The following is a 144,179-nucleotide window of genomic DNA, read 5'->3' as shown; positions in this document are numbered from 1 at the left end:
CTTGAGCAACAAGAAATATAAAACCAATACTTTATGGTGAAAACAATAACAGCAGCGTCAGTGGTGATGGTACTGACATTGAGCATAAAGCAGTGAACAATCGAATCCCGCAGTATATATATTATGACGACCCCAACGAGCTAATATCGACTACGGCTGCTCATGGCATCAGCTGTCGCAGGTAATACAGCTCATTCGAATGAGGCTGTTTCAAAAATCTCTGAGCTTTTTTTGAAAGTTGTTTGAAATTTGATATCTGACTTTTATGTACCTTTCAGCGCTGCTTTCAAAAATGCCATCTATTTTTGTGAATCACGTCAGGTTTTCTCACTAAAAATGGTGTATTTTTGGGTATAATAACAAAATTTAAGCAATTTATCACATTTTTCCAGCGTTCTAAATTTTATTTTATTTATAAATCATGTTCTAGACTACATTTCCAGTACACTGCCATTTCTCTTTAAGCTCATAAGTCCTTATAATAATGCTTTCCCTTTCTTTCGAAGCTCCTTTTGTTGCTTTTCCGGCTGTGGACTCGTTGAGGATCATCTCTTTTTATCATCCAGCAGTAGTCCGCTATCATGTTGACGTTCCATCTTCCTTGATATCTGCTTTCCATTTCTTTGATGTCTTGGTGGAATCTTTCGTCCGGCTCTTCACTTACATCACCAAGGTTTGCAGGGAAGTAGTCAAGATATGAGTGGAGAAAATTAACTTTAATGCTCATGTTACAGCCCAGCTTCTCAAAGTTGTCGAGCATGTCTGCAACGATTGTCTTGTAGTCTGGATTTGTTTTGTTTCCTAGGAAACTGGTAACAACTGATTTCAAAGGTGTCCATGCTGCCTTTTCTTTTGTTTCCATTTTGTCCACAAAGTTGGGATCTGTCATTAGTTTTCTAATGTCTATTCCGACAAGAATTCCTTCCTTTATCTTTGCCTTGGATAAACCAGGAAACTGTCCACAAAGAAATCTGAAACTCTCCCCTTCTTTTGGCAATGCCTTAACAAATTGTTTCATCAGCCCCAACTTAATGTGCAGTGGTGGAAGTAACACCTTTTGGGGATCCACAAGGTTTTTCCTCTCAACATTTTTAACACCTACCTGTAAGGTTTTTCTCAGGGGCCAAGCTGTCCCATTCACAGAAAAAGCAAGGTAACTTTGTATAGCCACTTTGTTGACCAAGTAGCATTGAAATCATTTTTAAATTACCACGTAGTGTCCATTCGTGGTCTGAATAGCAGAGTTTGCTTAAAACCAGTTCAAGGATTTCTTAACATTCTTTTAAGTGAACCGAGTGACCAACTGGTATATAAGCATATTGCCATTGTGTAGAAGTACTGCTTTAAGGCTTCTTTTTGAAGAATCAATAAAAAGTTCCCACTCATCAGGAGCATATTCTATTTTGAAATGTGCCATAAGTCCAGGAACATCACTGCAAAACACCAGGTCATCTTCTTGAGAGAAGAAAGATATAAACTCCTTTTCCCTCGATCGATACCAAGAAGAAGATGTACCCGGAGCCAACACATGTTTATCTTTCAATCTAGATCCTGAAACCTCTGCCGATTCTTTAGAAAGGCCTAGGTCTCTAACTAAATCATTCAGTTCAGATTGTCAGAATGGGATCGTTTGTGCCAGGATCGTAGCAATCTCTGTCTTCTTCACTATCACCTTGCTGAGCCAATGGCTTGTGATCATCTATATCATCCAAAGAATCTGGAGGAGATGCTAAATAACAGTTTATGGAGATCCTAAAAACCAAAATTCAAACTCAGTAGAGTGTTGAAATATCGAGAAAAGCTAAAACTAGACAAGCAGTTTGTGAAATAACTGTACGTGATGGAATTTTTTCACTATTTTTCCCGAAATCAGCGCTGAAAACATTATAAAAATCACTTAATAAATTTGAAACAATTTCCATGTCCCAGACCTGTGTTATTCTGTGGCACTGAAAATTGGTAGATATTCTAATGCGACAATGCGAAACTGACAAACGGTACAAGAAACGTAGTTCCAAATTTGGCCACCAGGTGCAAATCCGTTGGTGTGAATGCATGAAACGCGTACAGAAATATTTCTACCATATGTGATGGATTAAAAACGGGACGGAGACAGAAAAACGTCAAACAAGTGAGAAAAGCATAATGTTTATTTTATTATTAACTGACTCTTACACAGTTTGTTCCATATGACCACCGGAGACGTCAACGAGATGCTGTACAGCATCAGATTCGCACCTGGTGGCCAAAATTAGAATTAATTTTTTTTCCAGCGTAACTCGTTTCTTCTTTAATACACTATCATATTTACCATGTTTCGAAGTTATATGATAACTCTAGCCCACAATGAACCTCCGTGAGTAGCTAAATTGTAATTCTAACCACTCGACACAGCTTATCACATCCTGCGACACAGTCGCTAATAGAGTAGTGATCCAGAAGATACAGAACACATTTGTTTTATTTCCGTCTATGATCACAGCATTGTTACGTCTTTGGCTAACTGTTTTGGTCAGCGATGATAATCTTCAGGTGGAGCAAAACATGGAAAATCAAATACAACTAGTTATCAGTCTACATCTGAATAAAATATGCTTCAATATGAGAAGTGTTTGTTTCATACAATGGAAAACATGTACTTACAATATGATGAGGCATGTCTGTTTTAAAACAGACACGGTATCATCTTCAAAAATTACCCACGAAATCAGCTTAGTATCCCCTCGAATAATTATCTGACTAGAAATGACCGTGCTCATATAAGTAAGCGGAGGAACCCTAATATGTCTCCTCTGATATCTCATGTACGTGAGTTTGGTGGCAATTGAAACAAAGACACTCTAACTTCTGCTCGGATTAATTGAATATTACTCTCACACACGCAGTATGGTCATAATACCATAACATGGTGAGTATTCACACATCTGCCAAAGTCAAAAGTTTCCCCCTACCAACATACTTCACTAAACACAGTAGCTATACATGGTTGGGTAGTATCCGCTAACGTGATGACAGACACCGTACAACAGGACAATAATTCACACAAGGATTGGCACAAAAAGAAACAAACATGCAAATGCAAATAAACACTCACCAACCAAGTTAATATGTGTATAAGTATGTGACAAAAATGAATCAGAACTAGCGAGTGAGGACTTGGGTCTCTCTGTTAATAATTGCAATAATGAGAACATTACACCCGGCTTGGAAAGAAATGACATCTGTAATAGCGATTTATTTAATGAACGACATTGATTTTAATCTTTTTTCTGAAAGTAACTAAAAACGCTGTTCAAAGTTAAATTGAATTTTAATTACTCAGAAGACAGTGATTATGAAGAAAAATTTTCATAAGCTTAACACAATTAATAACTTGAATATAAAGTTCACGAAGGTTGAGTTTTAGAGGAATAAAATCAGTCTTCATTTAGCTGGTGCCGTCGTCGTCGTCATCGTCGTCGTCGCGGTTCGTCCGTAATCCAGGAACGTACAGTCCAGTAATTATGGCCCTTCTTACTGACTCTCTTGATGGTTGCCACCCGTTGTGGATCGAGCAGGAACGCCCGATGTATGTAGAATTTTCTCAGTTACCGTGTATAGATGCCGCGACGTAGGTAAGGCACGCTTCATCTAATTTACACGTGACGTATCAAAAGCAACGCAGCACCTAGGGTTATTACTTCCTTTTCCCGTGGTACGCACCGAAAACACAATAGCGTATCACCGATCAAACAGTTACTTTTAATCTTGCACGGACACAGTATACTACCACTCATGCAGATCACGTTTTGTTCTCGGTCCAGACTCTTTGATGGTGTTTTTCTTTGTGGCCCTATCGATATGTTTCTACAGCTCAACTCATCTTGCTTAACATTGCAAAAAAAAAAAAAAAAAAAAAAAAAAAAGTTCAAATGGCTCTGAGCACTATGCGACTTAACTTCTGAGGTCATCAGTCGCCTACAACTTAGAACTAATTAAACCTAACTAACCTAAGGACATCACACACATCCATGCCCGAGGCAGGATTCGAACCTGCGACCGTAGCAGTCCCGTGGTTCCGGACTGAGCGCCTAGAACCGCTAGACCACCGCGGCCGGCAAAATAATTTTAGATAACATGTCAATAAACGTGCAAACACACAGCGTCAGGGAAAAAATGAAAATATCAGTTACATCAATAGCAGTTCTACAAAGAGTTCAGAAACAAAGTTACACAAGAAAAAAGTAAAAAACCAGTCGTAAAATAAATCCTCTGGTGTACCTAGGAAACAAGGAAACAGAAAGGAGAGGAAAAAGGAAAACTAAATCTTTACCGCACCTTATTGTTTCCAAGGCCACTCAAAACTCGTCTAGTTTAATCTCGGCTAAAACGTGAATTCCACCTGTCACAACGTCCGAGCAACGGAACAGACCATCATGTGGTGATCGGGACCTGCCTGCGGAGGTACTGGTTTCCATTCTACGCTGCACACAACACTTCCGTGATGCGTGGCACTCTTTGTTTATTACGGCCTAAACCACATGAATACCTAACCGAGCTGACTGAACGCAAGTTAATGACGTCAATACCTAATACAATGTTGAGTCCACCTAGCTAAATCGGTTCTGCAGGATCCAATTCTCGTTATGTAGATCCCAAGTTCGCAAAACTATTTTCGATATATATTCACGACTCGTCATCCAAGTGCGCAGTAAGAAGTAGAAAAGAACGTTGGACAAGATTTGAAAACCACAATGATACAACACTCACTCCTTATGTTCCTTTTAAACTGTAACTTCCACAAGACGAATACCGAATATAGGAAAACCCATTTCCAGTTTAGGCCCTGGTTCCCAGAGAACAACTTCGCTAAGAATGTAAACAACTGCAATTGGTGAATTTGCGTCAGCTTTAACCGAACTGATCAAAAATTAAATGACATAAAATACTGTGGGAGATAACCAATCACGTAATTCTTTTTGTAAATACTGACTGACATTCATTTCACGACTTAACCGAAGATTTGAAGGTCTGCGCTCTTTTCTATGGTGTCCAGGGGCACCAGTTGCAACACGCGCGACCGCTGCATTGCGCGAGTCACGGAAAGCACGAGGCCAAGGTGATATATGGACCCTGAAAGAAACTTGTGACCTCACACTAGGAGGCTTGCCCGCTACACTTCGGGAACGTTCGGCTCCGTCCGGGTTGCTCGGTTGATTCGGGGAAGAGGACCAAACAGCGAAGTCATCGGTCCCATCGGATTAGGGAAGGAATTTGGCCGTGCCCTTTCAAAGGGACCGTCCCAGCATTTGCCTCAAGCGATTTAGAGAAATCACGGAAAACCTTATTCAGGATGGACAGACGCGAGTTCGAACCATCATCCTCCCGAATGCGAGTCTAGTGTGCTAACCACTACGCCACCTCGCTCGGTCTCCATCCAGGGCCCACGAGAAATCAGTATTTCATTGAGAAGGTACCCACTGAAGGTCTCAATCTTGTCGTGTGCTACCGAAGTATTACATGCACTTAAAGGCGCAGTTAAGAATTATTGAACCCATCTGAAATATTTACTCGCTACCCGCCGTAGACGGCTGCTGGCGTTCGTTAAGACCTGCAGTGTCGCGTGCTGTGACGTACGCACCACGGCCAGTTTTCCTCGTGGACCTCGTGGAAAGCACCGCTCAGGCGGTCCGCAGCAGCCACGCGAGATTTTCAAGCATGCTCCTTCATCGCCAGAAGGCGCGCCGAGAGCTACAGGCCAGCTGGTACCTCACCAGACAACAGCAAGAGGTCGTTGGTCGCATTGTAAGGCCACACCTACATCGGATCACGAGTTACTAGGAGGCAGCACAACTCTTCCTGGTGAGCAGCTGTTTAAGGAAACCCAGCGACCGCCGCGACACTTAACGTCAACAAGAGCTGCCCGACTCATGACCCGGCTGCTTGCAGTCCCTCAACCAAGCTGTCGTCGAACTGCTGTAGGTGGCGACAGTCTAACGTCCAGAATTAGGCTGCTGCGTTGGAAAAACAGTTCTTCTAGTGTCGGTCATTTCACTGTTTATTTCCGGCTCGAGGGAGTTCATCATCATTAGTTTTCTGCTATATTAGCAGGTCCTCTGCCACTCCATTTTCTGCGGTCCATTGCTTCCTTCATAAGGCTGCTGTATGTTGTACCGTCCATCACGCCATCCAGTATCTGAAATCTCTTCGTTCCTCGCTTTCTTTTCCCTTCTACATAACCTTCTAAAGCTATTTTTATCAGTCCTTCATTCTTTCTTAATACATGTCTAATCCGAGGGAGTTAGATGAAACCAAATTCACAGATCTCTATTTTGGTTGGAAACGCAGAAGAGGTGGAGTTAATTTGTGACTATAGACTGTGACGAACAGTTTTCTTGTTTTCGGAAGGACAGTAAAGGAGCTATTGCACTTATACTAGGACTTTTTTCAGTTACGAAAAATTGACAGATTTTGCACTCTTAAAATGTGCATAACATGCTCCAAGAAATGTACTCACGTACATGTTGCCTGTATTAATATAACACTCCGTCGTCTCACTCCTAGTCTTGCTTTCGTGAAATATCTGATGTAGTGTATAATAAAAGGAAAAGTCCAAGTAATAAAACAAATTACAGCTAAACTCGGAGGACAACGTCACCCAAAGAAGCAGGTTTGAATTAGATCATGAGGTCATTAATGATGCAGTGGCGAGATGCTAAATCTTTCGGTCGTCAGATAAAACACGAAACAATTCAGACAGCAAAATTCCGTATTGGTTGCTTTGGAAAGACAATAGTTCTCAAGCTTAATATGGTCAGAACTATTAACCGTGATATTTAAATATCTCTGTTATCGTAATGATAATTTATTTCTGAAGACAATAACTTATTACATTGCCGCCAGTATGCTCTCGTCTCACTTATATCTGATTGCCTCAAACAAGGTGATTGTGTTCACGAGCGCCAGTCAATTTTATCAATTCGTGTTTTAAGAGACTGAAGCATTACATAGATATAAATTTAGCGCGCAGAGGGCCGCTGGGATGCATTGATCAATTAGTTCCGAGATATAACAAAGCAAATAAGCAAAATTTTCTGCAGAAATACTATGCCGAACGTCAGTTGATTCACGTGAATAATGTCCTCTGGTAATCATGTGTCCCGGATTCCAAGGTACTCGGCACGACTGCCGTTTCTCTTCAATTACTTACACGGGGTGTGTGACTTCTTCCCCTCCCTCGCTGCACAAAAAGTCGCTCTGTCCCGAACAGCCGACATTTTTAGAAACAAGACGGGACATGACAACACAAGCGTTTACATGGTAGCGAGCAAGGGTTGTAGGAGAGTTTAACTGGCAGTTAGGATCACATTGCCAGCCGGGTTGGCCGAGTGGTTGTAGGCACTACAGTCTGGAACCGAGCGACCGATACGAGCGCAGGTTCGAATCCTGCCTCGGGCATGGGTGTGTGTGATGTTCTTAGGTTAGTTAGGTTTAAGTAGTTCTAAGTTCTAGAGGACTGATGACCTCAGATGTTAAGTCCCATAGTGCTCAGAGCCATTTGAACCATTTTAGGATCACATTTCCAAAATTGGCACCGGACTGTTTAAATGATGAACTAGAAGTACTATCAGGTAATCAGTTAACGAAACCCGGATTTGGGAGCATCGTGTTAAGTTCTTGTTTCCCTTTGTGCGCCATTTGACGAGTGATCAAAGACGAGTCGCAGACGGTGGAACTTAGACATAGATACATTACGAGCGAGCACGCCCCAGATCTGCCATGTTGAGGTTTGAAACCAACATCTGAGTCACGTGACAAAGAGCTAATAACCGACTTTTCAAACAACTTACGGCAATTCAGCCAGGTAATCTTTACAGTGACCGCCGATATTTCGGCAGGAGTACACCCCGCCACTTTTAAGGCACAAACTGCAACGGACAGGACAGGCAAATTTAAAACCTCGGTTCTTGGAATCATTCAGGAAAGGTCACACACACACACACACACACACACACACACACACACACACACACACTGAATATTAGTGCCACCAAACATGACCAAAGTCAGAGGTTTCGATAGTGAAAGACTACGAACTAGCAGGTGAGGTAACATTGACTCTGTCCCTCTGTTTTATTACAAGGGAGAGAGTAGGATTCCAAACAGAGTTTAAGCAGAAACCTCCATTCTTGTTTACAAGGTTGCTCGCTAATATATGCCAATATCTCGGTATTGTTTTATAACATAGTGTGACCAGAATCCAAATAATGTTCGGCAATAGCAGATCTACTTGGCTGCTGTAACCGTGTGTGCCGTATACGCTCAGTACATCGGTCCTCCACGGTCCTGATAGTCTGGCCGATATATGCCATGCCACAGCTACAAGGAATGCGATTTACACACGCCTTATGCAAACCAAGATCATCCTTAACAGAACCCAAAAGCACTCTAATTTTAGATGGAGGTCGGAAAACACATTTCACATCGTATTTCCGTAAAATACGACCGATCGTATTGGAAGTTCTTCCTACGTAAGGCAAAAAGGCAGTAGACTTAAGTATCGACTCAGTATTATCACCAATCAACCTTTGCACAGTTGGTCGATAGTGCAATACACGTTCAACCTGTCTTTCACTATGCCCATTTTGACGAAATGTAGCTTCAAGATGGATCAGCTCAGCTGGAAAAGTGTCAGTGTCGGAAATGACATGGGTCCTGTGTACCAAGGTACTAAGGACCTCTTCACACTGAGCCGTATGGTGACAACTATCGCCTGTAAATACAAGTCAGAGTGAGTGCGTTTCTGGTAAACTGCATGTTCCAATGATCCATCAACCTTCCTCCTAACCAAAACAGCAAGAAAGGGAAGGCAACCATCCTCTTCCACCTCCATCGTAAAACGTATGATCGGGTGGATCGAGTTCAGATGTTCTAAAAAAGACATTCAAATTCTCCCTACCATGAGGCCAAACAATAGAAGTATCATCAAAATATCTGAAGAAACAGGCGGGTTTCAAAGTCGCCGACTCCAGTGCATGTTCCTTGAAGTCTTCCATAAACAAATATGCAATCGCAAGAGACAACGGAGGTTTCTGCTTAAACTCTTCTTGGAATCCTGCTCTCTCCCTTATAAAAAAACGGAGGGACAGAGTCAGTGTTACCTCACCTGCTAGTTCATAGTGTTTCACTATCTATACCTCTGACTGATCATCTTTGGTGGCACTAGTATTCAGTGTGTGTGTGTGTGTGTGTGTGTGTGTGTGTGTGTGTGTGTGTGTGTGTGTGTGTTATCTTTCCTGAATTACTCCAAGAACCGAGGTTCTAAATTTGCCGCCCGCATCTCGTGGTCGTGCGGTAGCGTTCTCGCTTCCCACGCACGGGTTCCCGGGTTCGATTCCCGGCGGGGTCAGGGATTTTCCCTGCCTCGTGATGGCTGGGTGTTGTGTGCTGTCCTTAGGTTAGTTAGGTTTAAGTAGTTCTAAGTTCTAGGGGACTGATGACCATAGATGTTAAGTCCCATAGTGCTCAGAGCCATATCTAAATTTGCCTGTACATCGCCTGTTCGTTGCAGTTTGTGCCTTGAAAATGGTGGGGTGTACTCCTGCCGAAATATCGGCGGTCGCTGTAAACATTACCTGGCAGAATTCCCGTAAGTTGTTTGAAAATTTTATACGCCAAGGGATACTCAGGCCTCACAAATAACCGACTTTCTGTTAGTAATCGCTATACGAAATGGAGATGTCTGTTACGGTTTTTCTTGTTTATAGGTGAAATCCAGTACCGTTTCTAATAACGATTCCCAATATTAATGTTCTGGAGGACGATTGTTCAATCCCGCGTCCGGGCATCCTGATTTAGGTTTTCCGTGATTTCCCTAAATCGCTCCAGGCAAAAGCCGGGATGGTTCCTTTGAAAGGGCACGGACGACTTCCTTCCCTAATCCGATGAGACCGATGACCTCGCTGTCTGGTCTCCTTCCCCAAACAATCCAACCCCAATATTAATGCGATGGTTACCGTTCTTCCATTTAGCGATGTGAAAGGGTAATAAAGGTACTGGAACACAAGTCTGACTGTTCTTTATTTTTAGGAACAACAGAATTACAATTCTTCAGTGTGTTCCTATTTTTATTGAACTGTGACCCATTTAGTCCACAACTCTCATAGGACTAAAAGGCGAAATATCGCTTTGTCAGGAAAAATTTAGTTTTCTTACGATTTTTCAACAATACGTGTCAAATATTCTATTGTGTCTTTATAACAAATTACATCCATTACTATCCGTAATATAAGTTTTTTACACAAAGTAAGTGTTCATGTTTTATGACCTCTGCTTCATCCAATACAGACAGCGAAATAATATCGATATAAGAAGCGTAATATAATACAAAGCGTTGCTGAAGAGAAAACTCCTGAAGTGAATTAGCTATTAACATACTGTTGTCTCAGAATCGTCGTCGAGTTTTAGATCTGAAATACAACAGACATCCTAAATTTCAATGAATGTGTTCGCATTTCTTTTTTTTTTTTTTTTTTTTTTTGCGTTCTTAAGACAACATTATTCGTGAAATGAAATATTACTACATTTCAGATATCTTTCAGTGAAACCAAGCGCTGTAGAAGATCACACCACTGTAGTAAGATAGCCAAGACCGAAAATACTACAGTTAACATACTGATCAGTTTCTCAGAATTCCAGCATTCTTCTGCAAATTCATAATGCCATTAATCAGCTGATAGAGATGTTGGTTTCAATATAATGACGTCATGCGCAGTCTGCTTCATCTATGGTCCAAGCGGTGAAACAAGCGAGTTGAGGGTATAGGCCAGCGATGCTGACGTCACGACATGGAGGTTGTGCCGCCGTTCAGTTGGTCACGTACAGCCGAGTCAGCACCTCCTGCGTCACCCGTCCACCTTTCGGCATCACAAGCGCTTATCTGCTGACATCAGCTGCGAATGCCCTCTCTTACTCGATCGTGCCAGCAACTGGTAGGTGGATAAAGGAAAAACTTCTAAAGGGACTCGATGAACAGATAGGTATACATTTGATCATGACGCCAGTCACCGAGTGCTGTGTTGCACTCCTTAACTTCTTAGTTCCTACAAAGGACGCTACGTAACCACCAACGAGGGTCTCGTTGAAATCAAAACATTTATTAACATCAGAGTGCGTGCAGCTTAATTCGTGTGAAGTATCTTATTGTGAATTACAATACTCCATAAACCATCGTGTAGATACAAGGTCAAATTAAGAGAGTCATATTATTACTTTTGACACAAATTCAAATCTAAGAGAGTTGATTCATCGCTTGGATGCAAAGTTTAAGAGAGTTAAAGGATAAGTTAAATTCAAAGACCAAACTAAGAGAGTTTATGATCAAGCAAGTTCTAAACAAGCACTTGTTGAAGCTGGCTGCTTAATGGTCGATCGATGGATTCCCAGTGATACAGGTTGCTATTCGCTGAATTCGGTGGTAACCCTATATAGTGAGACTGTATTCTGAACAGGCTCTGCAACCGGAAGCGTAGGCTCGTAGCTGTCTGGCCTCCTAAATACCTTCTGAACAGAAGGTTAAATGCCGCACTGTCTTTTCGAACACGTGATCGGCACAGGGAAATAGTGCTGCGACTTTGGTTCTGCCTACGGCGGCGTTGGCGCCGCTGGCGGCCCGATTGGAGTCTATCCCAGTCTACATTATAAACCTGTTGTTACTTTGATGTTGACATCTGCTGAGTAGACAATACGGAACAATTGGATGTAATGCGGAACGGCATATGCTCCAGGGTACGGCATATTTCATTCCATAAATTTATAGCGAGGAGATCCTCAAGGCTGTAGCATACGTCATAAAAACAAAAATATATAATATACAGGTAGCAACAAAAAAGGATAGCCAAACTATAAGGAAATACTCATCACACATAAATGAAGAAAAGATATTATATGAACATGTATCTGCAAACGCTTTGCCTCCAAACTAGAGCTCAGTTGCTTCAACTCTTCTACACGTTATTCGTGGGTAACACTCTGGAAAAGAGAATATCAGCACTGTATGAAACACTTTGCTTTATGAAATGTTCAAAATGCCCCCTGTCAGCAACGATACAAACATCAACACGCCGTCGCTCTTAATCTCTAGTGTGCTGATGTACCCCTGGAGAAATGCGTATCATTTCACACTCTTCCACAACACGGATACAAAGAGATTGTACATTGGGGTTCCGTAGTCGGGAGCTTTCAATTGCCCCAGAAACAAGTCTAGTGGATTTAGATCCGGAGAGCGTGGAGGCCAAGGAACTGGTGCACGTCAACCTATCCGTCTGCTATTTAGAAGCCTACGAATATTAACAATGAAATGAGGAGGAGCTCCATAGTGTATTAAGTACCTATTCTAGTAGAACAGATTGGGTGTACTTTAAGAAAGCATGGTAAGTTTCTCTCTTCAGTCTATGCAGAAGAACGTGAGTTCCTAACGAACAGTCTCTAACAATTACGACCCGAACGTTGACAAAAAATCTTTGTTCAGGACGTAATTGACAATTTCATGAGGACTCCCGAAAGTCCAAAACAAGGAATAGGAGTGGACCCAAAACAGCGTTTACCATTGACATTGTCTACTGGGTTATTGACATACAACATAAACAGCAAGGGTCGCAACACATATGGCTGGGCCAAAAGCGAATTTATTTCTACTTCTGTCGATGACATGCTCCGCCCTCTCTACCAAAAAGTTCGTCAGCTCTGTGACAAATTTCGCTTGATACCCCACACGATCATACTTTTAATGATAAGAGTATGTGTGATACCGATCATATGCTTTTGGATAATGGAATAATGCTGCATTTACCTGATAGCTTTGGTCCGAGAGTTTCAGTATCTCATATGAAAAAAATGCAAGTTGAACTTAACGTGATCTATGTTTTCGGTATCCATGCTCGTTGTCATAGAGATGGTCATTCTGTTCGAGATATGGCATTACATTCGAGAGCTTAGAATATGTTCAAACGTTCTATAACAAACGGCTGTCAAGGATATAGCACAATAGTTTTATGAATCACTTCTGTTACCCTTCTTGCAGACGGTGTGGTCTGTTCATTCGTCCAACCACTGGGCACGGTTTTTTTTTTTGGGGGGGGGGGGGGGGGGGGCATCAATGATGCATTAGAGTTGGAAGAGTGCTAACTCACCCGCAAATTCAGTAGGATAGATAATGATAGGTATTTCATCTGGCTCTAGATATTTGTTCAGTTTTAATAATTTTAGCTGTTTCCCAACGCCTCTGTCGCTGGTAGCTGATTCACTCATCTTTCCTATGGTACGACAGGTGAACTGGGACAATACTTTTGAACTTTCCTTTTTAAAGGAACATTTGAAAACGGAGCTAATGATATCTGTTTTTGGTTTGCTGCCCTCTGCTTCAGTTCGTGTCTCGTCCACGATAGATTGGACTTTGGTGCCACTAGCAGCCTTAACCATAAGGCCAGAATTCATTTGTGTTTTGTGAAAGATCATTCTACAATGTTCTACTACGGTAGCCATTGAGGGCTTCACGCATTGCTCTCTTGGCTCGCAGCATCCCTCTCTCTACAGCCCTATGCTTTGTTTTACATCTGTTATGAAATGTCCACTACTTATTAGAAGTATCTTTGCAGTGACTGTATATCACAGGCGCTCCCTCCATGCATCTACTGTAGATGTGATGTCCAAGTGCGAGGCCGCTTCCAAGCTGCTTACCTAGTGTGTATCTGAGGCGAAACATGGATAGCATCCTGGTATTCACCTGGTTGGATGCGGAAAATGATCAGTTGTCCTCCCTGATATGCTATATAGATTACATCAGGGACCTGCGTGCCTCCCCGTGCACTGGAAGCACGCTTTAGCAGCCGTGGCTTTCCAGACGGGTACTATACCTTCTTTGCATCTACTTTCTCTATACAATCTATTCCTGAGGCAACAAAATTCGTTCGTCTCCTTAAGAGTTTCTGATCCAAATTTAACACTTATCCATCCAACGCGTGTACCTGTTGCGTACACCTCATAACATTCGTGTTCAGTGTGTTTATCAGGTTTCATTAAGGACCTCACTCCATTCATGTTTATTTTCAGCGACCTCTGCTACGCCATCAGCGTACCGCATTATACGTATTTCATGTCCGTGGTAAACAACTGCCACCGAGCAAGGTGGCGCAGTGGTTAGGCACTGGACTCGCATTCGGGAGGACGACGGTTCAATCCCGCGTCCGGCCATCCTGATTTAGGTTTTCCGTGATTTCCCTAAATCGCTCCAGGCAAATGCCGGGATGGTTCCTTTCAAAGGGCACGGCCGACTTCCTTCCCCGTCCTTCCCTAATCCGATGAGACAGACGACCTCGCTGTCTGGTCTCCTTCCCCGAAACAACCAACCAACCTAAACAACTGCCACATCTAGATAATTCAGTCACTTGTTTCACTGCCCGTTCTGTGCACAAGCTACACGTCAGTGGTGACAACGAGCAACTCAGCCTTACATCTTGTAAAATAACACACGAGAAAAATATATAGTGAACTGGTGGAGTATATAACATGTATTTCGTAAATTGCTGTTAACGTTGCCATGCTCGATTTCACTTGGATATGAGTTTACAATTGTCATTAAATAGGCTTGCTGCTGGGTTCGAAATTATCATTATTTTATGTAAATCTACTTTCAGAGAAAATTCCAGACAGTCGATTTCAGATCAGTCCCTGAAATCGCACTACCAAATTATTTATTCCAGAAACAACAGTAACATGTCAGTAAACTATAACAAGATTCTATGGAAGTATTAACATCAAAAAACCACGACGTAATTCAAACAGAGACTAATACTTCTGTAAAGGGATTGTGTAAAATAATCACTTTCATTAAATTTTATGTTAAAAACGTACATTAGGAGTAACCAAATTTGCACGAAACATATCTGTTCTCTTTTTAGAATCATACTGTATTCCGAATTCATACAAAACGGAAAATGTTATCTGTAAATACATTTATTCAATCACGCCAATAATGTTACGTGAATCAGACGTTATTTTATGACGTGTATAGCTCGGTGTAACCCCTGTGATGAGTTGTCAGCACAGATGGGTGCCATGCGAAGGACCTGGGTTCGATTCCCGATAGAACTAAGGATTTTTCCTTGCTGGGAGACTTCGTAAGGGTGGGGGGTATTCAGCCTTGTGATGCCAGTTGAGGAGCCGCTTGAGTGAGAAGTGGCGGCTCCACGGCCAGGAGAACGGTCTGATGACCCCACAACCCTCCAAATCGCGTCCGCATCGCGCCGCAAGGCATGGGATGACACGGCTGTAGATCGGCATCCCTTCAAGACTGTACGAGGAAGTAGCATGTATTGGCGGGTGCTCATAGCGCCGTTTCTCGGCAGTAGCAAGGTAACTGTTTTGGCTCAGTGTTCCAGTCTCAACAGCAGTTTGCCAAGTTTATCGAAATAGATAGGAGTTCTGACGTTTTATAGTGTGCAGTGAAGATGGATAAATAATCTGCGAGCATTATTTAATTGGAGTGCAAATTTCAAGGTCTTAGACATCTGATGAACCGAGTTCGTATTAACTGCAGCGACGCAAGATGTTTAATAACCAGCCCTTCCACAACAAAGGAGACGAATATATAACGATGAGCCAAAACATTATGACAACTGACCACCGCGATGTTGGATGCTGCGTGGTGGCGTGGCAGGCACGTGACGCGGTAACAAATGAACGTAAGCGGAGCAGACACTGAGGGGGCTCACTAGACCTATACTCACGACGTGTGGGCTCCGAAACCCCGCGAAAATTTTCGAACTCGTTGCCCAAGGCCACTTGTGGTGGAATGCTTGTATACTCCTCGTGCCCTCCTTAAATTGCCAAGCCTACGATGTTCTGTTGTCGGTTGCGTTATGGCCTTCTGTGTTTATTGTTGACACGTGTTATTGATAGGTGTTGGAGTCTCCTAGACAACGCCTCGTGAACTACGTAACTGTTTTCTTTAGTACGGTACCCTATAGCTCAAAATGTGTTCGCGCGAATGTTCCAGTTTTAACTTTCCCGAGTTTGATGAAATTGTTAGTCGATCCATGGAGGAAGGTATCAGTGATGTGGATGAAGAAATAAAAGAAATAGATGACGATTTTACATTAGCCAGTTCTGCTATCGAATAAGAATATCATTCAGAGGGGGAACTTCAGGAAAGTTGTGATGGGGATCTGTCTGTTTCTTCAATGAAATACTTAAAGTGTGTGTTAAAATCGAATGTGTTCTGAGTGGTGATAAGAAAAATGTAGTTCCCAGCAATGAAATTCAATTTGACAGACAGTCTTTTTGTACCTATCGGGTGGAATTTTTATGCGCAAATTTAAGCCCTGGAATTTAAATTTAATTGAACATTTATTTGCTACAGAGATTACATAATTTTTCAGACTGTAAAATTCAATACGCTAACAGTCCATTTACGTGTACTATTTAAAAGAGCCACACAAAATTATGTGCTTTTGTGTGATAAATAGTAAAATGCTGTAGGCTTTGTTTATTGCAATAAAATAAACTAGGAGCATTTAAACAACACTTCAATAATTGTAAAAATAAATGTTATACAGCATAAATTAAAAATTTTATATGATTTTTGCCTGGAACCGCTCGACCACTACGGTCGCAGGTTCGAATCCTGTCTCGGGCATGGATGTGTGTGATGTCCTTACGTCAGTTGGGTTTAAGTAGTTCTAAGTGACTGATGACCTCAGAAGTTAAGTCCCATACTGCTCAGAGCCGTTTTTCTTTTATTTTTGCGTTAAATCTCGGTTTAAACATACGGGTCCCAGAGACCCCACCTCGTGATACACGTTAAAGAAAATTCACCTTGCAAGTTAAGGGCTAGAGAAGTTACGGGATGAAAATGGGTAAATCCATTGAGGAAAGCGACTTTGACAAAGCGCAGATTATTATTATGCTGAGCCTGTGAATAAGTATCTCAAAAACGGCGAAGAAGGTCGAATGTTCACGTGCTACTGTCGTGAGCGTCTACGGAAAGAAGTAGCACAGCGAAAACTACCGCTAGCCGCTACATGTTTGGACGTCCACGACTCTTCACAGAACTTGGGTTTCCGAAGCATGTCTGCTCTGTAAAGTGGGATATATGGTACTCTCTGGCATCTCTGCCGAAACACCTCAGTGCTGGTGAACGCACAAGTGTTTCGGAGCACATCGTTCATCGTATATTGTTGAACATGGAACTCCGCAGCAGACCACCCCTACGTGTTCACATGTCGGCTCTTCGGGTGAATTACATTTTTGCTGCATTACGCCAATGGTTGTCTCCACAAAAGCGGCTCGGAACGTGCAGTGCGCCATGAACGCAGACTGGTGGAAGCACTATTATGCTATGGGAGGCATTTTCCTTCGCTTGCATCGGACCTGTGGTAGTAATGGAAGACACGCTGACAGCTGCGTATCACATATATCCCTCCATGCTTGATGTCTTCTCTCACCGCGATCTCATTTTGCAGCAGTATAATTGACAGTGTCTCGGAGCCAGAACCGTTTGAGAAGCATTGTAGTGAACACACGTTGATGTCTCGGCGACCAGATTCGTCTGATGCAAATCCCGTGGAACTCATTTGGGTCGCTCTCGGGCCCCATCATCGAGTACGCAAGTCAGAGGCCCGTTATATTATACGGCCTTTGCGTAGACGTGTAATGTCACATGCCTCCAAATACCTACCATAAAACTGTCGGATCCCTGACAAGCAGAATAAGTGATGTATTTCGTTCCAAAGACGGACAAATAAGCTATTAACCAAGTGGTCATAGTATTTTCCTCATCAATGTACAGTATCTAAATGATATGACAGTTTTGTAAGACGCTTCTTATACCAATTAGGAGCCATTAGCCTCTTTTGTCAATATACTGAACTATTTTTATACCAGTATGCTACAACCTTTCCTGATTTTGACCTCCTGCAACCATCCTTGAGTGCGGTCTACCCTTGTCTGCTTCGTATAAAGGGAGTGGATCAACTTCGTATCTTCGCACTTGGCGCCACTCTGCCTAAGATCGGAGTTTCATTTGTTCTTCTCCACTTTATCGAAAGGCTCTACCTGGGCCTAACGCGCAAGCGGGGTCGGGCGCCACGTGACTACGTGGCCCTGCGTTTCCATGGCGACGACATAAGCTACGCCGCCGGCGACGTGGGCGTCGGCCGTGTCTGCCACCCACGCACGATGGCGCCGTTCCACTTGCCGCCTGCTGACCGTATGCGTACACCTCTGCTCTAAAGGAGTACTCCTGCTGCTTTGCGCAGCCAGCTCGTAGCGCCAACCATCATCTACCTAGACTCTTACGAGAGCCACATGTGCCTTCCTTATTTACTCAGACTTGCATTCATATAAATCTTCCGAGTGTACGAAATACTGCGTCAGTACCTCACAGCTTTCAGAATAACCTCATAAGTTGCTGTGGGTTGGACAATGGGGTAACGTGAATACGTAATAATAAATGGCCTGGTGCAAGTTTTTCAATAGGACGCCACTTTGGCGACATAAGCGTCCATAATCTACCCCAGTTATCCACCGACGAAAGGGGACCTACAGTTTAACGTGGAATTCGAACCACGTGTCACTCCTGGCGGCTCCTGACGTCATTTGGAGATGAAGGCCAGATTAAACGCAAACTGAAAATTTCCGCGATTCGACCATGAATCGATTCCATGAACTCTCCCTTTGAGGTCACGCGCATTGTCACTAGATTCCGAGGCCCGGAATAACATGAACGTAGCGGTAGTTTGCCAGATGACTAGCTTGGCGAAGAAAAAGCCTATGCCACCGACATTTGCCTTTCGAGTGTAGAGGTGTTTCACAACATTCCAGTTATTAGCAGAACGTTTTTTTCCAAAATATTTTTATGGTATAGCATTACAAAACTGAACTGCAAATGTGATCTGAAAAATTGTTAAAACCCTTCATCGTTCCTGATTATGTTTTCTCTCTCTCTCTCACTCACACACACACACACACACACACACACACACACACAACTAAAGCGGCCAATGTCATGTGACGTGAGGATTTATAGGATTGATCTATCGAGTATTCCTTACTATGACTCAAATTCTCTAGTTTTATTCAAATGGTTCAAATGGCTCTGAGCACTATGGGACTCAACTGCTGAGGTCATTAGTCCCCTAGAACTTAGAACTAGTTAAACCTAACTAACCTAAGGATATCACAAACATCCATGCCCGAGGCAGGATTCGAACCTGCGACCGTAGCGGTCTTGCGGTTCCAGACTGCAGCGCCTTCAACCGCATGGCCACTTCGGCCGGCCTAGTTTTATTACGCCACTAACTACACCCACCCACCCACACACACACACACACACACACACACACACACACAATAAACCTCTTCCTCGCTACATAACTACCCCAACCTGCTTCCACTTGAACCTCCTTACTGTATTCATCTCTTGGCCTCTCTCCACAGTTCCCCCCTCCCCACACATACATTCCGTCCATTAACAAACCGACTATTCCCTAACTCCTCAATGTGTTCCTCATCAGTCAGTCCCTTGTTTTAGTCAAACTGTAAAGCGAGCACATAGCTCGAAATTTAGGAATATAGTCCATGTCGCAATCGACACGCTGATTGGTGCGAACAGCAAGCGAAGACTTCCGTGGTCGTTGTCATCTTCGGTAAGGATTTTTCACGTGTATGTTTGTGTCGCCCTTTGTAGACCAACGTTTCGGATTATGCCACAAATATTAACTAATAGGTAAGTGCCACATTCTGATGTCATATCTCTTGCCCGTAATGTCAGCACTGAAGATAGTTATTCAATTCCAGATATGTTTGGATGGCAGGAGGCGGCTAATCACACCCTTTCTTGAGAATACGTTGTGTTATTGTTATTCCTACTGTCTTGTGTCTGAGATTGAGGACCTTGTCAGTGCAGTGACGTAGTGTAATGCTTATGCGGTGCCCGTTGGCAGTTGGTAAAGCTCACGTGACTTAAGCCGTCCTGCTTACTGAGCAGGCAGTCAGACCTCAATAGCGCTGTCAGCCCTTCAACCGGCTGCTGGTGCAAGCAGAGACGATGGAAGGTCTGTATGTAATGAGCTGTCCCGTCCCCTGGAAACGACCTAGTCGGCCAATCCTGCAAACACCGGAGCAACCGGACACGGAAGAAGAAGAACTGTACCAGTTTGCCATTCACTTGCTGATAGCAGCCACCATGAATTAAAATAATAAAAACTGCTATCAATAAAGGATGTCAGCCCAAGCGTATCCATTCTTGTCATCAAGTCAGAAATACTTCTGATTCACGTGCACGACAATTGACTCTGCCAGAAGTATGAAATTACAGTACCTAAAGCAGATGGGTTGACGAGATAAGGATACACACAGGATTAACTTGGATGAGAAAAGCTGAAGATGGTAATATATGGAGTAGTCTGGAAGAGGCCTGTAACCAGCAGTGGATGACAAACTGCTGACGGTAAATGGATGATAGTAAATGGATGGTGAGAAATGGCTGATAATAAAAGCGTTGTGAGAAACGGATGTTTAGAAATAGATAGTGAGAAGTGGATGGTGATACACTAATGGTATAAACGGTGAGGAGAAATGGGTGATGAGAAACTGATTCTCAGGAACGGAGAACGATAAATGGATAATGATTAATCGATGGTGAGAAACTGCTAGTGAGAAATGTATGGCGAGAAACAGATGATGATAAATGGATGGTGAGGAATGGATAAAATGGATGGATGAAACAGATAACGGTAGATGGATGATGAATATTACAATTTAGATCCATTATACCGGACATATAGTAATCATACGTGAATTGTGGAGAATATTGTTAACCTAGAGAGAGATGACTTACTTAATAACCATGTCAGACTTCTGGAAGAAAAAAGAGTGAGATGAGCTCTATTATATTCAGCTATTCAGTTCTTAGTTGCAATAATATTTTTCAAAAAATCATTTTTTAAGAGATTCAACCCGATGGATAGTTCGATAGCTTAATTCGTTTTGACTCCTTGAGTCCAGTATCTCTATGTTCTCGCATTTTCAACCAGACAGAACTCCATCAATGACATCCAGGCTTGGACATTCACTGTGTTCATTTAGCTGTCATTATTCCCTCCATGACTGACTAGAGTATCTTATTGATCACTTTTAAAGATGTTGATACGATCTAAGACTGACGAACAAATTGTACCAAAAAACGACAGGAAGTACTGGCGATGCTGAAACTAGGTTGCACGGTGGAACAAGTCTTAGGCAACGCTTTTCAATATTTATGCTGAAAGTGTGTAGATGATCAAGCAGTATTGGCTCAGTCAGAAGGAGAACTACAATTTGTATCGAGAAGGATGATAAATATGGTAAAATCAATGCGACAGTAATCAGCAAACATGAAGTTTGCATTAAAATATCATTGGAAGAAAAGACCTTACAACATGGCTTATTCCGTGAGATATTTGGCCCGGTCACTATTAATGGACCACACTATATAAATTACAAGCGCGTATTTCGCGAGATTTTTGTCTCGCTGGTGCATATGCAAAAACCCAAAGACAATATATACACGTGAATTTACGGCTCAGTGCGTTATTCTTTTCTACTCGCTGGACAATGAATGTAAAATGCTACGGATTTCGGTATCAGACTCTGTCTTGACCTGTCAGGCAGGCAACTGCGTATGCAGAGGTATTGTAACTGTATCGTTTACGTATGAATCAATAGGGTTAATGTGAATTTGTGTCATCTACGTGATTTTAGGCGGCGATCCGAAACAGTCTGGAAAACCTATAAGAATGTTGCAGGGTAGAGTGTGCTGACAAACAATTGTTAAAAAAAAAATTCGACACGTTACGGCGTTTCCGAGTTAATTATCATTGAAGTAAGCCAATCAGCCCATTGCGTGCACAAATTAAAGATACCTGCCCCAAACGTTTTCTTCTTTTGGTTTGCTACAACCGAACAAGTGAGCGATAAAAAGCTGGAAAATGGGACGGTGGTAAGGATCGAACCCGAGCCACAGGCTGAGCAGTGTCGTGCGCTGTCATCTACGCTATGAAATCTACTGACACTGATTTTATTTGGCGGGCCGCTTGAATTTGCGCGCGCAACGGCGTGACTGGCTGACTTAAATGCTAATCAGATCGGAAACGGTGCAGTGTATCTAATTTTTTCGAACAGTTATTTCTCAGCGCAACCTACCTCGCAACACCTTTACAAGCTTTTCAAACTATTTCGACCAATTTGATTAAACCAGTCATTAATGCCAAATATCGACAATCAATGATTTGCTGTAAACTGAAATAAAAACTCATGATAGGGATCTTAGTTAATCTTATCGTGTGTTCGGCATTATAATTCTATCTGATGGGGTCAGTTATTAAACCAGAATAAAACTATTGATATTCTTTCGAGACAATGAACACGCACTTCGAAGTAGATTTTGCTATCCAAAAATGAACTTTATTTTCGGATTATATTAAAGTCAAATTTATTTATGAATATTACCGCCAGATAGAACAAGAAATATACAAACGAAAGTGATTTTCTGCCTGGTTAATAAGTGGTACATTGTTGGTAATCTTTAGTCAGAAGGCTGGTTTGATGAGGCTCTCCACGCTACTTACTGTGTCTTGTGCAACCCTCTTTATTTCTACATAACTGCTGCAACCTATATCGCCTTCAACCTGTTGTATGTAGTCGAGATTTTGTCTCTTTCAGTTTTTACCGTCGATTCTCCCTTCAAATAACGAACTAGACACTATCCCTTGATGACTCACCGTATGTCTTATCAATCGATCTCTTCTTCTGGTCAATCTGTGCCATAAATTTCTTTTGTCCCGGATTCGATTCTGCTCCTCTTAATCAATTACCCGAGCTACGCATCTGATTTGCAGCAATATTTTGCACAGCCACATTCTCTATTCACGTGCTGTTTATTGCCTACCCTCCAAATGTCTTCTAGGTTGCACTCCGGACAAACACTACCAGAAAATACATGCCAACACTTAACTTCAAATTACATGCTTAAATATTTCTCATTTTTTTCTGAAATGCCTTTCTTGTTACAACCAGTCTGTATTTTGTTACCAGATAATTGAGTTAAGAAAATACTTTCTAACAATTACATCGGTATTCGATGTCAACAAACGTCTCTTCTTCAGAAAGAAAACTGGGAAAGAAAGAAAACTCGAAAATTATTTAAAGAGACAATGAGAAACCAAAACTGAACAAAGCAAAATACATTACCATAAACACGTACAACAAAAAGCCTATCCTTCGATGCAAAATTAAAATGTTATGAAACAGTTACAAGATCAGAAATAACTTACTCAACTGAATTCATTTTCAAAACAACTAGTACAGTAGAAATTGACAAAATATTAAAGACAGAAATAAGAATAATAACAACATGCATAAACAGACAGTATCAAGTAAATGGACATTACAGAATAGCTTCAAAGCCGGCCGGGGTGGCCGAGCGGTTCTAGGCGCTACAGTTTGGAACCGCGCGACCGCTACGGTCGCAGGTTCGAATCCTCCCTCGGGCATGGATGTGTGTGATGTCCTTAGGTTAGTTAGGCTTAACTAGTTCTAAGTTCTAGGGAACTGATGACCTCAGAAAATAAGTCCCATAGTGCTCAGAGCCATTTGAACCATTTCGAATAGCTTCAAATGGAACAGTGCACACGAAAACAGAACCAGTAATGAGCACGATCAGAAAGAAGCGTATCTCATTCTTTGGACATCTGAGGACAACACCAGGAAACAGAATTAGTAAGCCAATAATAGAAATATTATGGAATAGTAAGAGCAACATTGAATGGATCGCAGAAATTAAGGTAGACGTAGGGGAACTCCAAAATACGGTAGATGACTTAAAAAACAAAACAGAGTAAACGAGAATATGTCAAAACACACCAACCAGCCTACAAATAAAGATCAGTAAAGGGCTATAGGAAGACTGATCTCAGACGAAGAAATAAAGAAAATATTTGAAAGAATGAATAAGTATTGGACTGATAGAAGAGTCAAACACCCTTCGTACAATAATAAATTATAATAATGCCCGTGTAGCTAATGCACTATTGAATAGTCTTATTGAATTATTATTGGACGGTATTGTGTTATTGAAAAACAACAACCTGTATAAACGTTTGTATAACTGACTTGACTGATCCAATGAAGGCCGTAACGTAGAAACAATAAATAAATAAATGTGATGAATATTTTTAGTGGTGTGCTTTTTTGACAATGGGAGGAGGATCGTTCATAATAACAGAAATGGCCACACATTTGTTGCCGGCAATGGATCGGTTGATACGACACTTCGTACTGTGCGGCGGCGGAGCCGTCTTTTCAGAGAGAGCCTGAAAACTATTTTTGTGGGCAGCCAGAAAGCGATGGAGAACACAATTACCAACGTTTCAAGTCCACATTCTTCTTGTATTCACTCAAAGAAATGTTTCTACCCCTTATTTGCGCAACGGGATCAGGAACTAAGGTTACAAATAGAAGTATTCTGTTCTAACTGATAGATATATTTGATAAACTTTCACGACATAGTAATATTGCCGATAGTAATAATGGAATGATAAAAGATAGAAACGGGAAAGATCTGAGTGAAGCAGAAGATGTTAAGGAAAGATGGGCAGAAAATGTAGAAGACCTATACAAGAAAGAACTGCATCATGACAGGGCTCCTACTGCTGATGTTAATGTTAATTTAGAACTAGAGCCAGATATTTTGGAGAGAGAAATCCAGTGGGCCCTTGAAAATATGGCTGATAACAAAACTAGTGGACATGATGAAATACCAGCAGAATTGTTTAAAGTCACTGGAAAGGATGCAGTGAAAGTGCTGCACTCAATATGTCAAAAAATATGGATCACGCAGCAGTGGCCAGAAGACTGGAAAAGATCAGTATTCATCCCCATTCCAAAGAAGAAAAGTTCTAAAGAATGCTCAGATTACCGAACAATCGCACTTATTTCACATGCTAGCAAAGTTATGTTGAAAATCTTACAAAATAGACTTCGCCAATATCTAGATCGAGAGCTGCCAGAAGAACAAGCTGGATTTAGGAAAGGAAGAGGAACTAGAGATCAAATTGCTAACATTCGGTGGATTATGGAAAAAGCGAGAGAATTCCAGAAAGATGTGTACCTCTGCTTTATTGACTACGCCAAAGCCTTTGACTGTGTCGATCACAACAAATTATGGAACGTACTGAAAAACATGGGTGTACCAGATCACCACATTCATCTGATACGGAGTTTATACCTTGACCAGGAAGCCACGGTGAGAACTACGTATGGAGCAACGAAATGGATAAAGATTCAGAAAGGGGTCCGGCAAGGCTGCATACTGTCACCGTACTTATTCAATCTGTATGCAGAACATGTCATGAGGAATGCGAGGCTAGATGAAGGAGAAACAGGAATTAAAATAGCTGGAATAATTGTAAACAACCTCAGGTACGCGGATGATACGATCCTGTTGGCAGAAAGTGAAGAAGAATTGAGAACACTCTTACTGAAGGTGAAAGACGAAAGTGAAAAGGCTAGTCTTATGCTGAATGTGAAGAAAACGAAAATTATGGCAACTACACCTACCAATTCGTGGGATATAGCAGGAGAAACCATGGAGGTAGTGACCACATTCAGTTATCTCGGTTCCCAGATCTCTGCTGACGGTGACTGCAGCCATGAAATCCGGAGACGCCTGTTGCTCGGTAGACAGGCGATGTCAAACCTTGACAAGGTTATAAGGTCCAGAGATATAACACTAGCAACAAAGATCCGTATTGTGAGGGCTATGGTCTTTCCAGTTGTGATGTATGGATGTGAGACCTGGACCATTAGAAAGGCTGAACGGTGAAGAATTGACTCCTTGGGATTGTGGTGTTGGAGGAAACTTCTTAGAGTTCCATGGACTGCAAAGAGAACCAACAGATCAATATTGGAGCAAATTAAACCAGATTTCTCCCTGGAAGGTCTAATCTTAAAACAAAAGCTGACCTACTTTGGACACACAATGCGAAGGCATGCCTCGCTGGAAAAAACATTAATGTTGGGGAAGATTGAAGGAACTAGAAGAAGAGGACGTCAGAGGATGAGATGGATAAATGGCATCACAGAAGCAATGTGTTCCAACCTGGAAGGTCTACGGCAGAAAGTGCAAGACAGGAAAAAGTGGCGTGATTTGGTTCATGGGGTCACGAAGAGTCGGAACCGACTAAACGAATAGAGAGAGAGAGAGAATAATGTTCCTATCATAAACAGCACTACTGGCAGTTCAGAGGCTACTTCGACGGTAAGTTCCCATTAGATGGTATTTCGCCCTGATTTTTAATAATCCAATTGATTTACTCGCCACAAAATTGGAAAACAATGTCTAAACTTGCCACGTGGTTTTTTTAGCGTTACGGTGGCACACACAGTTACTTTTGGGAAATCTAAGCGATCCAGGACGGTGTACAGTCCTCGGGAGTTCACTCCCTGTCTGCGCCGAAAACATGCGTTTAGCAGCAGCATAGCTGTGACGTCATACCAGGCAGCGCGTAAGCAAGTGTGTGACTGACGAGGACAGAGTGGTAGTTCGGTTCGAGGTGAAGTCGTATCACTGTCTCTCAGGCCATATTTATATATGAGCCAGCGCACGGCCGAAGGGAACAACTGCCGTCATCTGTTCTATCCCCAAGTAGCAGCATCTAAATGGCCGCTTTCTCGGACACACATCATTTTATAACACTATTGTGTATCAACTTACAATCTTCGTAATTTTTGTATAAATGGTGTTAAGTAGGCTTTCAGCACAGAAACAGTTTTACCTCGCCTACATATGAATTTTTCCGTCTAGAATTTTTAGAATGGAACTGACAGTAGAACCTGACCTCTGAATTACATCTTTAAGAAACCTTGTGTTGATTGTTGTTTACATCAAAGCCTTGAAGCTTGTTATATCTTCATTATTAAACAAATGCAATCAAGTGCTGTAAACAGAACTTTCTAGCATTAACATAACTGTTACCTAATATACTACAAATAAGGACATTTTGTTCCAAATTTAGTTGTTTGTAAATTACTCGAAAAGTGTTAGAGGTAGCTTAATATTGTCCCATAGTTAATGTTTTTATATGAAACTGAAGAGTTAAACGAATTTTCATCTTTCTAAGTCTAATATTTAGCGCCTTCAATTTTCTAGTAAAAACGTGGACTCTGACCAAAATATTGTTCCTGTCAAGTTGAAACTTTTAACAGTTAATTTTGACATACATTTGCACATTCTGAACAATTTTTGTTTTTCTAGCTTTATTATTTAGCGCCACTTATTTGTGTCTTTAAACGATGTATTTAAGGAAACATATTCATCTCATCGCTCTGAGATTAGACAATTTAAACATTAGTGTACTGAAACACATATTCAGTTTCATCCTCAGTTTACGGCGCAGTACTTGTATGCTTGGCACAGGCGCGTTACTATGGCGTGACGCTAGTACCACTAAACTGTGGTGAGTCCCGGTACACTCGCTCACCTCTGTATCTCTCAAATGATACAGCGCTTGTTCCGGAACAGTAAGGCATCAAGGAATCGTCTCTTTGGTTATGGAGTTAAGTGTGTAGGTAAAAAGTGTAGAGGGTTGCTATGTGATGAATAGAGCGCGTAGGTTAAAATCCAACTTAGACTGAACTAATTATGTAGGAATGAAGAGACTTGTACATGATATATTACCATGGAGTTGAGTGCCAAGCAAGTCTTTCGGCTAAGCCCATAACAACAAAAATTCGATAACAGCTGCTTCCCAAGGTTTCTCAACTAACATCTGTTCGCAAATTTCTCGTACTATTTTGCATGAAATCATGAATAAGGTGTATAGGGCGTGACACCCTCGCTTGATTCAAAATCCGTTTCTGAGAACCGAAAAGGAATCCTTGTCTGCCTTTCCAGTTTCTCAAGAAATGGCAGAAGTAAGGTCAGCCGAACTGAATCCTAGTCGCCCGCGTTACATGTGTTTCTTATTGTAGTGTTGGCAGTTAGCCAACACTACGCACACTGCTTGAGAGAGGAGGCCGAATGCACGCCTTAAACTCACGCAGGCTGGCGTGAGGTCTGAAACAGGATACGTAATGAATGCTATAAAGAAAAGTACGTAGCTGCTGGAATACTTAACTTTAATCCATCATTGTTGTGCATCGCTCTTGACGATACAAGTGAGACTCTGTAGATACATGCAATGTAATGCTAATGGCGCCTTGCTAGGTCGTAGCCATTGACTTAGCTGAAGGCTATTCTATCTGCTCTGCGCAGGAGCGAGGCTTCGACAGTGTTGCATCGCTAGCTAAGTCGTCCGTACAACTGGGGCGAGTGCTAGTAAGTCTCTCGAGACCTGCCGTGTGGTGGCGCTCGGTCTGCGATCACTGACAGTGGCGACACGCGGGTCCGACATGTACTAATGGACCGCGGCCGATTTAAAGCTACCACCTAGCAAGTGTGGTGTCTGGCGGTGACACCACACTTATGTTACCGCGAAGAAAGAACGGAAGTCACTTGGGAGGCTGCACGACGAATCGACAAATAAGAATGAGAGGAAACAGAGTTTGTAGGCAATGATTTACGTCTCTTGCGGCACATAAAAATGTGATTGGCTTTTTGACACCAACGATGAGTTTCAGGACGCTGTCATGTGGTAGTTGCACTCGCAGCTGACTTTTAGGACAAACTGTTATGGGTAATTCTTACAAGGCAGAACCACCGATTGACATGGGGCAGTGCAAAGACACTGGACACGCGTTGGAGACGGCGGGGATTCAAGTGTTCGTTCGGACAGCCAGAGCTAGGTTTCCTGTGATATCCCTAAAATGCTTAAAGGGAAAAGTCGGCATGGTTTCGTTGAGAGAGTACGACCGATTTCCTTATTAAGTCTTCGTCAACCAGTGATTGTGACTCTAGCGGTACAATTTTTGACGGGACTTCTCTTCTTCCTTACAGGGCACAAAAACAATTGCAATAAACTAATGTTAGTCACAGGCTGCCTCAGATTTTCGATTGTTTTGCTCAAAATGGAAAAAGCAAAGTCTCTTGACGTTTGATTCAAAACAGCCGTTTTCGTCTCACTCGTCACGTAAGGGCATATCACCTCAGTTGCATTTACACCCCACGTATGCCAAACATCACAATTTTCAATTGTTCCCATACATTAACAGCCTGATTGACAGCAACCAGAAACATCGCACAGTACGTTTCGTTCTTAACCAGGGAAGTCGGTAAACACGATCTCTCTAGCAAAGCTACGACAATAACCACTTACAGTAACACGGACGCCCGCACTTCTTCTTAACCGTGGAATATAAATCATCCCGGACTTATTGAAAGTACCTCTGTCAGATCCTGGATAGGAAGCTCCACAATGTTACCTGCCAACAATGAAACCATTATTGAATGTTAGCTGGCAAATCGATCACCAGTGTGTTGCAAATAAGAGCACATCTACGAGATTTTGAATAGGAAAACTTATTATACAAGCTTCCTAACAAAGCCATCACTACTTGCTCTTATCCAGGGAAACCCAGCCATTACAAATATCATTAACACTTAGAGACTAGTCCTGTAATCAAAAGTAAATCATGAATATTGTATTTTTGTATGTTGCAGGTAACGAGAAATCCATTGCAGTTTGCCCAGGACTCAAAGCTGTTACCAACAAACGACGGTATTGTGTTGTGCGTGTAGTTTAAGCAGTATTAAGCCTTAAGTCTATGCATGAAGCTTCACAAATAGCAGTTTAGTATGTTTTTGACATTTCCTAATTTCCATAGATATTATAACGTCGAATATGAAATGACGAACACTGTGATGCATTTATTTCAAAACTATAATTATCGAAGATGATTCGGCTGTCAATAACTATGTCGTTTAATGCAAGAGGCAATATTATGTCTAGCCTTCACAAACCATGCGCCAGATTTCTATAGTCTGTCGCTCGCTATTCGTAAACTACACTGAAGCGCCAAGAAACTGGCATAGACATGCGTATTCAAATACAGAGGTATGTAAACAACCAGAATACGGCGCTGCAGTCGACAACCCCTATACAGCGTGTTACAAAAAGGTACGGCCAAACTTTCAGGAAACATTTCTCACAAACAAACAAAGAAAAGATGTTATGTGGACATGGGTCCGGAAACGCTTAATTTACATGTTAGAGCTCATTTTAGTTTCGTCCACCTACGCTCAATGGAGCACGTTATCATGATTTCATACGGGATACTCTACCTGTGCTGCTAGAACATGTGCCTTTACAAGTACGACACAACATGTGGTTCATGCGCGATGGAGCTCCTGCACATTTCAGTCGAAGTGTTCGTACGCTTCTCAACAACAGATTCGGTGACCGATGGATTGGTAGAGGCGGACCAATTCCATGGCCTCCACGTTCTCCTGACCTCAACCCTCTTGACTTTCATTTATGGGGGCATTTGAAAGCTCTTGTCTACGCAACCCGGGTGCCAAATGTAGAGCCTCTTCGTGCTCGTATTGTGGACGGCTGTGATACAATACGCCATTCTCCAGTGCTGCATCAGTGCATCAGGGATTCCATGCGACGGAGGATGGATGCGTGTATCCTCGCTAACGGAGGACATTTTGAACATTTCCTGTAACAAAGTGTTTGAAGTCACGCTAGTACGTTCTGTTGCTGTGAGCTCTAACATGGAAAGAAAGCGTTTCCGGACACACGTCCACATAACATATTTTATTTCTTTGTGTGTGAGGAATGTTTCCTGAAAGTTTCGCCGTACCTTTTTGTAACACCCTGTATATGGAAACAAGTGTCTGGCAGAGTTGTTAGTTCGGTTACTGCTGCTACCATGACAGGTTATCAAGATTTAAGTGAGTTTGAACGTGGTGTTATAGTCGGCGCACGAGCCATGGGACACAGCACATCCAAGGCAGCAATGAAGTGGGGATTTTCTCGTACGACCATTTCACGAGTGTACCGTGAATAACAGGAGTCCGGTAAAACATCAAATCTCCGACATCGCTGCAGCCGAGAGAAAATCCTGGAAGAACGGGACAACCGACGACTGAAGATAATCGTTCAGTGTGACTGAAATGCAACCCTTCCGCAAATTGCTGCAGATTTTAGTGCTAGGCCATCAACAATTGTCAGCGTGCGAACAGTTCAACGAAACATCATCGATATGGGCTTCGGAGTCGAAACCCACTCGTTTACCCTTGATGACCGCATGACGCAAAGTTTTATGCCTCGCCTGGGTCCGTCAGCACCGACGTTGAGCTGTTGATGACTGGAAACATGTTAGCTGGTCGGTCGAGTCTCGTTTTAAATTGTATCGAGCGAATGTACGTGTACGGGTATGGAGACAACCTCATGAATTCATGGATCCTGCATTTCAGCAGGGGACTGTTCAAACTGGTGGAGGATCTGTAATGGTCTGGGGCGTGTGCAGTTGGAGTGATTTGGGACCCCTGATACGTCAAAATACGAATCTGACAGGCCACACGTACGCAAGCTTCCTGTCTGATCACCTGCATTCATTCATGTCCACTGTACATTCCGACGGACTTGGGCGATTCTAGCAGGATAATGCGACACCCCACACGTCCAGAATTGCTACAGAGTGGCTCCAGGGTTAGTCTTCTGAGTTTAAACACTTCCGCTGGTCACCGAATTCCCCAAACGTGAACATTATTGAGCATATCTGGGATGCCTTGCAACCTGCTGTTCAGAAGAGATCTCACCGCCTCGTACACTTACAGATTTATGGACAGCGCAACAGGATTCATGGTGTAAATTCCCTGCAGCGCTACTTCAGACATTAGTCGAGTCCATGCCACGTCGTGCTGCGGCACTTCTGCGTGCTTGCGGGGGCGCTACACGATATTAGGCAGATGTACCAGCTTCTTTGCCTCTTCAGTGTACTTGTCCTACGGAAAAAATGAACAGAACCTTTTCGTAGGAAATGTAATGTATTTAAATTTTGTAGTGGGATATCGATTTGTTTAAGAAAACCGTGCAAAAGTGGCCTTCATACGCACCCCCACCTCCACACTTACCCCTCACCAGTCAGGATTTCTGTTCTGTTGCTCGTGGCACTCCCTCTCACCTCTGTACAGAAATTTCCACTACATGAACTATTCACGATATTCGACCTGTTTTGGTCTCTTTTGATTGGGCTATTACACCAGCAGCATAGTCGGCTATCTCGTTAACATTATAAAATTAAACGTGCCTGGGAGGGTAACGAAAGAAAAACAACGCTGTAAGTAATTACGCTGACAGTTCGATTCAGTCTTAACGCTTACGAGTTAAATAGTTTTGTAGTCAGAAGGCGTGACGAATACGACGAAGTAATAGTTTATTTCATGCTGTTAAGATTTGCAAAATAGGCAAAATTTACACAAATGTCACTTTTGAAATTTGTAAGTGTTCGACTAAGGTGGTGGCGTAAAACCGCCAGTCATTGAAGACGAAAAAAGGTCGAATACGCAAAATAATTCGTGAAGCCCCAAATTTTCGTAGAGTGGAAGCAGCGGAGATGCCATGAACAACACACCAGGGACCATGACCGGTGGCGGCTGAGTGTGCGAGTGCTGGTGCGTTTCCAAGTCATTTCTGTACTTTTTGCGTGAATAACTTGAAAACTACGATATCCAGCGAAAACGTATCGTGATAAGAAATTTAACTATATATAGTTCCTACAGAAAAATGTCGTGTTAATTTTTTTTCTGTAGAACTAACTGTTAGCGCTTAGCTAGGGAGGGCTTATGAAAATCTTGCGCTTGATTTATGAAGGCGATATATAACTTTTCGTGTTGCATAAAACGATATCGGTAAGGGCAGCTGCATCACTCGGCATATGTGTTATATTTGTTCTGGCCAATTACAAGGTCGCATTTGAATAATTTTTATTGAGGAATTCATCTGCAGTGTAGAATCAGCAATTTGTGGACAAACAGCTGTAATCAACGTGTAAAAACCCTCCTTTGTCTTCAAGTCAGTTTCGTTCTGGATGTATATTGTGAAATACTTTTTTTTTAATATCTGTGTGTTTCGATATTTTCTATGTCCGAATTCGTTTCGTTATAGCTGATGCACACGAATTTTCAGTCTAGTATCCGATTTCTGAGAGTTACTATTTTTTTTCCAAACTTCATTCGTTCACAAATGCACTGTGGGCCAAAGTATTAAATTATTAAGTATTGAAATCTATGCATAACAGAAATAAGTGAACGAACTTAATGATATTTCTAATTACTTTCTTTTTATATTTAACAGTTGTCCCCGACGTGAGGACTTACCAAAACATACTACAGGGTGAAAAGTATTTAAACCGACAAACTCTAGGAGGTTGTAGGAGACATCAAAACAAATATTTTTCCCTAATATCATTTTTCCCTATGAGGAGTATTTAAACCGGTAGAGGAAGATTTTTATGGCGGCAAATTAATTAAACCAACAAACACTTTTCCATTTTTTTATGACCAAGAGAAAACACATTAGCACAACCCAAATTCAATTACAGTAGATTATCAAAATTGCCTCCACTGACACGTGAACAAAGGTTACACCGTCGGATCATGTTCTGTCTGACACGACCAAAAACCCCACGAGTACCCTGAATTGTTCCTGCTGCTGCTGCTGCTGCTACTATCCAGGCAACCAGATCCTCTTATGATGCAACAGGAGTTGCGTAAACAAATTGCGTATCTCTCCCCACACAAGAAGTCCAGAGGGGACATGTCTGGGGATCGAACAGGCCATGGTACAGGACCGCCCCTGCCAATCCACGTTTCTGGGAACCGTCGGTCCAGGAATCGACGCACACGGCGACTGAAATGTGCCAGCGCCCCGTCATGTTGGAACCACATGCGTTGTCTTGTAGGGAGCGGCACGTCTTCCAGCAATTCTGGCAATGCTCTGGCGAGAAAATTGCAATAGTGCCTGCCATTTAATGGCCTAGGTAGCAGATGCGGCCAAATTAAACAGTCCCCAACAACAACGACCAGCACATTAACGAAGAACCGCACTTGATGAGCGCTAGTAACTGTAGCATGTAGGTTATCCTCACTCCAAACATGCGAACTGTGCATGTTGAAGACTCCGTCACGCCCGAACGTTGCTTCATCGGTAAACAACACAGAGGATAGAAATGCAGGATGTATTTCACACTGTTCCAGGTACCACTGCGAAAACTGTGCTCTGGGTGGATAATCGACTGGTTCCAGGTTGTGGACACGCTGTACGTGACGACGTTAACTTGTCGATTTTTATAACACTGAAATTGGTAATTACATAGCAGCTTCTGATTGGCACTCATCTGTTACCTAAACACCTTGTCAACGGTGCACTATTAATTCTGTATAAAAATCCGATCTTTTGAAAATATCCACTTTTGTCTCCGTCGTGAAGCTAAATGTCAATAACGTAGCAGAAAGAAACGGGGTGTAACAGATGTGGTATTTTATAATGTGACCAGATATTTAATTGCCTCAAATGAAAAACCTTAACTCACACAGTCTATTGACATCATGTTGTACGGGTTAATTCGTAAGTACCTCCGGGATTTCAGAAGACTACAGTGCAATAAGTACAATACATACAGAAAAAGGACACACATCAGTGGATAGAGCATGTCTCCAAGATTCGATTTGTAATATGCGCCGCGGCTTAGTTGCTGAGATCACCACCAGTGGACAGGCCTGTCAGAACGTATATGACGGGTAGTGAAACGGAAACCGAACACCCGCCACAGAGGGACCATGGAATGGTTACGTTCGAAAGTAATCACCACACGGATTAAGACATTTATCCCACTGGGAGACGAGACGATCAGTTACTGTTTCGTAGAGCGCGGCCGGCCGCTGACGGATTCACAACTGCACCCGCTCTTGCTCTTCCTCGGCGGACTGAAAGCGACACCCACGCACGCCTTTCTTCAGGTCGCCAAAGATGTGAAAATCACGGAGTGAAAGATCCAGGTTGTATGAGAGATGTTGCAGTGTTTTCCAATCAACTCGCTGAAGCGTATCCTTCACCCGAATGGCTGTGTGGAGGCCAGGATATTTCTGTCAAACAGTGTTCCGACAGCCCGACGGCAAGCGGTAACGCCAACAGTGGGAACATCCCACATATTCCTCCACCAAATATATCCAAGGTTGTTCACAAAGGTTAAGGTAAGGTCATGATGTCCTCTTCTTCGACAGGTCATGATGTCTTCTTCTGCCCGTAGAGTTTCTTGAGCGTGGAACCACAACCAATGGGCAGCACAGTGAAGATACTTTGCAGAAACTGCAATGTGCCATCATGTCAAAACGCCCAAGAATGCTGTCGGACAGAATCATCCAGTTACACGGTAACTCTCGCCTCCACACTGCCAATCGGACGATGGCTACGCTTCAGCGATGTGGTTGGGAAACACTGCAACATCCCCCGTACATACCGGATCTTTCACCGAGTGGTTTTCACGTCTTTGATGACCCGAAGACAGACATGCGTGGACGCCAGTTAGAATCGGACGAGGAAGTGCAGGAGTGTGTGTGATTGTGGATCCGACAGCGGCCGTCCGCGTTCTACGAAACAAGAATTCAAAAACTGGCTCTGAGCACTATGCGACTTAACTTCTGAGGCCATCAGTCGCCTAGAACTTAGAACTACGTAAATTTAACTAACCTAAGGACATCACACACATCAATGGCCGAGGCAGGATTCGAACCTGCGACCGTAGCGGTCGCTCGGTTCCAGACTGTAGCGCCTAGAACCGCACGGCCACTCTGGCCGGCAACAGGAATTAAAAGAATAATTGATCGTCTCGTCTCCCCGTGGGATAAATATCTTAGCGCACGTGGTGGTTACTTTACTCAGATGGGTAAGATCTGATGGTAGCGTTCGAGTGTGGCGCAGAGCCCACCAAGCCGTGGACCAAAATTGACAGCAAGGCACTGTACAAGGTGTTGGTGGCTCCATATGATGTGGAATAGGTCCTCTGATACAACTGAACTGTTCATTAACTGGAAATGGTTACGTCCGGGTGCGTGGACACCATTTGCAGTCATTCATGGACTTAACGCTCGCAAACAACAATGAAACTGTTATGGATGACAGTGGGCGAAGTCACCGAGCCACTATTATTCGCGATTGGTCTGTCGAACACTCTAGCCAATTATAGTGAATTATTTGGCCAGCAAGATCTCTCGACGTGAATCCCATAGAACATTTATGGGACATAATCGGGAGGTCAGAGCAGTTCTAGGCGCTTCAGTCCGGAACCGCGCTGCTGCTACGGTCGCAGGTTCGAATCCTGCCTAGAGCTTGGGTGTGTGTGATGTCCTTAGCTTAGTTAGGTTTAAGTAGTTCTGTGTGTAGGGGACTGATGACCTCAGATGTTAAGTCCCATAGTGCTTAGAGCCATTTGAACCATTTTCGGTTGGTCATTTCGTTGACAACATTCTGCACCGGCAACACTTTCGCAATTATGGACGGCTATGAAGGCAGCCTGGCTCAGTATTGCTACGGGGGACTTCCAGCGCCTTGCTGAATCCATGTCACGTAGAGTTGCTGTACTGCACCGGAAAAAGGCGGTCCGACACGTTATTAGCCGGTAATCCATGACTTTCGTTACATCAGTGTACAACACAGGACACTCTCCTATGCATTCTCTCAGTATTACGAACACGCTTCAACTCATTGATCAGTACATAGCCCGTACCTCATTTGAGGTTGTTGACACACACATTACGATTTCTACAACCTCTTTGGTCGCAGTCACCGATTTCGTCCAAGTTTCTAGTATTTGAAGAGTTTAGCCAGAAATAGAAGGGACAGAAGTAGAAGCGTCAGATGGCCAAATGATCAGAAAGAATTTTATCCACGCGTCGGCCACTTATGTTAGCATAGGTTCCAAAGAATGGCTGGCGCGGTGGAGAAAGTACAGGACGATGATTTGAGGCCGTGGTGTCGAATTCCTATACGGAAACTTATTTTATTCTTAATCATTACGTACTTACACCGTAAAGAACGCTTAATGTATTGTATTTTCTAATACTTTCACAAAAAGTATGAGTGGTACACTGCAAATAAACTTTCAAGGAAGAATTGCAAGACGTGGTCCGCCTACATAAATTTAAATCCTTTATTTTGCAGTTGATGTTTCCCACGTCTTGTGTCTGGACTCATTGTAAAAACAGGCGAAGAAGTAATTTTCTCGGCACCTTGCACGCGTTATGAACGTCGTATTTTTACAATAACAATGTTGCTTTAAAGTTTCCGTAGAAAACCAAACTTGGTTTACATTTATAAATGGTTCTCTCTCATCGCAGAATTGGGCAGCAAACCACGCGTAGTGTTGCTCGAAGGTCAAAATGAAACTAACAGAACATACGAAGTCCTGTCTGCTTTAATTACAATTCCTTCTTGGAAAGTTATTTGCCGAGTGACTGTGGACACTGTTAAGTATGGCCGTTTCTTGGAAATTTGTATTCACTTCCAAGTTTTCTTTTGCCCTTCTTTTTCATGATTTTTATGATGTTAACGAACACAATATTCAGCATTATTTCTGATTATTTGCATAGTAAGAAACGTAAAAATTGGAAATATGAAGGAAGTTCCTGCATATGGATTCGACCCCACGATCATGATAAGATGGGTCTGTACTTTTTCCACTGTGCCATCCGCTGCTTGGGAACTGCGTTAACGCTGGTGGTTGATGCGTCGACAAAATGTCATTTTTTTCTAAACGTTATGCCATCTCGAGCTCCCTCTTCCGTCACTTCTACTCTGCCCAAGCCCGGCATATACCAGAGAACAGGACGAAATTTGTCATAACTTGGAGTCGCGGTCCCCTTATGAGTCTCAGTGGTTTGAAATGTGGGCCAGCATCCATATCCGATCAGTTACCGTACCTGGTGTTTGTTCCTAAGGCAGTGTTCAGCAATAGCAGGTTAAGATTTCTCTGCTTGGTGGGCCGCCGATATTTGCTAAAGCGCTGCGAAACCGATTAGAATAACCTGCGACACGTAGCAACAGGAACATTCCCACTCTGAGGCAATGAGTATCCTGCCCACAGTCAGGGATACAATAAAATACTTATAATAGAAAAAATATCTCAATAAAGTTGCCTATAAATAGAATTTGTCACTATACTGTTAACACATACTGGTTGAACATAATCCTCACACAATTCATGGATACATGTTGCACGTAACATTCTGTCGAAAATGACAATACTTGATCGTTATAAGATTATATATTGCATTTTGTGTCATTACATCGTAACTTGCTAATATATGGACGTTTACCTGTTACTTCAGAAAGTGCTGTTTGAGAGAGCAGTCCGTGAAAAGTGTGCAGTAAGAAATCAATCCGTTTTCAAACGGTACTCAGTGAACAACTATTTGTACCGGGTGGATATAATTAAAGTGCACAGGGGTCCAGTGTGTGCTGTAATTATCTTGTGGCAGCGAAACTTGGTAGACATTCTAATGCGTTAATGTGGAACCGATTTACGCTGTAAAAAATTAGTTCCAGTTTTAGCCACCAGATGTAAATCTGATGCTGTGAATGCAAGAAAGACGTGTATAAATGTTTCCATAGGTAATGGATTAGAAAAGTGCCGTGGGCAGAGAAGGTCAAACAAACGAGAAAGGCATAATGTTGATTTTATTATTTACTCCACTCATACGATTTGTTCAATATGAACACTGGAGACACTGGCGAGATGCTGTACAGCATCATATGCGGACCAGCTGCCCAAAATTAGATTTAATTTCTTTCCGGTGTAAATTAGTTCTGCATTAACGCATTGCTGCCATACGATAGTTACAGGCCACACTGGACTCTCGTACGCAGTTGCACTTTAATTACAACCATCCTGAAGGAAATTAGTCGACAACGGGGTCATTAGAGGCGAAGTACACGCTCGGACTAGGGAAGTATGGGGAAGAAAATCGGCCGTGACCTTTCAAAGGAACCGTTCCAACTTTTGCCTAAAACGAATTAGAGAAATAGCGGAAAAGCTAAATCAGGATGGCCGGACTCGGATTTGAACCGTCGTCCTCCTAAATGCGAGTCCAATGCTCTAATCACTGCGCCACCTCGCTCAGTAACAACCACGCTCTACAAGACATGTAACCATAGAGCATACAGACTACTTACTGTATTCGAATTTTACACACAAAGTTACGATTGACGGACTGCCAGCAAGCAATTGTTTTATGAGGAGATTATGATACGAAGAGATGAGTTTAGCTCTGTATCCAGTTCAAGAACACTGAATTACAGCAAAAGATTGGAAAAAAATTACGTTTAGACTTCCTATTAGTGTATTGTGTTCATGCTAACACACTCTCTTTTCTATCTATCAGATACACTTGAAGAAAGTAAGCGATTACATCGATTCATCACATTGGAGAAAATGATAAAGTTTCTTTTCAGTAGGTCATTACCATGTCCCTCTTCCGGCATGAACATCATACATTTATTTTATCTTCCTGCAGACAGAGGAGAAGCCAAACAGAAATTTGAAAAGAGAATTAAAGGCAACGAGGAAGAAATAAAAGGTTTGAGGTATGCTGATGGTATTGTATGATGGAGAGCTGAAAAGTAATGCTTCCGAACTTTTAAGTGAAAACTATTAAAGATTTTAAATAAAACAAACTTTATTAACATACTTCATCGTTATTCTTCAAGAATCCATATTTATTTCTCAACCAAGTCACCAATGCGACGAAACACATTTTCCCCAGCGAAAAAGCAGTTTGCTGATACCGTCACGGTAGAACGTTTGACTTCGTTGACGGAGCCATAACCTTACATCAACTTGCACCGCTTCACCGCTATCAATGCGAAATCTTCGAAGGTGTTCCTTAAGTTTGTGAAACTGATGAAAATCGGATGGAGCGAAGTCGGGACTGTATGGTAGATGATCGATGACAGCGAACGAGAGGCGTCTGGCTGTTGCAGATTTCGCAGAACACGTGTGTGGTCTGGCATTTTCATGCTGGAGGACAGGGTGCTTTGTGTCTGGACGGGTAGACACTCTATTTCTCACGCACTGCCATAGTCACGTTACCTATCTCCATGTCACACACTACAATCCTGAGCCCTCTAGCGGCTTAGTGTTGCAACTTGTGTCAGCGAAGTGGGGAATCATATGTATGACATGTAATACCTCAAGTGATATTGAGTGGAGAATAAAGAATTCGAAGGCATTAGTTTTCAGCACACCCTTATAATTCTGCGGGAGGTGGCGAAGAACTTGGAAGAGCAGTTGAACGAAATGGGCAGTGTCTTTAAAACAGTTTATTTGGTCAATATCAACAGAAGTAAAACAATTATAACAAAGTGTGATGGAATTGGGGCAGATGGTCGACAAGTCTTGTAATTTAGGGACCAAAAACACTGATAGTGGCTGTAGCAGCAAAGACTCACTATGGCAATAAATGCATTTTATGAAAAACAAAAATGAGTTAACATCGAATGTAAACTAATAGTTTAGGAAGTCTTCTCTGAAGATCTTTCTTTATCTGGAGTGTAGCCTTATGTGGAAGTGAAACTGGACGATGAAGAGATCTACACTCATGCTCATAAATTAAGGACAATGCTGATACACGGTAAAAAAACGCTCTGCTGGGCGTTTTGCGGGTTTAAATCACCTCGGGGTGTGACCATGCGGTGCATTTGAACTGCGGTCGTCGCACGGTGCCGATGGCCGAGTCCACATACGCAGAGCTGTGTTAGTGCTGGAGGCTGGTCAAACACAGCAGGTCGTAGCACGGGCCCCCCGTGTGCCGCAAAGTCTGATGGCAACGATTCCAGCAGACAGGAAACATGTCCAGGCGCTACAGTACGGGACGTCCACAGCGTACAACACCACAAGAAGACCGATATCTCACCATCAGTGCCCGCAGACGGCCACCGAGTACTGAAGGTAGCCTTGCTCGGGACCTTACCGCAGCCACTGGAACATTTGTCTCCAGACACACAGTCCACAGACGACTGAATAGACGGTTTATTCGCCCGGAGACCTGCAAGGTGCATTCCACTGACCCCTGGTCACAGGAGAGTCTGTAAAGCCTGGTGTCAAGAACACAGTACATGGTCATTGGAACAGTGGTCCCAGGCTATGTTCACGGACGAGTCCAGGTATAGCCTGAACAGTGATTCTCGCCGGGTTTTGATCTGGTGTGAACCAGGAACCAGATTCCAACCCCTTAATGTCCTTGAAAGGGACCTGTATCGAGGTCGTGGTTTGATGGTGTGGGGTGGGATTATGATTGGTGTACATACACCCCTGCATGTCTTTGACAGAGGAACTGTAGCAGGTCAGGTGTATCGAGACGTCATTTTGCACCAGTATGCCCGCCTTTTCAGGGGTGGAGTGGCTCCCACCTTCCTCGTGATCGATGATAATGCCCAGCCCCACCGAGCTGCTATCGCGGAGGAGTATCTTGAAACAGAAGATATCAGGCGAATAGAGTGGCCTGCCTGTTCTCCAGACCTAAACTCCATCGAGCACGTCCGGGATGCTCTCAGTCGACGTATCGCTGCACGTCTTGAAACCCCTACGACACTTCAGGAGTTCCGAGGCAGGATTTGAACCTGCGACTGTAGAAGTCGCGCGGTTCCAGACTGTAGTGCCTAGAACCCCCTGGGCTAGCCCAGCCGGCGATCATATCCCTTACTGATGTCGGGGTACATGCGCAGGAAACAGTGGCGTTTTGTAGCACATGTGTTTCGGGACGTTTTCTCAACTTATCACCAATACCGTGGACTTAGATCTGTGTCGTGTGTGTTCCCTATGTGCCTATGCTATTAGCGCCAGTTTTGTGTAGTGCCACGTTGTATGGCGCCACATTCTGCAATTATCCTTAATTTATGAGCACGAGTGTAACAATAAGAAAATATAAGATTTTGAAATTTGGTACTACAGCGAAATGCTGAAAATTAGACGGTAGATCTAATAACTAACGGAGAAATGTTGAATCAAATTGAGGACAAAGGAAGTTTACAGCAAAACCTGACTAAAAGAAGGGATTGATTGGCGGATTACTTACCTTAAAGACGTTAAGCAATTCTCAGTTCGATAATCGAGGGAACTTTGTGTGCCTGGGTTGCGGGAGAGAGATAAATTTAAATCGAAGAGCAGCGTCTTAGATAGATACAGGTGAAAGTTGTTATGCAGAAATGAAGAAATTTGCAGGGGAAGGAGTAGTGTGGACAGTTGGATCACAACAACAGAGGTCTCATTGTCACCTCACTAAAAACAAGTCGTCCATCCGATTAGATACAAAAGAAAAAGAAATAAAACAGACAATACATGTGAGAGATTGAAAATGGTGCTCTCTCAAAAGTGCTGAATACAATGGGAATAACAGATATCTATCGATTCATTGATTTGTATTTCGAGAAAGATAACTTACAAATGTTTTTCTTCAAACTGGAAGTTAATTGGTGCTTTAGAGCATAACGACTGTAAAGATGACGTTTATGAAGCTCTGTAGTAAATATATGTGCACTCATGTGATTTACAAAAGCCGAACACCATAGGTGATCTCTTTCTAAGTAATCATTAGTTAATTAACTCATAAGCTGTTTATTTAAGTTTATGATTGCCACATTATATCGTCTCGAATCCTGAAGCGTTTAATAGCTTGATTAACATGTGTCTGGTGACCCCAGCACAAACTACTTCAACTTCGCCGTAAAGGTATGAGAGACTAAACTTTGGGCGTACTGGAGAGTGCAGCAAACCCTACCCGGTCGCAAGTTTTCCAACGTGAGATAAACTTAGCTCTCATTACTTTTGTCCATATGCGACCGCAAGATGACCGCTGCCAACCAGAACCAGGCACTATGCACTTCTGATAGCAGGTGATCTCGGAAATGTACGTTACGTGGCTGTTTTAGCAGAATATCGCTGGCACGTTCTCACTTTTCGTAATCAGACGCATAATTAAGGTAATTTTCAGTGTGATGAAAAGCGTCATAACGTCTTCAAAATGGCCATTTTTGAAGACAGTGTGTCAGAAAGATATTTTTTGAAACTTTCACTGTCACATAGATGTCTTCGTATGGTGTGAGTTACGACCTCTGTGGGATCGTTTTCATTAGTAACAATAGCCGTGCCGATGGTTTGGGCTGCTACACAATCCAGTCACAATAATGTGACCACTTCTCAAAAGCCTGAATAACCACCATCTGCAGTGCTGACCTCTGCGACACGAGCAGGAAGGGAGTCAGTGAGGTTTTGGTGGTGTGGAGAGGGATGTGGAGCCATGCCGACTCCAATGCCGCGCTAAGTTTCTCGGTTGAGTATCCGTTGCGTGAAGAGCCCAATCGAGGTGATTCCACAGATACTCAACTGGGCCTAAATTCAGGGAGTTTGGTGGCCAGGGAAGTACGGTAAACCCTTCCTGGTGCTCTGCTTACAAGACATTACACTCCGAGCTGTGAGACAGGTTGCACCGTGCTGCCAGTTGGTGGCGTCGTGTCGAGGAGAACCAAACTGCATGTAGGGGTGGACGTGGCCTCCAAGGATGGATGCATACCTGTATTTATCCATTGTGCCTTCCAGAATGACGAGACCATCAAGGAAATGCCACGAAAACATTTCCGGGACAATAACACTCCCTCCTCCGGCCTGACCCTTCTGTCCATTGTTGCTTTCTGTTTGCTTTCAGATGACCACCTTTCTCATTGAGCATAAAATGTGATTCATCGGGGAAGGTTACCTGTCGTCACTCATTGACGTGCAAATTCCAGCCTTCATCGTCGATTAATAGCAGTCAGGATGACTATATGAACCAGGTGCCTGCTGCAAGGCCTACAGGCAACATCGTTCGCTGGTGGTCGTTCAAGAAGCACTGTTGGTAGCCTCTTGGTTCATCCGGGTTGGCAGGTGCTCAGTACTTGCACGTCTATTGGCCCGTACACACCTCCACAGCCGTCGTTCACCCTTGCCATCTGTGGCCCCTGGTGCACCACAGATGCCTCGGCGCCGTTTTTGGACTGCGCCATTTTGCCATCCGCGGTGTACTTTAACCACGGGGGCACGGAAACAGTTTACGAAGTTAACTGCTCCAGAAATGTTTCCACCAGTAAACCGAAAGCCAATGATCATGCCCTTTTGGATGTCAGATGATCCGTCCCGTTTCCGCATTACGACAACGACTGCACTGTTTTCCTCGTCCCCCGACACGTTTTGTGTACCTTTCGCTGGTGGTGCTGCCACCTTCCGCCTGAAGTCGAACATGGACCTTGTAGTAAGCAATGAGGCAGAGCTTATGACAAGTAAAGCTGTGAGGGCGGGTTGTGCGTCGTACTTGGATAGCTAAAGTGTCCACCAAATACGAGGCCCCGGGATCGAATGTCAGTCCGCCATACCATTTCAATCTGCCATGAAGTTTCGAATCAGCGCACAACTCGCTGCAGAGCGAAAAATTCATTCCATTGTGGGGCCACTGCTATATCCTAAAAATTGTAGGTTATGGTGTAAGTAGGCTGTTTAGGTTTTTATATTGGTAACGCCACGTAGCGCTCTGTATGAAAATCACTGGCTGTGCTGTGTGCAGTATGAGGCTGTCGGCATTGTTGCAATATTCGCCATTGTAGTGTTGGGCAGTTGGCTGTTAAAAGCGCGTAGCGTTGCGCAGTTGGAGGTGAGGCTCCAGCAGTGGTGGATGTGCGCAAGTGAGATGGCGGATTTTTGAGAGCTGATTATCTGGACGTGTGTCCATCAGAAATAGTGCATTTGTAAGAATGGATGTCATGAACTGCTATATATATTATGACTTTTGAACACTATGAAGGTAAGTACATTGTTTGTTCTCTATCAAAGTTTTCCATTTGCTAACTATGCCTATCAGTAGTTAGTGCAGTAGTTTGAATCTTTTATTTAGGTGGCAGTAGTGGAGCTCGCTGTATTGCAGTAGTTCGAGTAACGAAGATTTTTGTGACGTAAGTGCTTTGTGAAAGGTATAGGTTAATGTTAGTCAGGGCCATTCTTTTGTAGGGATTATTGAAAGTCAAAAATATTGTGTGTCAGTTTAAGCACAGTCATGTATAATTTTTCTAAGGGGACTTTTCAATGGTTTAACATACCGTCCAAAACTGTTTTACACAGGAAGATCTCACTGCAGACAGAATGACACATATCGAAATAAGTGACCAAGGAATAGAAAAACAACTTAATCGCTCAACAAAGGAAAGACCACGGGACCTGACTAGATAACAATTAGCTTCTACACAGACTATGCGAAATAATTTGCTCCTCTTCTAAAAGCAATAAATCTTAAGTTTCTTGAGGAGTGAAACGTTCCTACTGATTTGAGGAAAACACAGGTCATTCCATTTTTGAAGAATGATTGTCGTACAGACGCACAAAACTATATGTGTATATCTCTGACTTCAGCCCATTGTAGAAATTTGGAACGTGTTTCATGATCGCGTAGTATGACATTTCTGGAGACCGAAAATCTTCTCTGTAGGAAACGAAATGGGTTCCGAAAACAGAAATCGCGTGAAACCTAGCTCATTCTGTTTGTCCACGAGACACAGAAAGGAGTAGATACAGGTGCCCACTTAGATACCGTGTTCCTGGACTTACGAAAGACATTCGATACAGTTCTACACGGCTGCCTAATTAGCAAACTACGATGGTGTGGAAAGTATCTTCGGGCGTGCCCAAGGCGAGTGTTATAGGACCATTAGTTTTACCATTATATATACAAATGACCTAGTAGATAACGTCGGAAGTTCCAACACTCTTTTCTTGGATGATGACGCTGTATACAGAGAAATCGCGACGCTAGGAAACTGTAGCGAATTACAGGAAGAGCTGCAGAGGATGGACGCTTGGTGCAGGGAGTGCCAACTGACCATTAACATAAATAAGTGTAACACATTACGGATACATACGCAGAAAGAGCCTTCATTGTATGATTACAAAATTGCTGAACAATCACTAGAAGTAGTTAATCCATAAAATATCTAGCATTAAGCGTACGAAGCAGTTTGAAGGGGAACGACTACATAAAATTAACCACGAGTAAGGTTGATGTCAGACAGTTTAATGGAAGAATCTCAAGGAAATGTAGTCCATCGACAAACGAAGTACCTTATAAAACACTCGATCGAGCAATAATGGAATACCGTTCGTCAATATGGGATCTTCACCGGGTAGGACTGATAGAGGAAACAGAGAAGGTCCAAAGAAGAGTAGCACATTTCGTTACAGGTTCATTCAGTAAACGCTAAAGCGCTACACAGATGCTCAGCCAACTCCAGTGGAAGACGCTGCATGAGAGCTGTTCTGTATCTTTGTGTCTTCTTCAGAGAAACCATCAGGTAGTTCGCTGTAAATTATGTAAGGAAACCGCGAAAAAACCAAATCTACATGTTCTCACAAGTACCCCACTCACCTACAATGAGTGCCTAACAACTAAACACTACGCCACGTCGCTCGCTGCGTAACTTGGAATCATGGAGAACTCTATTCCTGTGTAGATAGCACTGCTCTTACCTGAGCGGGAATCATGAAGAATCATTTAAAGTGATCATTTTCTTTTTTTCCACTATTTTTCTTGTACAGTCTATGCTTCCGTCCACGAGAATTGAGGTCTGGGCGTTCGTGCGTTGTTGTTATTGTTGTTTTTGCTGTCGTTTCTTTGCTCATCGTTAAAGACTGGGGTTACTGCAACGACTGTACCTAGCTGGCCATCCTAGAACAGTACAAGCATTGGTGTGATGTAACTCGCCAGGTCTGCTGCCCTGCGCAACTCTCTTCAGCTCATCATAAGTACCGAACCACTACATACCGGGTGTTCAAAAAGTCAGTATAAATTTGAAGCTCTCATTTACCGTCCATTAAAGTCATTAGATGATCAAAACAAATTACAAAATGATTTAGACACGACGTTTGTAGAATGCAAGAAATGGTAATTGACCTTAAACAATGAAAAGTCTGAGGTTATCCACAGGAGCACTAAAAGGAATCACATCACTCTACAGGCTATCGGGTGAACTTAATACCTAGGAATTACAATTATGAACAGACTAAATTGGAACGATCACACGGATAATTCTGTGGAGCCAGTAAACCAAATGGTTCAAATGGCTCTGAGCACTATGGGACTTAACTTATGAAGTAATCAGTCCCCTAGAACTTAGAACTACTTAAACCAAACTAACCTAAGGACATGACACACATCCATGACCGAGGCAGGATTCGAATCTGCGACCGTAGCGGTCGCGCGGTTCCAGACCGTAGCGCCTAGAACCGCTCGGCCACTTCGGCCGGCCAGTAAACCAAAGATTGCGTTTTATTGGAAGCACACTTGGAAGATGCAATAGGTCTACTAAAGAGACAGCCTAACTACGCTCGTACGTTCTCTGCAAAGAGTACAGCAGTGCAAGTAGGATTGATGGAGGACATCGATGAAGTTCAACGAAGGGCAGCTCGTTTCGTATTACCGCCATATAGTGGCTAGGGTATCATGGATATGATACGCGGTTTAGGGTGGCATCATTAAAACAAAGGCGTTTCTCGTTGCGGCAAGATTTGTTTACGTAACTTCACTCTCCAACGTTGTCCTCCGAATGCACTAAAAATTTTGTTGAAAGCCACCTACAGAGACAAAATGGCTCTGAGCACTATGGGACTTAACATCTATGGTCATCAGTCCCCTAGAACTTAGAACTACTTAAACCTAACTAACGTAAGGACAGCACACAACACCCAGTCATCGCGAGGCAGAGAAAATCCCTGACCCCGCCGGGAATCGAACCCGGGAACCCGTGCGTGGGAAGCGAGAACGCTACCGCACGACCACGAGCTGCGGACCTACAGAGACAGAAATGGTCATTGTGATATAATAAGAGAAATCAGTTCTCGCACGGAAAGATTTAAATGTTCCTTTTTTCCGCGTGCGGTTACAGAATGGACCTGTAGGATAATACTGTAAAGTGGTTCGATGAAGCCTCTGCGGGGCACTTAAATTTGAACTGCAGAGTAGTCATGTAGATGTAGATGTGCTAGTAGTCTACTTGGGCCATAAAGCTCTTGTGTCCCTATTGTGATTAAATGCCTCTTCAATATTTCGTTGCACTATTAATGTACAGTTCAGCGTTCTTCTAGAACAACACATTTCAGAAGTGTAGGTTCTCTTTTTTACGTACAGTTCACCGTCCATACTTCACTTTCAAATAAAAAGGCTATATACTGGACAAGTAACTTCAAACAACCTTCCTAATACCTAAGCCTCTATTAAAAGTTATGATACTTAAGCGTCTTATAATGTGAAAATGTCTGTAGGCTCGTCGGTCTAACTGCTTGTGTGACATAATGCCGTCAGATTTGAATCGCTAAAAATGATGAGACTAATAATGCGGAAACAATATTTGAGCCCACAATGGATTCACCATATCTGTACATGTTTGTCGGGCAGTATTTGTTTCGAACGCGCCGTCACTGCATTAGTGTAAGCACATGCACCTAACCGCTACGAATTACCATCGTGTAAAGTTATAAATTGGGTATAGGGGGGAAATGTCTTTAGCTAGAACAGTGAGGTAGATGTCATTGTGAAGATCGTGCAGAGCACTACTAGAAGCCATGGTTAGGCAAAGAAAGTCGCAGTAATAAACGGTAAGTGAAAACCGGTATTACATTGAAACTTATCCTTTTGAAGACCAAACTAATCACTTGCCTACATGTCAGTACTTACGTGTTATCGTCCAGAGACCACGGTGCCGTACCAAAGTGGGCAACGTGAATCGATACTACAGATACACTACTGGCCATAAAAATTGCTACACCACGAAGTTGACGTGCTACAGAAGCGAAATTTAACCGACAGGAAGACGATGCTGTGATATGCAAATGATTAGCTCGTATTGTGATATTGCTCCTCGCGTTGGTCGAGATCCAATGACTGTTAGCAGAATATGGAATCGGTGGGTTTAGGAGGGTAATACGGAACGCCGTGCTGGATCCCAACGGCCTCGTACCACTAGCAGTCGAGATGACATGCATCTTATCCGCATGGCTGTAATGGATCGTGCAGCCACGTCTCGATCCCTGAGTCAAGAGATGGGGACGTTTACAAGACAACAACCATCTGCACGAACAGTTCGACGACGTTTGCAGCAGCATGAACTACCAGTTCGGAGACAATGGCTGCGGTTACCATTGACACTGCATCACAGACAGGAGCGCCTGCGATGGTGTACTCAACGGCGAACCTGGGTGCACGATCGGCAAAACGTCATTTTTTTCGGATCAATCCGGTTCTGTTTACAGCCTCATGATTGTCGAATCAGTGTTTGATGACATCGCAGTGAACGCAAATTGGTAGCGTGTATTCGTCATCGCCATGCTGGCGTATCACCGGCCGTGCTGGCGTATCACCGGGCGTGATGGTATGTGGTGCCATTGGTTACACGTCTCGGTCACCTCTTTTTCGCACTGACGGCACTTTGAACAGTGGACGTTACATTTCAGATGTGTTACGACCCGTGGCTCTACCATTCATTCCATCCCTGCGAAACCATACATTTCAGCAGGATAATGCACGACCGCATGTTGCAGGTCCTGTACGGGCCTTTCTGGACACAGAAAATGTTCGACTGCCCTGCCCTCCAGATCTCTCACCAACTGAAAAGGTCTGCTTAATGGTGGCCGAGCAACTGGCTCGTTACAATACGTCAGTCACTCGATAAACTGTGGTATAGTGTTGAAGCTGCGTGGCCAGCTGTGCCTGTACACGCCATCCAAGCTCTGTTTGACGCAATGCCCAGGCGTATCAAGGCCGTTATTACGGCTGGAGGTGGTTGTTCTGGGTACTGATTTCTCAGGATCTATGCACCCAAACCGCGTGAAAATGTAATCACGTATCAGTTCTAGTATAATATATTTGTCCAATGAATACCCGTTTATCATCTGCGTTTCTTCTTGGTGTAGCAAATTTAATGGCCAGTAGTGTATTAGCAAGGTTCAAATGGTTCAAATGGTACTTAACATCTGACGTCATCAATCCTCTAGAACTTACAACTACTTAAACCTAACTAACCTAAGGACATCACACACATCCATGCCCAAGGCAGGATTCGAACCTGCGACCGTAGCGGTCGCGCGGTTCCAGGCTAAAGCGCCTAGAACCGCTGGGCCACTCCAGCTGGCTATTAGCAAGGGAACGCTGCAGTCCGCGACAATCAACGGGAGTCACTCGAGCATACCACGTCTTCCTCTCAGAATAGCAGCACCCTCACGCTGAGGTCAATATAGTGTCGAACATGTAAGAGTTCAGTCCAGTTGGAGACCTCAGCTACAGGAGTAAGCATCATCGTGTAGGACGGTGACACTTGCTAAAGTTTCCGATGAAATTTTCTTTCGTAAATGTTGAGTTTTGTACTGCAACAGAACGGTTTGTTAATAAGTGCATCAACTGATGCATCGCTTGTCAGTGACAGTTATAAATTGACAACAGTGTTTTGGCAAGGAACTGTGTCAAAGTTAAGTAAATCATTTATTCATTTATGTTAGAGAAGGGACTGATATTTCATTTGTTCTAATTTTACGAGGCAATGAGGCATTTCCCGGAGCAATCAAGGAACCCACGTTTCCGACCGGATGACATCATTTTCGTCTGGTCACAGCAGCTAATATATTTTCATCGGTATCGCGTTGGGTTGCATATACGCTGCAGCAAAGCCAAAAAACGGAAGCATTTTGATCGCTCCTTACACCTAATAATCAAAGATGTTGCCTCATACGACTATTAAAGATCCTCGGAACTGTAGAAGCCGGTAGTCAGAGAAAAGCTAAAAACATCAGTTCGGAGCAAATACAAGAGTACAGAAGTAGTGTCGAAAAGTCAATGAAACAAACGGCGGAAAGCTATTATATAGCTGGCTCATTAGGCATACAGCGGCCAGAGGCAGTCAATACTTATGACTTATCAATTGTGTATCCATTAAACTACTCTGTGTACCCATTGTATTTAACAGATTGATAATTAAATTAGAAATTAATACAAAACACGTATTATGTTCACATCTTGACGTTTTCAGGAAAGATCTATTGCGTCGTCACAAACAGCGCACAAAGTTGTTTTTTTTTTTTCAGTGACGCTTGTCTTGCCATTGTCAATATGCATCTTTCATCCTATTTCCTTCTGTCGTCGTCGGTTGTTTTGCTGTCAAAGCAGCAAAACTCGTCTACAACTTTCAGCTTCACAGCTGCTAATCTAATTCCTTCAGCATTGTCTAACTCAACTAGAGCACATTCCGTTCTGCTCATTTTATTTTTGTTGAAGTTCTTTTGATAACTTCTTTTCAAGACTCAATCCATTCCGCTCAACTGCCCTTCTAATCATTCGTCGCCGCTAACAGAATTTCTCTGTCTCTGGGAAAAACTTTTTCTCTCTCGTTGCTGAACTTTAATTCACTTTCCAATATAGTCTTTGCTTTTCTGCTGCGCTGCTCACTGCTATGCAAGTGTGTAATACCACAGTAAATTCAGAAGGCTATTAATGACGTGTTGCTCCCAGAGGAAGAAAATACCAATGAATTTCTGCAGTCTAGTTCAAGGAAGCAGTGCTGCAAGGAGACAGATGGCCGTCTATTTACTTGTTGCTCCAAGAGTCAAATATTTATCGGCGCCGGATCGCTGCTAGTGGCAGGCCACTCGCATTCATGTCGCGACGGCTTAAATATTTAGGCGCGGCTCGTTAGCCGTGTTTGCTCAGCAGGAGGGCATCAAAACAAACCGCGTGGCCAGGAAGAGAGAGAAAGTGTCCGCACCCGTGAGAGCGGACATACTGTCCCCTGGCTGCAGGCAACACGCGAAACACCGCAGCCGCCAAGGCATCCGCTGCTGTTAACGGCGCACGCGCTGCTTGCTTGCGACAAAACTAGAGAGTTGCGCCCTACCAAAACTAAGGTTCGATATCTGTTTTGTAAATAAGAACGCCTTCTCTTCCTGCACTGTCTTTTACTTTCCCAGATGTGTTTCACCTTTTTTTCACTTTAAGGCGTCATCAGTGTGCTTTATAACGACACAGTTATGATACACTTTTGTTTTGGTATGCGTTATTCGTAGATTATAGAACAGTTCACCGCTTGCTTTTCGTAATTCACGATACATATCAAAACAAAAGTGTATGATAATTGTATCACGATAGATCAAACTGATGATGCGTTTAACTAAAAACAAAAAAAAGGAAAACAAAACACAGTGCAGCAAGAGAATGCGTTGTCATTTACAAAACAAATATATCTGTGCTCGCTGCGGAGAATAGCTACCCAAAGATATTCGTTGCAGTTCTATAGTTTTAGTACCGTAAATAAACGATGTAAATGGTAGGATTAGCAGTAGTGTTGATAGCACTGGTAGGGCAAGAAACATAAATGAATGTGTGAGAGAGAAACTGGGAGCCGACGACTTATGTTTGTAAATTACAATCGTTCAAAAAACGGCACATTTTGCGTGCTGCACACTGGTCTTATATTATTTGTCTTGCGCATCCAGACGCGTTTCACCTTATTTACAAGGGGGCTTTATGTCGGGTGGCAGAATCGTTGAAAGTTTGCAGTTTTCCTATCTGTCACTGTTTTCCACAGATAGCACTTTAACTGTTTAAAACAGTGTTTAAAAGGAAAACAGCAAACAGTCAATCAGTTTGCCACCTGATAGAAAGATGTTTGTCTTAAAATTAATGAATTAGACTCTGATGTAACGCCCATTGAAGATATCTTGTAACCAAACAGAAATGCTGTTGGGGATACAAGATAAATAAAAAAAGCTTAAAGTGAGGAATGCTAAAGGTATTTATCTGCGAAAACGGCCACCACAAGAAACGTAACTTATGTTTGTTTTTTGTTCGTTTGTTTTGCATGTAATTAGAACCGCACGTCGTTCACTGTTAGTCCATTGTGTATTTTCCATCCTTACAAAAATATAAATCGCAGTTTGTAAGTAATAAAGATTAGTTGATCGCGTAACTTGTGCACTTATACGTAACCGAAGCTATTACTTTCTATGGAAGTATACTTTTCCTGACCAAACATAAAAAAATCTGTATAATTATTGTTGTCATTTTCACACAACAGAAAGATCTTAAACACGATGAAAGGAAAGAGTTTCCTAGTACTACTATTAAGTGCAAAAGTTGTTTATGAATAACAAAAAAATTGTTCAAATGGCTCTGAGCACTATGGAACTTAACTGCTGAGGTCATCAGTCCCCTAAAACTTAGAACTACTTAAACCTAACTAACCTAAGGACATCACACACATCCATGCCCGAGGCAGGAATCGAACCTGCGACCGAAGCGGTCGCGCGGTTCCAGACTGTAGCGCCTAGAAGCGCTCGGCCACACCGACCGGCTATGAATAACAGAATCATATTTTGTATAACCTCTACGAAGGCGTAGAATTGACAATTAATTTGTTTTTGTTTTGTGTTGTTTTTCAATTTACCTATTTCTGAGAAAATAGCGTTTTCTAGTGCTATAAGATAATTCTGTATCTCCTTTATTTTTAACTACATCATCCCTCTGTTTAACATTGAAAATCAACAATTTTCAAATAAAACCTGAGTTAAATATTCACAATTTCAGTTTTGCTATAAATACTGTTTATTTTAAGTAGTGGTCAGGAGGATAATTATATAGAACAAAAATATTCTGTAGGTTACACGACCTCTCATATATCCCCACTCAGTTTCTAGATGGTTCACCGCCTCTGGTTTCTAGGGGAAATCTAGTAAGACACATTGGTTACGCAAACAAAGCGATCGTAATGAGGTAACGCCCGGTAGGATTGAAACACACTTAATGCACATGTAACGTGCTTACGATCTTAACTGAGGGTACTAGGAAAACTATAACAGTCTACGATAGATTTACAGCTCCATGCTTCATATATACACTTGCATCTATACTCCGTCACTATACAGTGCATGGTGAACAATATCTAGTATCCTTATTAACCACTCTTAATTCCACTGATTCAGATATTGAAAAAAAAAAAAAAACCTCAGAAATTTACTTTGCGTAATATTGACCGTGAATTCTGATTACGTAAATTCAAAAGAATCCATTTTACTTCCAAGGTTAACTGAAATAACCACGTCAGAGATTGGTAACAAACTACAAAAGAACATAAAACACAAAAAATCCCGAAATAATTTGGTAAACGATGATGAAATAGTCTATTATTTGTATTAATTATAAATACACAACAAAATAAACTCGCACATTGTAGTGAGTATGTCGTAATATGACGTCCTAGTGAATGTAAACATCGTTTACGTAGCTGTCAACTGAGAAGTTCAAAGTTTCCGCCGACAGCGTACCTTGCCCCAAAAGCGAATGAGCAACCTTGCTCGGAATCTAATGCCAGACACCACAATTTTAACGCGGACTGCCACGCACTACAACAAAATAAATACGTAAATTTCCATAATAAACGCACTACACACATACAGGGTGGAGAAAAATTGTGTTACGAAATTTTAACCCTGGATATCTGATGCCAGGAGGAACCAAACTTACTAATGTTGTATAGGTCGACAACGCACAATTTTTAAACTGCGGAATCTTGGCGCCACGCCCTCCGATTGGCCTCAGGACTTGCCTATTGCTGGATGCTCTGGACAACGCATGACCGCGAATGCTTTGCCTGCCGGAGATCGCGAGGTATCCAAGGCGGCCAGCACGCTCGGATGGTAACGCGCCAGCCTTGCACTCTGGGGCCTGCGGGCGAATCCGCCGGTGTCCCAACACATCCATTGTAGTTTCATGATAAGACGTACCGGAAACAAACCCGTCAACAGCTGTCTGTTCGCGTACAGAAAGTCCTTCACAAATTGCGACGGCCCTGAAAAGGGTCTTTCTTGTAACTAGGACATTGTTTATTTAAAGCAGGTGCTCTAACTGGCGACCCTCTGACGCGAAACAAGCTTGGTAACGTTGAAAGGTGTTTTGAGAACTCTTTCAAAGATTCCTGGCGTTTCCGTGATGTAATTGGCTGCTTGTTGAATGCGATCCATTAATTTTTCTTCGCTTCTAGGTGGTTCGTGTCCGGGTGGGTGAACTAGAATCTTGAAGAATCCCCACAGGAGAAATTTCGCTGGCGTGAGACCTGGTGATCGCGGGGGCCATGTCCTACGAGGACCTCTGTCAATTATCCGGCCGTCGAAGAGTTCATTCAGATATCCGCGCACAGCACGACTGTTATGTGCGTGCGCCCCATCATGTTGCAACCACAAGCGTAGCCGCATGTACACTGCAGCATCTTCCAGCAGACCGGGTACAGTTTCTTTCAAAAAGTGAAGGTAATTTTGTCCGGTAAGTCGAGGAGGTAGACGGACCGGCCCAATCAGATGGTCACCCACAATGCCTGCCCAAATGTTGAGCGAAAATCGTTCCCGGTGTCCGTGGACGTACGTGACGTAAGGATTTACCCTTGCCCAGTTATGAACGTTTCGAATTTTGTAAAAGGCCATCCCGACGGAAGGTGCACTCGTCGGTGAACAACACAATGGCAGGGAAATCGGAACTTCGTGCAACACGTCACAGAAACCACCGGAAAAAACCGTAGCCTGCGTTCATAGTCCGCCGCAGGATTTAGGTCTTTGACAGGGTGGAAACTAAATCAATGCTGGCCGTCAAAACCTCCCAGACTAACCGATGAGTGACCACAATGTCGTGTCCAACCGCTCGAGTACTTGACGTAGGTGCTTCCTCGAAGCGCTCGAGAACAGTCTCTCCAAAGGCAGCATTCTGTCGTGTTCGAGGTCTTCCAGCATCACAGTGTTATCCCACTAACGAGCCTATTTCGCCATGTCGCCGGTGAATTGTTGTAAACGTTTCCGGGAGTGGGTGGCGTCTTGCTGGGTAACGTTCTTCATACAACCGTCGAGCTTCATGCACATTACCGTTGGCTAGTCCATAAACAAAAACCATATCTCGTTGTTCTTCAAACGAATACTGTGCCGCCATGCTTACTGTATGACTAAATCGCCGGTGACGTGTGTTTTCTCCGAAGCGAAGCTAAGTTGTGAAAGCCTATGACGTGAGGCGGAGACAAACAGCAAGACCTGTTCGACACATGTGAGTATCACGTTGGGGCAGTGGGGGCGAGGGACGTCTGTATGTGTGAACCGATAACCGTAGCCCTGCCCGTCAAGCGACGAACGGCAACAGGGCAATCCCACGGCCAATCAGAGCGCGTGGCGCCAAGTTTCCGTGGTTTAAACATGGTGCGTTATTGCGTTATCGACCTACACAACATTAGTAATTTTGGTTCATACTAGCATGTGCTATCCAGGGTTAAAATTTCGTGCCACAATATTTCTCCACCCTGTACATTGCAACACACCCCTCAACAAGACATGGGCCATGGGTGTTTGTGTTGTCCTTAGCGTAAGTTAGTTTAAGTTAGGTCAAGTAGTGTGTAAGCCTAGAGACCGATGACCTCAGCAGTTTGGTCCCATAGAATTTACGACAAATTTCCAATTTCCACAAGACACGTAAAGCACACCCAAAAACTGTTACAATACGACAAAGGAAAATAATGGAGATAGCAAATGGTAATGATCACTGTTAATGATGGGATCAACAGTGTCAACACGCACTGCAAACACGATTCACTGAAGTTACATTATTTTTTGAGGAAACTAAATACTAGGAAAAGTATGTCACAAAAGAGAAAAGAATTTTTATAAAGAAAGAGCGCTATGCACTGCGGCTTATCTTTGCATGATGTGTGTGTTGTGACGTAGATGGCCGCTGTTGATGCTAGCTGCGTAGTTATTGTAGCTTCATCAGTTGTGAAATTGCAGCGGCTACATCCTCTAGCTTAAAGCATGATTCTCCAGGCAATAATGTTATCCTTCGTCGCGTTCCTCTTGTCACGTGGATGTCGGGCGTGATTTTTACTGTATAAATCCAGTTTCGTATATGCACGACAATATCGTCTCTTAAACACTACATTTCGTTATCAGCGTCCAGTGCACAGTTTTAAAACAGTAAAAAATTCACTTTGCCTCACCGATCGCGAACATACAGTCCATCCGCTTTTAGGAATCAAGTTCGCGGATTCACGGTTCCGACGTAACAAACAGTTTGAAAGTCTTCAGCACGGCAGCTGATGTCTTAACGCACGTGGCATTTCATCCAGTTGTAAACAAGATAAGTATTTTACAGTACTTTAATTCTTGCAGTTATATGTGTTTTAAAGTACTTCAGTTCTTGCAACTCAGTTATGTGCAAACTGTTCGTTTCTAGCAACGGCAATCACTGTCTATTCGTGCGTGATGTCGCTGCTGTTTATAGTACTCAACGAAACTCGGCATATTCACAGTTTCAAATTTTGTTTCATAACGTCAACGTCGAAATTTAGTTCATACTTTAACCGAAAAATGAAAACGTCACCATAAATTTTAGTGTGTTTTTGTCTAGCACTATTACACAAGACAAAAGAGCGTAAGCGACGCCACTGCAGACCCATTATCTGTTACAGCTCCACAGTAACCATCGATATTTCTCTCGCATCACAGTTCACAAAACGGCGCTGAAATATTACATTTAGTTTCACGCAAACGATTACACAAAACTATTATAAAAAAGGTCAAATATACAATGCAATCTTGCATAGTGAATTAATAAAGGATTCGTGTAGCCATATAAATAAAACAAAAAGTAGTCCCATTGCGTACTGTAGAATAAACAAAACAATATCCTATACCATCAAAAATTTATGTACAGAGTGAAAGGAAACAAAAATAAAGACAGAAGAAAAAGTTATCTATCCGCAGTTAACAATAACTTCACAGCATGTAGATTCGGATGAGAAGGGTGTTGACTGAAATTTCATGAAAAGCTCTACCAGCAACGAAAAATGCTTTTATTTTCATGACTACAACTCCTTTATCATATCCGTCAACTCCCTCCGCTATTTCGAGGTTACGCGAAAACAGCTGTCCTTCACTGAACTTTTTCGATGTCCTTCGTCAATCGTATCTGTGAAGGATCCTATACTGCACAGCAGTACTCTAGAGGAGAACGGACAAGCGTAATGCAGGGAGTCTCTTTAGTGGGTTTGCTCGGCCTTCTTAGCCATCTACCAGTAAAACGGAGTATTTGGTTCACCTTCCCTGCAGTGATTTCTATGTGAAGGATCCCGCTTAAGTTGTTTGTAACTGTAGAACCTAGGTATTTAGCTGAATTCATAATTTTTAAATTAATGTGCTTTATCATGTAACTGAAATTTAACTTTCTTTTAGTATTCATGTGTAGGACTTCGGACTTTCTATTGTTCAGGATCAGTTGCCACTTTTCGCTATAACAAGGTGTCTTGTCTAAATCGTTTTGTGATTCGTTCTGATCTTCTGTTGACACTGTGAGACAGGTAAAGGACAGCATCATCCGCAAACAAATTGCCTCCTATATCTTTTATGTAAATGAAGAATAGTGAAGGCCCTATAACACTTGCTTGGGAAAACTCAAATATAATTTCGGTTTCACTAGGTGACGTAACCGTTCTGACAGGAAATCTTGTATCCAGTCGCAAAGGTGAGGCGATATTTTACAGGTTGATTAAAAACAGCCTTTGAGGAGCAGTAGCAAAAACTTTCTTACAACGTGCAATTACAGAAACAATTTGAGATCCTATATCGACAGCATTCATTACTTCAGGTAATAACAATCCAGTTGTGTTACACACGAACAGTATTTTCTCACTCATTATTGGTTATGTTCTTCGAGGTTTTTTACAATCTTTCGTGAAAGTAAACTGGAATACCCTCTTAGAAACTTTAGAGTTACCGAGGATAAAAATCAGGGAACAAAAGGTCGTTGCAACTTTTACAGAAACCGGCCTGCAGTTGTAAGAGAAGAAGAACATGAGAAAGAGGCAGTTGTGTGAATGAGACAAGGTTGTATCCTTCTACTATGTTATTCAATCTGTACGCTGAGCAAGCAGCAAACGAAGACAATGAGAAACTTTGACGGAATTACGGTTCAGGAAGAAGGAAAAATGACGGCCAAAAGTTTTGTAGGGTAAGATGGACGAAATGAATTGTATCTTGAAAAGAGGTTATAAGACGAATTTCAATGAAAGTAAGGTGAGAATACGAAAGTGTAAGCGAGTTAAGTCTGGTAACGCCTTTTTCAGGAAACTAAATTAGGAAATGAAATAGTGAAAGTAGTGAAGAATATTGTTATTTGGGCAGAAAATAACTGAGGATGGCAAAAGTAAAGAAGATATCAAATCAAATGTAGACGGGTAATAGTCTGAAAAGCGTTCTAGAAAAAGATGAAAGCGACAACAAATAGCACAGATTTGTGAGGTGAGGCAGTCTTTTCTGGCGGTAATTGTCCGATGTGTAGCCTTATAGTGAAGTGAAATGTGGACATTTAACAACATGGAAAAATCGGTTATTCGAACCTGTGGAGTGTGATGTTACAGACGAATGCTAAAGATTAGGCCGAGAAGCGAATGAAGAGATTATAGGGAAAAAGAGAGTCATTTCACAACTAAACTAAAATAAGGGATGAGACAATAGGACTCGCTCTGAGGTATAAAGAAATAGTTAATTTGGTAACAGAAGTAAGAATCACAGAGACAGCCCAATACTTGAATATAGTAAGCAAGGTGAAACGGCGTTGCAAATCAGTCTGTGGATCACTACAGCACCATTACACTACTGTGTGCGCCCTACTCAAGAAACATGGCCAGGGCAGTAGAAGTGTTTAAAGTCGCCAATTTGGCGCTGTTGTAGATTCAATGATCTCCTAAAAAAAGGTCCACCTGAGGCACTCTTACAAGTGGTAGACAATACTCTCGCCTAAAAAACCTCAGGTAAGTTACCATCCGCTCTATTTTCTCAACATTCCATCCAAACCACTCATTCCACCACTAAAGAAACGACGGATTTTGTCGCAACCTACTCCAAAATATACGTTCTTTCGAAAGACTTCGTATCTTTCAACGGATAACGCTGCCTGTGTGGTACACATACAGCGTGTTTGGAGCTTGGGACGAAGTGGTTGGGAAGAATTTCAAAAGAGAGGAAAACAGAATAAGATCGATTACAATTAGTTAGTCATTTGTATTCTTGTATTACACATTATTTGTGTAGCGTGATCACCTACTAAGTTTGCCTGTTTTAAATTTCGTATCAATTAGTTGAATGAATTCAGCAATATTAAATATATCAATCTTTTTTTAGAGTTCTGTGCCTCAGTCGAAAAAAAGGAACCCTTTTAGCATCACATTGTTGTCCGTCTGCCTGTTCGTCTATCTGTCAAACTTTTCGAAGTTATTTTTCTGAGGAACGTGTAGACTATCAAGTTGAAGTTTATGAGACATATGAAGGACTGCGGTCCCTTGGCGATGTAAGAAAACGAAGCTTCTACGTTCATCCAATCCAACGACACGGCTGTTTACGTCGCATATTTTGTTAGTTGCAAACTTGCTCATCAAAACCTATAGGGTACTTCTCGTTGATCTGGAATCAAGAAATTTGTCGAAACGTAAGGTTTCACATTACAACTACAGAAAAAATCCGAAAAGTGTTAATTTGTAATTATACCACACAAAAAAATTCTGCCGTTTGTTATCAGACTGTCTGTTCGTCCGTCTCAAAAACTGTTTATTTTTCTCCGACCCTTAATCTAACTTTGTTATTTACCCTACAGACTTATTTTTTTCAGTTTACCATCATTTTTGCATTTAGTTTATTGTACTTTGGATTTTTATTCACTGACTCTTTGTGACTGTAGCGTCTCGGGTTAGGCTCTTTATTACTCATTTGCAAACGGATACGTGTTATGAATTTGATTTCGGACTTGTCATTAAATACTAGGATGCATTATGTCGTAATTAAGCCATAATTACTGCTTCGTCCTTAAAGCCCGCATAAAACCACAAATCACGACGTGTCCTACTATTATATCCCAGGCTGTGTAATCAATTTCATATCCTCTTTTTTGTCACCGTTTTGTTGTAATTAACGGTCTCTAAGCGCTCTTGTATCTTCAAATGGATCATCAGATCATATTTTTTTCAAAAATGAATCTATGGGCTCTGAGCAGTCAATCGATAGTTTATTTATGATTCATGTTGCACCTTTGAAGTTGAATACATTTCAAGAGCGTAATGGAAGCGCCACTAACATGCACGTTACAAACGATTGCCAACACAGTAGTGGTTGAATAATGATCCAATTTCATGCTGCGTGAATGTCAAATCTGATTTGTGGAAGGCTACCTTCTAAGACAAGGAATCATTTGTTAATAGTGTAATTAATTTCTTATTTTGTGTCCTCTGTTACATTATCACGCACAATCTGGAATGTAGTTCCAGTTATGAGAGTAGGCTTGTCAACAATGAATGTAAGTTTATTGAGCAGAGAGTGCTTTTCTTTGCACATATGACAGAATGCTGTGCTGAAGTTCACTATTCGATAAATATGACCGAGAAGCTTCCAGAAATCTGAAATGTAGAGTCATAAATAGTTACAGGTGAAGGGAATCGAACTGATGACCTGCAACTTAGCCAACCCGCGAGTCGCGAGTGTATAAGTTGCACCGCAGCACACTACGCAGAAATATATTTATTCTGTCTTAAGCTATTTTATGTGTCGAATACAGTTATATATTGCGTTTCTCGTGTGCTGAAGAAGTTGAGCCATTTTGGGCTCGAAGTATCTCTGATGTACGATGTGATCTTGAGAATAATTGTGAAAGAGATAATAGACAGATTTTTTTTTTTACTGAAGACATGAAAGAGGACAAATTTGTAGCTCATTACGTATATCTGAAACTTATTTGCTATGAAACTTTGGGACTAGAACAAACAAACAGAAATTTAAGTGGCTTGTTGCAGTCATATGTCGCCAGAATACACTATGAACTGGAAGATTCGGAGCAATAAGGAAGAGTATCAAGACAGGAAGCGGAATAGAAAAGGCGTGAGAGAGTTAACAGGACAGTAATGTGGTAGCTTTGCTGAAATTGAAATAGTGGTCGAATATCACGGAAAAGAGAAAATAGTAAAATCATGTTTTCTTGAATTGTTAAGACTGAAATCGAGTGGAAGATTTTTCGTACAATTCTTCGACTGTTGTCTTTAAATCAAAACCTCGTTAGACTCATGCCTGTTGTGGCTTTCTTTTTGCAGGAACTCAATTTTACTTATAGATGTCCATGTGCGATTCGACTAAATGATTTTCAGGGCCAAAGAAACATAATTTGCTCGTTCGATTTTTGCGAAATACATGTTGATTACATGAGGAAGAAGTTAATTAGTGCGACGTTTCTGTTGTGTTTCACATTTCAAAGAACGTAACCTGTGTTCTCCTTTTCGCACTAGATACATTTTCAACCAAAACAACGTGGCATTCTATAATAACTAGTATAACAGTTATATCTGTACATACCTCTTCCGCTTGTTGACAAGGAAAGCCCCATTTCTAGTCTTCTCCAATCTTCCATGACTAATCTATGAAAATTAAGGAAATTCACTTCATGGTTCATCGTTCGGCATTGATAGGGAACCGTGGTTAATCTAATTTTAAACTGCGGCTCCCATCTTCTTCATGTAGACCCTGGGTACAGACCGCTGCGAAATGCGTGAGGAAAGAGAGAGACAAGATATTCTGCCACACTTTTTACTTTTTATTGTCAGACGATCTCCATCTAGAATTTTCGACTAAATCAGTACAAGAAGACTGGCGACGAACGGGATAGAGCGATCACTTCGCATCTCCCGTGAAACTGCATCGTCTGTTGTCATTAGGAATGGAAGCTATGCTGAGGTTGTGTAAGGTAGGTTCCACTCAACAAGAAGGGATTTTATCATAAATCATTTTTCCTATTATTTAGTTTTTTAAACATTTCCGACAGCTCCGTAATTATCTCCTCTTTATGTCTGTTTCTTTCCCTGCCCTTGCCTCTTTATCCCTCTCAAAATATTTGTATAAAGTCTACGTTTAATCCTTTTTTCTCCGTTCATATCTATTGGTTCATAACTCTTTAGGAGTTTTATTCTCCCTCATTAGCAACTGAATCCACTGAATCCAGGTGTTAGGGAGTCGTCCGTTTCGTCTTTTTCTGTTTGATATCCAGTCCGTTAAACACTTTGGAAATTCTGGCATCCTTTTGAGACGTCCACACAATTGTAATTGTTTCCGCCGGCCGAAGTGGCCGTGCGGTTAAAGGCGCTGCAGTCTGGAACCGCAAGACCGCTACGGTCGCAGGTTCAAATCCTGCCTCGGGCATGGATGTTTGTGATGTCCTTAGGTTAGTTAGGTTTAACTAGTTCTAAGTTCTAGGGGACTAATGACCTCAGCAGTTGAGTCCCATAGTGCTCAGAGCCATTTGAACCATTTGTAATTGTTTCCGTGGCACAAAATCAGTAATCTAATTTTAGACATTCATTCTGTCACTGATCACTTCGTATCTTCTATTTCCATTTATTAGTCCCATTGTTCAACGTTTCCAGAAATCTGCCTTTGCTTCTAGAAGTTTTTAATTTAGTTACCTATTCACTGTGCAAACTTCAGAACCATATGTCGTAAGAATAGCTGTTGCTGCCTCTCAGTTTGAATATTTGGTTACCAAAGGCTAAACGAAAAAACATTGAACAAAAATTCAGATTGATAATTGGTGCTATGGCCGAGTTTCCCATTCATCGAAAAAATTCACTTTTTAAAAAATCCTATAATGTTGCATTATGGCGGATATTATAGGAGACCTAAAAGGTTATGAAAGGAACTATTTTAACTGTTCACTGAGAATTGCGATAATACATATTTAATAGGCAAAATGTTGTACACGTGTTAAGCAATACGATGCTGATGAGTTCCTTGAATAACGGAGATTAATCGATACACTTGCACTCTGTCATTTGCCATACAAAAACGATCTTACAGATTACCGAAGAAGATGCCTTAGGAGATTCAGGACTTCTTAGGAGTTAGAAATCGGCACGTTGCTAGTGCGAAAACGAGATGGACAGATGTAAAGGTAATTTTGGAAATACGCGTATTATAGTTCCGTTCCTCTTCATAGTGTAGTAGCTGAGTGCCCAGAGTTGGCTGGGTAAGTATTTATTCTCACTTTCTATTAGTCCATCTCCTCCTTCCCCCTCTCTCTGCTCAACTCCTTCCACATCCCCTCTCTCCGCCCACTCCACTTCCACACTCTGTCGATCTGCTCCTGCCCCTCTCCTTGTACATTACCCCCTTGCCCTCTGCCTGTCAATCTGTTCCTACCCCTGTTTCTGTCCATCTGCTACTTCTTCTTCTATCTCTTTCCTCCTCTTCCTTCTCTAATTCCACCTCCCCCTTCTCCATCTCTTTGTCCATATACTCCTCCACCTGTCTTTGTCCATCTTCTACCGCAACCTTACTGCGTCCATTGCCTTCTCACACTCTGTCCACTCATCTCCTCCTCCCCCTGATTCTGTCCATCTTCTCCTCTTTCCTTTACCTGTCCATCTCCTCCTCCCCCCCTCTCTCTCTCTCTCTTTCTCTCTCTCTATCTATCTCTCCGTGTGTGTGTGTGTGTGTGTGTGTGTGTGTGTGTGTGTGTTTCTCTCTGTCCCTTTCCCCAACCCCTCCCTCTGCCTGTTTCTTCCTCCCCTCTGTCTGTCTCCATCTACTCTCCTTCCCCTTACTGTCTGTCATTCTCTGCCACCCTCCTCCCCCTTTCTCTCTCCACGTTACAATTCTAACCCCAATAGGAGTGTGGTGGCTCTTACTCCCACAGTATGTCTTTCCAGACTGTTACTAATGTGTGTACCAACTGTGGATGAAATCGTTCCATGTGTCGAGGATGAACTTTTACTTGTGTCTTCGCCCATGTAATACATTTCACATATATTTAACATATTTTACATGTATTTGTACTTTTGTTTCATCTGTACATCAAGCGAATTGCACTTTGCAGTTATAATTTCACGCAGCTTAATGTTTATGATGTCTTATCCCCTGAACTGTTTGCTGCGCAGTGATATAATTATACATGTACATCCAGTGGTATGGTCTGCGAAATGTGTTGTGAATATACTTACTACTGAAGAAGTAACAAATTAAAAACTCTTGCATGATGCCGCACATTTTCACGCATCCCAGTATTTATGACGTCATCTCCTGAACGAAGTCTTGGACAACGATATAATTTTTCTGGTGGATTCAGTGCTATACGTGAATACTGACGGCAATATGCGTCGCGAGTATAGTAAGTAATGAAGAAGGAAATAATGTCGTGGTTCATGTGACAGTTTTTGTGCGCGGACTGGGAAGATGTAGCAAGCGATACACATTTTTTTTCCTTTCATCCTGCGAGAAGAGGTTTCGTAAAGGTTTGAAATTATGTGTACAGTTGGTTGCAAGTCTCCAAGTGCTCTCATTCACAAATACTGTAGGAGTAAAGTAAGGGTATTCGCTCGTCGTGGGCTAAGCTGCTCTTTCAGCAGTGCCCTCCCCCCCCCCCCCCCCCCCCCCCCCCGCCGTTTCCATTTCCAGCGTTTCCGTTTGATAGGTAGCTGGGTTTGTCCCCACAGCGACGATTTAGAGGCAGTAAGTGATATGTGTAGCAAGTCTGGTTGAAATTTGTCCAGTAGTTTAGGAGGACATGTGAGACATACGTACATATGTACATCCATTTTTATAATACAACGTCGGTCGTTCCGTGAAGCCTTTCGTGCATGAAGCTGTCGCATATAGGAAGTTTGTAAAGCCAGATGATTGTACTGATATGCAGAATGACCTGCAGGGAGTCTACGTTTGGTTCAGGGGTGGCTGTTGACCCTACTAAGCATTATTTGCTTATTTATGGTTATGAAACTTCTTGACTGTATAGGCGTCTCAAGCAAGACTGCAGTGTCTCAGTACCAGTCTCTCACATAACCGCAGTGCGCCACTCTTTCTTGACGATGCTATTGTCCTGTTTCGTGAGGAACAACAAATTCTGTCTCTTCGCTCCCTGGTGGGTAGCCACGTGTATAAGCGGAGCGTGGGCATTTTGTTGACACAGGGCATCGGGAATGCTTCTAACTCTGACGACAACCTTGTAACCAGAAGTGCAGGATACCACGAACCTCTCGACGATAAAAGGCGAAGGGGGTCACACGGTAAAATTTTGTTAAACTACTTCTGCAGATTAATGACTGTCACACCACCCATCTAACGACCTGTTCTCTTTTTCAGCTTCATGCTAGCACGAAGTTTACATTCGTGGCCATGCGCTGCGGAGGTAGTCAACAGATTTATGAACTTGTAGGTTTTGTGCCTCCTGATAAGAGCAGTTTCGCTGAAACGCTTCGTGTGTTTGTCAGAAAAAAATTCAAACTGAAGTGTTTTGTTTTATTGCTTTTTAAGTACAATGGGTGGTGGAACTCATTAACTTGCCGAGGTTGCAGACGCACGCCTGTGCGGTTGCGCTCCACTCGGAAAAAACCGGCTCGAACTCTGATTGTGGAAACCCTTCACTGCACGTATTTGACCGGCAAAGGAAGGAGACATGGTGCCTTAAATTTTCTCACCACCAGTCTTTGCGCGAATGTCCTGGATTAAATTCCACAATCCCTCCGCAATGTCCCATGAAGTGAGGGCAAATGACACTGTTCACGGTGATCCGTCTATAAGATGGGGACGTTGATTAAGCTCGGCCTTTCGCTTGCTTGACCAGAATTTATTTATTTCTCGAATTACATTATTACGCATCGCATTAATGAAGATACGCTGAGGTGGCCAGTCATGGGACACCTCCTCATATCGTATCGGACCTCCTTTTTCCCGGCGTAGTGCAGCAACGTGGCATGGATTCAACAAGTAGTTCGAAGTCTCCTGCGGAAATACTGAGCCATGCCTCTACAGCCGTTCGTAACTGCGAAGATGTTGTCGGTGCAGGATTTTCTGCACGATGTGATCTCTCGATTACGTCCCATAAATGTTCGATAAGATTCATGTCGGGCGATCTGGGTGACCAAACCCTTCGCTCGAATTGTCCAGAATGTTTTGGAACCATTGGCGAACAATTCTGCCCCGATGTTTTGAGACCAGGGGCGAACAATTCTGGCCCGGTGACATGTTTGCCAACTTTGAAGTCCATGAATCGCTGAAAATTGTCTCCATGTAGTCCACCATATCAATTTCCAGTCAACTATCGGTTCAGTTGGACCAGAGGATCCAGTCCATCCCACGTAAACACCGCCTACAGTATTATGGAGCCACCACCAGTTTCTGCAGAGCCTTATTCACAACTTGGGTCCATGTCTTCGTGGGGTCTGCGCCACACTAGAACACTGCCATCTCCTCTTAACAACATAAATCGGAAGTGATCCGATCAGGCCACCGTTTTCCATTCTTCTAGGGTTCAACTGATATAGTTACGGTCTCAGGAGAGTTGCTGCAGACGATGTCGTGCTGTTGGCAAAGGTCCTCTCGTCGGTAGTCTGCAGCCCTAGCCCATTAACGTCGTATTTCGCTTCGCTGTCCTAACGGATATGTTCATCGTACGTCCCAAATTGGTTTCTGCGGTAATTTGGCGCAGTGTTGCTTGTCTGTTGGCACTGACAACTCTATGCAAACGCCGCTGCTCTCGGTCGTTATGTGTAGGGCATCGGCCTCTGCGTTGTCCGTGGGAAGAGATAATGCCTGAAATTTGGTATTCTCGGCACACTTTCGACACTGTGGATCTCGGAGTGATTTCGGAACTCCCAGGCGTCCAGCTCGAAGTAACATTCCGCTTTCAAAGTCTGTCAATTCCAGTTGTGCGGCCATAATCACGTTGGAAACCTTTTTACATGAATCACCTGAGTACAAATGACAGTTCTGCTAATGTGCTACCCTTTTGTACCTCATGTACGTGACACTACCGTCATCTGCGTATGTCAATATCGTTATCCTATGACCTTTGTCGTCTCAGTGTACATAATAAAGTTTGCACGGAACCCTCATATTCCCTAGTCGCAATTATCCGATTTTTCGGAAATACTCCGGAATTTTTCTAGATCCGCTGTTACAGTATCTTCCCAGGCTTTCCGCCAGTATTGCACAATATCAAAGATATTAGTTGCTAATCTTATAGCTTCCGCAAATGATGATTTGATAGAGCGATTTCGTTAAGTAATAAAAAATGGATCAAAAGAAAAGTTATTGAGTGTTTGATTTTTTAAAATTCTCTAAGAAGTGCTTGTTGTCTTCGCAGTTGTCGTCGAGGTATATAACTTATGAACGGTAGCAAGAAGCTGGCCGTACTCTTAATCACGCCTAAAATCATACACATCGTGTGATTTAGTTCGATGTGTCTTTCTTGTTGGGGAGACTGTTAAGCGAAATGGGTCAGCAGTAGTCTCGTACTGAATAAACGAGAGCTAATGTTGTTCGTAACGTAGGAGGCGAAGAGCCCCATTGGTGGCCCATAGCTTCTACATTATGTTATTCCTCGTACGGTGGTTTTTTCAGGTGTAACTTAAAGCCGAACTTTCTGTCTAAACAACTCCTATATGTTTTGAGGTTTTATTCTGAGTTAAACTGACATCGTTGAGAGGAATTCTGAGATAAATGTATGCTAGTCTGTTGTTCAGGTGAAATCATGAAACCTCCGTCATAGCTGAACTGAGCTGCAGCCACCGTTTATGGAAATAGTTACCCACTGCCACTAAATCCTTTGTTAGAGCTCCGTCTGTTTTCTTGATTTCCTTGTGTTTCACCAGTATCTCAGCACCTGTAGAAAACAATGATGAATCTGAGGACGAGTGTGTAGATTACAGGCGACATCAGCGAAGTAAGAATACTTTTGTTGTTCTGAAATTCCTTTGGAAGGAACGTACTATGGCAAGATGGTGCTCTGAGTAGAATAGGAAAACGGTATGTCACGCTAAGATCAACGAAAATCGCTAAGAATTAATTTTACTGGAGAGACGAGCTGTCCACTCGGTATTGAGACAGACAATTGGGAGTGTGGCAGAGATGAACATTTTTCTGCTGGAGGTCATGTGATACACTTCAAAGTCCGTTGGAGAGTCGCCCAGTGTATGACTCGGTGTAAAGATGACCATCAGCGAGGTGCATTGCTGCTAATATAGTAAATAGTTCTCGAGTGAGACAGTTATAGTTGCTGAATGGCAATGCTTGGAGTACGGTAGTGAAGGCCAGTTGGCACTCGGTGCGCTAATGAAATAGCATTAGCAAGACATTCATTTAAACGATTTAAGTATTACAGCTGAACTATTTTCACCAAGACCATGGTGAGGACAGTGGATACAGCAAGCAGCCCTGAGATGTGCTGACTTCTCGACCTCAGCAGATCCTCGACGACATCGTCTCCTTTGTGGCTGCTGACATAGCAGTCTAGCGCCATGCAGGGTGTGAAGTTGCAGGCGCAGCTCGTGCAGCCATGTCGACCACTAGATCGCCGGTTGCTTATTACTAGGGAGCGACTGTGGACATCGAAGGGTGTGCCTGAGTCAATTCCAGCAGCTCTGCTCAGGGTGTAGATGGTAGAGTCGACTTACAACAAGGGATCTCCACCAGAAATAGGACATGGATGCCAAAGTCTGCTAACAGATGCAAGTTGCGGGCAGGAGGCTTTCGCTCCTGGATAGAGCGACAGGTTAACGTGCGTCAAACACTATCAGTTCGCTCTCAGCAAGCTGGAGGTAGAAGTCCCCAATATTTCACATCAACGAATGAGATATTGGCTGCTCGCCACAAACAGGATAGCAGACCAAGAGGGCAGCAATCCGAAAGATAGAAGTCATCTGGCAAATGGTAAGCGGCATGTCGTGGTAGTCTGCACCATGTAACTGACTTGTAAGTAGGCTTGAAAATCTGAGTATATACTGATGTCCATATGAGGTATTTCTTGTTGAGGGTCACGGTAACTGTCCTCATTTTCTGGGCTGATCAGCATTCTCTGTCACGCCTCAGTGTCACAACAGTGGCTCCCAGTTCATCTTGGTACTTTTTCACCCTGTCAGTGGGCTGATTGGTGGTCTTCTGGAACATTTACTCATTCCTGCAGCATCATGTTATGCTGTCAGAATGACGTTATGATCCCGAGCTCATGTTGCTGGTTCAATTATTGTGACTACTTGGTCGAAGTAGGTGAAGCAATAGCTTCTGAGTTGTGCCATATTGCTTGAAATATCAGCTCTCTTCCTGTTTGTCATTCTGATGACTACACCTTGACCGGCTTGGTTTGACTCGGCTTAGCGCTGACTGGACAAAACTTCAATGAAATTTTGCATTTGTTCATGATATCTTTCTGCAGCACAACAGCAGGAATGGCAGCCTTTACAGGCCACATACGCTGCCTGATAACTCACATACAACCGAAGAGCCCTTGATACACATACTGCTTCTCATGAAAAGGACTAACGCTCTAGAACAAAACTCTTCCAGGGTTGGTTTTGTCTCAAAACAGAAAACAACACCAAGGAAAACGACCCTGAGATAATCGTTAGTAGAACAACCGTATCATCATATTTTTAGTATTTGCGTGTGTGATGGAAATATTTTACTGGATTTGTTTCAAACACTTATTAGGTCTGTACGCAATTGTTCCAAAACATTTAATATTAATTTTGTCACAAACTTTCTTACCATTTTCTGCTTAATTTTGCAAAGAGAATCTCATTAACAACAAACCGAATCTAAAACATTGAAGTTTTACTATCTTACGGATTCTAAATTTTATCAATTTCACTACTATAGTTAATTCACCTTATGTACCTTTTCTGAGAAGTATTAATATGGAAAGAGCGAAAAATTTGATGTAGTAAAAATGTATAGTACACAATCTAGTGCAACAAAATAAATGTAGTGCTAATACTTTTAATTTTATAATTTTAGAAAAAATTTTAGATAATCAGAGAAGGTACCATAAAAAAGCAAAAATTTAAGTTGATAAAAATACCTAAACAATATAAAAAATTCATCTTATATTCAAACATACAGGCTGAAACTTCATCCCTTACGCACAGCCCTTTGGTGAAGATTATTTCTTCGTCCTCCTGCTTCTATTTCTGCTTACTCTGCCTTCTTTTCTTTCAAAAGACATCCATTCACTATTACTCAGTACTTTTTGCTCACGTAAAAGTAATGTTTTACGGAATTGTAATAGCGTTTTTATACCCTTTTTTGCACATACATTCCGACCAATATTAATTTGTAAGGTATATAACTTTCACAGAAATTTCACGTGACACACTGATGCACAGGGAATCTCCGAAATAAGTTTAGAGCACCATTTCCAAGTAAATGCACTGTGTAAATCATTTGCGTTCTGAACTGAACATATATATGACACTGTGAATGTTGATAAATACTTGAAGAATCAAATACTTGGATTTTATCTCAAAACTGAACATATTCACTTTCTGAGTGCAGAGAGATGTAAAGAACATTTATAATGCACACGTATTCTAATATGGATATGCAAAATATCATGACTCAAAAACTAAAATAGATATGCTTCAAACATTGTTTCCTTGCAACTATAACCTCTGCTTTCCCCAGAAATGGGACCAAGGTGGATATTATTTTTGACCATATCATTAATTTGCCAGCCCCTTAATTGATTCTGGAATGGTTGTCTAAGAGCAGTGATTCTCAGCCGCCATGTCATGACACATACGTGTGTTGAATATATGTCAGGTATGTAACGAGTATTTAATGTCTTCTAATTGTCTAAAGACCCTAGAACATTTATCGCCAAACCGTTTCTTTGAGTACCGTAATTTGCGTAAATCACTCGTCATTGTATGAGATTATATGAGGTTAAATTTTTCGTTTCCACCTATAAAACGAACGATCATTCATCCCATCAATAATCTTTATGATGAAAATCGCTATTTTTGATGGGGGCGGCATCCTTCAATCACTTGTCAACGCAGCTACCGTTCTCTTTGGCTTTATGTCTGCGTTTGTCGATTTCGTCAGTACCAATGTCGGAGAATACTGAAAGTGCAGTTTGTGAAATTTGTAAATCAATGTCTTCCGTAATAACAAAACATGTATTCTTCGTTTTTTTATGTGTTCGAGCAAACAGCGCCGTTTTTGTATGTTTCTTCTTAAGCGTAATAAGTTTTTTTTACTGTGTATCTTTTGTTTATGTTCATATATTCTTATTCTAGAGTCTTACGTAACAAATTTGTAAAATTCGTGTCTTATAGTCATTCCATAACAAAAAAATTTTATTCTATGTACTTCATATGTTTGCTTTTTTGGTATAGGGAAAAAAGTGACATATGCGGTTGTCACGGAAGTTTGAAATGTACTTTGGCGTCCCCAAAAGCAAAACAGGTCGAACAATGCATGTTTAGAGCAACGTAAACGAAGTGAATAATTGTAAAGTAAGGTGAGGACTATTTGCCTATCATACTCTGCTATGCGTGTTCTAGTAGTCTTGATGAGACAATATGAACAGTGACAGTCCAATGGAGAGAAAGTTGAATCTCAAAACTTATTGCTTTGTTATGTGAAACATTGCTGGAAAGAATGAATGATTAATAGGTGCTGTATAAGTTCGTCCATTTGGGACATTTTAACGTTGGTTAGTTTGTGATGTAAGAAACAGTGCGTGGAGAAGTTTTGCATCGTGCAGAACTACCATGGCGCGTTCACCGCCTTAGATGCAGTAAGCATCCACGTAGCAGGGAACGCGGTAGAGTTGTGGTAGAGGGGTTTCGAGATGGGAGGGCAGGACGAGGAGGTGGGGGTGGTCGTTAGAGGTCATTGAGGCGACATTAGGCCGGTATTCAGAGGCCGCTCTGCGTCCCTGTTGCGTGGCAGCCCACTGCCTCGTGCTCTCGCCGTCTCTGACATTCACACCTCAGCGGAGCGAGGCTGTTTCGATAAGGCAGAATAAAGTGCACAGCTTACTCCATGCAGTGGGTGGGGAAGAGCCGAGTCACTTCCACGGAAGGGGAGTACCGTCTTGATGACCAATCAAACGTTTCGTGCTTTTCAGCTCCATACATTTACCCTTATGCTGTGAAAGGATGAGTAGTTTGAGTGGGAGAGAGTGATTACTGTACCTCAAGTCCGAAAAAATGTTACTGGCGGGCAGAATTGGAATTAAACGTTCTCGGCAGATTAACAATGTGTACTATATTGGGACTGGAACATGGAATCTTTCCTTCCTCTGACAGTGCTCCTTCTGGCTGAGCTATCCAGACACGACTCATAACCCGCCCTCACAGCTTCACTTCCACCAGTACCCCTCCTGTAGCTTCCAAATGTCTCAACAGTTCTCCTGTACACCTGTGAGAGCAGCAATTCAAGAGGAAAGGGCATGCAGAGAAATGGATTGGCCACAATCTAGTGGATAGGGTTCCACTAAAACGATCTTCCTCTCCATTGTCAAGTTAACTATCCCTTGATGCTTGAAGGCGTGATCTGTCACTCTGTTCTATCTTTAAGTAAGATTGTGCCATGTAGCTCCTGTCTTCCAAGCTCGATAACTACCTCTTTGTTACACATTCAATAACTCTTCTAATCTTTCTGTACCATAACATTTCACAGTTTTAGAGTCCTCTTTCTGAACTGTTTATTATCCACCTTTCACTTCCAAATAACGATGCACTACAAATACTTTTAGGAAAGACGTCCTACATCTTAAATTTACTTTCAGTACAAGCCATTTTCCCGCATCTTGGCCCATGTATGCATTCTACTCAAAGTCTGAACACATCTCCTCCTCTCTCTCTTCCTCCCTCTGTATGCCCACGTCATCCTCCCATCTCTATCAGTCTATCTCTTTCTCCCCACTCTCTCTGTCTACACAACTCCTCCTCCCCCTCTCTTTGTCCATTGCATCCACCTCCTCTCTCTGACAGTATCTTCCTCCCCCACCCAATGATCATATCCTCCTCGACCTCTTACTCTCCATCTCCATCTTCACCTCTTCCTTTTCCATATGCCCACCACCCCTCTACACCTCCCACCGGTCTCATGCATCTTATCCATCTCACCTCTATCTGGCTATTTCCTCCTAGCCCTCTCTCTATCCATTCCCTCCTGTATCCATCTGAGAGTTGGCAGCCATACTTATTGGCATGTGTAGTCCCTGCAATTCAGCTCAATAAAGCAGGCCAATATTACTCACACAACACGCCTGTCATGCATGGCAGGCTACATATCAGTGGCTCGAAAATCCTGTGTTGTACAGGCCACCATGTACACCAAGTCGGGAAAGCAGATCAATACAAATCCAACACAACAGGCCCACCATGCAGGGCAGCCTACATGATGAAGCCTGGAAAAAAGTTTCTTGCCTCTGAGATGTAGGCTGCCCTGCCAAGCGCGTTTATTTAGCACACTGACACTGTTTCCACACAATATGCCTATTTTGCAGGGCAGCCAATACACCAGGGGCTGGTAAAACATGTTTTTCCATGTACCTCTGCTTCTATTGGCGCTATGAGGTTGCAAACACCACAGTGCTGCTATACATGAAGCCTGCTGTTTCTGTGCCAAATTTGGTTGAAATCGATGTGTGGGTTTGGCAGGAAATACTGAATACACACATACACTCTGCTCTTGATATATGTAATGGTTCAAATGGCTCTGAGCACTATGGGACTTAACTACTGAGGTCATCAGTCCCCTAGAACTTAGAACTACTTAAACCTAACTAACCTAAGGACATCACACACATCCATGCCCGAGGCAGGATTCGAACCTGCGACCGTAGCGGTCACGCGGTTCCAAACTGACGCGCTTAGAACCGCACGGCCGCACCGGCCGGCTGATATATGTAATAGGGTTGGAACTTTCACAGTGGCAACTATTTATTTACAGCTCGTACAAAATAGACACGTGTTTCAAAGTTCACTGACCTTTGAAGTAGTCACCAGCATTGTGTATAACGCGTTGCCAGCGATGTGGAAGTCGTAGAATACTTTCAGCAGTGCCAGTTGTGTTGACAGTTTGAGCAGCGTGATGTATTGCCCGACGAATTTGTGGCAGTTCTCAAGCGAATTCTGTGGTGTTTCCTTCAGTTTAGAAACCGAGTTGAACACTTATTTACTGATATCTAACTGAGAAGTGAAATATCAACAGTCAAATATTTAGCTTAAAATTTTTTTAAAATAAACTAATACGAGGTGGTTTGAAAAGTTCTCGGAACGGAATAGAAAAAAAGAACTCACATCACTGAAACTTCTATTATTTTTCAATGTAATCTCCTTGTAGATAAATTCACTTGGTCCAAGGATGTTCCAGTGCCTTGCGCCCATCTCGAAAATGAGTTTCCTCCAGGCCTGCAAAATAGTTGTCAACTCTGGCTATCAATTCTTCGTTTGAAGTGAATCTTCGTCCACCAAGAAAAATTTTTAGTTTGGGGAGAGATGAAGTCGGACGAAGCCACATCATTTGAATAAGGTGGGTGTGGCAACAATTCATACCTTAGTTCGTGTAATTTTGCCATGGCGACGGCCTATGTTTCTGATCCAGCGTCAAGAATCGCGGCATCCATCTTGCAGATAATGTTTTCATTTGTAATTATTCACAGCACTTGCGATATGCCCTTTCAGATGACATCCGGCAAGCGTGAGCAATTTCATGCACTATCAATCGGCGATCCTCCATGACCATTTTGTGCGCTTTTGCAATTATTTCTGGAATAGTGACACATCTTGGCCGACCACTGCTCGGATCATCATCTAAGCTCTCCCGACCACATTTAAATTCATTTGTCTACTTGGTAACAGTTGAATGTGAATGAGCAGAGACCCCCCAGTGTATTCTGGAAATCGGCATGAATGTCCTTTGCTTTCATACTTTTCTTTACGAAGTACTTAATTACTGCTTGAATCTCGATTTTTTTCCATCTTCGTAAATCACTACGCAGTAACAGCAGCAGAGCTACATCACTAACACAGCTCTCTTCCAAGACCACTGACGTGGCACGTGTGTAACAACACGATGCGCTAGTGCTGATCTCTCGTGATGATTCCGAGAACCTGTCGAAACCACCCTCCTATTTTCTTAAAAAGTTTCATTCCCTGTTTCACCACCTTAGAGGCTGAACTTCTGAAACCAATGTAACACTTTTTTTTATTTTTAAAGAGAAGTCATAGATTTAGCTTTGAAAGTGTATTCTTAATGAAATAATTTCGTAAAACTTTTCATCCCCCAAATTCACCTCGTTAGGGATTTGGATTTCAAAAAACACTGAAACACATACTATTTTTATTCCTAACCAAAAAGTCAAATACCATTGTATGGATGTAGTTTCTTTAATAATGATTTATTTTCAAAAACCTTTCCCCCACTATTTTATCTCCTTAGTGGTTGAGTTTCCAACAGTGCTGAAACACTTTTTTTTTTTGTTTCTAGCTGCAAAACCAAATACTAGTTTTCTAGTTCTAGCTGCAAAATTTCCTTAATAGCGACGAATTTTCAGAAAGATTTTCATTACGTATTTCACCCTCTTAGGCGTGGTATTTCGAACAGTCGCTTCTTAAATGAGACCTAAGACGCACACATTCTTCAAATCTCGTCTTCTCTCCTTCGCTGTTTGGGCTGAGCGATGATGAGACAGTGAGTGAGTCAGTCAGTCGGGACATTGTCTTTTCAGTTTTGTGATGCTCATCTTTTTACTTCTTTTCAAGATACTATCCATTCCGTTCAGCAAATCTTCTTTTGCCATGTAGCACAGACATGACACGTCTTCAGCAAATCTTTGAAATTGGTATTTCATATTCTGAATTTCTTTTAGCTTTCATTGGTTGCTCTTGGCACAAACAAAAACAATGGAGATATACTACGACATAGTCTAGCTTCCTTCTCTATTATTGTGTACTCTTTATATTCTTCACCTCTTAAAACTTCAGGCATGCCCCAGGACCTGTGTGGGAACCCTTATAGTTGTACATTGATGGTGTGCCAGACAATATTAGCAGAAAACCCAGAGTGTTTGCATATGATATAGTTACCTCCAGTAAAATATTTCCTGAAAAAGCTGCACAAATGTTAAACCCTGATAAAATTTCCAAGTATTTGAAGGATTGATAACTTTTTGTAAACGTAAATAAATGTAAAATTGTGCTCTTCACAAAACTAATAAACGTAGTTTCAAATTCAGCTCCAAGCGACAACTCAACGGCCTACGTTTAGGTCCAGTAGGAACCGCCAAGACAAGGTTAGCAACCATTGTTCCCACACTCCATATGTGGTGCCCATGTTCCATAAGTAAATTGATTGGGAAGAAGCTTAAAGAAGAGGGACAGTGGGAAGTACCCCCTGCCATGTGGTTGCGAAATCCCACTCGAGCTCCCTTTTGTCGAGATCTATGTCGCAAATTTCTGCAGCGAGATGGATCACTCCTATGGATTCAGTGCTTAATTAAAAGGCACTCAATGGACTGATTAACGATACAAGTGGGGTTTTGGTTCTTAGCACTGTACCCTGAGTTTGGGTATCCACATATTTTCATTCTAAACCACTGACTGAGAAAGGATTCACTAAGTATGAAATACTGAAATTAATATAATTTTTGATGAGCCAAATTAAATGTACGTGCATCCCATCAAATTAATTGGTACATGATAAAAACATTAATTCCAATGAAATGTAGTTACAGCAAACGATGGTTAGCAAAGTTAGCAGACAGGGAACTAGAGTTCTGTTAACATCAGCTTCCTAACATAACTGATTTAATGCAACATAGCCCCTACTTGGCAACAGTGATTTTACATCTTTCAATGAGAATAATGGAGCTATGCATACCACTATACTCCTGTTGTCGACAGTGGGAGGCCTAATCGAAAAGTAATGATAACTTTTTAGCACCGTTTTGTACCAGCACGCCGATACTGCCAGATATGAGCTTATGGTGTGTGAGCTGACTGCTGATGGCGTGGCTGGCTGCTGCCACCAAGAGCGCACCTACAAGTGCTGTGATGCAGACCCGGTGATCAGAGCCCGCTCCTCCCCCCCCCCCCCCCCCCCAAAAAAAAAAAAACATCTCTGAAGTCGAGAGTCACCTACAGATTCCAGAGTTCCAGAGTGGTATCCGCATCCGAAGTAAGGCTGAGTCCAGTACCTTGCCCCACATCAGAGTGCTTCCCGAATGAGAGACCCGAATTAAAATGCTGTTAAAAGTGAGTACTGAGTACTAAGCCTGCTCTCTCTCTCCTGCAGCCAGAAGTCTATTGAATGCTGTATTACTGGACAACAACACAGGAATGTTGTCCTCATTTGCTTAGTGCATCCTGTAGATCGCATCTTATAGCGAAGGACTAACAATGGAAGAGATGTGTCTCATATTAGCGAAGATGAAGAAGTACTCAGAGCTCTTACGGTATGGATTTTAGAGTCCATGTTTACTGGACATTTGATCTTACTTTGATCGATATTACCACCTCTAAAAATGCGGAATACTTAAGAGGGGCAGCAGCCTTTTCAGTAGTTGCAAGGGCAACAGTCTGGATGATTGACTGATCTGGCCTTGTAACATTAATCAAAACGGCCTTGCCGTGCTGGTACTGCGAACGGCTGAAAGCAAGGGGAAACTACGGCCGTAATTTTTCCCGAGGGCATGCAGCTTTACTGATGATGGTCGAAGTAGAGAGGATATAAAATGTAGACTGGCAATGTCAAGGAAAGCGTGTTTCTGAAGAAGAAAAATTTGTTAACATCGAGTACAGATTTATGTGTCAGGAAGTCATTTCTGAAAGTATTTGTATGGAATGTAGCCATGTATGGAAGCGAAACTTAGACGATAAATAGTTTGGACAAGAAGAGAATAGAAGCTTTTGAAATGTGGTGCTACAGAAGAATACTGAAGATTAGATAGGTAGATCACATAACTAATGAGGAAGTATTGAATAGGATTGGGGAGAAGAGAAGTTTGTGGCAAAACTTGACTAGAAGAAGGGATCGGTTGGTAGGACATGTTCTGAGGCATCAAGGGATCACCAATTTAGTAGTGGAGGGCAGCGCGGAGGGTAAAAATCGTAGAGGGAGACCAAGAGATGAATACACTAAACAGATTCAGAAGGATGTAGGTTGCAGTAGGTACTGGGAGATGAAGAAGCTTGCACAGGATAGAGTAGCATGGAGAGCTGCATCAAACCAGTCTTCGGATAGAAGACCAAAACAACAAAAACATGGTTATCATGGAAATCATATACCATTTTTCCTGTAAAACAGTGGTATTTTCAGGAAACGATGATGAAAATGGATAGCGGTCACGCACATTTCTCTCCAAGAAAAAATAATCAAATGCGTGTGAATTCCTATGGGAGCAAACTGCTGAGGTCATCGGCCCGTAGAGTTACACAGTACTTTAAACTAAATTAAACTGACTTACGCTAAGGAAAACACACACACACACACACACACACACACACACACACACACACACACACACACACACATACCCACGCCCGAGGGAGGACTTGAACCTCCGGCGGGAGGGGCCTCGCAGCTCGGGACATGGCGCCTCTAACTGCGCGAGCGCTCCGCGAGGCCATTTCTCTCCGAAGTAGACAACGAAGCCTCAGTAATATTGAGATGTGGTGACTGTCGTGGCCAAGGAAGATGCGACAGTTCATCACTGTGCTCACAAAACTTGAGCGATGCTAGCTGCGTCTTGCGACACAGCATCACCGTTGGGAAACAAAACACGGTATCGTGCTATGGACCTGATCAGCCATAATGGTCACTTAGTACTTGGTAGTTATACAGAGTAACCATGAGACCCACGGAATAGCGTGATATGGCTGCCCAAATCAACGAACCACCGCCGTACTTCACCCTTGGGACGTGAAGTCGGCCATAAACGGGAAACAGTGTGAAACAAGATTCATCCGACCAGAAGACATCCTTCTGTTGCTCCATTGTCCGGGTTTCACCTCTTCGGCACTACGTTTTCCTGTTACGGGAATTTGCAGCACTGGTGAATGGTTTTGGAATTCCACCTCGCGCTGCAGATCCGCTGCTTATGAAGCTCCCTTCGTGTTGTTTTGGGCCTGACAGGGGTTCGCGAGCGAGACATTCAGTTCTGCAGTGGCTTTTGCAGTTGTCGTCCTCTTATTTTTCGTTAAAAATCTTCTAATGACCGTCTGTCACGATCAGTCAACACACACTTTCGTCTGCACTACGTCTTAGCGGATGATCCCACCGCGCATTTCCTGTATGCAGTGTAGGTATTCGATACGATGACTCTTGAACCCCCAAACACTTCGGCTCCCTTGATTACCGAAGCACCCACCATTCGAGCACAAACAGTTTTCCCACGTTCGAATTAACTCATCTCCGATATAACGCACTCACAACTGCGCAGAACACTTTTCTGACCACGACTGACACAACGTGGACATTGCACAGGTGCCGTTAGTGGTCTAACACAGCAGTGCGTCCAGCACCCTTGGGTAACATCTACATTCACATTCATGCTCATAAAATAGGATAACAGTGGTGCCACACAACGTAGCACTACACAAAACTGGCGCTAATAGCGTAGGCACATAGGGAACACACTCGACACGTATCTGTAGGTCCACGGTATTGGTGACAAGTTGAGAAAATCGTCCCGAAACACATGTGCTACGAAATGCCACTGTTTCCTGCGCATGTACCCCGACATCAATATGGGACAGGATCACCATGCACACGTACACAGGCCGCACAACGAATTGGCATATTCTGGGTCAGATGGTCGAGCAGCTGATGGGGTATACTCTTCCATTCTTGCACCAGGGCCTGTCGGAGCTGCTGAAGTGTCCCAGGGGACCGAGAGCATTCCAGACGTGCTCGATGGGGTTTAGGTCTGGAGAACAGGCAGGCCACTCCATTCGCCTAATATCATCTGTTTTAAGGTACTCCTCCACGATGGCAGCTCGGTGGGGCCTTGCGTTATCATCCATCAGGAGGAACGTGGGACTCACAGCACCCCTGAAAAGGCAGACATACTGGTGCAAAGTGACGTCCCGATGCACCTCACCTGTTACAGTTCCTCTGTCAAAGATATGCAGGGGTGTACGTGCACCAATAATAATCCCACCTCACACCATCAAACCACGACCTCCACACTGGTCCCTTTCAAGGACATTAAGGGGTCGGTATCTGGTTCCTGGTTCACGCCAGATGAAAACCCAGCGAGAATCACTGTTCAGACTATACCTGGACTCGTCTTTGAACGTCACCTGGGACAACTGTTCCAATGACCATGTACTGTGTTCTTGACACCAGGCCTTACGTGCTCTCCTGTGACCAGGGGTCAGTGGAATGCACCTTGCAGGTCTCCAGGCGAATAAACCATGTCTGTTCAGTCGCCTGTAGACAGTGTATCTGGAGACACCCGTTCCAGTGGCTGCGGTAAGGTCCCGAGCAAGGCAACTTGCAGTACTCACTGGCCATCTATGGGCAGTGATGGTGAGATATCGGTCTTCTTGTGGTGTTGTTCATTGTGGACATCCCGTACTGTAGCACCTGGCCACGTTTCCTGTCTACTGGAATCGTTGCCATAATCTTGAGATCGCACTTTGTGGCACTCGGAGGCCCCGTGCTGTGACCTGCTGTGTTTGACCAAACTCCAGTCGCCCTAGTATTCTACCCCTCATAACGCCATCAATATGTGTCCTCTGAGCCATTTTCAACACACAGTCACCATTAGTACGTCTGTCAACGTCTGCAAACTTACTCGCCGCACCGTACTCTGACATGCACCAACACACCTCTGCGTATGTGGACTGCTGCCAGCGCCACCGTGCGACGACCGCAGGTCAAATGCACTGCATGGTCACACCCCGAGGTGATTTAAACCCACAAACCGCCTACCAGAGCGTTGTTTCACCATGTGTCAGCATTATCCTTAATTTATGAGCATGATTGTATCTTCAAGCGTATTTATGTCCAACTCCTATATATCTGAGCTTTCACGACAAGGAAGCGAGCTACTATTTACTATGATCGGAGAATGTGTTCACAGCGCATTTTTTTGTCACGGCGTGTGTATGTGTGTGTGTGTGTGTGTGTGTGTGTGTGTGTGTGTGTATGTGTGTGTATGTTTGTATTGGTTATTGAATCGGGGACCTAGAAACGACGGAGAGGCTTCGTCCTGCCTAGCCCTCAGTGGTTCACAACCCCCAAGAGGCCACAGCAGTCCACCCAAACCACCGCCACCCTACGCCGAACCCAGGGTTATTGTGCGGTGGCCACCAATGTCTCGTACCTCCCCTCTCCCCCCCCCCCCCTCGCGGGAACGTCTCATGCCAGAGGAGTGTGGTGTACGCGTCCGTGGAGACAGTGTTTGGGCAGCAATCGCCGACATAGTATAACTGAGGCGGAATAAGGGGAACCAGCCCGCATTCGCCGAGGTAGACGTGAAACCGCCGTAAAGACCATCCACAAGCTGGCCGAAAACACCGGACTTCGACACTAATCTGCCGCGCCAATTCATGCCGGGGACCGGCACGCCTTCCCGCTCGGGAAGCAGCGCATTTGACCGCGCGGCTAGCCGGGCGGCCGTCATAATGGTTATTTAATGCAGTTAAAAATAGTAATAAATGTGAGGATAGTAGGGTCAAAAACAACATATACGATCTACTTAGTGAAAACCTGAAAATAAAAAGGAAGATCCTCATTCAAACTGGAACTCTCAGTTAAATTAGTCAAATGGTTACATAGCGTCACCTGTGTGCAGCAAAATCACTTTTTGTAATTACCATTGAGCATTACTGGACGCAGAGAGCCGTAGCTGAATTCACTGAAATACTAGCAGTTCTAGCAGAGAAATGTCAATTGATGTGCAAAGAGAAGTACGTGCGCTGCTCCGCACTCAACTGTTTCCTGTCTGCTGGCTTCAGTCGACCGCTCATATCGACCGCTGTATATTGCGAGCCCTTTAGTATTGGCATTCATATTTTATTAAGAGCTGCGCTCCTCCCTCTCTTGCTGAATATTTTATGATGTTTCAGTATCTCAATGGACTCTCTTATGAACAAGGAGAACAATCGTCCGTAGTCTCGAAAAAATTTAATTTCCATTCCCTCCGTTCGAAAGGTATTTCACAAAACACGACTTCCTTATATCGTCCAACCCAGAAGGTATCCGTCTTTGACGATACGTGTGCTGATAAATCCTTTACGTTGCACGCGTAGATTGTGCCACAGCCGTAACGTATCCTGTACATAGCAAAAGCTATTAGTGGTATGCTGTCGGCTTGGCACATGCTTTTATTGTGGGTTTATGTATCGCCCTTACCCAACTTTTAAGGAATCATGTAAAAAGAATTAATCAGACAATCGTAGGGAAACTAGCTACTGCAAGCAGTAGTTGTACTTCGCCTCGCATCGTTGCTTATGTAGCTATAGTCATAGAAAGCTGCATGTACATAGTTCACTGCTTCATAGAGCTTACGTGGTTCGCAAATTTCGAATTGATGTCCTGATTACTTGCATGTTACACCTTTGAATTCGGATTCGATGTTTATTTAGGTAGCGACCTACATGACAGAATCTACCTATTTCCCCCTTTCGATGCTGTACAAATAATTTTCTCACCCAGATTGTTCTACATGAATATCTGGGGATATGCTCTCATTCTGTTTTAATGTAACAAAAATAATAAATTATTTTCGTCGATAAAACGCTATTATATAAACGTTGTGTAGAAAGGAAGTTAGTATTTTATTTACTGTCTCATTTTTTGTTTAATTTTCTCGAAGTGTGCAGAAGTTGGCAACTGCAGGATTAGTTGGCCGGCTGGTGTGACCGTGCGGTTCTAGGCGCTTCAGTCTGGAACCGCGAGACCGCTACGGTCGCAGGTTAGAATCCTGCCTTGGGCATGGATGTGTGTGATGTCCTTAGGTTAGTAAGGTTTAAGTAGTTCTAAGTTCTAGGGGACTGATGACCTCAGAAGTTAAGTCCCATAGTGCTCAGAGCCATTTGAACCAAGATTAGCTGATTTCCAAAGGAAGCGGACACAACCGTCCATGTGGTGGTAAAACGTCGTAAAATGAAGACATTAGGGTCGTTCAGGAAGGCTGTAAAATGAAAGTGGATAGAGGGATTGTAACGGTATTGCTTACGGAAAAAAGTTTAGCCTCTGTAGAACACAAGTAAACAGAAGCTACAAAAGGACAAAGCGGTGTAGTGCGTTCCCTTACAGTGGAAGGAGTGCCGGCAACGGATATCCGTCAAATAATGGCAAAAGCGTACGAAGAGAACTGAATTTCTGTTACAATTCCGACGCTCAATACGACCTCCAGGGCAGTGGTGCAAGGAAGTACTGTAGCCCTGACAATAAGTTCTTAGTCTGTCCAGATTACCGTGCAGCGAAACCTTATAAACGAAGCCGGAAGCTTCAATTTGCATGAAATGCAGTTGTTAATATGTTAGCAGCTCGGCAGCCGTCTCATCCGTCACTGTCGGGTCTCGCCGTAGGATGGGGTAGGAGTATTTTACGGAACTTCACCGCCAGAGAGGAGTGGGAAACTGACTTATAAGATACAAAAGGCAGGATGGGGACAAGGGGAGTGGAGGGAAGAGCAGCGCTGGCGAGAGCGATGGATACCTGTTGTTCAGCAGGCTAGTGCACCAGGCATCGCCACATGAGCGTGATGACTGGCGGCAGGAGACACGAGATAGCGATATGCATTAATACAGGGTGTTCCACTTAGTGTGTTTCCCTCTGTAAGTTATGAAGTAACAGGCGACGGAAATATTTATTCGGTAGGTCATCATAAGAAACGTTACAATGTCTGCGGAGCTATGAACATACACTACCGGACTTTAAAATTGCTACACCAAGAAGAAATGCAGATGATAAACGCGTATTCATTGGACAAATATATTATACTGTAACTGACATGTGTGCAATGCAGCGATACGCCTGGGCATTGAGTCAAACAGAGCTTGGATGGCGTGTTCAGGTACAGCAGCCCATGCAGCTTCAACACGATACCACAGTTCATCAAGAGTAGTGACTGGCGTATTGTGACGAGCCAGTTGCTCAGCTTCCATTGACAAGACGTTTTCAATTGGTGAGAGTTCTGGAGAATGTGCTGGTCAGGGCAGCAGTCCCACATTTTCTGTATCCATAAACGCCCGTACAGGACCTGAAACATGTGGTCGTGCATTATCCTGCTGAAATGTAGGGTTTCGCAGGGACTGAATGAAGGGTAGAGCCACGAGTCGTAACACATCTGAAATGTAACGTCCACTGTTCAAAGTTCCGTCAATGCGAACAAGAGGTGACCGAGATGTGTAAACAATGACACCCCATATCATCACGCTGAGTGATACGCCAGTATGGCGATGACGAATACACGCTTCCAATGTGCGTTCACCGCGATGTCGCCAAACACGGATGCGAACATCATTATGCTGTAAACAGAACCTGGATTCATCCGAAAAAATGACGCTTTTCCAATCGTGCACCCAGGTTCGTCGTTGACTACACCATCGCAGGCGCTCCTGTCTGTGATGCAGCGTCAAGGTAACCGCAGCAATGGTCTCCGAGCTGATAGTCCACGCTGCTGCAAACGTCGTCGAACTTTTCGTGCAGATAGTTGTTGCCTTGCAAACGTCCCCAACTGTTGACCCAGGGATCGAGACGTGGCTGCACGATCCGTTACAGCCATGCGGATAAGATGCCTGTCATCTCGACTGCTAGTGATACGAGGCCGTTGGGATCCAGCACGGCGTTCCGTATTACCCCCCTGAACCCACCGATTCCATACTCTGCTAACAGTCATTGGATCTCGACCAACGCGAGCAGCAATGCAGCGATACGATAAACCGCAATCGTGATAGGCTGCAATCCGACCTTTGTCAACGTTGGAAACGTGACGGAACGCATTTCTCCTCCTTACACGAGGTATCACAACAACGTTTAACCAGGCAACGCCGATCAACTGCTGCTTGTGTATGAGAAATCGGTTGGAAACTTTCCTCATGTGAGCACGTTGTAGGTGTCAACCTTGTGTGAATGCTCTGAAAAGCTAATCATTTGCATATCACAGCATCTTCTTCCTGTTGGTTAAATTTCACGTCTGTAGCACGTCATACAGCTTTACTGTATGATTAAATGATGATGGCATCCTCTTGGGTAAAATATTCCGGAGGTAAAATAGTCCCCCATTCGGATCTCCGGACGGGGACTACTCAAGAGGACGTCGTTATCAGGAGAAAGAAAACTGGCATTCTACGGATCGGAGCGTGGAATGTCGGATCCCTTAATCAGGCAGGTAGGTTAGAAAATTTAAAAAGGGAAATTGATAGGTTAAAGTTAGATATAGTGGGAATTAGTGAAGTTCGGTGGCAGGAGGAACAAGACTTTTGGTCAGGTGATTACAGGGTTATAAATACAAAATCAAACAAGGGTAATGCAGGAATAGGTTTAATATTGAATAAAAAAATAGGAGTGCGGGTTAGCTACTACAAACAGCACAGTGAACGCATTATTGTGGCCAAGATAGACACAAAGCCCATGCCTACTACAGTAGTACAAGTTTATATGCCAACTAGCTCTGCAGATGATGAAGAAATTAATGAAATGTATGACGAGATAAAAGAAATTATTCAGGTAGTGAAGGGAGACGAAAATTTAATAGTCATGGGTGACTGGAATTCGTCAGTAGGAAAAGAGAGAGAAGGAAACATAGTAGGTGAATATGGATTGGGGGGGAAGAAATGAAAGAGGAAGCCGCCTGGTAGAATTTTGCACAGAGCATAATTTAATTATAGCTAACACTTGGTTCAAGAATCATGAAAGAAGGTTGTATAACTGGAAGAATCCTGGAAATACTAAAAGGTATCAGATAGATTATATTATGGTAAGACAGAGATTTAGGAACCAGGTTTTAAATTGTAAGACATTTCCAGGGGCAGATGTGGACTCTGACCATAATCTATTGCTTATGAACTGCAGATTAAAACTGAAGAAACTGCAAGAAGGTGAGAATTTAAGGAGATGGGACCTGGATAAACTGACTAAACCAGAGGCTGTACAGAGTTTCAGGGAGAGCATAAGGGAACAATTGACAGGAATGGGGGAAAGAAATACAGTAGAACAAGAATGGGTAGCTTTGAGGGATGAAATAGTGAAGGCAGCAGAGGATCAAATAGGTAAAACGACGAGGGCTCGTAACAGAAGAAATATTGAATTTAATTGATGAAAGGAGAAAATATAAAAATGCAGTAAAGGAAGCAGGCAAAAAGGAATACAAACGTCTCAACAATGAAATTGACAGAAAGTGCAAAATGGCTAAGCAGGGATGGCTAGAGGACAAATGTAAGGATGTAGAGGCTTGTCTCACTAGGGGTAAGATAGATACTGCCTACAGGAAAATTAAAGAGACCTTTGGAGAGAAGAGAACCACTTGTATGAATATCAAGAGCTCAGATGGCAACCCAGTTCTAAGCAAAGAAGGGAAGGCAGAAAGGTGGAGGGAGTATATAGAGGGTTTATACAAGGGCGATGTACTTGAGGACTATATTATGGAAATGGAAGAGGATGTAGATGAAGATGAAATGGGAGATAAGATACTGCGTGAAGAGTTTGACAGAGCACTGAAAGACCAGAGTCGAAACAAGGCCTCGGGAGTAGAGAACATTCCATTAGAACTACTGATGGCCTTGGGAGAGCCAGTCATGACAAAACTCTTCCATCTGGTGAGCAAGATGTATGAGACAGGCAAAATACCCACAGACTTCAAGAAGAATATAATAATTCCAATCCCAAAGAAAGCAGGTGTTGACAGATGTGAAAATTACCGAACTATCAGTTTAATAAGTCACAGCTGTAAAATACTAACGCGAATTCTTTACAGACGAATGGAAAAACTGGTAGAAGCGGACCTCGGGGAAGATCATTTTGGATTCCGTAGAAATGTTGGAACACGTGAGGCAATACTAACCTTACGACTTATCTTAGAAGAAAGATTAAGAAAAGGCAAACCTACGTTTCTAGCATTTGTAGACTTAGAGAAAGCTTTTGACAACGTTAACTGGAATACTCTCTTTCAAATTCTGAAGGTGGCAGGGGTGAAATACAGGGAGCGAAAGGCTATTTACAATTTGTACAGAAACCAGATGGCAGTTATAAGAGTCGAGGGGCATGAAAGGGAAGCAGTGGTTAGGAAAGGAGTGAGACAGGGTTGTAGCCTCTCCCCGATGTTATTCAATCTGTATATTGAGCAAGCAGTAAAGGAAACAAAAGTAAAATTCGGAGTAGGTATTAAAATTCATGGAGAAGAAGTAAAAACTTTGAGGTTCGCCGATTACATTGTAATTCTGTCAGAGACAGCAAAGGACTTGGTAGAGCAGTTGAACGGAATGGACAGTGTCTTGAAAGGAGGATATAAGATGAACATCAACAAAAGCAAAACGAGGATAATGGAATGTAGTCAAATTAAATCGGGTGATGCTGAGGGGATTAGATTAGGAAGTGAGACACTTAAAGTAGTAAAGGAGTTTTGCTATTTGGGGAGCAAAATGACTGATGATGGTCGAAGTAGAGAGGATATAAAATGTAGACTGGCAATGGCAAGGAAATCGTTTCTGAAGAAGAGAAATTTGTTAACATCGAGTATAGATTTAAGTGTCAGGAAGTCGTTTCTGAAAGTATTTGTATGGAGTGTAGCCATGTATGGAAGTGAAACATGGACGATAACCAGTTTGGACAAGAAGAGAATAGAAGCTTTCGAAATGTGGTGCTACAGAAGAATACTGAAGATAAGGTGGGTAGATCATGTAACTAATGAGGAGGTATTGAATAGGATTGGGGAGAAGAGAAGTTTGTGGCACAACTTGACTAGAAGAAGGGATCGGTTGGTAGGACATGTTTTGAAGCATCAAGGGATCACAAATTTAGCATTGGAGGGCAGCGTGGAGGTTAAAAATCGTAGAGGGAGACCAAGAGATGAATACACTAAGCAGATTCAGAAGGATGTAGGTTGCAGTAGGTACTGGGAGATGAAGAAGCTTGCACAGGATAGAGTAGCATGGAGAGCTGCATCAAACCAGTCTCAGGACTGAAGACCACAACAACAACAACAACAACAGCACGTCATTTTCGTGGGGTAGCAATTTCATTGGCCAGTAGAGTAGTTTATTGTGTTATTATCCAAAGATACAATTTTTTTAAATGGAACAATAGTTGTTTCTATCATGCACTGGAATCAGTAACACCAGCTGTGTATACATCAATTTAAATTACATTCCTGTCACTTTTAGTTTGGGAGCTACAACCCTTCAAAGTTTCACGGGAGATAACACACGCGCTGCACATAGCACAATGCGCCTTCTAAATGTGGTGCGGCCGAGTTGTAACATCGTCGGTGTCACGGAGCGAGAAGCTTCCTCTATGCGCCGTCAGACTGCCGTATACACGACAGTTCGAGCCACACAGACAAACGTGGCTCAATATACCACAGTTATTGACATCGGATGGAGACGGCATACACAAACAACGAGTACGGTGACATGTTGCTGATGCTCGGCGGGTGCCGACACGATGCCACTGAAGCAGCCATGGCGTACTCCGTGAGATATCCCAGGCGAAGAGCTCCGGCAGCCGTTACGTTCTTACGTGACGAACAAAGACTTCGGGAAACGGGAAGCTTGGTAATGCGCCGCAGTAACAGACGAAGAACTGCAGGAAGTGAGGAGACGGAGGTGTTCGTTTTAGCTGCAGTACACCGCGATCCTCATGCAGTTTACGAGCCGTTGCTGCAGTCGCTGGTGTCAGTCTCACATCTGTGTGGCGTATAGTACACGGCCACAGGTTTCACCCGTACCGCCTGTCACTGACCCAGGAGCTGCATGGGAACGATTTCCGTGTGAGAGCTACATTCTGTGAATGCGCCATACGTAATTCCACGCTGCAGTCTTTACAAGGTGTTATGTTCTCTAATGAGTCCACGTTCACAAATTATGGTGCAGGGAATCGCCATAACTTGCACTACTGAGCCGCAGACAATCCTCAGTGGGTACGACCTGTCGACCGTCAACGTTGGTGGTCTATTAATGTATGGTGTGGAATCCAAGGGGATGAAATTATTGGTCCACACTACTTCCCAGGTACTCTCACAGGTGATTTACATAAAAAGCAGCAAACTCCATATGTCTACAGCTCCATTATTCATAAAAACCACCAGTTTCTTATTCTTAACCGTCTGTTATATCTTTACAACAGTTTCATGTCTACAGTACACCAATAAGGCGTGCTAACATCCTCGACATTCGCGCAACTGGAGAAATCTTGTGGTCTTGGATGAGTGTGGTACAACAGTTACAGCTTCGGTTAGCACCGTTCCTGCACAACACGTGGAATGTGGCGGTCTACTTCTGGTCTGCTGTAGGCAGCGTTGATCAAAGACAATGCGAGGAAACCTTTCAATCTCTAACTTTATCGTGAGAATGCGAGAATGCCCTGTGATTCCCACCAGTATACAGAAAGATCGTAAGTTACGCACTGTGGTCGAAGTGCTAGAGATATGTAGGTCGCTGTCTGGTATACTTTGGCGTATATGTTCGAGAATTAACAATGAATGAACATGCTACTCAGTCATCTACTTCCATTCGCATATGGTACTCGCAAAGGGGCTGTTTAGTGATGATACAGAATTGTTAAACATGTTGCTACATCACTGGTCGGTGTTGAAATTACGATAAAATGCTAAAATTGATCGCACTATCAACTATGATACTTATTATTACAGTACATCGACGGTGTCTTTACCATCCCAACAGACCAGGTATACACATTATTGCCACATAATGTGAGTTACAAAGTGTGCATGTCTAGTTTCCTGGTGAAGTCAATGGACCGAACGTGTTAATGTCACTTCAGGAGCGGACACAGACGTCGAAGTCTTTGAGGAAAAAAAGTATGACAGTGTATGGCTCAAATGGCTCTGAGCACTATGGGACTTAACATCTGAGGTCATCAGTGCCCTAGAACTTAGAACTACTTAAACCTAACGAACCTAAGGACATCACACACATCCATGCCCGAGGCAGGATTCGAACCTGCGACCGTAGCGGTCGAGCGGTTCCAGACTGAAGCGCCTAGAACCGCTCAGCCACTCCGGCCGGCTATGACAGTGTACAAAGCGTGTTACAGCAGAAAAATCGGCGTATCAAACAACGAAATAGGGTCCCTCTCCTGCGACTGATAACATGTGGGAGAGGGTTCTCGTACAGTACAGGTGATGAAACTTTACACTGGTCTGTTCAAGCGACGTCCACCACTGTCCACCTGCTCCAACGGATAAATACCTGTATATTTAATAGGATCGCCACATATGATCGATGCCGGCACATAGACGGTATTCGTTTTCGATATATCGGAAGAGAGAGATGCATAAAAATCTTTTCGATGAACTTAACGGAGCTTTCTAGTTCGTAATTTTTCCCTGCTGGATGGTACAGAATAACGATAATAGGATGGTTGGGTGATAGACGTGAATGGATCCTGAGGGACGTGGATCTGCTTTGATGTTGGCTCTTCCTAATATTCCCAGCGAGAAACATCACCGTAACTGTTCGTACTGTCGTCGTGTTGCAGGAGTAAGCTCCATTTCATACTGGCGTTACACATCGTACACGAGTAGTGGGATAATGACAACATGTTCCCACTTCCACCGAGTTGTCAAAACACCCTCCTATAGCATTAACTCAGCTCACTATGTTCCTACACGGGCTGCAGAACGTGGTGGATATTGCTCTCTCCGACTTCTGGATAAAAATGCTAAAACTGATCTCGCTATCAACTGCGGTGTATATTACAGTACATCGCTCCATATCAATGGCGTCTTTCCAATCCCGACTCTCCACTAGGTACGCTGTTGATTGCTGCATAATGATTGACTGACGCCACTCCGTTGAGATGGAGGCAACCTTGGAGGAACACTGGATATCTGCTACTTGTCGCTATTGAACACGGGATTAAATGTAGAAGTCATCGCTTTAATGCAGTTATTTGGAAGCGTTCCTCATTGCTACAGATTTGTCTTATTTCCATATGCTGTTGTACCCTACAAACGCTTTTATTTTTAGCCTTTTTATTTTTTTTTCACCAATAAGATAGAAGTACCACTTTTTATCTGTGCTACCCACGCCCGGGTTCCCGGGTTCGATTCCCGGCGGGGTCAGGGATTTTCTCTGTCTCGTGATGGCTGGGTGTTGTGTGCTGTCCTTAGGTTAGTTAGGTTTAAGTAGTTCTAAGTTCTAGGGGACTGATGATCATAGATGTTAAGTCCCACAGTGCTCAGAGCCATACCTGTGCTAGCTCATGCATGTGAACAGCAATTTCGGATATGGTCAACACCAGAGCAGTAATCATGTACAGTCGTGCTCAAAAGTATCCGAAATACCTGAACTGCATTTCGCCTGATTCGCATGCAACCGGCATAACGCGGCTGTCTAGCAGGTCCTCTAATCACTCCATGGTACAGTCGTTTGACTATTGAATATGGTTCCAACATGTCACTACTAGAAAACACTGTTCTGTATCGCAGTAACACAAGATGTAAAGTAATACCACGATGCTACAGATATCAGGGAACACCTTATCACAGATAAGACTGTCCTTAAGCCTTGTAACCTCACATTTATTTCAATAAATGACATACCTGAAATTTTACCACTCTCCTCATTACGTCAGATAGGTAATGCACGTAGTAAGTTCGTCGTAGTCATGATTTCCTCTTCAAAGTAACATACCGTACTTATTATTTAACACATATTGACATTAAAAATATACGTTACTCACGAGCAGATACGTGAGAATATGTATGAACTTCAAATGACACGACGAACCATCTCGTTCTGCATATGGATTCAAATCCAGTTCAGGCAGACAAAGCAAAGATTTCGTGACTGACGCACACTAACAGTCATCCCTGATTAGGCACACAGAGAGTGATATACCTCGATTATAGACAGTATCAGCAAATATCAACTTTAAATTACGTAACGCAAACATTTTTAACGGACGTGAATTCCTAACCAGCATCTATTGTCCCTGTTAACGAACTACTAGAGATGTTAAATATTGCTTCTTCACAAGAAACTTACATCAAAGGCCGTGAGGCAAAGCTTTGTGTTGGACTGGGATTCGAATCCAGAACCTAAGCGGATTGATATCGAAGAACAACCAACTGTCACATATCGGATTTTCTCGGCAGTAGCTAGATGCTTTAACTAAAATGACGAGACGAAACATTAATTGTTTCCTCCCAGGACTCCAACCCGGCACCTATGGCTGTTATATTCTAGAGAAAACGAACGTTAAATATGGGTTCTTGCACTAGCAGCGACATGTGAGCATGTTTGAACTAGAAATAATATGACGAAGATTTCAGTGCTCACTGGGAATAGAGTCCCGCACATATCGTTGTAGACTGCACACAAAGAGACGTCAGCTACCGAATTTTTCTCCACCAGCAGCTCGGAATAACATCTTGAACTTACAGTGATCTCGCAAATAGTTCTGTGTCCCACTGGGAGTCAAAAACGTCAGATATCGTTAGTGTTGACAAATAAACATTAAAATCAAAATTATTATCCACCAGCAGATAGGTGTTCTCGTGCTAGAGCTTGATAATACATAATGAAACCTTTATGTGCCGGCCCAGGATTCGAACCCGTTCACGCGTAATATGTTGAGATGTTTAGGAATCTGCAGTTTTGAACAAACAACAAATTGTAGCCGAGCTGTATTGTCAAGAACGGATCATATTCCGCGTTAAGGGCGGTCTGAGTTGCATTCTCAGTTCAGAACCAATTTTATCGACATACAGAAGCTCAGATAAAAGATGAAATAAGTGTCCTGCGACCCTACATAGCGTTTGTTTCGTCACTAGAAATAAATAACTAGTATAAGAAAGGTTACTGGTGATAGAGTTTGTACATGTCGCCACTCCAGACTTTATTGTGGTTCAACCTAAGGTCTACTTGGCAGAGAAGGAATATCATCTTTAATGTGAATTTCAGACCACACTGCCATTGTATCTCCTTCACTTGGTGTAGCCAGAAGAGAACGGAATCTTTCTCTCCCTATCTAAAATCATTGACAGAAGTGGGAATCGAACCCAGACCATAGGCTTAAGAACCTATCATCAGTCCAGCAGACTGCCAAATCCGCTTTTGTCTGATTCATTTTTCTATCATAACACCGCTGCGCCACACTGAATGAGAATTCTGACACACAGGCTCCCTTTGCAGCATGTTCAGCAGATTCATTTACTAGGTTGACTGAATCACCATGAACTAGCTGCCTCGGCTACCCAGTGCATACATTCGACTGTATTTTGTAATCACCGAAATAAAATCACATAAATGCCACCTACACAGAACTACCAACAGTGTTGGATGCAGAAATTTAAATGGGAAGTGTTCCTTTCCACTTGAGCTACTCTATTGCGCTATCAATTTGTAAAAAACGTCGTGCAGCGCAAAAGGAAAGCTGTAACTGTTTCTCTCAGAAGTCTAGACCCGGACATTTGCATTATCTCGCAGTACTGTGGTATGCAGAAGTTCTGGAGGAATTGTTGTTCAGCTCTGGAGCAGTTGTAGCTATGTGTCAGCTAGTAGCGGAATGGTAAGTGTCGTGCATCATAGATGAGATGTCGTGAGTTCGAATACATGTAGTGTTATTTTTTTTTAAACGCAATTCTGCTGTCTTCTGAAGTTACCAATGTAATGGAACTTTGAACATAATTCCCTTCACTTCTCAACCCAAAATAGTCGCATGTGGACAAAGGGCTAACTTCTGTGACATTTTGTTCTTTTAAGGTTTAATAGACAGCCAGGCAGCAGATGGACCTCGAAGCATTTGTATTACGTATGGGAGAGCGCACCGTGCCCATATATGTGAGAAAAGTATTTTCTACATTAGCTGTCGTGTGGTAGTGACATTTTATTCTTCTTGAAATCTTGTTTGACAGCTTTAAGTCAGAAAAAGTTTTCTACATGCATGTAATCAATTAAGTGCATGTGCATTGTCAGACTGTTATAGATAACATCAGAGAATTCGCATATATCGTTGATGATTAATTTCGCTCTCATGTTTACTATTGTTTCAACAACACTAAAGGAAACCTTACGAAAATAGTGCACTGTATTATAAGAAATGAAATAAAACTACCCACGATAACCTTACGACGAAAGTGTTTTAATAAAACTGAGTATCTGTACACAAGCATGCCTCTATCGACACGAATTAGTAACATACTACTCACTTAGATTTTGATTGGGTCTGTGTTTAATTGGTATGCTGTGTCATACTCAAGAGGTATGCAAATGTGGCATTTCATAAATATAGTTATGTATTTCTAGAAACCCAAAATTTGCTTGTCAGCTGCGGAAAGAGGCGTTACCTGTTGTGCAGCATTGTAAGTTTTCCACCATTGCACTATGAGCCGAAAGTATTTTCTTGCGAATTCCTTATTTGATCTGACTGTTGTAGCTCTTTCACAGAAGGGGTAAAAACGTTGAAGTTAGTGAGACTGGAACTGCGAACCCTAACAGACGCTTTTTCACAGGCCAGCACGTTACCACAGAGCTGGCAAAGAGGTATGTGTTTTAGCTTCCTCTTACGACGTCAATAGTGACTAGAAATAATAAACCGCTATTTAAAGGACGAGATTAGTTTCGATTTCCACCTGCAACGACTTTCCTGGGCTGAAAACCGTAAGTTTGCAACCTTTTGTTACACCTCAAGCGATAATAACTGAGATTACTCAATGGAAATGACAGGTAAAATCAAGTGAACTTTGAGGCTTAATTCCGTGCACACCAGGAAGTAACTCGTCGATCACAGAGTTGCCAAACATACGTTGCCTTGTTGCCAAATCTCAGTTACAGTACCAGCAGGAAGAAGACGAACCGATGTGATCCTACAGCGGGCTGGGAAGTGACCACAGCTGGTGTCTCCAAGTCGCAGCTGCCTCGGCCTGGCATACGTAATGCGTCTGATTCGCATTTCTGTAACTAGGTTTAGGGACTGGAGCGTAGTTACTAATAGTACTCAGAATTGACTGCAAACTAAGCATCATAAATCAGTAACTCTCATAGCTGTTTTTATATTTCTTTCGTAAGTGTACTCAAAACTAAGAAACTCATTCACAGGCGTTTTCGTGCATCGCCGATAGTCGAGCACAACAAACATATAAAAATAAAAAAGAATGTGTGTGTGTGTGTGTGTGTGTGTGTGTGTGTGTGTGTGTGTGTGTGTGAGTGACAGAGGAGAGGCACAGAGAGAGAGATAGAGGTAGAGAGAGAGAGAGATAAAAAAGAATGAGAGAGTGGGTGTAAAAAATTGTTGTAAAGAAATTGAATCATGGTATGGATGTGATTAGATTGGATTAGGTTAATTCTTGTTCCATAGATCATGAATAAGACATTTAGTAATGATGTGGAACGTGTCACTTTAAATGAAAGATTTCTTTGCATACCATGATTCAATTTCTTTACAACAATTTTTTACACCCACTCTCTTTCTTTTTTATTTCTCTCTCTCTCTACCTCTATCCCTCTCTCTGTGCCTCTCCTCTGTCACACACACACACACACACACACACACACACATTCTTTTTTATTTTTATATGTTTGTTGTGCTCGACTATCGGCGATGCACGAAAACGCCTGTGAATGAGTTTCTTAGTTTTGAGTACACTTACGAAAGAAATATAAAAACAGCTATGAGAGTTACTGATTTATGATGCTTAGTTTGCAGTCAATTCTGAGTACTATTAGTAACTACGCTCCAGTCCCTAAACCTAGTTACAGAAATGCGAATCAGACGCATTACGTATGCCAGGCCGAGGCAGCTGCGACTTGGAGACACCAGCTGTGGTCACTTCCCAGCCCGCTGTAGGATCACATCGGTTCGTCTTCTTCCTGCTGGTACTGTAACTGAGATTTGGCAACAAGGCAACGTATGTTTGGCAACTCTGTGATCGACGAGTTACTTCCTGGTGTGCACGGAATTAAGCCTCAAAGTTCACTTGATTTTACCTGTCATTTCCATTGAGTAATCTCAGTTATTATCGCTTGAAGTGTAACAAAAGGTTGCAAACTTACGGTTTTCAGCCCAGGAAAGACGTTGCAGGTGGAAATCGAAACTAATCTCGTCCTTTAAATAGCGGTTTATTATTTCTAGTCACTATTGACGTCGTAAGAGGAATCTAAGACCAGAGGTGTACAAATTCCCCTTGCAGCCTGCTTGCCCCTAGCATCTCTGCAACCATTCATGCAGGTCAGCCTGCCGCGATGTAAACACAAAGAGTGCGCGTGTACTGAGGCATAGTGGGCAATGCGGGCGATACGGGCTCCCGCAAGCCCGGGCTACCTGGGTTCCCGCAAGCCTGCCAAGCTTCACGGGACCCGCTCAGCTTGCTGCGCCTGACAACAGGTTGCGCTGTCAAGCTACCGTGACTAGAGTAGCCAGGTAGTTAGCCTGCAGTTCATTTATCGCAACGGTGGAGGCAGCACAATGAGTAGGTCGAACTTTAGTGAGATTGAAAAAAAATTGATAACTGGCGAATACATGCTGGTAACGAAACAGAGCACAAGTGCCGCATGGGAAACGTTTTCGTGTGTTTATGAGGCCGCTTCAAATAAATCGGTAGGTGTGTCTCAATGCAAACTATGTAAAAAGCTCTTAAGTACTTATTCGGGAACCTCGAGTATGTTACGACATGTATGCAAATTTGACAAGCAGTTCCCTCACTCCGTAAATATCTTGAAAGAGGACAAAGATTTAGTGGCCGAAAAGTGCGTCGAAATGTGTGCTAAGGACCTGAAACCATTTAGCAGTATAGAGGGAGAAGGATTTCTTAATTTAGGGCAGACACTGATCGACATAGGTAAAAAATATGGCTCAGTTGATATTAAAAATGTTATGCCTTCCCGAGTGACAGTAGCTAGGAAAGTTCAAACCTTAGCTGATAAAGTGCGCAGCAAAATGCTCCCAGATATAGTGCATGCGATTCGTTCTGGTATATGTGCCAGTACAATTGATCTATGGACAGACAATTACAAAGGGGTGCATTACATGTCCGTGACAATGCATTACATAAATTCAGACTGGCGTTTGAATAAATATGTACTAATGTGCTCTGCGTTTCCTGACTGCCCAAAAACTGGCTCGAATATTCGAAACGAGTTGGAAGATGGCTTAGAAACTATGGGTGTTTCTCGTGAAGACATTGCCAAAATTACGTTTGTCACAGACCAGGGCAGTAACATTGTCAAAGCTCTCGAAGTATATCAGCGTCTTCCAAGCATGGCTCATAGTATAAACACAGTCTTGAAACATGTTCTGAGCGAACAGTTTTTGAAAGAAAATGTTCCAAATATATTAGCCATTCTTAATACAGTGCGGGCTACGGTTTCGTACTTCAAGAGAAGAGGTCTCTGTGTGAGACTGAACTCATCTATAAAGCAGTGGGTTTCAACTCGTTGGAATAGTTATTTTGACATGCTTGTATCAGTCCATTCTCAGATTGATTCAGTGAAGGCTGTTTTACATAATGAAGGTGCCTCTGATAAGATGCTGGGTTATGACCACCATATAACTGGCCAGCTTATAGAATTCCTTAAGCCGTTTAAAGAAGCCACAGTTGATCTAGAGAGTGACAAGGATCCAACCCTACATTTAGTTCTACCGTGGTTTTATGCCTTAAAAACTCACTGTACCGTACGGGATAACGATGAAGAGGTTTGTAATTTTATTCCATCTGAATATTACAGAACCACTTCTGAAATATGTATGTTGAGAAAATGTATCTTCAGGACATGAAACCTTTGAAACAAGCCGCTGATGCCTTCCTAGAACAGAAAATGTGCGTTAGTATGTTGCATAAAATTGCAACGTTTATGGTGGCTAACTACCGCACATTAAGAAAGTTAACCGAGGATGAAAAAATTGAAGTTTACCAAGCAGCACGACAGATGTGTGCTGAAGGTAAGCTCCTAAGATAATGCATATATTCTTCATCTACATGTACATGGTTACTCTGCAAGACACACGCAAGTGCTTAGTTGAGGGTTCATCGAACCACTTTCAACTTATTTGTCTCCTTTTCTCGAATTTCGCGCGGGATAGAACACCTACAGCTCTCCGTCTGAGCGCTGCTTTTTTGTATTTTATTCTGATGATCATTTCTTCCAGTGTATATGGGACTCAACAATATCTCTTCGAATTCGGAGGTGTAAGTTGGTGATCGAAATTTCATATATAGATCGCGTCACGTCAAAAAACGCCATTGTTGAAATGGTTACCACCCCAACTCTTGTGTAATTTCCGCGACACTCTTTCCCCTGTTTTACGATAATACCAAACCAGCTGCCCTTATTTAGACTCTTTCGACCTCTTCCGTCAATAGTAAGGCTCTCCAACTTCGTAGCAATGCTCCAAAAGAGTGTTTTGTCATTAAAACGCCTACAGCATTTTCTGTGTGTCCATTCCTATTTAAGTAGGTCGTAATTGTAATCAGAGGTATTAAGTAGAATCTACAGCCTTTAGATTTGACTGGTTGATCTTGTAAACGAAGTTTAACGGACTTAGTTTAGTACACACAGGGATAACCTCGGTCTTGTCATTATTTATTGCCAACTGCTAATTTTCACACCAAAAATATATACCTTATTTAAATCGTCCTGCAGTTAGTTTTGATCTTCTGGTGACTTTACAGGACGATAAATGATAGCATCATCTAAAACCTTTTATAATTTCAACTATGTGTAGTACGATCTTCACATTATTCTGCAAATATTAATTGGAACCTGTACAGTTTCAGTACAAGTGCCCAATCACAGTAACCGAGAAACAAATTCAGGGCCTACAAAATGGCGAAATTTGAGGACTGGGCAGAAGAGCCTCCTCTCCTACATGATGAAGTCAGCAGATACTTGCAAGAACACTGTGTGAACGAGGGAGATATTCTACAGTGGTGGAAAAATAACTCCCAACGACTTCCTCGACTTGCGTGTGTGGCAAGAAAAATATTAAATATACCAGCCACTAGTACGTCTAGTGAGAGAATTTTTAGTTGCGCTGGAAACCTAATTAGCGAAAAACGATCATGTCTTAATGCAGACAGACTTAACGATCTCGTCATAATTAATTCAAACACTAATCAGCAGACACATTGAAAATACAGTAGAACATTAAACGGGAAACTATGAGTTTCAGCGCAAATTTACTAATTAAGAGTGCAGATTTCTTTCTTGTGCTTTCTGGGCGTCAATTTCTGAGATAGAAATTTTGTAATGTATACAGTTCATTTTTATTTTAGACTAAAATTTTTGATTTCAATCCTTCCAAGTGACATTAATTATTGTTTGTAAACCATATTCTGTTACTTGGGTTTGCAAAAGTAGCCAAATATTTTTAGGAGTATCTGGTTTGGCCTAAATAATACTTTCAGGGGAACTGAAGGAAAATTTGTAAAGATTTTATGTTGAAAAGTGTTCTGCAAAGTAAAATATTCATTTGTGGAGTAAGGCAATACACATTATGAGTTTAAATTACAATTTATTTTGTTGAGTTCCACACACATTGCAAAATGTAATTTTATTCTTGTATTTCTATATTAAGGGGAATCCCACATGCAGAGTCAAGATGCTGAAAACCTAGACACTACAAATACTCCTAAAATGAAGAGCGTGTTTTTCCATGAATGTATTGTAGTAGGAATATAATGGAAACTCTGAGCCACTCTCCACAGCATCTATATCTGCGTCATGAGGATTCAGACTCGTCGTGTAGGTCTGTGTTATGAGGGTCTAGAGTCGTCGTTTAGATTTGCATCATGCAAGTAAACACTCGTCGTCTTAGTCTGCATCATGATGGTCCGAAATATGGTCCCTCATGATGCAGACCTAGACTACAAGTGTGGACTCTCATGACGCAAACGTAGGAGCCGCGAAAAATGGCTCTGAGTCGCCATTGTATTCCCAGTACTATAGTTTTTAGACGAACTGGATACGAAACAAGTCCTTCGATTTTGTTAAAATGCATTTTGGCAATTTAGAATGATTTTTCCAACTTCGAATGAATTCACAGAACCAGTAAAATACATCCTGGAAACATAGTTAAATATTTATATAATTGGTGTCATACTTGGCTGAAACATACTAAAGTTAAAGAATCTAGACTTCCAAAATCTTAATTTGGTTCTCATTGCAGTACAGTGGTTAATAGGGGCGTAGATAATTTATTCTTCTGGGGAGGTGACCAATCTTCTTTTTGGGGGGTGGAGGTTCACTTCTTTAGTACAAATAGCCATCCGTTTCGGTGTTTAAAAGTGCAGCACAGACTGCATTGCGTTGCCTGGGCATTTATTTATTCCATACTCTCGTAGTCCATCTTCCCTCCCGTATTTTCTCTCTATCCATTTAGTCCTCTCCCACTATCTCTTTGATCACCTCCAGCCCCACCCCCCCCCCCCCCACTCCCCATCCCTTGGCCGGCCGAAGTCGCCAAGCAGTTCTAGGCGCTACAGTCTGGAACCGCGCGAACGCTACGGTTGCAGGTTCGAATCCTGCCTCGGGCATGGATGTATGTGATGTCCTTAGGTTAGTTAGGTTTAAGTAGTTCTAAGTTCTAGGGGACTGATGACCACAGAAGTTAAGTCCCATATTGCTCAGGGCCATTTGAACCATTTTTGAACCCATCCCTTGGCCCATCTCCCCCCCACCCTCTATCCTTCTCCTCGTCCTCTCTCTGTTGGATTCCGCCACCTCACTTCATCTCCTCTTCACCTATCTATGAAAACTCATATATATCTGTCAACTTTTGTGGTGATCAGTGAATCAGTGTCCAAGTTTATTGCTAGGTAGCATTTATTGTAATACTTTCTGATACGCAGCATTGATAGTTTTGTTTTCTGGTGCGTAAACAAATGAAGTTGAAGGTGTCCCGACAGGGCAATATGCGACATACAAATAGCCATGTGAAAAACATGATTTTCAAGATTGATGCCACAAACATATAACAACTGCCCCTGCGCTTTATCTATCGACATGGCAAATGTAAGCTGCACTGGAAATTATAACCGTTTAAAGTCGAATGGCATGTCGGTCGGAATCTTAGTGATATTGGAATCAAACTGTCCTCACGTTGTTCTTTAACTTCTTCCCCGCAAGCCGGGTGCCATTACAAAGACGTGGCTGGTTTACCTTTCGCAACATGATTGCCGATCCGACTTAATTACAGATTTGGAGGCGGTAATCCGGGGAAATCCAGCGAATTTAAAAATTCCGTAGGATAGTTGACTACATCATCTTGGTTAGCAACGGAATAAACCGACTTGTATGTCAGCAATTCGCCAGGTGTCATATTTTGAATCTTAAAATTCATTTCGTTAACATCAAGGTTTTTTGCAGCCAATATAACACGTTCACTCAACCAAAAATGGTTTGCAACTGTTAAACGACATTTGCTGTGCGCGAATTGTCCAACACGATGACTGTGAATGTGTCAGACAGCTCTCAAATTTCAAAAAGATCATAGATATTTCGTTTAAAAGAAATGTATATGATCTTGAAGAGAGTACCTTACAAAAGATTTTGACATCGTTCGCGGGTTACCATGAAAGTTCACTATGTACGTATGTTTCCATGGAGAAGGTTTTTGAATATTTACATGTGCATGTATATGTATATATATATATATATTTATATCTGTTTATGTATATATATGTATATGTATATATATGTATATGCGTGTATATATGTATGTATATGAATATATATGTATTTGTCTATGAGTATATATATATATATATATATATATATATATATATATATATATATATATATTACTCATAGACAAATACATATATACATATATATACATAAACATATATACATATATATATATATATATACACGCATATACATATACATATATATATATACATAAACATATATATATATATATATATACATGCACATGTAAATATTCAAAAACCTTCTCCATGGAAACATGCGTACATAGTGAACTTTCATGGTAACCTGCAAACGATGTCAAAATCTTTTGTAAGGTACTCTCTTCAATGTACTGTCCGAAATATTATGTAGACAGTGATGTTCCTCTTGATGGTCAAGTGTGCAAAATTTCTTCAAGATCGGAATAAAATTGTAGGTTGGTGTAGAAGTGTGTACGTAAAGAACCCTCCGCCATGCACCATTCAGAATTTTAAACAGGCAGCGCCCTTCATCCTGCTTTGAATATCAAGTGTGCCAAATTTCATCAAGATCGGAATAAATACGTACAATTTGTCGAGTTCCGTTATGTAAAGGAACCTCTACCATGCACCATATGAAATTTTATGTAGACTGTGAGCTTCCTCTTGGTTTCAAGGTATAGTGTGCAAAATTTCATCAAGATTGTATGCAATACAAACACACGGACACAATGAAAACGCACTTTCAGTTTTTGTCAAATTTTCCAATTTATCGGTCGAGAATTACGAACACAGCAAAAAAAATTTAGCCGAACTGGTCCAGGCGTTCTCGAGTTTTACGCTTATCAACACATTTGGCAATTAATTTTTATTTATATAGATAAGAAGCCCGAAATATACGCGTAAAGGAAGAATATACAAATAAAATCAATATTTTTTTTACCTGAAATTAATACATATATATATAATGCTGGGGTTTGTCTTTTGGTGCTCAGGTAAAATAGAAACTTTTGATTAACGTTCATAATACGACAATGACGCGCGCAGACTAAACGGCTGCGTAGCGCAGCTGAGCAGTAATATGCACAGGCAAGCAAGTTTCCCGCAGCCTGCCCGGGTTGGGTTCTGCTTGGCTTGGCTGGGAGTGAAGCAGCCTGCCCGTTCTGTTGACAACGAGCGGCGGCCTGCCCGCCTGGCCACCGGGCAAGCATGGGTGGGTTAAAAGCGGGACATGTACACCTCTAGCTAAGACACATACCTCTTTGCCAGCTCTGTGGTAACGTGCTGGCCTGTGAAAAAGCGTCTGTTAGGGTTCGCAGTTCCAGTCTCACTAACTTCAACGTTTTTACCCCTTCTGTGAAAGAGCTACAACAGTCAGATCAAATAAGGAATTCGCAAGAAAATACTTTCGGCTCATAGTGCAATGGTGGAAAACTTACAATGCTGCACAACAGGTAACGCCTCTTTCCGCAGCTGACAAGCAAATTTTGGGTTTCTAGAAATACATAACTATATTTATGAAATGCCACATTTGCATACCTCTTGAGTATGACACAGCATACCAATTAAACACAGACCCAATCAAAATCTAAGTGAGTAGTATGTTACTAATTCGTGTCGATAGAGGCATGCTTGTGTACAGATACTCAGTTTTATTAAAACACTTTCGTCGTAAGGTTATCGTGGGTAGTTTTATTTCATTTCTTATAATACAGTGCACTATTTTCGTAAGGTTTCCTTTAGTGTTGTTGAAACAATAGTAAACATGAGAGCGAAATTAATCATCAACGATATATGCGAATTCTCTGATGTTATCTATAACAGTCTGACAATGCACATGCACTTAATTGATTACATGCATGTAGAAAACTTTTTCTGACTTAAAGCTGTCAAACAAGATTTCAAGAAGAATAAAATGTCACTACCACACGACAGCTAATGTAGAAAATACTTTTCTCACATATATGGGCACGGTGCGCTCTCCCATACGTAATACAAATGCTTCGAGGTCCATCTGCTGCCTGGCTGTCTATTAAACCTTAAAAGAACAAAATGTCACAGAAGTTAGCCCTTTGTCCACATGCGACTATTTTGGGTTGAGAAGTGAAGGGAATTATGTTCAAAGTTCCATTACATTGGTAACTTCAGAAGACAGCAGAATTGCGTTTAAAAAAAATATAACACTACATGTATTCGAACTCACGACATCTCATCTATGATGCACGACACTTACCATTCCGCTACTAGCTGACACATAGCTACAACTGCTCCAGAGCTGAACAACAATTCCTCCAGAACTTCTGCATACCACAGTACTGCGAGATAATGCAAATGTCCGGGTCTAGACTTCTGAGAGAAACAGTTACAGCTTTTCTTTTGCGCTGCACGACGTTTTTTACAAATTGATAGCGCAATAGAATAGCTCAAGTGGAAAGGAACACTTCCCATTTAAATTTCTGCATCCAACACTGTTGGTAGTTCTGTGTAGGTGGCATTTATGTGATTTTATTTCGGTGATTACAAAATACAGTCGAATGTATGCACTGGGTAGCCGAGGCAGCTAGTTCATGGTGATTCAGTCAACCTAGTAAATGAATCTGCTGAACATGCTGCAAAGGGAGCCTGTGTGTCAGAATTCTCATTCAGTGTGGCGCAGCGGTGTTATGATAGAAAAATGAATCAGACAAAAGCGGATTTGGCAGTCTGCTGGACTGATGATAGGTTCTTAAGCCTATGGTCTGGGTTCGATTCCCACTTCTGTCAATGATTTTAGATAGGGAGAGAAAGATTCCGTTCTCTTCTGGCTACACCAAGTGAAGGAGATACAATGGCAGTGTGGTCTGAAATTCACATTAAAGATGATATTCCTTCTCTGCCAAGTAGACCTTAGGTTGAACCACAATAAAGTCTGGAGTGGCGACATGTACAAACTCTATCACCAGTAACCTTTCTTATACTAGTTATTTATTTCTAGTGACGAAACAAACGCTATGTAGGGTCACAGGACACTTATTTCATCTTTTATCTGAGCTTCTGTATGTCGATAAAATTGGTTCTGAACTGAGAATGCAACTCAGACCGCCCTTAACGCGGAATATGATCCGTTCTTGACAATACAGCTCTGCTACAATTTGTTGTTTGTTCAAAACTGCAGATTCCTAAACATCTCAACATATTACGCGTGAATGGGTTCGAATCCTGGGCTGGCACTAAAGATTTCATTATGTATTATCATGCTCTAGCACGAGAACACCTATCTGCTGGTGGATAATAATTTTGATTTTAATGTTTATTTGTCAACACTAACGATATCTGACGTTTTTGACTCCCAGTGGGACACAGAACTATTTGCGAGATCACTGTAAGTTCAAGATGTTATTCCGAGCTGCTGGTGGAGAAAAATTCGGTAGCTGACGTCTCTTTGTGTGCAATCTACAACGATATGTGCGGGACTCTATTCCCAGTGAGCACTGAAATCTTCGTCATATTATTGCTAGTTCAAACCATCTCACATGTCGCTGCTGGTGCACAAATCCATATTTAACGTTCGTTTTCTCTAGAATATAACAGCGCTAGGTGCCGGGTTGGAGTCCTGGGAAGGAAACAATTAATGTTTCGTCTCATCATTTCAGTTAAAACATCTAGCTACTGCCGAGAAAATCCGATATGTCACAGTTAGTTGTGCTTCGATATCAAACCGCTTAGGTTCTGGGTTCGAATCCCAGTCCAACACAAAGCTTTGCCTCAAGGCCTTTGATGTAAGTTTCTTGTGAAGAAGCAATATTTAACACCTCTAGTAGTTCGTTAACAGGGACAATAGTTGCTGGGTAGGAATTCACGTCCGTTAAAAATGTTTGCGTTACATAATTTAAAGTTGATATTTGCGTCAGTCACGAAATCTTTGCTGAGAGTGCCTGACCTGGGTTTGAATCCACATGCAGATGGAGACGGTTCGTCGTGTCATTTGAAGTTCATACATATTCTCAACTAACTGCTCGTGAATGACGCATATTTTTAATGTCATTTTGTGTTAAATAATAAGTACGGTATGTTACTTTGAAGAGGAAATCATGAATACGACGAACTTACTACGTGCATTACCTATCTGACGTAATAATGAGCGTGGTAACATTTCAGGTATGTCATTTATTGGAATAAATGTGAGGTTACAAGCCTTAAGGACAGCCTTATCTGTGATAAGGTGTTCCCTGATATTTGTAGCATCGTGGTATTACTTTACATCTTGAGTTACTGCTATACAGAACAGTGTTTTCTAGTGGTGACTTGTTGGAACCATATTCAATAATAAACGACTGTACCAAGGGGCGATTAGAGGACCTGCTAGACAGCCGCGTTATGCCGGTTGCATGCGAATCAGGCGAAATGCAATTCAGGTCGTTCGGATACTTTTGAGTATGACTTTACATGACTGCAAAATGAAGGAACAATGGTTTTTCGGAGCAAAGCACCGAGACATCTGCTACCCTATAGATAGGAAGGTGAGATTAACTGTACAAGTCATCACCCTCGAAAAGTGTTGCAAGCACTCTACAATACCGCAAACTCTTCCAGTTTCCATATGTTGCGATGTCTTCCATATTAGCGTAAGGAGGGCTATGCGGGAAGCGTTCAGTGAATTCGAAAGTATAATTCTATGTACCGACTTGACAGAAAGTCCTAGGAAGTTCTGATCTTACGTTAAATCAGTAAGTGGCTCGAAACAGCATATCCAGACACTCCGTGGTTATGATGGCATTGAAACAGAGGATGACACGCGTAAAGCTGAAATACTAAACACCTTTTTCCAAAGCTGTTTCACAGAGGAAGTCCGCACTGCAGTTCCTTCTCTAAATCCTCGCACAAACGAAAAAATGGCTGACATCGAAATAAGTGTCCAAGGAATAGAAAGCAACTGGAATCACTCAGTGGGAAAAGTCCACTGGACCAGACGGGATACCAATTCGATTCTACACAGAGTACGCGAAAGAACTTGCCCCCCTTCTAACAGCCGTGTACCGCAAGTCTCTAGAGAAACGGAGGGTTTCAAATGATTAGAAAAGAGCACAGGTAGTCCCAGTCTTCAAGAAGGGCCGTCGAGCAGATGCGCAAAACTATAGACCTATATCTCTGACGTCGATCTGTTGTAGAATTTTAGAACATGTTTTTTGCTCGCGTATCATGTCGTTTTTGGAAAACCAGAATCTACTGTGTAGGAATCAACATGGATTCCGGAAACAGTGATCGTGTGAGACCCAACTCGCTTTATTTGTTCATGAGACCCAGAAAATATTAGATACAGGCTCCCAGGTAGATGCTATTTTCCTTGACTTCCGGAAGGCGTTCGATACAGTTCCGCACTGTCGCCTGATAAACAAAGTAAGAGCCTACGGAATATCAGACCAGCTGTGTGGCTGGATTGAAGAGTTTTTAGCAAACAGAACACAGCATGTTGTTATCAATGGAGAGACGTCTACAGACGTTAAAGTAACCTCTGGCGTGCCACAGGGGAGTGTTATGGGACCATTGCTTTTCACAATATATATATAAATGACCAGTAAATAGTGTCGGAAGTTCCATGCGGCTTTTCGCTGATGATGCTGTAGTATACAGAGAAGTTGCAGCATTAGAAAATAGTAGCGAAATGCAGGAAGATCTGCAGCGGATAGGCACTTGGTGCAGGGAGTGGCAACTGACCCTTAACATAGACAAGTGTAATGTATTGCAAATACATAGAAAGAAGGATCCTTTATTGTATGATGATATGATAGCGGAACAAACACTGGTAGCAGTTACTTATGTAAAATATCTGTGAGTATGCGTGCGGTACGATTGGAAGTGGAATGATCATATAAAATTAATTGTTGGTAAGGCGGGTACCAGGTTGAGATTCATTGGGAGAGTCCTTAGAAAATGTAGTCCATCAACAAAGGAGGTGGCTTACAAAACACTCGTTCGACCTACATTTGACTATTGCTCATCAGTGTGGGATCCGTACCAGATCGGGTTGACGGAGGAGATAGAGAAGATCCAAAGAAGACCGGCGCGTTTCGTCACAGGGTTATTTGGTAAGCGTGTTAGCGTTACGGAGATGTTTAGCAAACTCAAGTGGCAGACTCTGCAAGAGAGCCGCTCTGCATCGCGGTGTAGCTTGCTGTCCCGGTTTCGAGAGGGTGCGTTTCTGGATGAGGTATTGAATATATTGCTTCCCCCTACTTATACCTCCCGAGGAGATCACGAATGTAAAATTAGAGAGATTCGAGCGCGCACGGAGGCTTTCAGACAGTCGTTCTTCCCGCGAACCATACGCGACTGGAACAGAAAAGGGAGGCAATGACAGTGGCACGTAAAGTGCCCTCCGCCACATACCATTGGGTGGCTTCCGGAGTATAAATGTAGATGTAGATGTAGAATGAGAAACATCGCATCTCAGTTTTATTTCTACCAGTCTGTGGTGTGGTAGCTGTATAGTTTATGCCATGTGACGTCCAGTTTTCTGTGAGAGCCAGAGGATCGAAACGTGTTAATGTCTGTTTAGGTGCAGCTGACACAGGTGTCTGTCATGGTAGAAAAAACGAAGTGTATGGAGGTGTACACTGGTTGGGTGTGTTACAGCCGAAAAAACCTTATATTAAATTGCTTATTAAGGAGTAATACAGGAACCCTCTCGTGTGTTTGATTGTTGGATATCGTTATCCTATAGTACATGTGATGAAACCAATACCTCTATATATAAGAGGATCGCCTCATATGTTTGGATGATCGACATGAATGCACCCTGAGAGACACAGATCTCCTTCAGACTACCTGTATGTAGTTTGGAGATGTGTCGCAAAATCTTCGTCCTTCCCCCATGCCATGTATGATGTGTAGTCTTCCTAATTTTCACGACAAGAAACACCACCGCAATTGCTCGTACTATCTCTCCTACTACCTCGTGTTGCAGAGCAAAGATTCGTTTGGCGCTGACCTTTCACACTGTACACAGTTGACAGAACTCTGACACCATGTTCCCATTTCCACCGAGTGGTCAAAACGCGCTCCTGTCTTATGAACTCAGCTCGTCCTGTTTCCCCACAGGATGCGGAAGGTCTTGGATATAGCGCTCCCCAACTTCTGTAGAGGTCAGACTTAAATTGAGACAATCACATGGACTAAGCTGCAAGGAGGGCGGGGTAGAGACTTAGGAGCAGTTACAAGATGCAGAGGAACTGTCTAAAAACAGATCTAGAGTTCTTGGTGTATGGAATCCTTAGGAGATAGGTTCGAAAAAAAAAAACAGGTAACTCCTTTCGAGATATGAGTATGGCACGAATATGATTCACCAGTGGCTGTAATCTTTAAAGGACATCTTTACATGATCCAACGCAAATATGTGGTTGAATGGATAGACTTGATTCCAAATTACGGGCAGGTTTTAGGATAGCATTTCTGCCTGAAAGCGTAACACAATCAGCGACCGTGTGTGCCTGTAGACTGAAGACTGCTTTTTATGCAGAGTGATGGTAACATAGGCGTTATGATCGTATTTTTCCATAGCGCGGTCCTTAAGCGAAATGAGTGTTGTGGGTTGTAGAATCCCTCTGTGGTCAGCTTCAGATGTCATTTCTCAATAGCGTTCCTCAAAAAGAACATCGTGTTCCCTCCATGGATTGCCACTTGTCCTACTTGGTGAGTCTAAACCCGCTGGTGAAAAAAAAATATGGACCATACAAAGTGACTCTCGTGATCAATTTAATTAATTAGCCTATCAAATTGATATCAATGACGTGCTGCCTGGCTGGTGGAAGAGATTGCTACGGCACCATGAAATGATTCTTGTCAAGCGTTTTTTTTTTCTCATTGTGGTGATATCTATTACGAAATTTCAATCTCTCACCTACACAGGGCGAGATAGACTGCGTAAACGCTAGTATGATATAGCATCACATAGGTAAAAGGGGACCTGTCATAGTGTACAAAACGGCTACGATCTCTTGAATTATAGGTTCTTGTTGTCAAATATTAAATGAATGTGTTTCTTTCCGACATGTGTGCCAAGGGCGTGAAAGACTGTCTGAAATATCTGTGTTACACACGTGCATGAGAGTGTTTATTTGTAGACACTGAACGTGAGAGACGCTTTCATGTCGTGTAATTTATTCAACAACCTGGAAGAAATTGCGTAATATAGATTTTTTTCCTTGGGAGTTTAAATTCTCGCTTTTTCTTTACTCCGATGACTGTTTCGAAATAAGGAGGACATTCTGCAGTGATCGGTAGTTCTTGTATCAAAATAGTCGAAGTTTTTTCCCTGACATTACAGAGGGTGGGCATGTCTCTGCTGATCATTAGTGATCAGTGGGCATACACTTCGCTGGACGTTACAAAAGAATGAATTGCGACTACAGTCGAATGTAAAAACTATACTGATTTTGCTCATAAAACTAAAAGAAAATGGAGGTTACCTATTTTCGTGGAAAGAGGACATTTATTATGGTCGCAAATGTGTTATCCTTTTTTTTAATAGATGCTTGATTACAGGTGCAATGACATCAAATACAATTATTCTCTATCGCCGAACAGCGGGTCTGCTGCCGCCGAGGGGGTGGGGATGGTGACTGCGGTGGTGGTCGCCGGACACAGCCGCTCTCTGTCCGGGGGAGCAGTGTGTGGGGCCCTGTCGGTATATTTTAGACGAACAAGTTGCATTTGAGGCAGTCGTCCTTTTATCACCTATTGTTTAGTTGACTATACACGCTATTATTCTGGCGTAGGAGCATCGCCCAAAGGTGGCTGCCAGTTGGTGGAAAGCCAAGAACGTGCAGTGGCCTTAGAGGGTGGTAGCAGGGGCGCAAGACACTTGGCAGAGCATCTGACTGTTCTCCGGATGGCCGGGGCTATGCTACATAATTTCCCTTTTGTGTTGTCTAGGACCGCCGCCTGAAGGCATACTACACATAGCGAGGGACCATGTAGGCCCTGGTGGGGCCTGGAGCTGTATGCGGGTCGGCAGAAACACAGGAAAGGACGGGCAGCGGGGACTCGAGACGCACGGCGGAGCATCTGGCCATTTGATGAAGCATGTGTCCTCCCCATAGATGGATGGATTGATGGAGGGAGGGGGGAGGATGGGGAAGGGGAGCCTTGAGGGAAAGTGAGAAGGTCATGGTTTTCGGCAGTTTGTGATTGTACTTTGAGAACAACTTACGTTCAACTACCACACCCTTTGCAGTCTTTTAGGACGACGATTTTTCCTAATACATGCACTGCATTATGACCCGTCCAATATGAATACTAGTTTTTTCACGACAATTTCGAAGTTTAATTAGAACTGTGACACATTCTTTCGCTAGTTTCGCGTGGTATTGTGAAATTTTTTTCACAGCAGGATAACACCTGTTGTATGGTATAATCAGTTTTTGAGCTGTATTGCGCTTTTATGCCATCCTTGTGTAGCGCTTTGCATATAGTTGTGTAATTAGGACCGATCTTTGTGACTAATTACGTAATTAAGATGATCTTTGCATCAGTTTCCCAACAAAAATAAATGAAGTACACTAACCTAACCTTCCTCTCTTGCATCTAGACAGTCTCAGTATGTTAGGGCGTGCACTTTGGCTTTCCATCCAGTAGAATCAAGATACGAGTCCTAGAAAAGGCGCTGCCACTTTTAATTTGCTGTCAGTTCCAATCGCCTCTGGTGGTTTAATTGTGTTAGACGGTTGCACTTGCGCCTAGAATGGCCAGGGTTCGAGTCCCAGAAAGGGAACCACCATATTAAATTTTGCCGCTACTTCCCGGGGGGTGTGGTAGGATGGGTTGTCAGCACAGCCCTGGGACAAAGTAATTCCCACCAAAATTCGAAATACCAGGCAATAGAGTAGGTTGGGTCGTGTGGGGTGCGGGGAGGGGAGGGTGAGGACAGCGCTAGAGCACACGTGTAGCTGAAAAAACACGTTAAGTCATTTGGGGGAGGTTGTTGCGTGGTAGGGGGCAGGGGTGGGCGGAAGCAGGGTTGATTAATTGCTCAATTCAATTAATTTGCATATCAATTTGATATAAAAAGTGGAGTCATAACTCCATCTCCCTACTACTAACATGACTGTACGTCAATTAAAATCGTACAGACCGAAAAAACGCATTTCGATGGAAAGAATGAATTAATAACAGGAATTCTGGGGCAATATCATTTCTCTTTTTCTCTTATGAATATTAATTAATCAGGTGTATGCAGTAATAGCAATTTATTTGGGTGATCTTACCGATATGAAGAGAAGAACCCTTTGAGTGCCCTCACCAGATTTCCCAGGAACTTCTTCCAGTGGAAGATGAGTCAAAATCTTAGTGTTTTAGACGTAGAAGGGTGATGCGTAATGTGGCGGGCGTTTTATAGTAATGCACTGTTCACGTTGTGCAAGGCCGTAGGGAAACAATTATGGTAAGCATAATTAGCGGCACTCACATGATAGGGCCTTTTCTTGCTCTCACTTGTGGAAATCAATACGATCAACTGTCTCAGATCCAGCATTAGTATGGTGAATGTATGAGGTTTTCAAATACTATCTGGTCAACAGTCACTGTTTTTCAATTGCGGCTAACAAAATTCGGGAGGGAACTACAGATCGCTTTTAGCACCAGAGGGACATTTTCTTGTTGGTTCAAATAATGATGCAAATCAACATATCTGTTAATTACAGTTCGCATTATAATTTTTACAGCATTCCACATGCAATTCACGATCAATGTAAATAATTATGTTTTTATTGGACAAATTACTGTGTTAATCAAGAGATTGTTTTTGTTGTACACCTGCTATCCATATTAAATTATTTATCTGTGGAAACCTCCACTTCTGTATCTGTATCCAGTGCCTTTAATGATTTTTGCTATGCATTAAAGTTGTGCACAGTAATTTGTAGCTTCGGTGTTAAAGGTGTGTACGACTCTTAAATACACATGCAGGGAGTTTCACACACTGTCAATCCAAATTCTGTGCTCAAGTGACTCTTGGTTCCATTAACATGTGCTCTGTAACTGTTCTTCAATTTAACTGTGGATATTAATGTAATGACATAGTGTTATCGTTGATGTTCTTCATTACTGAATTTCAGTCCCACTCCTGAACTTTTCTTGGATTTCCGTAATTACTTCTCCAATTTATGCATTGTAAATTACATGTTTGTTTTATACAGTTTCTAATCCGAACATTATGTTCTTGGCAATTCATTCTTATTCTTACCCTTTTTGTTATAGTACGTCTGTGTATTACCCTACAGTTTACAACTCTTTTCTTGAGAATTTCGAACGTTTGGACCACTTTACATTGTCGGATGCTTTTTTTAGACCGACAAATTCTTTGAATTTGCCTTGAATTTTTTCAAATCTTGCTTTCAATGTCATACGCAATATCAGAACTGCCTCTCTTGTGTCTTTACCTTTCCTAAAGTCAAACTGATCATCATCTAGCAGATGTTCAATTTTCTTTCAATTTTTTGTGTGTGATTCTTGTCAATCATTAACAGCGCTTTTAATGTTACATATCGGTTTCACAAATTTATTTTTCTATTTTCTTTGGAGACATACATGTACGTAGATATTGATCCGGATATGTGGGACAATAAAAGACGTACTGCCGAAGTGCGGTTTCCATACTGTGGTTAGCTTTATATTTCCCGAGTAGTATTCGTGGTAAACGGATTTTCCCCACCGAGGAAGCTCTTTCTAACATTTCGCGGATTTAACAGATGGTAGCCTTGGCAGATTTTCCAGCGCGGCTTCAGTGGTGTGTGAGTGTGTGGCGGGAAAGGAGGGGGGGGGGGGGGGGGGAGAAATCGGGAGGCGCCAGCAGCGGCTTTCCGGGAAATGAGGACCTGCCCACTGCCCACGCACCGCCACGTCTTTTGCTCCACGACACTTGTTCCCGCTGACGGCCGCTGGCAGCGAGTAATTACTCTGATGGGCAGCGGCTGCCGAAGCCAGCAGAATGCGTCGTGTTCTGAGCGCGTTGCCCCGTCCAGATACGGGGAGATGGTGTTTCACAAGAGCGTTAAAGGGCCCCAGGAGCTCTGAACTAACCATCGTGTATATCTTATCGACATTGGAAAAATGCATATGACAGAGTGGACTCAACTATCCTCCTGCAGACGTCAAAGGATGTTAGTGTAGACTAAAAATATAGAAGAGTTATAAAGAAACGTTAATTGGTATGAGTACTTGTTCATATTCGCTACTGTGAAACGCATCTCGTTTATTGCAAGACCTTTGATATTACGTACCATCTACAGAACGTAGTAAAGAAATGAAAACACATTGTCCTGTTACTGTGATAAAGCAGAGCTCCTAACGTTATCTGCCTGTTGTTACATACGACCTTCACTTGCGAGCCATCGCTAAAGGAGGTGTTCAATATGGTGTCGACTTGGAGTATCGCACACTCTCTGAAAAACTGTACGCTGATCTCGCATACAATGGCAGGCATTGATGATGCGTTACTGTAGTGTATGTGCATCATAAATTGTCCTTCAATTCACCAAAGATTTCAAATGTCACCACAACAAAATATCCAGTGTATTAAGATCGGAAGAAAGAGCAGGAAAACGTACTGAACCTCAGAGGGCAACCCACTATCCAATAGCCGGCCGCGGCGGTCTCGCGGTTCTAGGCGCTCAGTCCGGAGCCGCGTGACTGCTACGGTCGCAGGTTCGAATCCAGCCTCTGGCATGGATGTGTGTGATGTCCTTAGGTTAGTTAGGTTTAAGTAGTTCTAAGTTCTAGGGGACTGATGACCACAGATGTTAAGTCCCATAGTGCTCAGAGCCATTTGAACCACTATCCAATAAATGCCTGTCTGTGAGGTTAGAACATTTTGGAGAAGAGGGCTGGTGCTCGACCATGCGTAAACCACTTCGCCACTCGGCATTGGATTAGTACCTCCTCAAGCAGGATGGTAGGAAGTGACGATGCCTTGCAACAGATATCATGTTTTTGGTCGTATGTAGGGCCCTGTTAGACTATTGCCAAAAATTCCTTCCCGCAACTTAATTGAAAATCTGCGCTGATGCCCTGCTTCTTCAGTTACTTGTGGGTTTTGATCAGGTCACACATTGCAACAACCATTGGCAGAATCTTGTGGCCGAACGGCTTGGACACTATGTACCAGGTCGGGTTGACGGAGGAGATAGAGAAGATCCAAAGAAGAGCGGCGCGTTTCGTCACAGGGTTATTTGGTAACCGTGATAGCGTTACGGAGATGTTTAATAAACTCAAGTGGCAGACTCTGCAAGAGAGGCGCTCTGCATCGCGGTGTAGCTTGCTGTCCAGGTTTCGAGAGGGTGCGTTTCAGGATGAGGTATCGAATATATTGCTTCCCCCTACTTATACCTCCTGAGGAGATCACGAATGTAAAATTAGAGAGATTTGAGCGCGCACGGAGGCTTTCAGACAGTCGTTCTTCCCGCGAACCATACGCGACTGGAACAGGAAAGGGAGGTAATGACAGTGGCACGTAAAGTGCCCTCCGCCACACACCGTTGGGTGGCTTGCGGAGTATCAATGTAGATGTAGATGTACATGATATGGGAACAGCAACTATTCATGTAAAATTGCCCAGATTAGAGGATGTTTCACCACGATAAGTACCGAAATTCTATGAACACCAGGTTCAGTGTCTTCTTCCACTCGTTGGAATACTCGCTACTCCACAACAGGAGTGCGAATGGTCTGAGGTCTTACACAATCCGCCATAGCTGAAACTACGGAGACAGAGTCTGCTAGTCGCTGGAAAAAAAACAGTTGAAAAACTGTGCAGAAATTACTATAAGTTCTGGATGTGTTTCCTCAGACAGAGCTCTGGCTCGGCGGGTGCTTCCATTTGTCGGACCGTCGCAGATCAAACACTCTAAGAAAAAAAGTTGACGCAACACGAACTAATCAAATGGGAAAAAAATCGGTAGATGTGATGTACGTGAACAACAAATTATTACAATTTCAGGAAAATTTCATGATTTATTCAAGAGAAAGAACTTCACAAATTGAGCACGTCAGTAACACATTGGTCCACTTTTGGACTTTATTCAAGCAGGTAATCGGTTTGACGTTGATTGAAAGAGTTGTTGGATGCCCTCCTGAGAGATATCGTACCATGTTCTATCTAAGTGGCGAGTTAGACTGTCAAAATTCAGAACTGGGGCTGTGGCCCTACCCACAGTCCTCCAAACGTTCTCAATTGAGAAGAGATCTGGCGACCTTGCTGACCAAAGTAGGATTTGACGAGCACGAAAACAAGCAGTAGACATTCTCGCCGTATGAGTGGGAGGGAGGGGCTTATCTTGTGAAATGTAAGCCCAAGATACCTTTCCATGAAGGGCACCGAAACAGAGCGTAGAATATCGTCGACGTACTGTTGTGCTGTAAGGGTGGCAACCAAAGGGATTCTGCTATGAAAAGAAATGCCACCCCAGACCATCCTCCGTATGGCGGACGACAGGTTGGCTTCCCACAGCTGCCTGTGGCATCTCCAGACGTGTTTTTGCCTGGAATCTCATTGATTACATTAACACTGTCTTCAGTGTTGAGTGTCGCTTTGAACTGAGCCTCGATGAACCAGTGAAGACTTGTATGGAGACGCTCCAGACAGCGGTGGGTTACACAACTCACAGTTGCCCGCCATATGGCCCGACAACCGGGAGTGATGATCTCGTGTGCCATTTCATTTTATAGTAGGATCTGTTTGGTTGTCACCCTTACAGCGCAGCGGTACGTCCACGGTATTCTGTGCCCCATTTTGCTCCACTTCGTGGTAAGCCATTTTGGGCATACATTTCAGGAAGATGATGCCCTCCCGCAAACGGCAAGAGCTTGTTCTGTTTGTCTTCGTGCTCTATAAACCCTACATCCCCAGTTTAGAACGTTTGGAGCGTTATTGACAGGGCCCTCCAACCATCTCTGAATTTTGACGATGTAACGCGCTAATAGGACAGAATTTGGCACGATAACCCTCAGGAGGACATCCATCAACCCTGTCAATCAGTGCCAAGCCGCATAACTGCTTGTATAGGGCCAGAGGTTGTGATTTCCACAAGTGCGAGCAAGAAAATTTCCTATCATGCCAGTACCGCTAATTATGCTTATCATAATTGTTTCCCGACAGCCGTGCACAACGTGAACAGTGCATTACTATGAAACGTCAGCCACATTACACATCACCCTTCCACATCTAAAAGACTTCTGCTTCAATTACGTCGTGACGTCACTGACACACATACCAATGGCGCGTTTTTGCACCAACAAGTAGCCTCGCATCACAGGTCCTCTGAAATTACAAATCTTCTCACAAGGTTAGGGCATTATTTTTAACAAACTGAGTTTCTTTCAAAAACAGTAAAATTCTTATCTTCGAAGGCTCTCTGCAAAACATGAGAAAGCGCCGCTCCCCTGCTGCTGGAGTTATGTCCCGTTGTCAGATCGGCCACTGGCTCGGCCCCAGTTGTAAAATGCACAACGGTCTGCTACTCCACTTAGCTAAACCTGGCGTCCCGTCTTCCGCTGAAACAAACACCTTAGACTCCAGCCTGGTCTGGCCCAAAATGGCCACTTTTTAATTACATTCACTGACCCACCTGTCCCAAATTCAGTTCACTGTGCCCTCCCACACTCACAGAAATCACCCACAAAACACGAGAGACCAGCACCGTGTTAAATCAAAGGAAATGAAGCTAGTAATAGCTCAGTATGAAGAGTCACTGTGATTCAATATATGTTGTTGTGCTGGCGTAAGCTGTCGCCAGCAGACCGGTCCTCAAAGATGTAGAGCGAGGATCGTAGTAGGCGCTGGATCAAGCGCCAGAGACACACCGAGAGCAAGAATTTAGGCTGCCGCTGCTGACCGGAGGGCCTCACTAATTCACTAACTCATATTCCAGTTGGTGTTTGTCAGTTCACATCGTAGGTTACGTCAGTACATAGTGACCGGATTAGTGTAATAGCAAGATTACCGATATTGTCTGCAAGTAGATTGTTATTGATGAGTTTGTACCGCAACGCATGGACTGTATTCGAGATAAGTAAATACTTCAAGTTCACGTAAATAGAGAACCGTATTAATCCACGCGTGCATTTGTCTTGTAGAAACAGGATACTGGCCACCCGTAACAACGTTCTCTCCCTCGCTTCCTACAGTTATTAAAAATATTCATATTGGATTCCAATCCATTATCACCCTGTAACTAAACATCCTCAAATTAAATGAAGAAAGGCATACAAAGCGCCTGTCACATTTCAAGTGAACCGAAGGAATACAACAGTAATGAAGAATATCAGAGATGAGATTAGTGATTAACTTCACATCAAAACTGAGGACGATTAAGAAGACGAAGTAGAGAAATTATGCTACCAGGAAAGCAAAATCACATACAATATCCAAAGCTAAGAGGACATAAATAGTAGACTAGCATTGGTAAAGAAGGCATTCCTGAACAAATTAAGTCTACTGGTCTACTGGTATCAAACATTACTCTTGATTTGTCGAAGAAATTTCTGAGAACGTACGTTTGAGCACAGCACTGAATGGAGGTGAGTCATGGACTGCGAGAAAACCGGAAGAGAAGACAATCAGTGTGTTCGACATGTGACGCTATGGAATGATGTTGAAAATTAGGTAGACTGATGAGAAATCAAGGGGTTCTCGGCAGAATCGGTGAGGACAGGAACATATCGAAAACGATGAGTGGAAGAAGGGACATGATGAAAGGACAAGGGTTAAGACAGAAAAGAATAACTTCCGTGGTACCAGCGGGAGCTGTAGGGCGTAAACACTGTAGGGGAGACAGAGTTTGGAATATGTCCAAAAAATATTTAAAAATGTTAGGTGCAGGTGTTACTCTGCGATGAAGATATTGGTACAGGATAAGGATTCGTGATGAGCCACATCCTTCGAGTCTGACGACTGGACGCCGCACCTCCTTCACCCAGAAAAGGGATTGGAAAGTTGAAATTTAGTCCAAATATTCATATTTGCTTATAAGCAATGGCTTTTTCTGATGTAGAATGGTCACACATACATTATCATGTGTGTCAAAACAGTGGTGACCATTACTCATTTTAATTGTTGACATTGCTTCTGGATTGTAACGTAATATTGCAGAATTTAAGATTACAGAGTGTTATAGTAGCTGCGGAATTTAAAAGGAAGATACGTTCTATATAAGTTTGAAGCTTTATATTTAACATATTAATGTCTGTATGAACAATGTAACACAGTGAATGGTAGATAACAAACTTACAACTATGACGGAGTAGTTCTTAAGCATTATTAAGACGTAACAGTATTTTCTGTACATTCTGTTCAGTAGTTCATCATGTTTTTCTTGTCTTATTCAATGCTGGGACTTCTAATTCTAGGACTGTATTTTAACTACCTTTTGTTTTTCACTAAAGATCACTCATACTGTTTTCTTCTCATTTAATGCCACTCACTGACTCCACAACACCCTACTGTGCTTCTTTTGCTGCAAATCTGTTTTATTATGTTCTTTCACAAAACTGTTAGTACCATGTGTAAACAACACTGGCTCTGCTGATGACAAGTGGTGCGGCATATCGTTTATGAAAATCAAAAATACCAGACAGCATAAAACAGAGCCTTATGGTAAACCTAAAACTAACATTCGTGTACCCTTGATTCCTTACTCATTTCCTGCGAAGCATGTCATAATTGTCCACATTAAAAGCTATAGGGAGGCCTAGAAACAGGTCAAAATTTAATTCATCTTGATTATAGCAGGGTTTGTAACAACAACAACGCTGTACTATTGTACATATAAATATTATGTTTTTTTTTTTTTCTTTTGATTCTTCGATAAATTAGTGTAAGTGATGTTCTGATTTCATTTCTTTCTTTTGTTTCATGCCATTGTGTTAAGAAAACTGTAAACAAATTTCGATGTGAATATTAATGTTTATGTCAAATGTCAAACAATATTGTAACAGAATTGAAATGTAAAAAACGTTGAAACTATTGTAAGATGTTAAAATTGTAATTGTGCGTCTGGTCCATACATAGGCAATGTGTTAGGACATGTAGAATGCAAAAACTCTGGTGAATACCCTGTCTGTAAGGGAGCGGTAAAAGGTGGATGGCAGGCGAGCGCGGGAAAATGCACACGGGCGCTGCACGGCATAACGGGCTCAGCAGTAGTAGTCGGAGTTGGGCATTGGTCTGAGCAACACGTTCTGGATCGAGGAGGCTCTCCTGGAAGACGTAGTTTCATTGAGCCTCGGATATGCCGTTCCGACGCCTATACAGCATGGCAAAATTCCGTAGGCACTAAATGGAAAAGCATTGCGACCCTATGAAGAAATAAAGTGCCGATACATCAAGAGCCATAGCTGTGGTTGTATGTGTGCTCTATGCCCGCCATCTAGCCGCCCGCCAACCGCCGCATCGATACGAACAGGTTAAAAACTTTTAGTACTGTATTCGTGTGGACCAGTGTTACTTTTGTTCCATACTTTTCAATAACAACTTAAATTTTACCAGAATTATCCTATCATTTAATTATCCTCACAACTAACCTAGCCAGGGTCCTTTCCAAATGTTGTGCAATCCGAGTGTCCCGAAATGAAGAATTAAAGTTTATGTTAATAATAATTACCTGCAGACCTAGCTATGTTAGAATGATGTTTAAAGAACTGTTTTGTTAATGAACTAATAGACGAATAACAAAGGTCTGACAAAGTTGGAAGATAATTTTGATATTGATTTAGTAATGAAGCTTAATTATTTCGAGACAGATATAATGGTATTTAAATGAGCAGGAAATAAGATAAAAAGAGTAGTAAATCATATATTGGAAATCTTGAGGGCATGATGATTTCAGTAATTAATTGTTTTAATACAGTGATCATAACAGTTTCAGGGTCCCCCCACCCCTCTTTTTTTATTCATTTTAATTCTGAAGTGTTCTAAACCGATTTGACCAGCAAAGTTAAAGTCAATATAAAAGCCAAAATTTATCAGTGTTTTATCTTTATTAAAATTGACATTTTGTTTGTGGCTCAAAATTACTACTTCTAGGGTAACCTATGCCCGATTTTAATCAGATCAATAGACAATACGAAGTTTTGTAGTAAAGATTATAGTGTGGTGTCATATGTCTATGGTTTATCCATATCAGTACAGAAAGTGAAATTATCAGTTCAGTAGATTTTCTGGTTCTAAAATTTACCATATTATTCAGTGTTACTACGTGTTGTTTTACATGAACGTACATCCACTTGTACAGGGAAGAAACTTAGTTAATGTTTAATTAGGCTGGCGATCGTATTATCAACAAATTGGTATCATCTTCTGTTTTGTTTCTTGTACGTCCTGACGTGCGGTTGCATTTCAAACTTGCAAGACGTATCATTGTTATTACAGAGTAGATGTAAGTCTGATTTGCCTCCATTCAGGCACACGCGGTCAATATCTATACAAAAATCCTTTCTCGTAAGGTGAAGCCCGTCAACTTACCATAGTGCAGTCTTTAAAGAGTATCGTGTGCCCACAAGCGCATCGTTACAGGTTGCCTACAACCTGGTACCACGCAGCTCTTGTGTCATTCTAGTGCGGCTCGTGTCGACTTGTCAACGCTGTAAACACGCAACCTTGTGCTTCCCCGATAGCGCTGTACGCGGCAGTTAATAGTCAGTGAGTCTGTCGTATATTGCGTATCATGGCTGTTTCTCTACAAGCAATAACATTCTTCAAGAAAGATTGTAATTCTTGCTGTTGCCTTGATAGTTACGATGTTTTCTAAGAAGCGAAAATATGGTAAAGAGAAAATCGTTTAGTAAGGAGCGGCAAGAGGTATCACTTTTGCGTGAAGAGAAACAGTAAATCCATGTGTTTTTTGTGCCAAAGGACATTCTCGCAGTTCAGGCCCAGTAATCTGAAACGCTGTCATGAAACTAACCACAGAGGCTTCAGGTGGTTCAGTTAAGGAAAACAAAATTGTCATCATTTATGTTCGTGTTCCACAGCTTGAAAGTAATACCTATTTGATAAAAAACGTTTTGTGAACTCCATGAGCTGCAAGTAATATATTTAACACAAGACCCGTATTCGGGTGTAGAAACCGTTGTAAACAGCATACAAAGTGGTGTTCAAAACTTAATTTGTAACTGATTTTCGCATGATGTGACCCTGACAACTTAGCTCGATGAAGCTTGGACCATGTACAGAAAGAACTATTGCAGAATAGATGGTAATTGAAAAAAAAAAACGCGTCATGACACGTAAATGACAGTTGAATTCAAAGATAATAATTACGCTGAAGTCACCGGTACACTACTGCTTTAATGTCAGTTCTATTATCTGCAAAAACTCTAAAACGGCCTTTAATTATTATATAGAAAAGCTATTCTCAATAGAAAACCACAGTAATTAATGCAAGGTAGGACCTTCACACTATGATAATACGACATAATTCAGTTATATTAATCCAGCAAAATGTTGTCGGATCGTCGGTTTATTCTCATACATCGTTACTGATTTCGGAGTATATATCGTTAAAATAATTCAAATTAAATTACTTTAATACGTTTTGTATGTAATTTTTACTCATGTCTACTTTTTTAGCGTAAAATGTATCTTTTTTCGTGAACTCAAAGATAAAATAAAGTTTCATACTCAGATACTACTACTACGTAAATAGTGTCTTTGATTTAGAATTTTTGTTAGTGAATTTAAGTTTCTTAACTCCTTTTTGGAGTTAATTTCTGTTAAATATGACCTATTTTAATAACCTTCAAGTTTTTATGTTGTTAATTAACGCGAGTCCGCATGACGTAACACAAAGAATAAAAAATATCTTTGGTTCTTTCTCATACGCAACCCTCGTAGTCAGAAACCTTTCGTGGAATTGTGTCGTTTTGTTTAAGCAATACAGAACGTTCCGATAACACGACAAATATCCGCAATATTTAAAATTTGTCCCTTTCACAGCACACATTAACACACTCATACTACGAAATTAGAAGACGAATTTTTTAAGTTTTACATTCTTTTAGCCAATCTCGACTCACTTCTTTTATGATTTATTTGTAAAATCTAGATCTCAATACATATTCTGAATACTCGTACATGTATGATGAAGTGACAGAAACAAAACTATGTCCGCTCGAAAGGAATCAAATTAACGACAAAAAACAAAACAGAAAACCTACGTGTCACCGCGATTTTAAATACTGCAATTGAATGGTAATTCAAAGCTAAAGCACTTCAGGCGTTGACAAAATGTGGTCGCACTACATCACTCAAATTATGGAAATCACTGGTCACGGATCTCTTCAATTGCCTTAGAATGGTTACACAGTGTATCGTAATATGGTTCCCACTTTTATGACCTTCAATTCCTTTTCTTTAGAGATCGCAAACTTCACATAACATACTGCGTGCAGTAGCAAAAATACACTATGTGATCAAAAGTCTCCGGACACCTGGCTGAAAATGACTTCCAACTTCTTGGCGCCATCCATCGGTAATGCTGGATTTTAATAAGGTGTTGACCCACCCTTAGCCTTGATGACAGCATCCATTCTTGCAGGCATACGTTCAATCATGTGCTGGAAGGTTTCTTGGCGAATGGCAGCCCATTATTCACGGATTGCTGCACTGAGGAGAGGTATCGATGTCGGTCGGTGAGGCCTGGCACGAAGTCGGCGTTCCAAAACATCCCAAAGGTGTTCTATAGGATTCAGGTTAGGATTATGTGTAGGCAAGTCCATTACAGGGGTGTTATTGTCGTGTAACCACTCCGCCACAGGCCGTGCATTACGAATTGTGCTCGATCGTGTTGAAAGATTCAGTCGCCATCCCCGAATTGCTCTTCGACAGTGGGAAACAAGAAGGTGCTTACAGCATCAGTTTAGGCCTGTGCTGTGATAGTGCCATGCAAAACAACGAGGGGTGCAAACCCCCTCCATGAAAAAAACACGACCACACCATAACACCAATGCCTCCGAATTTTACTGCTGGCACTACACACGCTGGCACATGACGTTCACCGGGCATTCGCCATACCCACACCTTGCCATCGGATCGCCACATTATGTACTGCGATCTGTTACCCCCTCCCTCCACACAACGTTTTTCCACTGTTCAATCTTCCAATGTTTACGCTCCTTACACCAAGCGAGGCGTCGTTTGGCATTTACCGGCGTGATGTAAGGCTTATGAGCAGCCGCTCGACCATGAAATCCCAATTTTCTCATCTCCCGCCTAACTGTCATAGTGGTTGCAGTGGATCCTGATGCAGTTGGGAATTCCTATGTTATGGTCTGGATAGATGTCTACCTATTACACATTACGACCCTCTTCAACTGTCATAGGTCTCTGTCAGTCGACAGATGAAGTCGGCCTATACTCTTTTGTGCTCTACGAGTCCCTTCACGTTTACACTTCACTATCGCATCGGCAACAGTGGACCAAGGGATGATTAGGAGTGTGAAAAACTCGCGTACACACATATGACATCAGTGACACCCAATCACCTGACCACGTTCGAAGTCCGTGAGTTCCACATAGCGACCCATTCTGCTCTCTCACGATGTCTAATGACTACTGAGGTCGCTGATATGGAGTACCTGGCAGTAGGTGGCAGCACAATGCACCTAATATGAAAAACGTATGTTTTTGGAGGTGTCCGGATACTTTTGATCACATAGTGTTAGACACAGTTTCCAATCAATGAATCGTTAGCGACTGCCAAACAAAATATAAATTACATCGAGACCTCCGCTCGGAAACTACAGTAATCCTCCAACCAACAACCACAAAATAAACACGACCTGTGTCATCTCAGCGTCTGCACTGAGATTCGCCAACACCCTTTCACGGAACATTAGGACCCCTATGTCCTAATAAACTTACTTCCACGGGAATTATCCAGCCTCACAAATACGTAGCTTACTATACCAGCTCCTAACTCAAATAGGCAATCTCCCTAATCCACGTAACTGCATTCCCAGCTCAATTAATCAAATTGTAACAAGCGGAAACTCTCGGTTAGGAACACTACTAAATTTCCTAAACACTACAGATTTCTGAACGAGCTAACCGCGACCTCTGTCAGCAGCCTGACTTGCCAATCCAGGCAAACTGTTACCAATATTATCTCCCGTCGGACGATCTGCTGAGTCCTGTAGCAAAACGGGGACTCAACTAACTATCTGATAATGTGACGATCTCCAGGAACCGTATCACAGACAAAATGCAACTATTTTTTGACTTCACAATAAACTTCACATTGTAGAAAATAGACCTCGCGGCATCGTATAGCGGCCAGATATTTGCGATGGTGGACTGCCTCTGGACTCGGCCGTCTCCGCTGCCCATTCTCTGCTTTGTTGCACAGTTGATGGAAAAATGGAAACGAGCGTATGGCATTGTTGGACGGGAGGCCCCATCCGGGAAATTCTGCCGCCAAGTGCAAGTCTTATGTCAGTCGACGCCACATTGGGCGACTTGCGCGCCGGTGATTGAGGATGAAATGATGAGGAGGACAACAAAACGCCCAGTCCACGAGCGGAGAAAATCTCCAACCCGGAAGGGAATCGAACCCTGCCCTGCTTGCACTGGAGGCAAGCACGTTACCACCGAGCTAAGCAGGCGGACAGCTGGTGTGTTTTGCAGCCGTTTGTCGTCCTGGATATCTGCACCATATGTATGGTAATGCTTATGCAACAGTTACAATATGATTACATTAAAACCCTTCGTATTTCTTCTCTATAAACCACGTGACGTAGCACATCTTTTGATGTACGTCAGATCTGAAACAGTACACGTGGTTGACCACTTTTTCTCCTTCGGGGGACAGTGCCTGCAATTCCGAAAGCTCCCCGTGCACAGTAAACAGTGCTGTGAACAATACCAGACTACTAGACAATACCACGTCCTTCTTCCAGTTTCCCGACGATTGTTCCCTGTGTGAAGTCGTCCAATTGTTGTCTCCGGACCACGTCGTAATGAAGAACACAGCCACAGCGCACGGCAATTACTCGCTGGTTGACACACACTGTCTTCTCTGGTTTCTTCAGCTGCCTCGTGTAGCGGGGTCAGCCGCATTTGGCGCTATAGTGACGTTGCCGTTACTTCACGTGACGTCCACCTTTCTGTGCACGACTTGGAGTCCTCTAGTAATAAGCTCCCGCACTCTCACTCATTTCCACCCAGTAGTTAATACGTTACGGCAATTTATCTCTCTCTTCCTTAAGTTTTGCAGAGCGGTGTATTACTCGTATCAAATGACAGCCGGCCGAAGTGGCCGTGCGGTTAAAGGCGCTGCAGTCTGGAACCGCAAGACCGCTACGGTCGCAGGTTCGAATCCTGCCTCGGGCATGGATGTTTGTGATGTCCTTAAATTAGTTAGGTTTAACTAGTTCTAAGTTCTAGGGGACTAATGACCTCAGCAGTTGAGTCCCATAGTGCTCAGAGCCATTTGAACCATCAAATGACATGTGTGACATTTCTTGGTCACCGTCTAACATTTGACAGCTGTAACAAGAACGCATGTCGACCTGTGTACTGTGAGTTGTACATCGTAGAGAATGAACGTCACAGAGACAACGCACGGTATTTGATGTAGAGTTACGTAACATGTCTCTGGTGATGGGTTCTCAAAAATGGCTCTGAGCGCTATGGGACTCAACTTCTAAGGTCATCAGTCCCCTAGAACTTAGAACTACTTAAACCCAACCAACCCAAGGACATCACATACATCCATGCCCGAGGCTGGACTCGAACCCGCGACCGTAGCGGTCGCGCGGTGCCAGACTGTAGCGTCTAGAACCGCTCGGCCACCCTGGCCGGCGCGATGGGTCCTATACCTGAATGCTGTTTTGGCTATTAAATATTTCGACACACAGCTCAATGTGTCTACAATATGTCTTAACAAATTAATAAACTGGCATAGTTGACGGAACACCTTCACGGTCAATGTGTTGCCGCTCGTGGTAGCCGCGCGGTCTGAGGCGTCTTGTCACAGACCGTGCGGCTCCCCCCGTCGGAGGTTCGAGTCCTCCCTCGGGCATGGGTGTGTTTGTCGTCCTTAGCGTAAGTTAGTTTAAGTTAGATTAAGTAGTATGTAAGCTTAGGGATCGATGACCTCAGCTGTTTGGTCCCATAAGACCATACCACAAATTTCCAAATGTTGAAGCGTAAATTCCGTCCGTTTTTACAATGGAAGTACATTTGACAACCGAGGCTGCGTTCGTACTGGCTTTTAATACTGCAAAAGCATACAAACGTGAGAGCTGGAGGTCGTCAAAATGCAAGATGTACCACTCACCTGCTGTTGATGGGCATATATAGGCAGCAGTTTCTTAAGACTTTCCCCAGTTCTACAGATCATATAACATTACTATCCCGTTGGAATTTAAATTAATCTCCGACCAGTGTTGGTTAATTAGGAGAGTGAAGAAGATGGATTGGGGTTACAACTCGGACTGATAACAGGTTAGGGTTTAACTGTTCGATGTAGCAGCTGTTTGCAATACAGTGACACAAAGAACTGTTACAAAATGTTTACTTCAAGGACAGCACCGAGCCAGACGCAATGTAACGTGCATTTCACTGATCCCAAATCATCGCCGTTTGCGACTTCAGTGGTGTCAAGCGAGAATTCATTGGAGGGCAAGATGGTGGACGACTTTTGTGTTTTCTGATGAAAGATGGTTCCGCCTCGGCGCCACTGATGGCCATGTGTTCGTTAGGCGCAGGCGAGATGAGGGCCTGCAACCAGCCTATCTGCGTGCTAGAAACACTTGAAATACACCTGGAGTTACGGTCTGGGATGCAATTTCGTATGACACCAGGAGCACTCTCGTGCTTATACCAGGCACCCTGATGCAAATTTGCACGTCAGTCTGGTAAATCGAGCTGTTGTGCGGCCATAAATGAACAGCATCCAGGAGGTGTCTTACAACAGGATAACGCCCGCCCACATACCGCTGCCGTAACCCAACATGCTCTACAGAGTGTCTAAGTGTTGCTTTGGCCTGCTAGATCAACAGATCTGTCTCCAATCAAGCACATGTTGTTGTTGTGGTCTTCAGTCCTGAGACTGGTTTGATGCAGCTCTCCATGCTACTCTATCCTGTGCAAACTTCTTCATCTCCCAGTACCTACTGCAACCTACATCCTTCTGAATCTGCTTAGTGTATTCATCTCTTGGTCTCCCTCTACGATTTTTACCCTCCACGCTGCCCTCCAATGCTAAATTTGTGATCCCTTGATGCCTCAAAACATGTCCTACCAACCGATCCCTTCTTCTAGTCAAGTTGTGCCACAAACTTCTCTTCTCCCCAATCCTATTCAGTACCTCCTCATTAGTTACGTGATCTACCCACCTTATCTTCAGCATTCTTCTGTAGCACCACATTTCGAAAGCTTCTATTCTCTTCTTGTCCAAACTATTTATCGTCCATGTTGCACTTCCATACATGGCTACACTCCATACAAATACTTTCAGAAACGACTTCCTGGCACTTAAATCAATACTCGATGTCAACAAATTTCTCTTCTTCAGAAACGCTTTCCTTGCCATTGCCAGTCTACATTTTATATCCTCTCTACTTCGACCATCATCAGTTACTTTGCTCCCCAAATACCAAAGCTCCTTTACTACTTTAAGTATCTCAGTTCCTAATCTAATCCCCTCAGCATCACCCGATTTAATTTGACTACATTCCATTATCCTCGTTTTGCTTTTGTTGATGTTCATCTTATATCCTCCTTTCAAGACACTATCCATTCCGTTCAATTGCTCTTCCAAGTCCTTTGCTGTCTCTGACAGATGGTACGTCATTGGACGACAACTCCAGCTCCATCCACAAACAGCATTAACAGTCACTGTATTGACCGACCAAGTGCAACAGGCATGGAACTTCATCCCATAAACTGACATCCGAAACCTGTACGACACAGTGCATGCTCGTTTCCATGTTCTCCCTCAACATGTACTTCCGAAATCTCATTACACTACCGTAATTGTTTTTTGTTGTTGCAATTTTTTCGTCAGTGTAATAGGAAGCTCGAAATAAAATTAATATCGCAGAAGGAATTGACATGTCGGTTCATCGTTGAGAAAGAGTGCCGAATTTGTAATTAGATGGACGGATTATTAATTATTAACCACTTTTATTCACTTCACCCCCCCCCCCCCAACCCCCCCTACCCCCTCCTCCGTCACATGGGGAGTCTGAGGATGATAGTAGCTGCCGTGTCTTCTACCTTCGGTAACGTCACACCAGCAGTCGACCACTTCAAAGATGCTGCTTGTCCACGCATCATCACCGGACGCCAATCCGGACGAGGCAAGAAGCACACCTCCCGGGAGCTGCGAGCCACGACCACTGCGTAGTGGTTATGAAATACGCCCCCAACGGACAAGCGCAGGCGTTCCGTCTTGAGTTCCGATTGGAGAACTGTTCGAGCTCGAGAGATTTGTCGCGTCATCGCTCGGCCGAGCTTTGGTCACTCTTGTATATCCAGAGTGTTTGGTTGTGCCCAGCAGACAACTGTTGGTAGTAACTGCAGTTAGAACATCGAAAGTTCGATATCTACAGACTCGTCGTATCACGCAGCTCGTTGTCTTCGGCTGCTTTCTTGTTTACCTGGAAACCAAGAATTATATTTGTGGAAGTACGAGGGGCATTCAGTAAGTAATGTGACATATTTTTTCTCGTCCAATTTGGGTTTCAAAAATGCGGAATTTGTGGTGGGATATGGCGGAACATTTCCACTTCAGCCGCCATCACTTAATAAAAGCAAGTCTTGTGGTCCAGACTAATAAAAGCAAGTCTTCTGGTCCAGACTGTATACCAATTAGGTTCCTTTCAGAGTATGCTGATGTGTTAGCTCCATACTTAACAATCATATACAAGCGTTCGCTCGACGAAAGATCCGTACGCAAAGACTGGAAAGTTGCACAGGTCACACCAATATTCCAGAAAGGTAGTAGGAGTAATCCACTAAATTACAGGCCCATATCGTTAACGTCGATATACAGCAGGATTTTAGAACATATATTGTGTTCGAACATTATGAACTACCTCGAAGAAAACTGTCTATTCAGACACAGTCAACATGGGTTTAGAAAACATCGTTCAGGTGAAACACAACTAGCTCTTTACTCACATTAAGTGTTGAGTGCTATTGACAAGGGATTTCAGATCGATTCCGTATTTCTGGATTTCCGGAAGGCTTTTGACACTGTACCCCACAAGCGGCTTGTAGTGAAATAGCGTGGTTATGGAATATCGTCTCAGTTATATGACGGGATTTGTCGCTTCCTGTCAGAGAGGTCACAGTTCGTAGTAATTGTCGGAAAGTCATCGAGTAAAACAGAAATGATTTCTGGCGTTCCCCACGGTAGTTTTATAGGCCCTTTGGTGTTCCTTATCTGTATAAACGATTTCGGAGACAGTTTGAGCAGCCGTCTTAGGTTGTTTGCAGATGTCGCTGTCGTCTATCAACTAATAATGTCATCAGATCAAAACAAATTGCAAAACGATTGAGAAAAGATATCTGAATGGTACGAAAATTGGAAATTGACCCTAAATAACGAAAAGTGTGAGGTCATCCACATGAGCGCTAAAAGGATCTCTAACTTCGGTTACACGATAAATCAGTGTAATCTAAAAGCTGTAAATTCAACCAAATAACTAGGAATTACAATTACGAACAACTTAGATTGGAAGGAACACACAAATGGTGTGATGAAGGCTAACCAAAGACTGCGTTTTATTGGCAGGACACTTAGAAAATGTAACAGTCCTACTAAGGAGACTGCCTACACTACGCTTGTCCGTCCTCTTTTAGAATACTATTACGCGGTGTGGGATCCTTACCAGATAGGACTGACGGAGTACATCGAAAAAGTTCAAAAAAAGGCAGCACGTTCTGTATTATCGCGAAATATGGGAGAGAGTGTCGCAGAAATGATACAGGATATGGGCTGGAAAGCATTAAAACAAAGGCGTTTTTCGTTGCGACGGAATCTTCTCACGAAATTCCAATCACCAACTTTCTCCTCCGAATGCGATAATATTTTGTTGACACCGACCTACATAGGGAGGAACGATCACCACGATAAAATAAGGGAAATCAGAGCTCGTACGGAAAGATACAGGTGTTCATTCCTTGCGCTCTTTACGAGATTGGAATAATAGAGAATTGTGAAGGTGGTTCGACGAACCCTCTGCCAGGCACTTAAATGTGATTTGCAGAGTATCCATGTAGATGTAGATGTAGATACGAGTAGTTTCAAGAAGTTTCGATAGATGGTGGCGCTATACGTAGCCTTCAAAATAGCGTCTGCAACGGAGGTCCGGTCCAAGCAGAGAGCTGTCAAAGAGTTTCTTTGGCGGAAAACCAGACATAGCAAATATTTATAGGCGATTGCAGAATCTCTAGGGAGACGTGGCGGCGAACAAAAGCACTGTGAGTCGTTGGGCGAGTATCTGTCAACGTCGCAACAGGATCGCGCAAATCTGTCCGATCTCCCGCGTGCCAGCCGGTCCTCAGGAAATTGAAGAAACCACTTCAACGTGTTCTTCGCCACAAAAACGCAAACGAACTTTACCTTCTGCATAACAGCGCAAGGCCTCACACGAGTCTGCGCCCGAGAGAGGAGCTCACAAAACTCCGCTGGACTGTTCTTCCCCATCCACCCTACTGTCCGGACCTCGCACCTTCCGACTTCCATGTGGCTGGTCCAATGAAGGGATGACGGGAAGCAGCAAGACGTTGGCTCCGATGTCGACCAGTAGACCTCCACTCACGGTAGTGGAGAGCTGTAGAGATAAGTTTATTTCAGCGTTAAATAAATAGTTCTCTTATTTGACTGTACATGTTAATTTAACAGGCGATTTTCTTTTTACACATGCGTGTACGAAAGTAGAACACAACAGCATTTGCGTCATAAAGAAACGTACCACAAAGTGAAACGAAGTGGTTATTGAGCAGCTGAATTCTACGAGAAGGTTGCAGAAGAAAATTTTCACGTAACAGTGCACCACGAGACTTATCTCAGCTTATTCGGAAAACTATTGTAAGTCAACCAATAAACAACACACAATTTCATTAAATGTAAATATCTATACCAAATGATGAACATTTATTTTAAGGGAACTTGTGCCGACTGTGCTCACCAATTTTCAGCCAGATTTCAAACAGGCAACAGTGAACATAGACACTCAAGAAAGCAAATCACAATAAACTTATCATTTCTTGATGTACAATGAGATGTCGTTAAATGCCGTATGAGCTAAAACGATACAATGAAAGTTTCCACTACCGGATGGCATTGCTGCTGGGAAATCCTTACCAGTATAAGGCTGTGGTTCACTGAGCTCTTCTGTTCCTAACGTTTCATCCAGAACTGCGCTGGACATCTTCAGAGGCTTTTCTTCCTCGTTGAGTCTTCATGACTAATAGGTAGGAGAGCGACAGATAGGAAGACAATTATTAAACTGTATGAAATAAAATCGTCATAACGTTCAAACGGCACGGTTGGGAATTAGTATGCGTTATAAGGTTTGGTTTAGCAACGAAGCCCACTTTCATTTGGATGGGTTCGTCTGTAAACAGAATTGGCGTATCTGGGGGACTGAGACATATCGCGATGGAAAGGTCTCTTCACCCTCAATGGCTGACTGTGTGGTATGCAATGCCCAGTCAGGGAATAATCGGTGCGATATTTCTTGATGGCACGGTAACTAGCGAACGGTACGTGAAGGTTTTGGAAGATGATTTCATCCCAATTACCCAAAGTGGTCCTGTTTTCTACACGATGAGGTTCATGCAAGACGGAGCTCGATCCCATCGAAGCAGGTGAGTGTTTGATATCCGGGAGGAGCTCTTTAGGGATCACTTACGTGGTCCTCGATTGGCCGCCATATTCTCCGGATCTCTAGGCGCTTCAGTCCGGAACCGTGTGACTGCTACGGTCGCAGGTTCGAATTCTGCCTCGGGCATGGATGTGTGCGATGTCCTTAGGTTAGTTAGGCTTAAGTAGTTCTAAGTTGTAGGGGACTGATGACCTCAGATGTTAAGTCCCATAGTGCACAGAGACATTTGAACCATTCTCCGGATCTGAACACATGCGGCCTCTTTTTGTGGGGCTATATTAAAACGAGGTGTACGGCAGTAACCGCAAAACCACTGTTGAGCTGAAAACAGCCTTTCAGAAGGTAATCGATAGCATCGATGTTCTGGCACTTCAACGGGTCATGCAAAATTTCGCTATTCGTCTGCGCCACATAATCGGCAATGATGGCAGGCATATCGAACATATCATAACGTGTATCCGAAAATCTTTAGTGACGTTTACATGTTGAATAAAGTGTGTGCACGCCGTTGTTTGTAACTAATTTACGTTTTCTTTAAAGTATAGTTCAGTAACTGTCACCTGTAGAAAAGGGACGTGATCGTAGTTATACGTGATAAGGAGAGATGATCCTTGTCAAAGATAAAACTTATGACTGTCGTCTTTTCAAAGATATAAAACTTTTTAGCTATTCTGCAGAGCTACTGTCTATATGTTGCTATGTTTCATGGTCTCTCCTTTACTATTAAGATTATCCTATGTTTATATATTTCAATGGTTTTTCTAAATAGTCGTGTATAATAGTTCGCCGTAGATAAAATTTTTGTTTCTAAAACTTCATTTTGGACTGTAGAGCATGCTGTGCTACAGCCGATTTGTTTATTTTCCCTAGTCGGCAAAGACTTTTGTGTTCCTTTAGCCGTTTATTCATGCTTCTCTTGATTGTTCCAGTACGAGCTTTTTTATCTTTGAAAAGACGACAATCAATAGTTAAGTTTCAACATATGCTTATCACGTGTAAACCCGTTCACGCCACATTTTCTGCAGTACATATATGTCGCTCTCAAACGTCGGACCCGTCAGTCGGCAAGCTCATCGGAGGAACAACGTCTCTGAACACGTGCAGCCTAGTTTCTGGTACCGCGCGCCGCGGAATTTGAATCCCCGCCAGACGTCATGGACGTCGAAGACCCGTAGAGGTCTCTGCACCATCGCGCCGTAAGCTGAGGTGGCGCGCGCCTTCTGGGCCGCGTTTAGTGTGAGGGCGCTACAGTGGAACACGTGGTTCCGGTGGCCAATAGCGGCGCCCCCGAGGGAGTACTTAAGCTCCTGCCTCTCACTCAGCCAGCCAGTCTAACCTTGCGTACGTCTCTGAACACATCGCCTCGCCTTAGACAGCTTATTTACCTTCTTGTTCTGTGTACGAGTGGACGTGGTTGTTAGGTTTTCTTGTGAATCCGTTGTTTCGATCTTGTTGTTGTTCGTTCTGTCCTTCGTTGGTCGTGTCCGTCCTCTCCCGTTGTGTTGTTGTTCGTGGGCCGCTCCGTGGATCCCGCCGCGCTTTCCGTCACTTCAACCTCGCGACCGTTACAACACAGTTCTGGACGAAACGCTAGGAACAGAACAGTTTCTAGGACCACGACCACGACCTTTACAGCAGCTATGAGCTAAAACGACAGAAACTGTTAATTAGTTTAAAGTGTTTCCTCATTTATGTTACCCATTAGCTCCTAAACAATGTGGCTCCCTTCAGATCATCAGCAAAAGTTTACGGCTCTCCAAACTTAAGATCAGTGGCGAACCGTACCCTACAGCAATGGCCACTAGTTTCAAGGAGTCGACGGCAGCCCTTGCAGTGGGCTGTACGTGCAGAACGCACGTGGCCACTCTCGGCCGTAATGAGGACCTAATCCCGGCGTGTTCCGCGTCACGCCGCGCCACGCTATGGGAGTGGTCAGTGGCGAGCGCCGGCACGTGTCCTCATTAGCGCTGCTGGGAGTTTTCCGCTGTTCGCTGAGTGCACAGCCGTCCCAGCGGGACGACAACGCGGCGTCACGTCCCCATGCGGCAACGCCCAGCACACGACGTACACACACAAGCATACGATGTCGTGCTCACTGCAGCTCTGCACGCATATCCTGCCGCCATGTGGCTGCGCAAAAGAGATCATACTCAGCGTATTTTCGGAACTGTGAGTGGTGGTTCACATAGGCAATTTTATCAGTCTGACTGTAGGGGTCAGGCGACAGCATTGTTATGCATCAAGAAAGTAAGACAATGGGAGAGAGTAGTCCGAACAGAACGGCATTGCTCAACACTAGCCAGCCACTGAGTGTACACATAACGAAAGAGTTAGTCGGTCACCAAGAGTGTTACTTCAACACTTCTGTGCCTGAGCGCGAGCGAGCGTCGCGGAAAAGGTTTAGGTAAGTGCAGATCACCCTGCATCCGTTACTCCCGTAACATCCTACATTTACATCTGCACCTACACTCCGCAATTCACTGTCCGGCTAGGGGCTGAGGGTACCCGTTCCACTACTACACTCATGCTCATAAATTAAGGATAATGCTGATACATGGTGAAACAACGCTCTGGTGGGCAGTTTGCGGGTTTAAATCACCTCGGGGTATGACCATGCGGTGCATTTGACCTGCAGTCGTCGCACGGTGGCGCTTGCAGCAGTCCACATACGCAGAGGTGTGTTGGTGCATGTCAAAGTACGGTGCAGCGAGTAAGTGTGCCGACGTTCTCAGACGTGCTAATGGTGACTGTGTGTTGAAAATGGCTCAAAGAACACATATTGATGACGTTATGAGGGGTAGAATACTAAGGCTACTGGAGAATGGTCAAACACAGCAGGTCGTAGCACGGGCCCTCCGTGTACCACAAAGTGTGATCTCAAGATTATGACAACGATTCCAGCAGACAGGAAACGTGTGCAGGCGCTACAGTACGGGACGTCCACAGTATACAACACCACAAGAGGACCGATATCTCACCATCAGTGCCCGCAGACAGCCACGGAGTTCTGCAGGTAGCCTTGCTCCGGACCTTACAGCAGCCACTGGAACAGTTGTCTCCAGTCACACAGTCTACAGACGACTGAACAGACATGGTCTATTCGCCCGGAGACCTGCAAGGTGCGTTCCACTGACCCCTGGTCACAGGAGAGCCCGTAAATCCTGGTGTCAAGAACACTGTACAAGGTCTTTGGAACAGTGCTCCCAGGTTATGTTCACGGACCAGTCCAGGTATAGTCTGAACAGTGATTCTCGTCTGGTTTTCACTTGGCGTGAACCAGGAACCAGATAACAACCCTTAATGTCCTTGAAAAGGACCTGTATGAAGTTCGTGGTTTGATGGTGTGGTGTGGGATTATGATTGGTGCACGTACACCCCTGCATGTCTGTGACAGAGGAACTGCAACAGGTCAGGTGTATCGGGACGTCATTATGCACCACTATGTCCGCCTTTTCAGGTGTGCAGTGGGTTCCACCTTCCTCCTGATGGATGATAACGCACGGCCCCACCGAGCTACCATCGTGCAGGAGTACCATGAAACAGAAGATATCAGGCGAATGGAGTGGCCTGCCTGTTCTCCAGACCTAAACCACATCGAGCACGTCTGGGACGCTCTCGGTCCATGTATCGCTGCACGTCTTCAAACTCCTAGGACACTTCAGGAGCTGTGAGAAGCACTGGTGTTAGAATGGGAGGCTATACCCCAGCAGCTGCTCGACCACCTGAGCCAGAGTACGCCAACCCGTTGTGCGGCCTGTGTACGTGTGCATGGTGATCATGTCACATATTGATGTCGGGGTATATGCGCAGGAAACAGTGGCGTTTTGTAGCACATGTGTTTCGGGACGGTTTTCTCAACTTATCACCAATACCGTGGACTTACAGATCTGTGTCGTGTGTGTTCCCTATGTGCCTATGCTATTAGCGCCTGTTTTGTACAGTGCCACGTTGTGTGGTACCACATTCTGCAGTTATCCTTAATTTATGAGCATGAGTGTAGTTATTTCCTTTCCTGTTCCCCTCGCAAATAGAGATTTTTACATAAAACAAACGTTATTAACATTCTACAACTTTATTCTTAATTTCTACATACACTCCTGGAAATGGAAAAAAGAACACATTGACACCGGTGTGTCAAACCCACCATACTTGCTCCGGACACTGCGAGAGGGCTGTACAAGCAATGATCACACGCACGGCACAGCGGACACACCAGGAACCGCGGTGTTGGCCGTCGAATGGCGCTAGCTGCGCAGCATTTGTGCACCGCCGCCGTCAGTGTCAGCCAGTTTGCCGTGGCATACGGAGCTCCATCGCAGTCTTTAACACTGGTAGCATGCCGCGACAGCGTGGACGTGAACCGTATGTGCAGTTGACGGACGGCCGAAGTGGCCGTGCGGTTAAAGGCGCTGCAGTCTGGAACCGCAAGACCGCTACGGTCCCATAGTGCTCAGAGCCATTTGCAGTTGACGGACTTTGAGCGAGGGCGTATAGTGGGCATGCGGGAGGCCGGGTGGACGTACCGCCGAATTGCTCAACACGTGGGGCGTGAGGTCTCCACAGTACATCGATGTTGGCGCCAGTGGTCGGCGGAAGGTGCACGTGCCCGTCGACCTGGGACCGGACCGCAGCGACGCGCGGATGCACGCCAAGACCGTAGGATCCTACGCAGTGCCGTAGGAGACCGCACCGCCACTTCCCAGCAAATTAGGGACACTGGTGCTCCTGGGGTATCGGCGAGGACCATTCGCAACCGTCTCCATGAAGCTGGGCTACGGTCCCGCACACCGTTAGGCCGTCTTCCGCTCACGCTCCAACATCGTGCAGCCCGCCTCCAGTGGTGTCGCGACAGGCGTGAATGGAGGGACGAATGGAGACGTGTCGTCTTCAGCGATGAGAGTCGCTTCTGCCTTGGTGCCAATGATGGTCGTATGCGTGTTTGGCGCCGTGCAGGTGAGCGCCACAATCAGGACTGCATACGACCGAGGCACACAGGGCCAACACCCGGCATCATGGTGTGGGGAGCGATCTCCTACACTGGCCGTACACCACTGGTGATCGTCGAGGGGACACTGAATAGTGCACGGTACATCCAAACCGTCATCGAACCCATCGTTCTACCATTCCTAGACCGGCAAGGGAACTTGCTGTTCCAACAGGACAATGCACGTCCGCATGTATCCCGTGCCACCCAACGTGCTCTAGAAGGTGTAAGTCAACTACCCTGGCCAGCAAGGTCTCCGGATCTGTCCCCCATTGAGCATGTTTGGGACTGGATGAAGCGTCGTCTCACGCGGTCTGCACGTCCAGCACGAACGCTGGTCCAACTGAGGCGCCAGGTGGAAATGGCATGGCAAGCCGTTCCACAGGACTACATCCAGCATCTCTACGATCGTCTCCATGGGAGAATAGCAGCCTGCATTGCTGCGAAAGGTGGATATACACTGTACTAGTGCCGACATTGTGCATGCTCTGTTGCCTGTGTCTATGTGCCTGTGGTTCTGTCAGTGTGATCATGTGATGTATCTGACCCCAGGAATGTGTCAATAAAGTTTCCCCTTCCTGGGACAATGAATTCACGGTGTTCTTATTTCAATTTCCAGGAGTGTATTTACAGCCTTCTGCTGTTAGAGGGCTGCCAATTGTAACGAGCGCCTTCATTATGTTGGAGTGTGAGAAACAGCGTGCTGTAGACGAGTTTTGAATTCGAAGAGTTCGTCCACACATGGACCACGCCCTCCTTCAGCGTGACAGTGCCAGACTGCAGGCGAGCGCTGCAACTTGTGCAACAACCTGACGCCTCGCGTTCGCTGTTATCCACCATCCTCCATACACCTGCGACGTGGCCAAATATGATTTTAATCTGTTTCCAAAACATAAGGTATACCTTAGAGGACGTCACTTTGGTAGCGATGAAGCGGTGCAAGCAGAGATGAAGTTGTGGCTCCATCAACAAAGTCAACATTCCACAGGGACGGTATCAAAAAACTGGTCTGTCGTTTAGAGGGATGTGTTTATCGCCAGGATGACTAAGTTGGGAAATAAATATGTAGGCATGAAGCATAAGAATCGGTATCGCTATCGTTTGAGCTTTGTCCTGCAGCTATGCAGGGTCAGCCATCGTTAATTGGATTTGGCATGTTAATGGTTCCGTACCCCCCTGGATGGAATTAGTGAACCCCAACTGTCTGCGTCGAGTGTAATTCATGGAATAGTGCGGAAGTGTTCAGATGTTCCGAGCCGTGTAACTGAGGCGGAACATAGGGGCCAGCCCGGTATTCACCTAGCGGGATGTGGAAGACAGCTTAAAAACCACATCCAGGCTGGCCGGCACGTCGGCCGTCGTCGTTAATCCGCCGAGTGGATTCGATCCGGGGCCGGCGCGCCTACCCGAGTCCAAAAAGCAGCGCGTTACCGCTCTCGGCTACCCTGGCGGGTTCATGAAGCATAAGAATGCAGAACGTTAATACCGCGTGTTTTATTTAAAAATCGTAAAGCGTTTTCACATGAAAACTTCGAATGCATTACTTTTCAGCATACCCTCGCAGATTATGAAACGCTTTTGCTGTGTCGATAAATGTATGACGTATTTCTTGGTTCTCTGAAGTCTTGCTTCCATTACGAAACACAATGGCAGAACAGCCGTCCTGGTGCCTTTATATTTCCTAAAACCAGACTGATCATCACGTAAATGATTCCCGCTTTTCTTTTCCTTCTTCAGTATGTTACTCTAAAATTCCTAGTTCCTGTTGGGAGGATAAACGTTCGGGCAAATTTTCTTTTCTGGAAGAGGGAAGAAAGTCTGTTGAAACTGCGTGAGGAGGAGATGGAGAGTGTGTAGGTGTAGGATCGATACGTCCTGTCAGTGCGGCAGCATACATAGGCCTGCTGTTCGATTTGATTTGTTGCTGTGGACTTTGCTGCATGTGTACAGAGTTCAACGTGTATGAAGAGGCAGGTAAAGTTATCGCGAAGAGAAGGTAGCCGTTCTCTCGAAACAAGTGGCTGTGTGTTAACATTTTGCATGTTGAGCAGACAGAGTATAACGATTAGCTTAACTACCACTACTTTGAGTCCCTAAGACGGATGAAATTAAAATTTACCAACATTCGAAGACAAAGTTTCAAAATGTTCAAATGTGCGTGAATTCCTAAGGGACCAAACTGCTTAGGTCATCGGTCCCTAGACTTATACACTACTTAAATTAACTTAAACTAACTTACGCTAAGACGAACACACACATCCATGCCCGAGGGAGGACTCGAACCTCCGGCGGGAGTGGCCGCGCAGTCCGTGATACGATGCCTCAAACCGCGCGGCCACTCTGCGTAGCGACAAAGTTTCATCGATACGAACGCCATCTCCGCTTCAGCCAGAGCACCTTCCCCATTGTCGTCGCGCACGGAATCCCTGCAACACTGGCGGTGCGGTCTGCTTCAGTTACCGGGCCCTTAATACGCCATCGGAGTTTCAGAGTAGCTGATCCAACCTTGCAGGAATGCTACCTTGGGGCGACAGGCAAGGGCAGCAGCCACTGGCCGATTCTGGCGGCTGGCGGATGCCTTCCGTTCCGCGGGCGACTGAAATGCCAGACGCAGCGGCAACACGCCGGCGTGCTGATATTGCAAATATTTGTCCTCCCGCTGCCAGTTTGCTTTGCGGCGCCGGAATGTGACGACGTATCAGGCAGCCGTGTCCGCGCAGGTGCCGCAGGATCGTCGTAAGGAACGGGTCACCGTGTCGGCGTCTCCTGTGATCAGATTGAACAAATTGTGTTAGCAACAATCAGTAATAAAACAAACATTATGCCTTTCTCACTTGTTTGGTGTTTTCTGCCCACGTCTTCTTCCTAATCTGTTACATATGGAAACATTTTCATACTACATTACACTACTGACCACTAAAATTGCTACACCAAGAAGAAATGCAGATCATAAACGGGTATTCATTGGACAAATATATTTTACTAGAACTGACATATGATTACATTTTCACGCAATTTGGGTGCATAGATCCTGAGAAATCAGTACCCAGAACAACCACCTCTGGCCGTAATAACGGCCTCGATACACCTGGGCATTGAGTCAAACAGAGCTTGAATGGCGTGTACAGGTACAGCTGCCCATGCAGCTTCAACACGATACCACAGTTCATCAAGAGTAGTGACTGGCGTATTGTGACGAGCCAGTTGCTCGGCCACCATTGACCAGACGTTTTCAATTGGTGAGAGCTCTGGAGAATGTGATGGCCAGGGCAGCAGTCGAACATTTTCTGTATCCAGAAAGGACCGTACAGGACCTGCAACATGCGGTCGTGCATTATCCTGCTGAAATGTAGAGTTTCGGAGGGATCGAATAAAGGATAGGCCACGGGTCGTAACACACTGAATTGTAACGTCCACTGTTCAAAGTGCAGTCAATGCGAACAAGAGGTGACCGAGACGTGTAACCAATGGCACCCCATACCATCAAGCCGGGTGATACGCCAGTATGGCGATGACGAATACACGCTTCAAAAAAAAAAATGTTCAAATGTGTGTGAAATCTTATGGGACCTAACTGTTAAAGTCATCCGTCCCTAAGCTTACACCCTACTTAACCTAAATCATCCTAAGGACAAAGACACGCACCCATGCCTGAGGGAAGACTCGAACCTCCGCCGGGACCAGCCGCACAGTCCATGACTGCAGATACACGCTTCCAATGTGCGTTCACCGCGATGTCGCCAAACACGGATGCGACCATCATGATTCTGTAAACAGAACCTGGATTCATCCGAAAAAATGACGTTTTGCTATTCGTGCACTCAGGTTCGTCATTGAGTACACCATCGCAGGCACTCCTGACTGTGATGCAGCGTCAAGGGTAACCGCAGCCATGGTCTCCGAGCTGCTGCAAACGTCTTCGAACTGTTCGTGCAGAGGGTTGATGTCTTGCAAACGTCCCCATCTGTTGACTCAGGGATAGAGACGTGGCTGCACGATCCGTTACAGCCATCCGGATAAGATGCCTGTCACCTCGACTGCTAGTGATACGAGGCCGTTGGGATCCAGCACGGCGTTCCGTATTACCCTCCTGAACCCACCGATTCCATATTCTGCATAACAGTCATTGGATCTAGACCAAGGAGAGCAGCTATGTCGCGATAAGATAAACCGCAATCGCGATAGGCTACAATCTGACCTTTATCAAAGTCGGAAACGTGATGGTACGCATTTCTCCTCCTTACACGAGGCGTCACAACAACGTTTCACCGGGAAACGCCGGTCAACTGCTGTTTGTGTATGAAAAAACGCTTGGAAACTTTCCTCACGTCAGAACGTTGTAGTTGTCGCCACCGGCGCCAACATTGTGTGAATGCTCTGGAAAGCTAATCATTTGCATATCACTGCATCTTCTTCCAGTCGGTTAAATTTCGCGTCTGTAGCACGTCATCTTCGTAGTCTAGAAATTTTAATTGCTAGTAGTGTACGAGAAATCGGGACTATAGCTGTGTACAGGCAATGAAATAAATCGACGATGAATGTGGAATTTTTCAGGAACCGGAACTCGACCACAGATACTTCGCTTCGCTAGAACAGTTGCCTTAACCGGTCGGCTGTGTGCACACGCTTCTAATCGAACCCGAATGATCAACCTATCACGTGCAAGTAGGGCCCCCATCCACTAGCCCCACCGCTCGTGGCATTCGCTGTCCTGCAGGGGTTCAGAAGATATGGTGCATGAGAATTTATTTATTTGCTTTATTTGAGTGCCTTTAGGCGGCTGAAATCCTGATTTCTCGTAATACAGCTTCTTTGTGGGTGTAGCACCACCAGTGTTGGTTGTTATATCGGACATGTCCGGCAGAACTGACAGCACGTATCAACATTTCTATATGTTTTTATTGTTTTCACGACGCCGGATTTGCGCCTGGTGGCCAAAACTTATAACTAACTTTTTTCCAGCGTAAATCGATTCTGCATAAACGCATTAGAGTTTCTACCAAGCTCCGCTGCCATACGGTAATTACAAGCCACATTGGACCTCTATGAGTATCTACACTTTAATCGTAACTATCCAGCGGCTTGTGATATCATCTAACGACTTTTACAAGAAATTGAAATGAGCGTATGGCGTCAGTGGCCGGGAGTTCCCAGACGGGAAGTTCGGCCGCCAAGTGCAAGTCTTACTGAATGCGACGCCACATTGGGCTACTTGCACGTCAACAATGGGGATGAAACGATGGCGAGGACAGCACAACACCCAGACCATTAGGGGAGAAAATCTCCACCCCATATATTCAAATGTCTTTTGCTCAACACGCACAAAATACTAGCCTTTCCGCTAAATAGTTTTCTTTCCCCAGCAACTAGCACATTTCAGAATAAAATCCTATTTCCAGTTACACAAATTCTGTCTCCATCAAACTTCAGTCGGACTAATCTAAGACAGTTTGGCTCCATCACGACACGATTTTTGAATACAGGCGGCAGACAAGCACTCTCTAAACTGGAGGGAATGAAGCAGATAATTGTCTTCACAATAAAATTCAGTTCTAGAGAATGTGAAACAAACATAAAGACAGAGTTACGAGTATTTTAAATTCCGTCTAGCCTCGCGCTGAT

This window comes from Schistocerca serialis, chromosome 7 (genome assembly GCF_023864345.2).
Source record: "Schistocerca serialis cubense isolate TAMUIC-IGC-003099 chromosome 7, iqSchSeri2.2, whole genome shotgun sequence".
NCBI classification, from domain to species: Eukaryota; Metazoa; Arthropoda; class Insecta; order Orthoptera; family Acrididae; genus Schistocerca; species Schistocerca serialis.
Note: the sequence above shows the minus strand (reverse complement) of the source record.